The sequence below is a fragment of the Muntiacus reevesi genome, chromosome 2 (genome assembly GCF_963930625.1).
Source record: "Muntiacus reevesi chromosome 2, mMunRee1.1, whole genome shotgun sequence".
NCBI lineage: Eukaryota > Metazoa > Chordata > Mammalia > Artiodactyla > Cervidae > Muntiacus > Muntiacus reevesi.
The window spans coordinates 259268097-259399661 of NC_089250.1; the positions used below are offsets into that span (position 1 = coordinate 259268097).

The following is a 131565-nucleotide window of genomic DNA, read 5'->3' on the forward strand; positions in this document are numbered from 1 at the left end:
TTTGAATCTCAGGCTTGTCATAACCTGAAGCCTACAATCTTCCTGAAAGTTTTAGTCGCTCAGTCATGTTCAACTCTTTGCGACCCCATGGACTGTAGCCTACCAGGCTCCTCTGTCCATGGGATTTTCTAGGCAAGAGTATTGAAATGGGTTGCCATTTCCTACTCCAGGGGATCGTCCCGACATGGGGATCGAACCCCGTGTCCCTGTGTCTCCTGCATTGGCAGGCAGGTTATTTACCATCTGAGCCACAAGGGACGCTCACAATCTTCCTAACAAGTCATTTTATTGCACATGTTTCTCTGTTACCCAGTTCTTTGCTTCCCTCATCTCTGTAACTGGTGCATCCGTACCCTGCTTTCTTGGCCTAAGAATGTCTCCTGCAAAGTCTTCTTCATCAAGTCCTACTCATTCTACTCACCTTCCTCTGTCTTCTTCCACTCATGCCAGGCTCAGCTAAAACTTTAGTGTCTTTTTTTCACTTGCTCTATTTTCAGCTATTTTTACATTTTAATCACCATCCTGTTTATTCTGTTAGAATAAACCAGCCTATCCTTTAGAGTACTCTCCTTGCCTCTCAAGTCACCCTAGTTCACATCTGCATTTTAGGGTGATCCTAAATTATACCTATACCTGAATTTCAAGTTGATTGTTAACAAAAATATCTGACATTCATTCTCTTGATTATCCTCTTGGCTTTGTTCCACTGACTTCTGGTGCTAAATTTTATTGAGTAGAAACTTGACACTAGCCTATTTCTCTCCTTTAAGCAATTGAAGGTTTTCTCTGATGCTGGAGTCTTCTATTACAGATCAATAACTGAGACATATTTAGTTTTATGGATAAATGTTTCTTTAAACACGACTCCTGATTTTGGCGCATGAGTTCTGTATGTTATTCTCCTTGACCTCTACTCCCTTCATGGCAGTTCCCTCTCCTAAGTTTATCCTTCAAGATAAGCACTTGCTGCTGCTAAGTCACTTCACTCGTGTCCGACTCTGTGCGACCCCACGGATGGCAGCCCACCAGGCTCCACCATCCCTGGGATTCTCCAGGCAAGAACACTGGAGGGGGTTGCCATTTCCTTCTCCAATGCATGAAAGTGAAAAGTGAAAGTGAAGTCACTCAGTCGTGTCGGACTCTTAGCGACCCCGTGGACTGCAGCCCACCAGGCTCCTCCGTTCACAGGATTTTCCAGGCAAGAGTACTGGAGTGGTTGCCATTGCCTTCTCTGAGATAAGCACCTAGTCTTCCTGAAATGATTTTTTTCCCCATGTCTGGAGTCTTCTTTAATAGAGGTTATTAGCTCCTAAGCCTCACTCTCACTTTTGCTTACCAGTCCTCATTCTCTGACATGCTTTTACCTAATCTCAACAGTATTGGGAACTGCTTATGTGTATTTTGGTGTTCATGGGCTTTTCCTTTCTCTGAACTTCACCGAAACTTGAGTTTTCTGTTTTGGTCTCCATTTGTGGCTTTTAATTGATTCTAAGAGATGAAAGGGGTAGGATTCATACCTAAACTGTTGTACTGATCATACTAATGAATCCTCCCCTCCCCCCCACCACTGCCCAGGCCCACCCCCATCTGCTTGGAGAGTCAGGGATCAAACGAAGGAAGACAGGAAAGGAATAAAGTATAACTCTAAATGCTGCAAAGGGAGACTGAAAGTTGTGAAAGGAAAACCATTATTCAATCAATTTTACTAATAGAGATCTGGAAAATGGAATGGGGAGACCACGGAGAAAGTATGACTTATACAGTTATAAGTCAGAAAGTATGACTTATGATAGAATCTTAACTTCCAGAAACTCAAGATACTTAGAAAACCCTGACCCTAAAATAACTCCAGAGGCTGTCTACTTATCAAAAACTCTTCCCCTAAAATAACTCAGTGACAGCCTAGTCCTTAAGAACAAATATTTCCTTTTCTAAAGTAAAAGTCAATCATAATTCCTTCCAAACAATGTTATTTACTTTGTGGGGTTTACCTTTGGAAGTCCTCGACTCTTTCTCTTCTGGAACACTTTTTTGGTTTTACCCAAATCTGTCTCCCAAATTGCAGTTCCTAAGACCTCCAAATAAACTCTTTTTTTTTTTTTTTGCAGCCTTCTGTGCTTTCTTGGAAGACAAGCTGTACCCATGAAAACAAGATCCTTAAGGCATGGAAAAGTGTGGGATCCACGGCTATACAAGAAACAGAGCTATGATTTATAAAAGACAAGTCTGAAACTATGTGTCAGACACATTGGTTTGCTTTTTGCTTCTCCAAAAGTCAAAACTCATAGTACCAAAACATGCACGCTAAACGGTCACTGTTGGCCAGATGAAGAAAGTGAGGTAACTCCAATTTCACCTGTGGCTTTACTCACTGGGGCCATTATCAAAGTCAACATTACCATGCACAGCAAATTGCTGGACGCGCCTGATAATCCGTCCCCATCCGCCCCATTCCGGGGTCGCTCTGCTTCACTTTCCTGCTGAGGGTTCGTAGCTGAGACTCCTAGGTTTCCGCTCCCAGACTAGCACAGATCACACAGCACGTTAATCCGCGGAGGAAGGCAAAAACGGTGCTTTAGTCAATCTGGAATATTCTCACAGTAAGCTACAACTAGAAGAGTCTTGGGCGCCACTCTGTCCTCCACTGCAGCAAGCTCTGTGCAAAAAGACAACCAAGACAGTCTTCTACTTAGGCGGGCGCCTCACCCATTCTGGTGCTAGACTACATTTCCCAGAAGTTCTTGCTGCTCTAATCTACTTTCGGCGCGAATCTAGCGACATTTTTCTATTTCTCAGGGGACATACGGCTCCATGGGATTGGTCTGGCCTTTGGAGGAAGCTTGTCTCTGGGATGTGGGGACTGTATCTGTATCTCAAGATCCTTGGCAGCAATCCCGAGAGGGGAGAAGAGGTGTAACTTGGCCCCAGGGGGGGCAGAAAATCCGAGAGCGAGGACCCATCTTGTCCTAGCGGATCTGGCTCCGACTACATTTCCCAGAGACCCTGGCGCGTACAGGGCCGACCCATCACTTGCCTGCGGGACCCTCGGCCTCCGGGGAAGGGGAAGTGCAAGGTGAGCAGCCTAGCTCCTGGGGGCTCGACTAGGGTCCGGATGTGCATCTCTGAGGGTCTGAAGGGACAGTCCAGGCGGGTCCGAAGTCTTGGGCCTGTACGATTGGATAGGACTGGGGGAGGGGGAAGTGTGGGATTCCATGTGTGTGATTGTGACCTTATGTGACCGTGCGGCGTTGTGTGCGCGTGTGATTATGTGTCCCTGTAATGGGTGTGTCGTTGTGACTGACCATGCGCGCGAAACTCTGTGTGCAGGTGTGACTGTGGATATCCTCGCTGTGGTGTGTGGTTGTGACAGTGTGCGGCTCCGACCCCGTAGTGGGACGTGATTGTGGGTACCCATATAACTTTGTGCTGTGTGTGTTGGGGTGGGGCGTGTAGAGAATCTGTGATGGTGCTGCTATGACTGTGTTATCTGAGGGCTGCCTCTGATGGTGGTTTTATGAACGTTAGCAGTACTAAGTGTACTGGATATCTATGACTGTGTAAGGATGTGTGAGTGTGATCACTTAAGTTTTTGGGGCACCGTGTGTGCGGTTGGAAAGTGCCTGTTAACTGTGCCAAGCTGACAGTGTGTGTGTTTCCCAGTGGTTGATGTGTGAGATCAGGACAGATTTTGGTCTTGAGCAGCAGACTTTTCCCCTTCTGTGACCAGGGATGCTCAGAACAGCCTCCACTCCTCTGACCTCTCTCCTTCCCTCCTTCCCATGGGTAGTAGGTGTGGGTCCAGAGTGACCTCTTAGCTAATCAGTCTGAGCCACAGAAAGACCTGGCATTTCATGATTCTTTTCTCCTTCCTCCAGTTCTGTCTTTCTCAGAGAGGTCCCCTGAGGAGAAGGAAGAATGGCTGTTGACCAAGCCCAATACAAGGTGCGCTGGGGTGTCCTTTTTGTTTTATAAGTACCCTGGTGCACATGTGCATGCTTTCATAAACATACCAATAGAGTTGCTAGGCCAGAAGATATGTCTGTATTTTCAAATTTCCTAGATAATGCTAGACTGATATGGTTGTATCTGTTAAATTCTTACTAGCAGTTTATAAGTATAGCCATCCTGTATTCTAATACTTGGTCAGTTGGTGTTTTAATTTTTGATGACTCATCAGATATAATGATATAGCATGTGGTTTTAAAAGTATAACATATGTTATGGTGTGTTACACAGTAGCTTCACTGCCCTAAATATCCTCTGTGCTTTACCTATTCATCCCTCTTTGCTTCCTTCCTCCTAACCCGTGGCTACCATTGATCTTTTTACAGTCTCCATAGTTTTGCCTTTTCCAGAGTGTCATATAGTTGGCAAATAGAGCTTTTCATATTGACTTCTTTCACTTAGTATATGTCTTTTCATGATTCCATAGGCCATTTTCTTTTCTTTTCTTTTTTTGGCTGAATAAAATGGCATTGTCTAGATGTACCACAGTTTATTTAACCATTCACCTATTGAGGGACATCTTGCTTTTCTCAAGTTTTTGCAATTATGAATAAAGCTGCTATAAACATCTGTGCACAAGTTTTTGTGTGACATAATTTTTTAACTCTTTGGGATAAATATCAAGGTGCTTGCTGGATCATATGGTAAAAGTATGATTTTGTAAGAAGCTGCCAAACTGTCTTCCAAAGTGGCCATTCCGTTTTACATTCCCACCAGCAATGTATGAAAGTTCCTGTTGTTTCACAGCCTGGCCAGAATTTGGTTGTCAGTGTCCTGGATTTTGGCCATTCTCATAGGTGTGTAGTGGAGGAGTCTTTTATTTAAACATTGAAATATATTTGTAAATTATAATAAATAGAGAATGTGATACTGGCAAAATGATAAACAGATCACTGAATCAAAGTAGAATCACAAATCCAAATGTATCATCTCTGATAAGGGTAGCATTTATTTTTAAATATTTATTTATTTGGCTGTGCAGGGTCTTAGTTGTTGCACTCAGGATCTCTGATCTTTGTTGCAATATGCAGGATCTTTTAGTTGTGGCAAGTGGGATCCAGTTCCCTGACCAGAGATCACACCCTGACCCCTTGCATTGGGAGCTCAAAGTTAGGCCCTGGACTGCCAGGGAAATTCCAAGGGTAACATTTAAATCAGTATGGAAAATATATTCCATAGTCATCTATGGATGACTCTAGGGTCTAAGGATGACTCTAAGGCTCATTTTTCCCCCCGCATTTCAACATGTATGAAATAAGGTTATGTTTTAAATAGTTCCTCATTTCTTAGTAGCAATAAAATAATAGTGCATGTTAAGTCACATAGAATACTATATTATTCATATGTGATTTTGGTACATTTGGGTAAGCCCTCTCTGGGGGAAAATGAAGTAGGATTCTTAATGCATATCTTTTACTAAAGTAAAATTATAATTGATAATCTCATGCCATTGTCTTTTACCAAATAATACCAAAATAAAAATAATAATTGATTAAAGGCTTAAATGTAATGAAAGCATTACAATTGTAGAAAAAAGAAAAAATTTTTAATGTAAATATGTGTGGGTAAGAAAGCTCTTACCCCAGAACTAGAAGAGTTGAAATTTTAACTTTTGTGTGGCTAAAACACATAAGCAGAGGTTTTTGGTTTTGTTTTTTTTTAATATTTATTTGGCTGCACTAGGTCTTAGTTGCAGCACTTGGAATCTTTGATCTTTAGTTGCGGCATGTGGGATCAAATGCTCCTGCACTGGGAGCTCTGAGTCTTAGCCCCTGGACCACCAGGGAATTGTTTTTTAGAAAAAAAACAAAGCTAGTGCATAAAGAAAGGAGTGCCTCGGTGTGAATCTGAGCATAGTTACATGTTGGGGGAAGTTGACCTTCTCAGGCTTGGAAAATGAGAATTGCTTAAGGAAGTCTTGAGTCCTAATTGGGCTTCCCTAGTGATTGAGATGGTAAAGAATCAGCCTGCAATGCAGGAGACCCACATTCGATCCCTGGGTTGGGACGATCCCCTGGAGAAGGAAATGGCAACCCCTTCCAGTATTCTTGCCAGAAAAAAATCTCATGGACAGAGGAAACTGGTGGGCTATAGTCCATGGGGTCACAAAGAGTCAGAGCAACTGGGCAACTAACACTTTCACTTCACACTTAGTCCTGATTAGAATAAACTGTGTTCCTGGCCACAGCCTGGCCACAGGCACCATTTAGGTAAAGCTGGCTTGGGGACCTGAGGGCTACAGAGGAGGGGTAGCCTTCTCTGACCACTCAGAGCAGGTCATAGCAGCTCTGTCTTGGGTTCAGAGCAACAGCAGCACTGGGATGGGGCAAGGTCTTGCCTGGATCACTTGGCTGAGGCAGGAACCTGGGTTGCTTATATGAAGGAGAGGAATTATGAGTCTTTATTCCTCTGAATCAACTAGCTGGGATCCATCTTGCTGCAGCAAAAACCTGAGATTTCTGGAGTTGAGGAATGAGGGGGTTTTATTCCAGACTCCCACTCACTAACTAGAGTTATATCCCAAGACCAAGGGAAATGGAAGTAATTTTGCCTGGAGAGTCCAAAAGCTATAAGGCTAGAGTTGTCTCTAGATATTTCTTTGATTTCCCAGGCCTGCCTTCTCAGAACACTATCTTTTTTCAGGAGAACAGCCCCAAGAAGGACTGATCATCTCCTGTAATACTGAAAGCCATGGCCCAGGTAAGTTAGCTGAGGCTCTTTCTTATCTTCCTGACATTCAATTCTTTCTAAGAAAAACAAACAAACAAAATTTTATGGGTATGTGAGCCCAATCTCTTACTTTGTAGGTAGCCCTTCCATCTCTTTGCTTTCTTTGCAATTTTTGTTGTTGTTGTTAGAAAAGAAAAAAAAAATTCATTTGTCTGCTATTTGGATTTTGCTGATTTCTTCTCTGGGGTATCATGTAAGTGTTTCCTGGGAATTGGTATGTAGGTCTTGATCAGATTCAGTTGGGATTTTTTTGTCAGGAATATTTCCTAGGTGGTGATGTGTGAGTCCATTAGGAGGTGTATTATTTCTGGTTCTCTTTCCTTTTGTAATGTTAGCTACCAGTGAGGATTATTGTCTAGATTCATTAATTCATTAGAGGTTGCAAAATGATATTTAAATTCTGTCATTCATTTTCTATAGATTAGGTAGCATACTGTGTTTAAAACATCTCATCAACTCTTTGGTCTAAAGGACCATTTGTATGGGAAAGAATGTTTGATTCTTTCCCCTTATTTACCAGTTTTTATTTTATTTATTATTATTATTTATTATTTATTTTATTTTATTTATTTATTGGCTGTGCCTGGGTCTTCGTTGCTGCTCACGGCCTTTCTCTAGTTGTGAAGAGCAGGTGCTTCTCTTGCTGTAGAGTTCAGACTCTAGAGCATGGACGGAGTAGTTAAGGTGCATGGGCTGAGTTGCTCCAAGGCATGTGGAATATTCTTGGACCAGGGGTCAAACCCAGGTCCCTTGCATTGGCAGGTGGATTTTTAACCACTAGACCACCAGGGAAGTCCTTTACCAATTTTTAAAATAATGAGTTGGTGTCTTAGAATCCTACAAAGATGACTAGTAATTTCTTATTCAATATTGTTAAGAGCTCATGGATTTAAATATTTTGATCTAATCAGTCCATTACATTTGATCCTCAAATTACTGTCTTTGGCCAGTGGGAGGTTTTTCAAGTTGGCTCTTGAACCCTTTTAACATGATGCCAGTAGTTTTTGATAGCTCTCCTTTCTGAGAATGTTCAAACTCATCTGCTGCATTTGACTCAATTCTGAAATTGTCTCTTTGCCAACTTTTGTTCCTTTTATTTGAATACAGTGCTTAGAGATGACAATCTAGATGCTAGGGATGTTCATTGCTACTGGGTTAATTATTGTTTCTGTTATTCTATCTATCTAACAATGGATAATTGTTAATTATCTATTCTTTTCTATAGACTGAGTCAGGATTTATTTTTTTTTTTTTAGTATGAAATAAACTGGTGACTCTTGCATCTACTTCTAGGGTCCAAAGATACTGGTTCTCAGTGATACCAATGTAATTGCTCTTTGCTTTACCCCCAGATATAAGCACCGTAGTCTGTGAAATATTTCTTTCTGTTGCACAAATAATACATGTGTTTATTGTTTCAGGGATCAGTGATGTTCACTGATGTGTCTATAGACTTCTCTCAAGAGGAGTGGGAATTCCTGAACCCTGATCAGAGGGACTTGTACAAAGATGTGATGTTGGAAAACTATAGCAATCTGGTGTCAATGGGTAAGGACATTTATACTGGTAATTTTGAGTTCTCCCCTGGAATGTCTGTTTCTTCTGCAGTGAATTTCTCAGCCACTTTTCAAGTTACCAGCTGAATTTCTGCTCCCTGTTCTCAAATAAATGGTTTGAACTGAAATGGAAAGGAAGAGTGGGAAATGGGCAGCTCCCAGTTGGCTATGGCTGAGCCTCTTCTTTGTTTGACTGTTCCCATAGTAGCATCTCTTCCTTGATCATCAAAGGACTGAGTATGACATTCGGGTCTGATTTACCCACAGCCTAACCATGTTCCATGTCTTTTCTTGTGAGCAGGACTTTACATTCCCAAACCTCAAGTTATCTCCTTATTGGAACAAGGGAAAGAGCCATGGATGATTGGCAGAGAGCTGACAAGAGGCCTGTGCTCAGGTGAGTGAGAAATGACTGGACCAAGGCAGGGCACTGTAGGTAATAACTCAGTTGATTCATGAAGAAACAGCACCCTTGAGATGTGATCTTGGAAGCTCCCATCAAAACAGTAGGCCTGTGGGAAAAACTAACTCCTTTGAGCATGAGTTTACGAATGACCTGTTCCATTCCTTTCCTCACTTACTGCTCTTTCTGCTACTCTTTCTCCAATACCCTTCTTAATTTCAAGTAGAAAGTGCCCTTCATATCCCCTGCAAAGAAAACTCTTTTACCCGTACTTTTTTTGTTTCCTACTTTTGGGCTGTGCCATGTGGCATGAGGAATCTTAATCCCTGACCAGGGTTGGATCCCATGCCCCCTGCCATGGAAACGCATTTTCTTAACCACTGGACCTCCAGGGAAGTCCCTACCTGTATTTTAAATTTTTAATTAATTTATTTATTATTTTGGCTGTGCTGGGTCTTCATTGCTGCGTGCAGGCTTTCTCTTCTTTGTAGTGCACAGGATTCCCATCGCCTGGGTTCTCTTGTTGGGAGCATGGACTCTAGGTGCATGGGCCTCAGTAGTTGCAGCTCATGGGCTCAGCAGTTGCGATTCCCAGGCTCTGGAGCACAGGCTCAATGGTGATGGAGCATGGCATGGCTTAGTTGTCCCTCAACATGTAGGATCTTCCTGGACCCGTGATTGAACCCATGTCCCCTATTTTGGCAGGTGGAATCTTAATCTTAACTCCTGGACCATCAGGGAAGTTCTTCTACCTATATTTTAGATTCAGTTCCTTGCTAGGTTTTCTTCCCCTTAGACTCAACTAAATGTTTTCTGTTACCACTCCCAAAATAGTATGCCTGTGTGTGTGTGTGCACGTTTGTGCATGTCTGCACATACCTGCCCCAGCTCCAAGTCCTAGTCTTCATTATAGCTGCCCGCTAATGACTGATCTTTTTTTTGTTTGTTGTGCATTTTTCCTTTATCCATTATTTTTTATTTCCTAATTTGTGCAAAGGAGTCTGCCATGTGATGCATTTTTCTAATTGTGTCAGCTGTTAAAAACTTGGAGTCAAAAAGTAGTGCTAAACAAATGAACCTCTCTACAAAACAGAAATGGACTCACAAGTTATAGAAAACAGACTCCTGGTTGCCAAGAGGTAGGAAGGTGGGGGAGGGAAGGACTGAGAATTTGGGATTACCAGCTGTAAACCGTTAATATTACATATAGGATAGATAAACAGCAAGGTCCTTCTGTATAGCACAGGGAATATAGTCCTTATCCTGTGATAAACCATAGTGGGAAAGAAAATCTATGGGAAATCTGATGGAAAAGAAACAATGTATGTATGTAATTGAGTTACTTGGCTGTATAGCAGAGATCGGCACAACATTGTAAATCATTTCTACTTCAAAAAAAAAAATTAAACTTTTAAAAAAGTAGTGATAAAGTATATCCATAAAATAACTTTCACAAAGTAGTGCCTGGTAAAAGAATCAGACAGTGGGGAGCTTAGCAGAAAGTGAGGAGCTAAATATTCAGAAATGGATTTAATCTATACTGAAATAGCAGTTGGAACCTTGCAAGTGATTACAGTCACTGTCTAAAGAGACGATGCTGGGAAAAACAAAAAGGTCTTTGCCTAAATTGGGAATGAACGGGGCAGAGAAGAGGAGATTCGGTATAAAGTAGGCGAACCAAAAGAATACTTACACAATAGTTCTATATACTAAGCTTTGGTTCAGATGCTGTGATTATAATATTGAACAAAGCATTTAAAATTCTGCTCTCCTGGAGCTTATATTCTAGGGGATGAGAGAGAAAAAGTATATATTACATATATATATGTCAGATGATAAATGCTATGAAGGAAGGTAGAGAAGGCCTTTTTAGAATTATTATTATTTTTCTTTAATAAATCTCTTTCTTACTTTCATGTGTTTATTTGGCTGTGCTGGGTCTTAGTTGCAGTACATGGGATCTTCGATCTTTGTTGTGGCATCTTCTGGTTGTGGTGTGGAAACTCTTAGTTGCAGCATGTGGGATCTAGTTCTCTGACTGGGCCCCCTGCATTGGGAGCATAGAGTCTTAGCCACAGAACCACCAGGAAAGTCCTGAAAGGTCCTTCTGATGAGGAAGGAAGTGAGGGAACAAATAACGTAGATGTCTGGTAGAAGAGATTCAGGCAAAAGTCAGGAAGAATGAAGTTCCTGAGTTAGGAGCTTTTTGGCTCCTGTCTTTGTGATTGGAACAGAATGAGCCAAGAGGGAATTATGTGAAAGGAGATCAGCAAGGTAGCAGGATGCATGTGTGTTTGTGTGCTCGGTGCTAGTGGGAGGGAGGGTGTATCTGCGGATAACTTGAGGTCTTACAGGCCATGGTATGGGCTTTGAATTCTATTTTGTGCTCAGTTGTTCAGTCATGTCTGACTCTGTGCAACACTCTCGACTGCCTGCCAGGCTCCTCTGAGATGTAAAGCCATTCCATTCTGAGTGAGGTGATTTGAACAGGGGAGTGACTTCATGTTTTTAAAGGATCCCTCTAACTCAGTGGTTGATAATTTTGGATTCCTTTGGATAGAATTGAGGGAACTCATGAAGTTGGATGAAAAGAAAAAAAAATGCATCTTTTAATCTTTTATCTAGTAATCTGTAATTGAAATTTAGCATGTCTTCCTATTATGATGTATGCAGCAAACCATGATAGTGTTACTTTGTGACTTTGACATGAATAGAAATCACAAATATTTTCATATCATTTTACTGTTATTGTAGACATACTGAAATATCATTTGTGGTCATCACTATTTCAGAATTACAGGCTCACTGCTAGGACTTAGTATTTAATTTTACTTATTTATTTACGGCTGTGCTGGGTCTTCATTGCTGCTTTCTTTAGTTGTGGTGAGTGGGGCCTACTTGCTAACTGTGGTGAGCAGGATTCTCTTCGTGATGGTTTCTCTTGTTACAGAGCATGAGTTTTAGGGTGCACCAGCTTCAGTAGTTGTGGCACACAGGCTTAGTTGCTCCTTGGCTTTGGGGATCTTCCCAGACCAGGGATAGAACCCATGTTCCCTGCATTGGCAGGCAGATTCTTAACCACTAGACCACCAGGGAAGTCTGGTCTTAGATATGTTCATAGAGAAGAAAACTCCAGGCAAAGGGGAGAACCCCTGTGCAGGCCCTTCTGAGAGGGGAAGGGTTGACGTGTTTGAAGAATGGAAAGAAGTCAGTGTTGTCGCCGCCAGGAGCAAGCAAAAGCAGAGCGTGAGTTGAGATTGGAGAGACAAGTAGGAACTACATTATTCAGTCTTTGCTGGATTTTGAGCAGTGGAAGGCTGGGCCAAATGTCATTTTGGTGCCTGAATAGGTTAGAGAGTATGAGAACTTGGTGGGGATCTGGGTTAGGAGTCTACTTGAGTGGTCTGAGTTAGAGACTGCTCTGAGTTAAACTCTTTCTGGTTTGAAAGAGGGCATTGGCAGTGGTGATAAAAAATTACTGAGGAGGTTAACTGGATGAAAGTGGCTGAAAGATCCTATGAAGGTAGGAGGAAAAGAATATACTGAAATGAATTCCCTGTTTCTGGCTTGAGATATTCTAATCGAGTCTATTTTGATGTCTTCAAACTGTTCAATTTGCCTAAAATGTCCATCAGTTGTCATATACTGAACACTTTATTCAACAACATTTACTATACTTTTCCTCATCCTCGTAGTAATCACAAATTAAGGATTAGCTCCCTTTTACAGATGAAGAAATGGGGACTAGAAAGATTAAATAATTGCCTTGGAACCTGTTGTGAGTAACTGTCAGTTTTGGGACTCAGCTCTCGTTAGTCTGCTTCTGACTCCTGTCATCCTTCCATGGCAGTATTTTGCACTGTGTCTTATTGTTATTTATAATCCTCATGTGAAACTCTTGAGAATTTTTTTAAAATTGAAGTATAGATGATTTACAATGTTGTGTTAGTTTCTGGTATACAGCAAAGTGATTCAGTTATACATATATGTATGTATATATACACATTTTTTTTTCAGATTCATTTTTACTATGGTTTAAGATATTAAGTATAGTTCCCTGTGCTATATGGTGGGAACTTGTTTATTTTATATATAATAGTGTGTATCTGCTATTCCCCAAGTCCTAATTTATCTCTCTGACTTTTTCCCCTTTGACTTTTCCCCTATGGTAACCATAAGTTTGTTTTCTAGATCTATGAGTCTTTCTGTTTTGTAAATAAGTTCATTTGTATAATTTTTTTTTTAGATTTCACATAAAAGTGATATCATACAGTATTTGTCTTTCTCTGTGTGATTTTCTTAGTATGATAATCTCTAGTCTATCCATGTTGTTGCAGATGGCATCATTTCTTTTTATGGTTGAGTAATATTCCAGTGTGTGTGGGTGTGTATGTGTGTATTATCACCTTTATCCATTCAAGTTTAGGTTGCTTCCATGTCTTGGCTGTTGTAAATAGTACTGCTGTGAACATTGGGATGTATGTATCTTTTTGAATTATACTTTTCATCTTTTCTTAATATATGCTTAGGAGTGAGATTGTTGGATCATTTGGTATTAATAACTATTTTTAGTTCTTTAAGGAACTACCATACTATTCTCCATAGTGACAGCACCAATTTATATTCCCACCAATAGTGTATAACGATTTTTTTCCCCGCACCCTCTCTATCATTTATTATTTGTAAATTTTTGGATGATGGCCATTCTGACAGGTGTGAGGTGGTATCTTATTGTGGTTTTGATTTGCATTTCCCTGGTGATTAGGTTGAGCACCTTTTCATGTATCTATTGGCCATCTGAATGTCTTCTTTGGAGAAATATCTATTTAGATTTGCCCATTGTTTGGTTTTTTTGTTTGTTTGACATTGAGCTGTATTTGTATATTTTAGAAATAGGCCATTTTCAGTTGCATCATTTGCAAATATTTTCTCCTACTCTGGAGGTTGTCTTTTCATTTTGTTTATTGTTTGTTGTGCTTTTGCACTGTGTCTTTTTTCTCTCTGTATACCTTAAACTTCAGTGGCCTCCCCTCCCAGTCACTGTGGTGGTGTTAGTACATGAGCAAATCTCTCTCTTGTCCCAGGATCAGCATCACAAAGTTTTAGGCAAACAGTATTTTCACTGAATCTCCAGCACATAACATTTTCTGAGTCTTCCCTATCTGCTACTCACATCAAATTAGTTCAGTACCTTAGACTTTGGGCTTCCCCAGTCCACAGTGGTAAAGAATCCACTTGCCAATGCCGGTGTATTCAGGAGACACAGGTTAGATCTCTGGGTCATGAAGATCCCCTGGATGAGGGAATGGCAACCCACTCCAGCATTCTTGCCTGGGAAATCCCATGGACAGAGGAGCCTGGTGGGCTACAGCCCATGGGATCAAAAAGAGTTGGACACATCTGAGTGACTGAGCACGCATTCACTTTAGACTTATCTCAGGCTAGTCCCCCATGTGGCTAACTCTCTGATCACTTTCAATATGTCCTCACATCCAATATGTCCTTTATTATGGACCCTATTCTTCTTTATCCCCAGCTGGGTGAACTGCAGTTTACTTCTGACTCCCAACAACCCAGAGTCAGCCTAAACCCCACAGGTTAACAGCCAGTCTTCCACAAGACTGCTCTCACTCCTGACCCCAGCTGCGAGTCCCACCCAAACTTCTGACCAACTGACTATAAATTCAGGTATTTCCGTGCCCCGCTGCAGGCTCAATAATTTGGTAAAACAATTCAGAAGACTCAGGGAAGTGCTATACTTACAATTGGAGTTTTACCATAAAGGATATCAGATGAGTTGGTAGGCTTTGGATGCAGAGATTCCACACCGTCTCCCTGTGAAGCACCAACCATAAAACTCCACTGAACTTTGGTGTTGAGTTTTTATTGGAGCTTATTTACATAATTATATTTAAGCATAATTAATTGGCATAATTGATTAGGGCATCAGCCACTCAATCTCTGGCCTCCCTCTCATTCCCAGGGGTCAAGTAGCTGAAAATCCCAGCCCTCTCATCATATGTTGGGTCTTTCTAGTGAACAGTCCCCATCCTAAATCTGGGGACCCACCATGAGTCACCTTATTAGCACAGTGAAAACGCTGCTATCTCTCAGTAAATTCAAAGGGTTTTTGAAGCTCTTTGTTATGAACTAGGGACAAAATTCAAATTTATGCTTTATTATACCAGAGAGCCCAAGAATCTTTCCCTGTATGCTTTTATTCCTCTTAGGAGACCTTTAATGGATGTAAAAAAAAAAATAGCCACTTTGTACAATACATATAGTATGATGATATACTTTGTTTCTTACATATACATATAAGCTCATGTAGATGTATGTACTACTAGTCATCTTTTATGCCGAAGCATTGTATATTTATCAACTTTTCCAAATGACTCTGGTCCACATCAATATTTGAGAATCATTGTGGTTTTCTATTTCCATAGATTCTGCCTGTCGCTTCCTGCTTTACATCTCATTAATTTTTGTGTATTTCTTGTCCATTTTTCAGATGCAACAGATATACTTGAGAATTCTATGTCATTTACTACCACATAATTGTTTTTACTTTAATTTTTCCATTTCTCTTATAGAAGTTTACCTTTTCACAAATGAGGTGGGAGAAGAATATTTACCTTTTATTTTCTTTCAGCTCTGGAATCAATGTGTGAAACCAAGTTATTATCACTAAAGAAGGAAGTTTACGAAATAGAATCATGCCAGAGGGAAATGATGGGACTTAGAAAACAAGGCTTTGAATATTCCAGTTTCAGAGATGTTTTGGAATATAGAAGTCACTTTGAAAAACAACTGGGACATCAAAATGGGCATTTCAGCCAAGAAATACTCACTCATGAGTACATGCCCACATTTATTCAACAGACATTCTTTACTTTACATCAAATTAACAATGAAGAGAAACCCTATGAATGTAAGAAATGTGGAAAGGTCTTTAGTCAGAATTCACAATTTCTTCAACATCAGAGAATTCATATTGGTGAAAAATCTTACGAATGTAAAGAGTGTGGGAAATTCTTTAGCTGTGGCTCACATGTTACTCGACATCTGAAAATTCATACAGGTGAAAAACCCTTTGAATGTAAAGAATGTGGAAAGGCCTTCAGCTGTAGCTCATACCTTTCTCAGCATCAGAGAATTCATACGGGTAAGAAACCCTATGAATGTAAGGAATGTGGGAAGGCTTTTAGTTATTGCTCAAATCTTATTGACCATCAGAGAATTCACACTGGTGAAAAACCCTACGAATGTAAAGTATGTGGAAAAGCCTTTACTAAGAGCTCACAACTTTTTCAGCATGTGAGAATTCATACAGGTGAGAAACCCTATGAATGCAAGGAATGTGGCAAAGCTTTTACTCAGAGCTCAAAGCTTGTACAACATCAGAGAATTCATACAGGTGAGAAACCGTATGAGTGCAAAGAATGTGGCAAGGCCTTTAGTAGTGGCTCAGCACTTACAAATCATCAGAGAATTCACACAGGAGAGAAACCCTATGATTGTAAGGAATGTGGGAAGGCTTTTACTCAGAGCTCACAACTTCGTCAACATCAGAGAATTCATGCTGGTGAGAAACCTTTTGAATGTCTTGAATGTGGGAAGGCCTTTACTCAGAACTCACAGCTTTTTCAACATCAAAGAATTCATACAGATGAAAAACCATATGAATGTAATGAATGTGGGAAGGCCTTTAATAAATGCTCCAACCTTACCCGACATCTCAGAATTCATACTGGTGAAAAGCCCTATAACTGTAAGGAATGTGGAAAGGCATTTAGCAGTGGCTCAGATCTCATTCGTCATCAGGGAATTCATACTGATGAATAATAAAAGTTAAAGCTCTTCTCACCTTCCTGATCTTTTAAACAAAGAGAAAATTAAGGTTTGATAGTTACCCTCTTTCACTATTTTTTGTTTATTTTATAGAAAATAAATACATTTTAAAAATATATTTCTTAAAATATATAAAAAATATATTTCTTAAAATATATTTAATCCAAATATATTTTACTCTAAGTTAGGAATTTGGATTCTAAATTGATATTTGCTTGTTTCCACCCCTCTCCTCCCCCACTCCATCTTGTATTAATGTCACTTCAACAGTTTTATCCTTTCCTACTGTTTTGTTCTAACTTCTTGGTGATATATTATATTACTGTTTATATTTGCTTGAGTCTCAAGGCTATTCTCTGATCTATATGTTTGTGCTTACACCAGTATCACACTGTTTAAACTGTGTGACTTTGTATTTTTTAATTCCTTGTAGAATTAATTATAATCTTGTTCTTGAAGTAAGTTTTAGTCCTTTTGTTTCATTTCACACATTTATATTTTCTTACTAGAAAACAATATCAGAAAACTAGAACCTAAAAAAGCCAGGATTAATTGTAATCATGCCATCTATATATAGATAATGACTCTCAATTGGTAGAGCAAATCCTACCAGACTTTGTTTTTTTTTTTTTTTTTCAGACTTTGTTTTTAAAGAAAATGTAGTCATGGTACACATGTTGTACCTTTACCTGCTTTTATAATATAGTCAAAAATATGATTGCTATTTCAGTATATAGAGATTTTTATTATTTTTATTGATATATTTAATGACATTTTTAAATGACCTTATTATTCATGTTATGGTTGCATCTAATTGTTTTTGGTTATAAAATCTTCCTTTATTAATATGACCCAAAGTTTATCTTTGGATGTTTTGGCTTTTTCCTTTTAAAACATCTACTTTAGTTGGTGAAATTATCTACATTTTGTCCTTGTAAACTGTCTTATTCCTTTCACCAAGCCTAACCCCAGTCTCATATGAGAAAAGTAATTAACCACCATTATCAATATTATTTATCTTTCCAGATTTTTTTAACTTTTTACTTATATATGTTAGTGACATTTTCTTTTTTATGTATTAATAAATATAATCATGCTGTATGTGTTGGTTTGTTGTGATGATTCAATGAATTAATAAATATTCAGAACTTTTCCTATCATGTGGCAAATATCTAGTAAAAGTTGTTCATTATCATTATTATTATTTTTATACTCATTTTCATAATTACTATTATTATTTGTGGAGGGCTTTCCTGGTGGATCAGGATAAAGAATCCGCCTGCCAATGCAGGAGACTCAGGTTCAATCCATGGGTCAGGAAGATCCCCTGGAGAAGGAAATGGCAACCCACTCCATTATTCTTGCCTGGAGAATCCCAGAGGAGCCTGGCAGGCTACAGTCCATAGGGTCACAAAGAGTTGGACAAAACTGAGTGACTTAAACAACAATTATTTGTGGAAAGGATTTTAACCATGTTGTTTACCTTTATCTAAGTCAAAGAATTCATAATGAAAAAAGACAAAGGAGAGACTTCCCTGATTGTCTAGTGGAGAAGACTTCGTGCTCCCCATGCAGGAGGCCTGGGTTTGATCCCTGGTTGGGGAACTAGATCCCACATGCTGCACCTAAGAGTTCCCACACTGCAACTAAAGATCTCACAGGCTGCAATGAAGACCTGGTGCAGCTAAATAAATAAACAGATATTTTTTAAAAGAGAGAGAGAAATGAGTGTAATGAACATAAGAAAGTTTATCCTATCCCCATTATTTGGCTTGAAATTTTAAAAGGGAAAAAAAGTTTTTGTGGGTAGTCTACATTCAGACTTCATTTTTATACTGCACAAAGATTAATACCTATTTGAAACGCTATGGATATAATGATGGGTTGGTGAAAGCATAACTGTCAAATAAGTAGGAAGAGATAAGGATATTTTTCCTAATTATTCCCCCAAAAGTAGAAAATATACAGGGCACATTATTTGACCAGAATGAGCGACACAGTAACAAAATGATAGCCAACAAATATAAATATCTGAATATTAATTTAGTAACCCTCTTGATTAACATGGGTTAAGGAACTAAATCCTTAGAATACACATTATTTAAATGTGAATGAATATAAGAATACAATTGAAAAACCTGTGAGTGGCAGGCAAAATTGTATGGGAAGTTTTATAACTCAGTATGCATGCATACATTAAAGTACTAGAAAGATCATTAAAATGAATACAGAACCCAAAGAGCTAAAACAAGCAAAAGTTTATCTAAAATATGGGCAGAGAAAGGCATTGTTAGTTATCAAATAAATGACAAAGTAAACCATTTAAAATAGAAAATGTATCTGATTGAAAGTAGACAAACCACTGATTCAGGTCGGGGAATACAAGTGATAGATGAACAGTGCCATGAATGAGAAATGGAAATGACTCTCAGTAAAGGATCTGTCTACATTGCGGGAGACCCAGGTTCGATCCCTGGGTCAGGAAGATCCCCTGGAGAAAGGAGTGGCAATTCCAGTATTCTTGCCTGAAGAATCCCATGGATAGAGGAGTGTGGTAGGCTACAGTCCATGGGTTCGCAAAAGAATTGGACACAACTGAGTGACTAATGTTTTCATACTTACTACCTATTTAAATGTAAAAGGAAAAAAAATAAATGTAAAAGGACATTATCTTTTTGGGTGATTAAAATATTCTGGGATTGGCAGTGTATATACTAAAAACCACTCTATACTTTAAAAGGGTAAATATATACAGTATATGAATTTTATCTCAAAAGTTCTATAGATGTTTTTTAGAATATATCCGAAAATCTGGACAAAGTGTATGATTTTTAGAAAGAAATTGGATTGACTTGATATCAGAATTGACTAGAGAAGTATAAAATCTTTTAATAGATTCTCTCCAAAAGGAACATTTTTTAAACTAAAAAAATAAATGTCAGGGGAATTCCATGGCAATCCAGTGGTTAGGACTCCACGCTGTCACTGCTGGGAGTCCAGGCTTGATCCCTGATGAGGGAACTAAGATCCTGAAAACCATGAGGTGAAGTAAAAAACAAATAAATGTCAGCTACACCAAAGACATATATATATTTACAGATGAAACTGTGAAATGTGTTAGGAACTCTTCCAGGACACAGACTGAGATAGCAAGTTATCTGATTTTATGAATCTGTCACAACCCTAATGATAAAACTTGTTGGAAGGACATAAAAAGATAATATGCCCAGAATCAGTTATGAAAATATGCAACGTTAAAAATTAGCAAGCTAAATCTAGTAATCTATTGAAAGGAAATAAATACTGGTCACAATCTGAATTTTGGAACAAAACTTTTCTAAAAAATCTTTAAACTTGCTACTCACTTTCTGAAACTTGGAAATCAAATCAATTTAGTTAATACAGTGTTCCTTAGTATTTGAACTTGGAAACCAAATAGACCTGGATAGCAAGGGGTTCTTGGAATACAACACAAGACAATTCACATGGAATTTCTAGAATTTAAATAACTAAAATATTATAAGTGAAAATATATTATCAATCCTCAATGTCTTCTCGCTGCACCTTTCTTATCTGTATTTGACAGAATGGGATATGTTTTACAAATAAACAAGAGTTATCTGACCTGCTGGGATATCACTGTGTTCATTCATTTATACCCTGTCTACTTCTTGTTTGAAGAGTCTTTAAAACAGCTAATGAATCTAATCATTGACACACATTTAGCACGAGGATGTAGTGGGATGTGGGAAAGAGGTTGTTAAAACAATCACAGAATTTCAACTCTCATTGCAGTTTGAATGTATGGTATGAAAGGTGTTCCCTCCCATGATAGCAACAAAACCAGGGCAAGATAAAATCATACTTAGGAATAAGTTTAGTAAAACATATGAAAGATCTTTATATGGAAAACTGCAAAACATTCCCGAGGGAAGTTAGTCAAGATTTTTTTTTTTTTTTTTTTTTTTTGTCCCACTGCATAACTTGTGAGATTTCAGTTCCCCAACCAGGGATTGAACCTGGGGCCTGGCAATGAAAGTGCAGAGTCCTAACTACTGGACACCAGAGAATTCCCTAGAAAAGATCTAAATTGATGGCAATACAATGGCTATGAATTGGAAAATTCAATGTCTTTAATAAAATTTCCCCAAATTTACCTATAGATTCAATGCTCTCCTAGTCAAAATATCAGAATGTTTTTTTACATTTTAAATTGATAAAAGCATTCTAAAATTTATAGAGAAATCCAAAGACCTAGAACAACCAAAATCGGTATTGAAAAAGAACAAATTGGAGAACTTCTGATTTCAAGACTTGCTATAGAGCTATGATAAACCAATAAAGATTGTGGTATTTGTCTAAGGATAGACAAATAGGTCAGTGGAGTAGAATAAAAAGTACAGAAATACACCACAACAGATCCCAGAGTTCAACCTGTATATTCTAGCATGTCACAAAGTAATTTGAACATGAAACCTTTTCCCTCCTACTTGTCATTAACGTTTGCTAAAATACATTAGCAAGAAGTTAAGTTTAGGAGATTATTGTAGGTAGTTAAAGTATTGGGGGTTAGGAGTTTTGCATGTCTGTAATATTGGATCCTGTAGAAAGTCTCTAACTTAGTCCTGCTCTTTTCACTGAGATAAATCCTTAGTCTGAGTTAGTCTCAGTTAACCCTAATACTCTAATTGTGCAGAATTAGGTAGGTAGGTAGTTAGTTCAGTTGCTTAGTCATGTCCGACTCTTCGCGACCCCATGAATCACAGCATGCCAGACCTCCCTGTCCATCACCAACTCCGGGAGTCTACCCAAACCCGTGCCCATTGAGTCGGTGATGCCATCCAGCCATCTCATCCTCTGTCCCCTTCTCCTCCTGCCCCTAATCCCTCCCAGCACCAGGGTCTTTTCCAATAAGTCAACTCTTCGCATGAGGTGGCCAAAGTACTGGAGTTTCAGCTTCAGCATTAGTCCTTCCAGTGAACACCCAGGACTGATCTCCTTCAGGATGGACTGGCTGGATCTCCTTGCAATCCAAGGGACTCTCAAGAGTCTTCTCCAACACCACAGTTCAAAAGCATCAATTTTTCGGTGCTCAGCTTTCTTCACAGTCCAACTCTTATATCCATACATGACCACTGGAAAAACCATAGCCTTGACCAGACAGACCTATGTTGGCAAAGTAATGTCTCTACTTTTTAATATGCTATCTAAGTTGGTGATAACTTTCCTTCCAAGAAGTAAGCGTCTTTTAATTTCATGGCTGCAGTCACCATCTGCAGTGATTTTGAAGCCCAGAAAAATAAAGTCTAACACTGTTTCCATTGTCTCCCCATCTGTTTGCCATGAGGTGATGGGACCAGATGTCATGATCTTAGTTTTCTGAATGTTAAGCTTTAAGCCAACTTTTTCACTTGCCTCTTTCACTTTCATCAAGAGGCTTTTTAGTTCCTCTTCATTCTCTGCCATAAGGGTGGTGTCATCTGCATATCTGAGGTGATTGATATTTCTCCCAGCAATCTTGATTCCAGATTGTGCTTCTTCCAGCCCAGTGTTTCTCATGATGTACTCTGCATATAAGTTAAATAAGCAGGGTGGCAATATGCAGTCTTGACATACTCCTTTTCCTATTTGGAACCAGTCTGTTGTTCAATGTCCAGTTCTAACTGTTGCTTCCTGATCTGCATACAGGTTTCTCAAGAGGCAGGTCAGGTGGTCTGGTATTCCCATCTCTTTCAGAATTTTCCACAGTTTATTGTGATCCACACAGTCGAAGGCTTTGGTGTGGTTGATAAAGCAAAAATAGATGTTTTTCTGGAACTCTCTTGCTTTTTTGATGATCCAGCAGATATTGGCAATTTGATCTCTGGTTCCTCTGCCTTTTCTAAAACCAGCTTGAATATCTGGAAGTTCATGGTTCACGTATTACTGAAGCCTGGCTTGGAGAATTTTGAGCATTACTTTACTAGCGTGTGAGATGAGTGCAACTGTGCGGTAGTTTGAGCATTCTTTGGCATTGCCTTTCTTAGGGATTGGAATGAAAACTGACCTTTTCCAGTCCTGTGGCCACTGCTGAGTTTTCCAAATTTGCTGGCATATTGAGTGCAACACTTTCACAGCATCATCTTTCAGGATTTGAAATAGCTCAACTGGAATTCCATCACATCCACTAGCTTTGTTTGTAGTGATGCTTTCTAAGGCCCACTTGACTTCACATTCCAGGATGTCTGGCTCTAAGTGAGTGATCACACCATTGTGATTATCTGGGTCGTGAAGATCTTTTTTGTACAGTTCTTCTGTGTATTCTTGCCACCTCTTCTTAATATCTTCTGATTCCGTTAGGTCAATACCATTTCTGTCCTTTATCGAACCCATCTTTGCCTGAAATTTTCCCTTGATATCTCTAATTTTCTTGAAGAGATGTCTATTCTTTCCCATTCTGTTGTTTTCCTCCATTTCTTTGCACTGATCGCTGAGGAAGGCTTTCTTATCTCTCCTGGCTATTCTTTGGAACTCTACATTCAAATGGGAATATCTTTCCTTTTCTCCTTTGCTTTTCGCTTCTCTTCTTTTCACAGCTATTTGTTAGACCTCCTCAGACAACTATTCTGCCTTTTTGCATTTCTTTTGCATGGGGATGGTCTTAATCCCTGTCTCCTGTACAATGTCACGAACCTCCATCCATAGTTCATCAGGCTCTCTATCAGATCTAGTCCCTTAAATCTATTTCTAACTTCCACTGTATAGTCATAAGGGATTTGATTTTGGTCATACCTGAATGGTCTAGTGGTTTTCCCTACTTTCTTCAGTTTAAGTATGAATTTGGCAGTAAGGAGTTCATGATCTGAACCACAGTCAGCTCCTGGTCTTGTTTTTGCTGACTGTATAGAGCTTCTCCATCTTTGGCTGCAAAGAACATAATCAATCTGATTTCAGTGTTTACCATTTGGTGATGTCCATGTGTAGAGTCTTCTCTTGTGTTGTTGGAAGAGGGTGTTTGCTATGACCAGTGCATTCTCTTGGCAAAACTCTATTAGCCTTTGCCCTGCTTCATTCCGTACTCCAAGGCCAAATTTGCCTGTTACTCCAGTCTTCATAGCAGAGTGAAATTAAAACCACTTTCTCTGCTTTGATCTGTTTGCAGTTCATGGCAAATTGTATTTTCCAAAAATTGCCATATTTTTCTTTCCAGAACCTTATCATTTTCCCATCAGGAAGTGGGGTGCATGTTCTTTCCTCTTGAATCTGGATGGACTTTTAAAACTGTTTAAGTACAGGGGAAACGATGCTCTGTGATTCTGAGACTAGCCATAAGGGGTGATTCATCTTCCATCTGGATCTTTCTCAGGACCTTGAACTGCAGTATAAGGTGTCTAAGTCTACCATGCTGTTAAGAAGCTCAAACTAGCCCACACAGAAAAATCACATGGACAAACCCTTGAGATTACACGAAATAAGAGATGTCCAGCTAGCTTCGAGTTGTTCCTGGAACTTCACACTGTTCCAGGTTTAGCCATCAAGAAAAGTCTGAGCCAGAACTGTCCAGCTAGGCTGTTTCTGAATTCCTGACCCAGAAAAACCATGAAAGATAATGAATGATTGCTGTTGTTTGAAACCACTAAAGTTGAAAGAACAGATATACAAACAGACAATGCCAGATTGTATATGATGATAGAACTCTGACCCACAAACTCTGCAGAAAGCAGAAAACCAAGCTACAAACTTGGTAGCAATCAGTGCAGAACTCTCAGGACTTGGTCAATAACTGCTAGCTTCCCTATCTTTCACCTCTGCTTCCAACTCAGAACCAACCAAATCACCACCTCCAAACCAACCACAAAAGTTGCACTTTTTGTAGTTGGCCCACCTCTAGCTTCTCTTGGACAATGACCTCCGATCAAAATACACCTGAAGCCTTCCCTTTTTTTCAGTATAAAGCTTTGCCGGTTCCCTGCTTTTGAGTCAATGACAACCATAAGCAGTGGTGGCTGCAGTACTAGTAATTTGAAGCAACCTAACAAAAATGAGATAATACATTAATTACATAGATGGCATGTAGAATTTACAAAACATTGTGGAAGAATACAATGTTCAATATATATGATTTTAAAAGCAGGTTAAGAAGACAAGTAGTGAAGGACAGGGCAGCCTGGCATGCTGCAGTTCATGCGATCTCCGAGAGTCAGCCGGGACTTAGCGACTGAACAACAAAGAGGACAAATATTTATATGAAAGGATATAAGCTTAAGAGCCTCCCAGGTGGTCCTCGTGGTAAAGAACCCGCCTGCCAACGCAGGAGAGGCAAGAGAGGTGGGTTCGATTTCTGGATCGGCAAGATCCCCTGGAGGAGGGCATGGCAACCCACTCCAGTATTCTTGCCTGGAGAATTCCGTGGTCAGAGGAGCCTGGCAAGCTACAGATCATAGCGTCGCAAAGAGCCTGCATGACTGAAGTGACACAGCACTGCACGCATATAAGCTTAAACGTACTTATGCCTGAATCGAGAAATTCCAGGTGTTTTGTTATTTCTGATTGTAGACAGTAGGACGAGGCGCTTGTCTGGTTTTGTGTTCGTACGCCCAGCTCTCGCAAGCTAGCTGTTTCCACGTGAGACCCGGAGCTCACCTGCGCTGGCCTCGCCACGCCCCAATAGCGCCTTGGGGCGGGGCTTGGAGAGCTTCCCGGCCTGCGCGGGGGCTTCTGGGAGATGTGGTCCAGCCGCCAGGCCTCCGCGCCCGCTTGCGCCCAGACCCCATCGGCTGGGCCTTCTGGGTCGGCGGTGCGGGTGTATCGGTCTCATTGCGTGGAACGAAGGCTGGTGAAGGCCCCGTGGCGGCCTCCATGCCCAAGACCTCCAGGCGTAGAGAGGTGAGTCCCCCAATTTTACTGGCTGAAGGCAGCGAGAATAGCCGAAGGTCCCCGGATCGTGCGAAAGGGGAAGGCGAAAACCGAAGGTCCGGTAGTCGCGGGGTCTGAGGGGCGACGCAGGGAGCATCTTGGTTTTGTTGAAATAGGGGTGAATGGCTGCGACGATGGTCCCGAGGTTGGTGGCCTGCAGGCATCCATGGGTTGAAGGGCTGGAGGGCAGGGTTCCTTGCATTTGGGGGACAGCCTATGCCGGGCATTTTGGTTGGCGAGGCAGCTGGGGCTTTGCAACCCCAGGTTGGTGGGGAAGGGATAGTGAGGCAGGGTCCAGGGCTTTGGGAGTGCTGACTGGAAAAAAAACGGACAGCCTAAAAGTTTATGTTTTATCTGGTGGCCTTTCTCAGATGGCTGTGAGGGACTGCTCTGAAGAGGTAAGGAGGAGCCAGGATTATAGGGGTTTTGCGAGAAAACCCAGTAGTTAGAAGAAGAAACGATTACTGTTAATTAGAAAAAAACGGACAGCTAAAGTTAATGAACTAAGCGATTTTCTTTGTATGACGAAGTGCAGGAGTCTGGGCTCCCTGAAGTCATCCCTTTGATATGCGCCTTAACTATCTAGGGTGAATGTGCCTGTCTCCGGCTTGATTCCCGTCAGGGTGCACAGTGGGGGCTGGCTGCAGTGGCTGCTGACGAGCTGGCCACAACATCCTTTGTTTACTGATATGGCAGGCGGCATTCTTAGTGCAGAGGGGCCGCTTATGGGGCTGTAAGTTCTTAGGTGTTTATGAGGGCAGCTAGATGTTTGGAGCCCTGGAGAGGAGTTAGGAAGTGCCCCTTGGTTTGGGATGTAGCAGGGGTCAGTAAAGTGTTAGTCGCTTGTCGTGTTCGACTTGTGCCACCCCGTGCACTGTAGTCCACTAGGCTCCTCTGTCCATGGAATTCTCCAGGCAAGAATACTGGAGTGGGTAGCCATTCCCTTTTCCAAGGGATCTTTCCAACCCAGGGATCGAACCTGGGTCTCCTGTGTTCCTGGTAGATTCGTACTGTCTAAGCCAACAGGAAAGTCGTGAGGTTTGATGTTTATGGTGACAATATGTTCTGGTGTCTCTTATTTTGGAGATAACTTGGACTTTGAGGGTGGGGGGCAAAATCTTGTATCCCCACTTTTGTTATAGGTGCTCCTGTGAAACCACCTTCATTTCTTACTCACTAGGCTTTTATTTTTTCAACACTTCTTTTTAAAAAAATTTATTTTAATTTGGCTGTGCTGGGTCTTAGTTGCTACACACATGATCTTAGATCTTCCTTGTGTCATGCGAGATCTTTAGATGCGTCATCGGAACTCTTAGTTGTGGCATATGGGATCTAGTTCCCTGACTAGGGATCAAACCTGAGCCCCCTGAATTGAGAACACAGAGTCTTAGCCACTGGGCAACCAGGGAAGTTCCTCAGTGGGCTTTTTCTATAAGTGAGCCTAGGGATCAGAGGGATGGGCAGATTGTCTTGGACACCAGGATGGGCTCTTCTCCAGCCAGGCCCTCTTTGGATTGCCAAAGGCTTGTTGCCACTTTGCATCTGAGAAACTCCTGAGCTCAAAGTGGTCAGCAGCTTCTCTAAGCTCCCAGATGGTTTGGAGTTAAATGACCTTCCCCTGGGTACTTGCCTCTGGGGTAGCGAAGCCAGGAAGGTCACACCTGTGGTCACTTCCATGTGTATGCGTGCTTCGTCAATCAGTCGTTTCAGACTCTTTGCGGCCCTATGGACTGTAGCCCACCAGGCTCCTCAGTCCATGGGATTCTTCAGGCAAGAATACTAGAAATGCTCTGGTCATGCTCTCCTCCAGGAGATTGTCTCAACCCAAGGATCAAACCCACGCCTCCTGTGTCTCCTGCATTGCAGGCAGATTCTTTACCCTCTGAGTCACTGGGGAAGCCCTCAATCACCTCCCAGTTTTCTGCAAAAGAGAATTCTCCACACTCTTGACCAGTGAGGGCCAAAGGGGAGTTGTATGTCTTTTCTTGTCTCAGTAGAAGTTACAGTTCCAGGTGTAAAAGGTGGAGGTATCCCAGTTGTGAGTTTGGTATCACACATGACATGTGAGTCACAGGCCTGGGTGTATCTCTGCAAAGCCCTTCTGAGTACAGACACATGATAAACTACATGTATTTAAAGTGTTCAATTTTATATATGTTGACATTTTAATACACTCATGAAACCATCATCTCAGTCAAGATGACCAATATATCTTATCATCTCCTAAAGTTTCCTTGTTCACTTTCATAACCCTGCTTCCTGACCCTACCTGTCCCCTCCATTTGATGGACACAATCAAATTGCTCTCCTCCAGAAGAAGACTGTACCTACTTACATTCTAACAGCATAAAAGACTGATCATTTTCCCACAGCCTCTCTAATGATAAGGTTTTTAGATTTTGAAACATTTACTGATCTGGTAGCAAAAAAAAAAAGAGAAATTCGAGAATTTCACAAGTTCACCTTTTGAGAATTATAGATCTGTATCCCAAAGGGCTTCTCTGGTTGGGAAGATTCTCTGAGAAGGAGAGTGCAACCCACTCCAGTATTTTTATCTGGGAATTCCCATGGACAGAGGAGCCTGGCGGACTGCAGTCCATGGGATTTTGACAAGTCAGACACAACTGAGCAACTAACATCCCAAAGTGGGGCTTCCCAGGTGGTGCAGTGGTAAAGAATCCGCCTGCCAATGCAGGAGATGCAGGAGACACTGGTTTGATCCTTGGGTCAGAAAGATCCCCTGAGGGAGAAAATGGCAACCCACTCCAGTATTATTGCCTGGAGAATTCCATGGACAGAAGAGTCTGATGGGATACAGTTCATAGTGTCACAAGGAGTCGGACATGACTGAGTGACAGCATGCATGCATGCATCCCCCAGTGGGAAGTTTTCAGGAAATCTTCACAGAGGTGGTGGCATTTGCTGCCCTGTGACTGGATCAACCTGTGAAGCTACAGTCCTGAGAAAGTCAGAGCTCGGTACCCCTGGGAAGTAGGGGCATGCCTTGTACACAGTGGGTGCTTAGTAAATGTTTATCACTTTAACTATACTTTAATTCATTAACAGCGCCCTCACTTAAATAGAGAAGTCCAGGCCCTAGCCTGAAGTCTGGGCTGCTGGGACATTTCCTCTCCTGCCTACAGGAACAAAACAGCTACCTGAGCATGAAGGCCGCAGGAGGCCCCCCACATGCAGGAGTTCCGTCTTTCGTGGAGACAACACCTCCTGAAACTCCCTCTGGATGTTCCAGGTGGAGCTTGGAGAGGCTGAAGAGAGATTCCCCCAGCAGAGTCACTGGGCTGCGGGGATTCCCTTCCTAACAGGGCGGGCAGGATGTGGGACCCCGTTGAAGCTGGAGTGACCTCAGAGGCTAAGGAGAAAGGTGAGAGTTAAATCACTGCTGAAGCACATAGTAGGTATTCAGTGAGTGATTGGGGGGCTGGGGAGAAAGTATCAGGGTTGAAAGGCTGTCTGTGAAAGTACAAAGAGGAAAAGTCTTTCTAAGCAAGAGTGTGTCAGGTAATGGTAAATGAGAACCAGTGTCACCAACTGAATATGACATGCCCCCTTCTCCCTTCTTGGTAACTAAGATACTGGTCTGTTTCAGTGAGCCAAGTTCATTTTTCACTGCTTCTTTCTTTTTACCCAGCACTGCCTTCTGAAGATTCTGTCCTTCTTCAGGAAGAGGAGGAAATGCCCAGATTACAGGTAAATTAGAGTCTGCCTTCTCTCCCTGAAAATATCACCCACACACCTCATTTTGGGCTGTTGGGGAAGGAGAGCAATACAACACGTATATTATGCTGGCTCTGGGCTAGGCATATGTTACTGCACTTTCTCAAAATGTCTGAGCATTGCTGGTAGGAGTGTAAAATAGTATAATATACTTTGGAAAACAGTTTTAGAGTTTCTTATATAATTAAGCACACACTTACCATTGACCCAGGAATCCCACAGTATTTACCCAGAGGAAATGAAAATATATGTCCACTCAAAAATCTGTATGTGACTAGGGGCTTCCCTGGTGGCTCAGTGGTAAAGAATCCGCCTGCCAATGCAGGAGACACAGCTTCGATCCCTCGTCTGGGAAGATCCTATGTGATGCGGAGCAGCCAAGGCTGTGCGCCACAACTTTTGAGCCTGTGCCCTAGAGTCTGGGAACTGCAACTATTGAGCCTGCTAAAACCCATGAGCCCTAGAGCTTGTGGTCTGCAACAAGAAAACCCTCGACAATGAGAGGTCTGTGCACTGCAACTAGACAAGAGCCTACGTGCAGCAATGAAGACCCAGCACAGCCAAAAATAAATAAAATTATATTTTTAAAAACTGTATGCGACTATTAGCAACTTTGTTTATAATGGCCCCAAACCAGAAATGACCATCAACTGATAAGTAGATAAACAAAATGTCTTAATCCATATAATTAATAACTATTCCATTGGAAAAAAAAAGAACAAACTGCTGATACATGTAACAACTTGAATAAATATCAAAAGCATTAGACTGAGAAAGATAAGCCAGATGTGAAAGATATGCCAGATAAAACATAAGCCAGATATGTGCTGTATGCTTCTGAGACAGGGTGGGACCTGGGGCCCTTTGCTCCAGTGCTGCAAGGCTTACACCTGGACAGGTGTCTCCTTGAGCAACAAAATGCTAAGAAAAGAGACTAAAAATAACTGCAATAACTGTGCATACACAGTTCAGGCAAGTTCTGGACAAATAATACAAAAAGGGCAAAAAACCCCAACTGTCAGCTCTGAAGAGCTCGGAGCAAAACCAGGGTGTTGGGAGTGAAAGCAGGTCTTACACACGCCCCTTGCACACAGCACCAACAAAGGGCTAGACAGAACACCTAAGCCATTTCTCCTGCCCAACCATTGGACACACCCCTACTCTCATCCTGTATAAGGAACCAGCGCGGGGGAGCCAGTGAGCGAGCAAGGGGAGCCTTTACTTGCTTTTATTCTCTGCTGCTGCAGGGAACCCAATAAGGCCTTGCTTGAGCTTCCTGTCTAACCTCTTGTCATTTTCTGTTGATTGGGAAAGGCCAAGAATTCTGGTCAGTATCAATTCCATTTATATGAACTTCTAGAACAGGCTAGATTAATCTACAGTGACAGCAGGTCATTGGTTGTTGAGAGTCAGGGCAGGGAATCAACTAGGAACAAACGACACAAGGGAACTTTCTGGAGTGATGGAAATGATATATGTCATGATTGGTATGTGAGTTACACAGGGGTATTCTTTTGTCAAAACTCATCAACCGGTATACTTAGGGTTCATGTTGGTTCACTGGATATTTAACCTAAATGAGAAACAATTTGTGAACAGAAACAACATAAAAAACAGCTCACCTCTCCAAAAAAAAAAAAATCTGTATGGTATACAGGAGATAACTATTTCAGAGAAGAAGGCAGTTCAAAGAAGGATTTCTGGGTTTTCTACCCAGAATCACCTGTCTTTTTGTGCTTCAGCTTTGCGCAAAGGAACATGTAGTCTGGCTTGATACTCTGCTTGCCCCCATGTGCTCCCATCATCCACACTTTGTGAGTTAATAGCCCTTTGCAAATCCTCTTTTCCCTATTCTTTATTTGGCAGGCTTAACATTTAGGCCAAAAATGGACCAGAGATCAGACTGCTGCAGTGTGACACCCTTCTGTTGTCTGATCCTTGCACCATCCTTGATTTCCCCTCATAGCCATTCTGTGTCTTCTCTTTATGCTCTGAACAAACCCCTCCCTAGGAAAGAACCCCTGCTTCCCCATAATGATAGCCACTATTCTGACTTTTCATACTGTAGATTAGTTTAGTATAATTTTGAACTTTTTAAATAGAAGCTGGATACATAGAGTACTCTTCTGTGCCTGCCTTTTCTCAATATTTGTTTTGAGATTGATCTGTGTCATTTCATGTATATATAGTTTATTTTCATTTCTTGTAGAGCAGTAATTTCCAAAGCTTTTTGGTATCAGGACCCCTTTACACTTTTGAAAGTGGCTTTTGTTATGTGGGTTATCAATATTACCAGATCAGAAGTTCAAACTAACAAAACTTGAAAGTATTTGTTAATCCATTAAAAAATTAATCCATTATAGTTAATATCACAGTTTTAAAAAACCCCTTATCTTCCAAACAAAAAAAAATTTTAAGAATGGAAATATTTTATATTTTTGCTAACATCTTTAATGTCTGCCTTAATAGAAAACAGCTGTAATCTTATATCTGCTTCCTCAGTTTCTTTGTTGCAAGATTGCACATCATGTAGCCTCTGAAAAATTCTTCTCTTTAACTGTAAGAAAATGATAGTGGATAAGCCCAATAATGTCTTAGAATTATTACTGAAAATAATATTAACTGTACAGACACCCCTGACAGGAGCTTGGCAATCTTCATGGGTCCCTGAACCACACTTTGGGAACTGCTACTGAATATTAATCCTTCATGCAACTGTACCAAGTGTTTGTATATCTTTCTACTGTGGATGTGTGAGTCGGAATTCGAAGTCCAAAATAAACGTTGTTAGTATATAATCATCAGAGGGAGGTTTCCTAGATAACATGTCTCATTAACCAGAGTCCTTATTTTAGATCTTTGACTTGCGCCTTCCCACACGATTGTCCACTCCCTTTTCTTGCCAGCTGGAACTCCCCACTTTCCTCTATTCACATTTTAACCATCCCACAAGGCTAGTACCTGGCTTTCTCCAGGGTACCTGCCCTCATGGCCCCAGTCTACCCTAGATTCTTTCTCCAGACCCTTCCCTGACTAAATCTCAAAATTGAGATTTGTTGTGTGGATAGCACCTCTGGAATTATATAGCCTTTCATGTATCTGGTTGAAGTTGACTCTTCTTACCAGAGAAACTTTAAGGGCTGAAGAGTTTTGTTTGTTCTTTTTGTTAAATCTGCCTCTTTTTATCTTTTTCATGTTCTATATTAGCAGTCCCCAATCTTTTTGGCACCAGAGACCTGTTTCATGGAAGACAGTTTTTCCATGGACCGGTGGGGGGTGGGGGTGGGGAATGACTTTAAGATGGTTCGAGCAACGTTACATTTATTGTACTTTATTTCTGTTATTATCACATCAGCTCCACCTCAGATAATCAGGCATTAGATCCCAGAGGTTGGGGACCCCTGTTCTACATAATACAAACAGATGCATGGTTGTGCGCCTAAGTGAGTCTGACTCAGGACCCTGGAGACTGCCAGGACCACATATAGATGTCAGAATTCATTGGTGCTCGTCAGCTGCATTCCTCTGTGGGAATGGGTATACCTGAGGATAACCACGTTTGTTCTTTTAGGAGCTAGTGACATTCAAGGATGTGGCTGTCGACTTTACCGAGGAGGAGTGGGAGCATCTGGACCCTTCTCAGAGGCACCTGTACCGAGAAGTGATGTTGGAGAACTTTGGGAATCTCATCTCCTTGGGTGAGAATCACATCTTCCAGAACCCACCTGATCTCCTGCTGGTTCAGTTGTATGGAGTAAATCCTGAGGAGATTTGCATTTAGAGGTCCACATATTCCTGATCCCTTATGGTAGTGGGTATCAGATTTGAGAAAGCATAAAGATACCTGAGATGAAGGCAAGAGATGCCAGTTCCTATCCAAATTAAAGGAGACTAAAGAGATTAAACAGGGCTTCCCTGGTGGCTCAGATGGTAAAGAATCTGCCTGCAGTGCAGTAGATCTGGGTTCAATACCTGGGTATCGAATTTGGGCACAGAATCATTACTGCCTGTTCAACCCACTGAGAATTATTACTGTTGTGTATTGCAAATAGGGCTTCCCACGTGGCACTAGTGGTAAAGAACCCACCTGCCAATGCAGGAGATGTAAGAGATGCAGGTTTGATCTCTGGGTTGGGAAGATCTCCTGGAGGAGGGTGTAATCCCATGGACAGAGGAGCTTGATGGGCTATGGTTCCATAGATCACAAAGAATTGGAAACAAGTGAAGCAACTTAGCACACACACAAATTGCAAATAGATCTCTTCACTGAGGCTCCCTGGAACTCCTAGAACAATTTTTTTTTGTTTTGAGAAGCAGAATATATATTTATCTGTTTATTTGTGTGTTTTTGTGTATATATATTTATATATGTATGTGTGTTTCTGTGTGTGTGTGTGTGTGTGTGTGTGTGTGTATAAATGGGATTTCCAGGTGGCTTAGTGGTAAAGAATCCACCAGTCAGTGCAGGAGCCACAAGAGATTCAGGTTCGATCCCTGGGTCAGGAAGATCCTCAGAGAAGGGCATGACACCCCGCTCCAGTATTCTTCCTGGGAAAATCCCATGGAGAGAGGAGCCTGGTGGGCTATAGTTCATGAGGTCACAAAGAGTTGGCCATGACTGAGCCACTGAGATTGCATGCCTCTGTGTGTGTGTGTGTGTGTGTGTGTGTGTGTGTGTGTATATATGTATATGTGTGAGTATATATATATATAAAATATACATAAATATAAAATGTGGTTTTGATGCCTAACAGTTTTTTTCACCTTTCCCAATGCTTTATTCACCTTTTATGAATACCAGAAGATAAGATTTGACTTGTGGGAGGGTCCTTGTCCATACCACATTGCCCTAATCAACGTGTCTTTCCCCTTAAGCAGGGCATCTGCTGTCTGAACCAGAAATGATTTTCCATTTTGAACAAGAAGATGATGTGTGGATGGAAGAAACAATACCAAGAAGCTCCTATTCAGGTGAGTTCCAGTCAGCCAGGAGAAAATGCCTTTAATAATTCTATGAATCCACGAAGGGGTAGGTAGCAACTTTAAAAATACATATTATTTGACTTTTTATGCCAATAATTTAATTGAAAATATTAAATATTTACTTGATCAGAGGTAAAAATATACATATATGTATATATATGTATTTTTATATATATAGAATATATATATGTGTATATTATATATATATATATATTTTTTTTTTTTTTTTTAAGCATTAAATGCCTAAACTCCTGAAATGCCTTTGGAACCAACCTTACCATCTTATTGGTTCCTCATTATAACTTTTGACAGAGACTTCCCTGGTGGTCCAGTGGCTAAGACTTTGTGCTGTCAATGCAGGGGGGCCCAGGTTTATTCCCCGGTTGGGGAACTAGATCCCACATGCCACAACTAGGAGTTCACATGCCATAACTAAGACCTGATGCAAATAAATAAATTTATTAGCAAAAAATGCTTTTGACAGATGTTCACTCCATATTTGTATGAAAGTTCTATTTTTAACTTTTTGATAACAATACTTTGACAGCATTAACCCCTTTGTAGCTCATGGAATTTGACTTGATGTTTCTAGTAACATTTAGTTTCCTTAACTAAGGAAAAGCTCTGACAAACCTAGACAGTGTATTAAAAAGCAAAGATATTACTTTGCCAACAAAGATCCCTATAGTCAAAGCTATGGTTTTTCCAGTAGTCAGGTATGGATGTGAGAGTTGGACCATTAAGAAGGCTGAGTGCTGAAGAACTGATGCTTTCTAATTGTGCTGGAGAAGACTCTTGAAAGTCCCTTGGACAGCAAGGAGATCAATTAGTTCTAAAAGAAATCAACCCTGAATATTCATGGGAAGGATGACAGTGAAGCTGAAGCTCCAATACTTTGGCCACCTGATTTGAAGAGCTGACTCATTAGAAAAGACCCTGAGGCTGGGAAAGATTGAGGGCAAGGGGAGAAGGGGTGATAGAGGATGAAATGGTTGGATGGCTCAGTGTACATGAGTTTGAGCAGACTGGGAGATGGTGAAGGACAGGGAAGCCTGGCATACTGCCAGTCATGGGGTCACAAAGAGCTGGACCCAACTTAGTGATTGAACAGCAACTACTAAGGAAAAGGTTCCCAATGATCTTCCGCTTACCCTTGAAGCAGAAATGGAAGATGTAAAGTAAGAAAGACAGAGACCAGCAGCAGCACTTATTTATTCCGTGAAGTTTCTTTGCCTGACCATTACTGCCTGAGAGTGTTTAGGAGCACCGTGCAGCCTTAGACAAAACCTCTGCTCACTTTCTTTTTTTTTTCCTTAATATATATATTTTATTTGTTACCTATTTATTGGCTGTGTGGGATCTTTGTTGCTATACACGGGCTTTCTCTAGTTGTGGCAGGTGAGGGCTACTCTCTAGTTGTGGTGTACAAGCTTCTCACTGCAATTGCTTTTCTTGTTGCAGAGCCCAGGCTCTAGCCATGCAGGCCAGTAGTTGCATCTTGCCAGCTCTAGAGTATGGGCTCAGTAGTTGTGCAAGGGATTAGTTGCTCTGTGGCATGTGGGATCTTCCCAGACCAGTAATCAAACCCATGTTCCCTACACTGCAGGGTGAATTCTTAACCACTAGACCACTAGGGAAGCCCACCCTGCTCACTTTCATCATCTAATTTCCTTTGTCCCAGGAGTCAGGGATGAGAATGATGGGATCCTGTCTTGGCCAGTATCTCCAGGAGAAAAACTCTATAACTGTCCCCAGCATGGCCAAGACTTCAGCCAGCTCAGAAACCTTCTAATTCACCAGCGAACCCATATTGGAGAGAAGCCTTCTCCATATGCCGAGTGTGGAAAAGCCTTCAGTGAAAGGACAGCGCACCTTAACCTTCCTGTGCTGCTCCCAGAAGACGAGCCATACGGATGCATGGAGTATTCCGGAGTTTTCCACTCAGGATCTGCTCTGAGAAGGCACAAGAAGGAGCACATGGGAAAGAAACCTCACACGTGTGAGGAATGTGGGAAGGACTTCAGCCGGAGCTCCAACTTGTCCATCCATCGGCGAGTGCACACAGGCGAGAAGCCCTATAGATGCAGTGTGTGCGGGAAGGACTTCAGCCGCAGCTCCAACCTCTCCATCCACCAGCGCATCCACACAGGTGAGAAACCCTTCAGCTGCCATGAGTGTGGCAAGGACTTCAGCCGCAGGGCAGCCCTGCAGATCCACCAGAGTGTCCACACAGGAAGGAAGCCCCATGCCTGTGAGGTATGTGACAGGCGCTTCACCTCGCGCTCTGCGCTGGCTCGACACCAGCAGGGCCATGCAGGAGACAAGGCCTATCTGTGCGACACATGTGGCCGGGGCTTCAGCCAGAGAGCCAACCTCTACCTGCACCAGCGTGTTCACACAGGAGAGAGGCCATTCCGGTGCGAGGCCTGTGGGAAGTGCTTCAGCTGGAGCAAGGACCTGGGTATCCACCGGAGGGTCCACACGGGTGAGCGGCCCTACAGATGTGCGGCTTGTGGCAGGGACTTCAGGCATCACTCAGCCCTCAAGAGGCACCAGAGGGTGCACACAGGGGAGAAGCCCTACCCCTGTGCCATATGTGGGAAGGGCTTCAGTCAGAGAGTCCACCTGCAGATGCACCAGAAGGTGCACTGACGGGAGAGGCTTCCAGGATTGGGCTCTGCACATGCAGGTGTCTTCCATGGGCAGGGCTAATGCCAGGGCATAGGTGCCGAGGTGCACAACATGGATCAGGCTTAATGATGTATGGCATTTGTTAGTATTTATACTGAAAAGAAGGGGCTTCCCAGGTGGTTCAGTGGTAAAGAATCTGCCTGCCAGTGCAGGAGATACCGAAGACTCAGGTTCGTTCCCTGGGTTGGGAAGATCCCCTGGAGTAGGCAATGGCAACCCACTCCAGTATTCTTGCCTGGACAATCCCATGGACGGAGGAGCCTGGCGGGCTACGACTCGCTAGAGTCGGACACGACTGAGTGACTGAGCATGCTCGCATATATAAAAGAGGACACATCAGCAGCACTTAGATAGACAGAGAAATATTGAAAGAGCACTTCCAGCCCTCCTAGAAGATGTCTGTGCTCCTTTCCACTCACTGGCCCACAAAGGGAATCACTATCCTGACTTCTAAAACTATAGGTTGATTTTGCAAGTTCTAGAATGTCATATAATTGAAAGTACACAATATGTAATCTTTCATTTAGGACTTGATTCACTCAGTGTTTGCATCCATGTTGTTGCATGTATTTAGAAGTTCATTTATATTATTACCGAGTAGTATTCCATTATATGAATGAACCAGAGTTTGTCTATTCACCTGTTGAAGGACATTTACATTTGGACTATTTCTAGGTTTTCCAGGTTTTGATTGTTATGAATAAAGCTGCTGTGAGCATTTGGGTACATATCATTGTGTGGACATAAACTTTAATTCCTCCTGGGTATATACTTAGGAATAGAATTGATGGGTATTTAAAAACTTTTAAAAGACTGGGCTTAGAAAATTTCAAACAAATAGAGAAATAGAACAGTAACAAATACTCATGTCCCCATCATCTAGCTTCAGTAATCAAGTCATGATGAATTTTGTTTCCTCTCTTCCATCCTGAAGTAGTTTAAAAGCAAATCCTACACCAGGATATTTTGTCATCTTTATATCTTCAAAAAATAAAGACTTACTTAAATTTTTTTTCCAAAGACTCACTCTATGTAAAACTTTTTTTAAAAATTAAGGTAAAATTCAAATAAGAAAAAATTCACCATTTTAACCATTTCAGAGTATATTATTCAATAATTTTTAATACATTCACAGGGTTGTATAACCATCACCACTATCTGATTCCAAAATATTTTATCAGGCCAAAAAGAAACCTGGTTACTATTAAGTAGTGATTCTTCATTCATCCCTTCCCCCAGCATCTGGCAACCACTAATCTACTTTCTGTTTCTATAGATTTGCCTCTTCTGGACATTTCCTATAAAAGGAATCAGACAATATGTGCCCTTTTATGTCTTGGTTTCTTTCACTTAGAATAATGTTTTCAAGGTTCATTTATGTTGCCACATATATTACTACTTCATTCCTTTTTATGGCAAAACAATATTTCATTGTATGAATATACAATATTTTAAGATCTATTCTTTTTTTTTTGTTTTACTTGACTGCACTGGGTCTTAGTTGTGGCACTCAGGATCTTCAGTCTTCCTTGTAGCATGTGGGATCTTTAGTTGTGGCATGCAATATCTTAAGGAGAAAACCACTTCATGTTGTATAATGTTCATTTTTTTGTTTTTGATAATCGTACTATGGTTATTTCTTCTTTTCTTTTTTTTTTACTATGGTTATTTCTGATGCTAACATTTAGGGAAAGATGCCAACACAGAGAAACTCTCTGTACTATTTTTGCAACATCCAGGGTACCTTGTAGTAAAAACCTGAATACTGGACTTCCCTGATGGACCAGTGGTTAAGAATCCACCTGCCAATGAGGGGACATGGGTTCACTTCCTGGTCTGGGAGGATTCCACGGGCTGTGGGACAACTAAGACTGTGTGCCACAGCTATAGAGCCCTCACACTAGAGCCCGTGCTCCGCAACAAGAGAAGCTACCACACTCCGCAACAAGAGAAGCTACCACAATGAGAAGCCTGCACACCACAACCAGAGAGTAGCTCCTGCTCGCCACAACTAGAGAAACCCTGCATGCAGCAACAAAGACCCAACACAGCCAAAAAATGAATAAAGGTTCTCTAAAAAATTTTTTTAAATTGGTTGCTTATAGAACCAAGGGGTAGAGGTAATAAAGCAAATAGGGCAGACTGTTAGAATGAGCCTAATTACACAGAGATGTGAGAGGTTATTACTTCTTTAAAAGCGGTCAACAAAATAACTTGAAAATAAAAAATGATATCACTGAAATAAAAACAATATAGTAAGTGAGCTGGATGGAACAGTAAACAGTTTAAGTTGAACTTGTTGAACAAGAAGATAGATCTGAGGAATCTGCCAGATACAGTAGAAAGGGCAAGTATGAAACAGCAGCTGAAGGTCATGGAGGAATCTGAAGATCTACTGTATTCTCATCTCACAGAAGTTCTAGAGGAAAAGAACAGCCAACAAGAAGGGGAGGAAAACATAGTCTGTTCTTCACATTGCAGACAAATGGTCCAAGGGGCCACGAACAGTCCTGAGTGTCATGTGTTGGCAGCTGTGGTAGAAATGGACACCCTCATGGGTGGCTTCTGGGATAGGATGTTTACAGACAATCTCAGTGCCCATTAAAAGTTGAAACTCACAGGCTCTTTGGTGAGTATTTCCAACCTAGAACTGTAGTCACACATCACATAAATGAACAAAGGTAAACATTTTTTAAATGCTCAGTACAGCATTGCAATGAAAACAAAGCATTGAAAATAATTTAAATATCCACCAGTACAGGAATGTATAGATAATGGCTCGTTTTTACTATGAAACAGTATGAGATTTAAAACAAAACCAGAAATATCTGTAATATTTTTGTATATCAAGATGGGAAAATTCCCAGGAGATAATGTTAACTAATCAAACCAGGTATAAAACAGTATGTATAATTTATGTACACAAAATAAAACTACCTAGTCTATAAATGTAAGATCATTAACAGTTCGGTTGAGTTGCTCAGTCATGTCCAACTCTTTGTGACCCCATGGACTTCAGCATGCCAGGCTTCCCTGTCTATCACCAACTCCCAGAGAGAGCCTACTCAAGCTCATGTTCATTGCGTCAGTAATGCCATCCAAACATCTCATTCTCTGTCGTCCCATTCTCCTGCCTTCAATCTTGCCCAGCATCAGGGTCTTTCCCAATGAGTCAGTTCTTTGGATCAGGTGGCCAAAGTATTGGAGTTTCAGCTTCAGCATCTGTCCTTCCAATGAATATTCAGGACTGATTTCCTTTAGGATGGACTGGTTGGATCTCCTTGCAGTCCAAGGGACTCTCAAGAGTCTTCTCCAACACCACAGTTCAAAAGCATCAATTCTTCGGGGCTCATCTTTCTTTATAGTCCAACTCTCATGTCCATACATGACAACTGGAAAAACCATAGCTTTGACTAGATGGACCTTTGTTGGCAAAGTAATGTCTCTGCTTTTTAATATGCCGTCTAGGTTGGTTATAGCTTTTCTTCCAAGGAGAAAGCATCTTTTAATTTCATGGCTGCAGTCACCATTTGCAGTGATTTTGGAGCCCAGAAAAATAAAGTCTGTCACTGTTTCCGTTGTTTCCCCACCTATTTGCCATGAAGTGATGGGACCAGATGCCATGATCTTAGTTTTCTGAATGTTGAGTTTTAAGCCTGCTTTTTCACTCTTCTCTTTCACTTTCATCAAGGGGCTGTTTAGTTCTTTGCTTTCTGCTGTAAGTGTGATGTCATCTGCGTATCTGAGGTTATTGATATTTCTTCCAGAAATCTTGATTCCAGCTTGTGCTTCATCCTGCCTGACATTTCACATGATGTACTCTGCATATAAGTTAAATAAGCAGGGTGACAATATACAACTTTGATGTACTCCTTTCCTGATTTGGAACCAGTCTGTTGTATTAACATGTACACACTATTATATATAAAATAGATAGCCAAGAAGGACCTACTGTATAGCATGGGGAATATACTCTTTTGTAATGACCTATAAGGGAAAAGAATCTGAGAAAGAATACATATAATAAAAATATATATTTATAAATGAGTCACTGTGCTGTATACTTGAAACATGACTCTGTAAATCAACTATGTATGCATGCTCAGTTGCTCAGTCTTGTCCAACTCTTTTTGCGACCCCATGGACTGTAGCCCATCAGGCTCCTTTGTCCATGGGGAAATCAAATATGCTTCATTAAAAAAACAAAAACAAATAAGACCAACACTAAAAAATGTACACAGAAGTAGCAATTACTTAAAAATGTAATAAATAATCACAATATAGATCATTATAAAGCTAAGTAAAAACTTAGAATAGATCTGAGATTAAGTCTTAGCATACAATCTCAGAATGGTCTTAAAAAAAAAATTATGGAAGATCTATTTGAATAAAAGTTTAAGATTTTACTGAAAGACATAAAAGGTCTGAATGAAAGGAAACAGATACCATAGTTCCTAATAGGTGGATTTAATGTTAAAAGTGTCTGTTCTTTCTAAAATAAACTGTAAATTCTAGGCCATTTCAATCAGAATCCCAGCATCACTTCTTGAATGGAATTTGACTAGCTCATTCTGATACTCATTTGGAAGACAAAATGGGCCTGCAGAGCCATAAAAATTTTGGAAGATAATTATATAATGGAAGGACTTGCCCTACCAGAAGTCAGATTGTCTGCAGAACTTCACAGTGGTATTGGAACATTAACAAACATGGAAGAGAGAGGGAAAAGGTGACTCTAGTAAATGGTGTTTGGACAATTGTTTATCCATCTGAGAAAAAATAGTCACACCTCTACCTCGTGCTCAGTCACTTCAGTCATGTCTGATTCTTTGCGATGCTATTGACCAGGCTCCACTGACCATGGTATTCTCCACGCAAGAATACTGGAGTAGGCCGCCATTTCCTTCTCCAGGGGAATCTTCCCGACTCGAGGATCAAACGCTCGAGAATCAAACCCTCCTCTCCTGCATTGGCAGGTGGATTCTTTACCACTAGCACAGATCACTCACAACAGAGCCTAGCCTCCAGGCCGCCAAATGACTCATTTGTTGTTGAGAGGCCCTGCCCTACCCAGTCATTTACTGTCCATTCATACTCCCACCAGGCCTCCCCTTGGCCCCTGCTGCAGACCAGACAAAACACATGTCCACAAAATCTTGCACATGAATTGTGGATATGTTTTCATTTCTCTTGAGTATATACCTAAAAGAGGAATTGCTGTTACTTCTTGAGGCATCTGTTTTCTAGGGGTGAGCAGTTTGGTTTTAGCACCTTGGAAGGCACGGAGGTGGATAAACTGGGATGTGGGTCTCACAGTCCTTGTCACCAGGAAGGATGTGGCCTGCATTTCATCTTACATATGTGGAAGGGGGATTGTGAAGTGAAAGTGAAAGTGTTAGTCACTCGGTGGTGTCTTGACTCTTTTTAACCCTGTGGACTATAGCCTGCCAGACTCCTCTGTTCAAAGGCTTCTCTAGGCAAGAGTACTGGAGCGGGTTGCCATTTCCTTTTCCAGCGTATCTTCCTGACCCAGGGATTGAACCAGGGTCTCCTGCATTGCAGAAGGATTCTTTACTGTCTGAGCGACCAGGGAAGATGTACACAAGGATAAACCTAAGGAAGTTATTGATTGATTTTGAAACTCTACCCAACAATTATAAAGGAGATAAAAATGTATGGATTAAAATAGAACAAAAACATATTCTAGTTAAAATCCTGTTTTCCTCAGCCTCTGGTGTGGGGTTCTGTACTGAAGAATGGCAAGGTTTTTATGCCTATTTTCTGCATAATACTATACTATAATAATATTATTTGGGGAAGAGTCTCCTAGTGGAAGAATGGTGTTCTAGACTCAATGGGTAGGGATTAAATCAAGGGGCCTGATGGGTCTTTGGGGAGGCCAAAAAAAAAAAAATGCAGGTGGGCCAACATCCACTTTGAAATGAAAAATTTTAAATACCCACAAAAAGAGGAGTTTACTGAAATGAAACCAGTCAGTTGTTTTTGCCTATAAATGCAGCATTGTGCTCAGACCTAGGTTAACTGTGGACCATTGAAATGGCTGTCACTTGAATTAAATGCAATGTCTGCTGCCAGCCCACTCTGTAGTAACTGCTGGTTAAAAATATGCAACCTTCCCCTGGGTTCGGTTTTGCAAAGGGGCCCTTCACTGAAAGCATCTGTTTGATCTCTTGCATTAATATCTCCACTCCCCTTTCCTTCACTTTATTACTTCTGATTTATTAGCCTATTGATGAAACTGGCTGTATGCAAAATCGAATCTCAGTGTTAACAGGGTCTTAGAACTTGGAAAATGCTGGAGGATCTCCAGCGTCAAATGTAAATTTCAGAGAAGGAGCAGCCAACAGTATGAAGGGTTGGCTGTCAAGTCAGACTTGGGTGCCCAGCACAAGAATCCTGGTGCCGAGATCCACAGAACACCTTTTGTTAATGTTTATAGGCACATACCATCCCAAAGAAAAAAGAGATTCAAGAAGGCAGAGTGGCTGTCTAAGGAGGCCTTTCAAATAGCTGAAAAAAGAAGAGAAGTGAAAGGCCACTGAGTGTAAAGTTCCAGAGAATAGTGAGGAGAGATAAGAAAGCCTTCTTATGTGAACAATGCAAAGAAATAGAGGGAAACAATAGAATGAGAAAGACTAGAGGTCTGTTTAAGAAAATTGGAGATACCAAGGGAACATTTCATGCAAGGATGGGCACAATAAAGGACAGACGGTATGGACCTAACAGAAGCAGAAAACATTAAGAAGAGGTGTCAAGGATATACAGAAGAACTATACAAAAATGGTCTTAATGACCCAGGTCACCATGATTGTGTGGTCACTCACCTGGAGCCAGACATCCTGGAGTGTGAAGTGTGCCTTAGGAAGCATTACTATGAACAAAGCTAGATGGAATTCCAGCTGAACTATTTAAAATCCTAAAAGCTGTTGCCGTTGAAGTTCTGTATGCAACATGTCAGCAAATTTGGAAAACTTAGCAGTGGCCACAGGACTGGAAAAGGTCAGTTTTCATTCCAGTCCCAAAGTAGGGCAATGCTAAAGAATGTTCAAACTACGGTAGAATTGTGCTCATTTCACATGCTAGCAAGGTAATGCTCAACATCCTCCAAGCTAGGCTTCAGCAGTACATGAACTGAGAACTTCCAGATGTACAAGCTGGGTTTAAAAAATGATTCATGTCAATGAATGGCAAAAACCACTACAATATTGTAAAGTTATCAGCCTCCAACTAATAAAAATAAATGGAAAATAAATAAATAAAAGCACAATATACAATTTAAAAAATAACAATTAAAAAAAAAAAAAAGGCAGAGGACCCAGAGACCAAATTGCCAACATTCATTGGATCATAGAGAAAGCAAGGAATTCCAGAAAAGCATATACTTCTGCTTCATTGACTATGCTTAAGCCTTTGACTGTGTGGATTACAACAAGCTGGAAAATTCTTAAAGAGATGGGTATATCAGACCACCTTATCTGTCTCCTGAGAAACCTGTAAGCGGGTCAAGAAGCAACTGTTAGAACTGGGCATGGAACAACAGACTGATTCACAGTTGGGAAAGGAGTACTGCAAGGCTGCCTCCCGTCCATGTAGTGGCAAGGAGTCCAACAGTGTCAGCGAAACCTCCCCTCCCTTGCACTTCCGTTGACTAAGAGCGCTGTCTATACTCGAAGGGACCTGCTTTCTTGCAGTCTTTGTGTTGCCTGGAAACCGTTTCCAAGCAATAATAGTTGATCGTGTTTCCCATTGGCTACCGTTCCCTGAATCCCTCCCCACAAGATGCCCAGACGAGAGCAGGGCCAATCCTGGCTGGCTGCGCTAAACCTGAGTTGGAAGCTGTGGGTTATCCTAGCAAGAGGCTACGGAATGTGGGAGGAAGGAGGCTGGCGGGCAGGGGGAACCTCCTCAGGGTCCTTCTGGGAAGTCGGTTCTCAAAGGGGAACTGGGGATTCTGGCTCGGAATACTATTTACCACGTAGTGGTAAATTTCAAGCTATGTCCAAGCCCTTCCCGTTTCAAACTGTACTTGCTGGGAGCCCAAGCCCTTTGGACAGATCCACGTGGTTTCCTAGCTTCCAGCTGTTAGGGACTCGGGATTAAAAGTATAATCGGGAGGTTTTCAGCGCACTTGAGTAAAACACGCTTTTGTTTTTCCGCAGGTGTCTTCTCTTGCAGAACGCCCTGGGAGGGGGGCGGGGGGCGGGTGGTGGCAGGGGGTTTGGGGGTGGGGTGGGGGAGTGGGAGGGTTAGCCGATGGGTTCAGGTTTATTAAATAAAATAAATTCCTAATTAAGAGTGTGTCAGTATTCTGTGTATGCAGCGCCTCAACCTTTAAACAATCTTATTCTTGCCAGTTGTATTACTTATTGGGATATCTTCTAATAAGTGGCTTTGGGATGTTGCTGTTGTTGATAAGACAAATTTTTAGTTTTGGTTGTCCTAACAAGTTCTTAGGTTTCATAAAACCTTGCTTAATTTGAGAAGTTGCTGTGAAAGTCACAGCAAGTTACTTTGGACATTTTTTTTCTTTTAAAGGAAAATACATTTCTGATTTTGGTATCATTATTAGTAACGATTCCCAGTTTCTTTAAAATTTTATTTTTATTTTTTTGGCAGATATATAGAGAATGGCTTTTGTGAAAGGTACAGTCAGATAAGGAGGTTTGAGGATTTTTGTTGTTGTTTTAAAAAATGTAATCCTGTAAAAAAACAAGGTCCTATCGTATAGCACAGGGAACTATATTCAATATCCTGAGATAAACCATAGTCGAAAAGAATACAAAGAATATATATATATATATGTTGTTTTAAAATATATAATCCTGTAAAAAACAAGGTCCTACTGTATAGCACAGGGAGCTATATTCAATGTCCTGAGAGAAACCATAGTAGAAAAGGATATAAAGAATATATATATATATATATATATATACACATGTTTATATATATATATATATATATATATATATATATATACATATACAAGTTTAGGTCCCTCCTGTTTCAAACTGAACTTACTTGGCCGGCACCCAAGTCCTTTGGACAGATCCATATGGTTTCTTAGCTTCCAACTTGCAGCAACTCAGTATTAAAAGTAAAAACAGGAGGTTTGCAGCCCACTTGGGTAAAGCACCCTTTTGTTTTTCTGCAGTGTTAGTTGCTCAGTCGCTTCTGACTCTTTGTGACCCCATGCACTGAGGCTGCCAGGCTCCTCTGTCCATGGTATTCTTTAGGCAAGAATACTGGAGTGGGTAGCCATTCCCTTCTCCAGGGGATCTTCCTAACCCAGGGATCGAACTCCGGTCTCCTGAATTGCAGGCAGGATTCTTTTACTGTCAGAGCCACCAGGGAAGCCCGTGTGTGTGTGTGTGTGTGTGTGTGTGTACAACATAATCACTTTGCTGTAGAACAGAAAGCAACACAACATTGTAAATCAACTATACTGCAATAAAAAATGCATCCTTGGTTTTTACTCTTTTAATAATGGTAATAAAGCTCTTTTAAGACATTACTTGACAGATCCCTTATTTTCATGGGATTTGGATGAGAGACCTCATTTGAGTTTTAAGTCCCTATCTTCATAAAGTGTAAAGATTTGGGGGCTTTATAAAGTAGGCCTTATACTCTTCACAGGCATTGTTCTTAATTCTCAGCATCCCTCAGTTCCTGACATTGTACCTAAAATTAAATGGAGTTTTTGTTAGTTATGTGAGAGTTGTAGAAATATCTAGCACTAAAGCACTGTCTGCCCCTGGTATTTCTCTGCATACTGAATCCATTACTCAAATGGGTGTCCCTTTTCCTGGATCTCTGGAAATCGTAATTGGACAGGCTTCTGACCTCCTTGCTGAGTTATCGTTCTTTTTCTCTCTTCTCTCTTTTCTTGTCCAAACTTGAGTTAGTGACCTCAGCTCATTTATGACCAGCCTTTTGATGCCTTTGGCTCTCTCTAACTCAGGAGTCCTTATTCCCAGTTCCATGTGTCAACTCTGGATTTCTTCTTATCCCTAGTTCCATGAACCAAGTTTTAGAGGACCATGAGAAAACCCCATCTTAATGTTCATCTATGACAAACCTAGACAGCATATTAAGAAACAGAGAATTTACTTAGCCAACAAAGGTCCATCTAGTCAAAGCTATGGTTTTTCCAGTAGCCATCTATGGACATGAGAGTTGGACCATAAAGAAGGCTGAGTGCAGAAGAATTGATGCTTTTGAACTGTGGTGTTGGAGAAGACTCTTGAGAGTCCCTTGGATTGTAAGGAGATCAAACCAGTCAATCCTAAAGGAAATCAATCTCGAGTATTCATTCTCAGATGTCAAAAGGAGTGCTCAGACATAGAAGGGGCTCAGGCTTCTTCCCTGGGGTGCACAGTTTCTTCCCTGGTTTGTTGGTCAGGACAGGACTTTTTTTTAAAAAATATTTATTTGACTACGCTGGGTCTTAGTTGTGACATGTGGGATCTATAACCAGGGATGGAACCCTGGTCCCCTCCATTGGGAGTGCAGAGTTTTAGCTGGTGGACTACCAGGTAAGTCCCCAGGACTTTCTCATTCATCTTGGACTCAGCAGTGGTTTAGAAATTGGTCTGTGATCTTTTTCTCTTTTTTTGGTCTGATTTCCTTCTTCTGTCTTGGATACATTTGAAGGCAAGCTTCCTTCTAAGCTAATCTTTGGACTCATTTTTCCTGTTTTGTCAAATGGCATTTTCATCCTCATATTGTGTTATGTGTTTTCTTCTTCGACCATTCATCACTTTAAAAGTATGTTTACTTTCCTGAGTTTTCATTTTCTTATTTTTCTTCTGTCATGTCTAGCTCACAGAGCAACCATCAACCAAAAAGAATAACTTGAGAGACGTGGAGAGATACTTTCTTTGCACTTAGCACCAAATGATGTTGATTTTCACTTATTGAGCATTAGGCACAGGCTTGGGAGGCCAATGGCCTCATTTAAATCCCCAATCCAGTCTTTATTACCTGTCTGACCTTGAACCTACCAGTGAACCTCATCGTGGGGAGAATGGCAGCATCCAGAGAGGCTGACTGCCAGGTTCACATTAATGACCCAGGAGAAGTGCCTGGCCTTCATCTGTTCCTTTACTGCTCCAATCTTTGCCCTATTAATTGAAGAAATGCTGTTATGAACACTTCCTGGAGGTGTGACTGGCATTTTATTCTCCATACAGTTTACAGAAAAGCTCCTTCACATTTTCAGCTTCTTCCTCTGCTTTCTGTCATTCCTAAACCACCCCACTCAACCTGGTATAACTTTTTTTTTTTTTACTATTTATTTATTTGACTGTTGGATCCTAGTTGTGGCATGCAAGATCTTCATTGCATCATGAGGGATCTTTCGTTGCGGTGCACAGACTCTCCAGTAGTGGCACACAGGCTCCAGAGTGTGCGGGCTCAGTAGTTGTCACATGTGGGCTTAGTTGCTCCATGGCCTGTGGGATCTTAATTCCCTGACCAGAGATCGAACCCATGTCCCCTGCATTGCAAAGCTGATTCTTAACCACAGGACCACCAGGAAAATCCCTGGTGTGATTTTTTTTTCCTGGTGTGATCTTAATTGCGTGTGTGTGTGATTCCAGTTTGGCTTATGTGTCTCCTCCAAGCCTGATGCCCACCCCTGACTTCTACCAGTGGAGTTTCTCAAGACCTACTCCACAGCGGATTCTTAGAGTCTCCTACCCACCTCCGCCCACCAACTGTAACTGTATTGCTTAAACATTTCATGGTGGGCATCTCTTCCTGACTTTGTATTAACTTATATTGGGTTATTGTTCTCTGTGTATCTGTGCTGTGCTGTACTTCATGGATGCAGGTATTCCTGGCAGGAATTTGCCTTCTGCTTCTGAAGGAGGCTCATGAGTTGCTGTTGAACAGACGGCAGAGACTGGACGGTTGTTACTTAAAAGTTTCCCCTCAGAAGGTCGAGGCTGAACCTTTTCAGGCAAATCTTGGTTTTTTTATTCTTTCAGGTTGGAATTTTGGATACATCTTTCTAGAGGTTGAAGAGGTAAGTCTAAGCTTTCAACATTCACACTGAGAAAGCCCCAGGAAGTGACTTGAGCCACATTTGGAGTGGCATAACTGGATAGTAGGAAAGTAAATATAACAGAGAGGGAAAAGAGAAAAGACCATCCGAAATCAAGGCAAAAGAGACTCCCCTGGTGGTCCAGTAGTTAAGAATCTGCCTGCCAACGCAGGGGACACTGGTTCTATCCCCCATCTGGGAAGATTCCACATGCCTTGGAGCAGCAAAGCTACTGAGCCCTCTTGCCTAGAGCTCGTACTGCATAACAAGAGAAGCCACCACAAGGAGAAGCCGAGCACCACAAGGAAGACACAGCGCAGTCAAAAATAAGTAAATGCATAAAAGAAATCAAAGCAAAAATTCCAAAGTGTCTCTTTCTCCATGTAATTGCTGGAATGTGGATTCCCTTCCCTCTTCCCCCTCCTCTCTCCCCAAAAGACAAGAGGCCACAGATTGCAATACCAGTGAGGGATAGAGGAGCTCTGGGCATGAGAATTTGATCCCTCATTCAAATGCACACCCCGATGACATGTGTGTCAACTCCTGATGTTACCTCACTGGATAAGTGCTTCTCCAGACCTAGCATATTTTGGTTGAGACATCCAGTCTGTGTGGTACCTGATGGAACGGAAGGTGTTGCCTGCCACCCTGTGGCTGCAGGTGATACAACAGAGGTGTGGGTGGCTGGCTGACTGATTCCTAGTCTTGCCTCTGAACTTGAGTTCCCACATGTGTGGATTTAAGCACTATTTTTCTGAGGAGAGGATGGGGCTCATTTTCCTCATCTCCTCTTGCGGGGCTGTTTCCTGTGTTTATTGACTCTTCATATGTGCCCTCACTTGCTAATGTTATCCATGCTGCCCTCTGTCTATGCATAGGATGGGAAAGGCTCCACACTTGACTCATTTTTCATCCAATGTTAACTCCTGAATATACCCTCCAGGGGTATATGTGGTCTTCCTTCCACAACTAGCATGATCTTCATGTATCCACCTCTCTAAGGATTGTTTCTTTAAGGTGATTTTATGCACAAACTCCACATGTCCTTCCTGTCTTCTGCATCCCCATAAGCACCTCCCCCTGCCCTCATCTAACTGTTTCTTCCCTCTTTCATATCCTATTGTTTTGTTGGTTTTCTGATCAGAAAGTTGACTGCTAGCGTCTTGGTTTTCTGCCTTAATTTATAAGTCATAGATTACTTTCAGGCTAAAAAGTTTTCCTCTAACCACTGTTTTGGTCATCATCATTCACTGGAAATTAAATTTGTAATAATTTGACTCATCAGTGATTTATTTTTTTTAATATTTATTTGGCTGCATCAGATCTTAGTTGTGGCATGAGGGATCTTTCATTGCAGGGCAAGGACTCTAGTTGTGGCACTTGGGCTTAGTTGCTTGGGCTTAGTTGCTCCATGCCATGTGCAATCTTAATTCCCTGACCTGGCATTACAAGGTGGATTCTTAACCAGGGGACCACCAGGGAAGTCCCTCATCTGTGATTTAGACTAGCCCTTCCTCCCCAGTTCTGGAGTTTTGTTCTTCTCTTTTGTGATCATTTTTATTCAAACTTTTGAGCTTACTGAAAGTAGAACTTAAGTTTTTGCCTTTTGTATTTGGCACTGAGGTAACCTCAGTGTTTGAAACCTCCACAGGTTTCAATCTGAAGTATTTCACTATTGTTTCTTCCAGTGATTTTGTAAATTGCAGGTCAGTTTCTCATTTGACTCATCAGTAACACAGTAGTTTGTATGCCTTTTCATTTAAAAGAATATTTTTTCACTTTTTTCTTTTAAACTGATTTTTATCTGATGTTAATTTTAACCAGTTATGTTCCCTAAATAGGCATGACTAGATTTTTTTCCTATTGTGTGTATAATTTAAAGGAATTTTCACATCTCTGAGCCTCAGAATCCAGAAAGGAGTGTGGGAAATAGGACTCCTCAAAGCACAGAGATTAAATCTCAAAGCTCTGAGATTTATTAAGTAAACTCAGGTTCAGGGGTAAAGGGTTTTGTACCCCCAATTCCAATGTGTGGGTTTTTTTTTCCCTCCACATATCTAAGCCATTCTGAGACACCAGATAAGTGTCCTACAATTCAACTCAGTTCTGACACTGTCTACCCAGAGATAGCATCAGATTCCACAGGTTATGGGCTCAGTCCTACAAGACTGTTCCCCTCTCCCCCCACCCAAGACACCAGTCATAAGTCCAGGTTTTCACCTGGGCTTCTAACCAACGGGCTATAGATTGGAGGCCCCAAAGGCCCCCTCCTTGTTTAATTTGTTGGTGTGGTTCAGAGAATATCATTTTACTTACTAGAGAACCAGTTTATCATAAAAGATTACAACTCAGTAACAGCTAGATGGAAGAGATGCATAGGCCAAAGTATGGGGAAGGGGTGCAGAGCTTTCATGTTCTCAGAACACGTGCTTCTCCTGGATCTCTACCAACTTGGAAGCTCTCGAAACCCCATACTTTGGGGATTTTGTTGTTATTGTTTAGTCACTAAGTCGTGTCTGATTCTCTTGAAGCTCATGGGCTGTAGCCCGCCTGACCCCTCTGTCTATGGGATTTCCCAGGCAAGAATACTGATGTGGGTTGTCACTTCCTTCTCCAGGGGATCTTCCCAACCCAGGGACTGAACTGGTATCTCCTTTATTGGCAGGCGGGTTCTTTAAGGCTGAGCCACTGGGGAAGAGGCTTTATTATACAGGTGCAATTGATTAAATCATTGGTCTTTGAAGATTGATTCAACCTCCAGTTCCCCTCCCCTCCCTGGAAAGAAAAAAGTTCCCAGAGCCCCATCATCACCAACCTGCTGTTATGCTTGATTTATTATAGATAACCCATCAGCCTGGATCTCTCTTCTCTGTGTAAACGTCTACACATATCTTGAATCTTGAAGTTGCTCAGTTGTGTCTGACTCTGCAATCCCATGAACTGTAGCCTACGAGGCCCCTCCAATCATGGAATTTTCCAGGCAAGAGTACTGGAGTGGGTTGCCATTTCCTTCTCCAGGGGATCTTCCCAACCCAGGGATCGAACCCAGGTTGCCAGCATTGCAGGCAGATGCTTTACCGTCTGAGCCATCAGGGAAGCCCTTATAAGGATCTGGATTATCTCAGGATCCCACCTCCATGGCTCCCCTTCCCCTTCTAGCCCTTCTCTGACACTTTTCAGTCCCTCCATTTCATTTGTTCTCCTCTCTGTGCCATGACTAAATTTGGGACCTGTTGAGTTCTTTTACAAGCATTCCACATTTATCAACATGAAATCCTTGGGGAAGGCTGTCAAGAACTGGAATAGGGTGCTGGGCTGATCCTCCATTCTGAATTCCTATGCACTGGGGGAGGCTGATATTAACATAAAGGCCTTGTTTTTTACTTCTTCAGACAAAGGGATACTGGAGAAGATTCTGGAGTGTTAAAATTTAGGAGTCATCTTTGAATATTTGCACCATGCTGGTCTAGGAAGTCCCTTTAGGGTGGTACTTTGAGTGGAATGGTTATTAGGGAATTGTGGATGTTAAGGAAGTCAGGAAAGAAAAGGTCACTCACAATTCAACTATTTAGGGTAAGAAAGGCTAGAGCAGAGTGACCCTAAATTCCTAAGACTCACTGTTCTGGAGTGTGTCCTAAAGGACTGGCTACATAATGCCCAGACGTCAAGCCCTCACCTCTGCTCAAAACTACAGGCCAGTAGGTGCCAATGAAGTTCACTGAGCGTCAGATCTATTCATGCCTTACCTTAATGTGGGAATTTTGAGTACAGAATTTAAGGAAGCACCAAAACCAGTCAGTAAACAAGACAAATATTTCACTGTTATCTTAAAAATGACGATGAGCAAAATCCACCCCCCTCACAACTATGATGAACAAAACTGTCAAACTATGCCTCCTCTCCCCCTCACCATCACTACCACCACCACCACCACCACCACCCACCAGCTCGGGAAGTTTCCTCCGAGCGGTATCTGTTCCAGGGATTTCTAGATCGAGCTTTGCCCAAGTCCAGAGTCTCCACTTCTCAAAATCTTGGGCACACTAGACCAGAGCCACTCCCACTGCCATTCTGTGAGCTGGCCCAAACCAATCCTGCTCTCTCCAAAAACAGCCCTGTCTGTAGCGGCGCACCCTCCCACCGTCGGGGCCGCAAAGCCGGTGTTGCTCCTATCTGGGAATCCCAATAGAGTATCACCCGGCAGCCCTATCCCCCAAGTACTTTACTCCGATCCGCTCCCACACCCACTCGGCTCAGGCCCAGCCCGTGACGACCCTGGTTTCAGCTCCGGGAAGCAGACAGCGGCAGAGGCTTGAGTGGGGGAACTTAGATCCCACGCACCGCTGAAGGTCAGCGCGCAGTCTGGCCACACGGCTGCAGGACCTCCTTTGCTAGAATCCTCGGGCATGTCCAAGCTGGTCTGTAGATCTCATTGACCCTCAGCGGGGGAACTTGTGAACCCCGCAGTCGGGCACCTTAACAATGGGCTCCTAAAGTTGGCAGTGTAAAAAGAGGTGCAAACGGCCGTCGCACCTTGCGTGGGAGAAACCTACCCCTCCCTCTTCTCTATCCCAAGACTACACTCCCGAGAGCCCTCCGCGGCCACTTCCGCCGTCCCTTCCGCTCGCCCCTGAGCGTGTGGCGTTGACGTAGCAGGAACAGTTCCGGTTGGTGGATTCCGCCCTTTAGGTTTGTTGGTGGCGACTATATCTTACCATTCGGGTATTTCCCACACCTCTGCTCTTGGTTCCCCAGCTTCATCCTCAGGATTGGCAACGTGCACCCCGAGTTCCCTCAGTGCCCCACAGTCACGGCCTCGTCCATTCAGGACGTTCCTCTGCTTGTCACTGTTTTACTCACGACGGCACAGGCTGCGTCTGTACTCGGGAGCTCTCATGTAGGCACCTCCAGACCATCCATTTTCCTTTCATTCCAACCCACAGGGATAGAGACAAACCCTTACTCCGCTGCTGTGGGACATGGGTTTCACTCTCTGGCCAGAGCTTGGGGCTGAACTTGAGGGGTTCGGTCACCCTCGGCCCTTTCTCCAGGGCGCTGGATGGGAATGGGTTTGTGCTGGTGATTTCTGTGACACTCCCAACCCCCAGCAGTGAGCCTCGGGAACAGACCCAGCCTGCACGTGGGAAGGGTTTTCCAACTAGACATGCTCATTTCTCTTCACATCCTCAGATTTGCCTTCTGAGATTTGCCCTTCTTTAGGGAGAGCACTCAGGACATCAGGAAAATGACCACGGAGCTCCTGAAAGCCCCCCCCCCCCAAAAAAAAAATGGTGAGAATATGTGTAAAATTCCATCTTGGCTGTAGAGAGAATGAATACATTCCCTTTTCTTGCTTTGGAGGCTGCTTTATTGGTTGTTGGGCGAAGCTCACTTTCCTGGTCCTGGAGGAGTGGCTTATTAATACATGGAGTCCCTCGACATTTCTTTCTGCCCCATCCATGCTTCAGTCATCTTCTAATTAAGTTAATTGTGAACAGCTCACATGGGGCATAAATAAAAATGCAGGGATTTCCAGGCTTAATTGTGCAGTGATAAGGATGAAAGGCAGGGACGGCATAGTAACCTGTGGCCTGAAGTGGCTAAGGAGAATTTCTAGGAGTAGGGCTGCCTGAACAACCCCTGAGAATCTGTTAAATTGAAGAGTTGGTGAAGACATACCAGTGGGAAGGGCAGGCATCGTGGTTAGTCTAACGCTGGGCCTCTAAGCACATTGCCCTTAACACAGTGTGGGAAGATTGTATTTTAGGTTGATTTTAAAATATGTACTGATGAAAATATAGACTAGCCACCCATACTTGAAACAGAGAGGAGTTTGCTATGTTCTAACCTGAGTTTAACATTTGCGAGCATTTTCAGCATCTGGCAGTTAGGGAGATTTCACCAAAAGTTCTGGATTGCTTGCCTCTCTGAAAATAAACTACATTGTATTCTGGTGTCGGGTAATTTGAGCTGAATGGTGTCTGCATCACTTGGACAGGTCCTGTAGAGTCTGTTTGTACTTTCCCTAGTATCTTCCATACTGAGGTTGGAACCATTGATAGCTAACATTTTGCGTCTGTCATATTCATTATCTGCTTGGCCCCTGAAGGATTTTCATTTTCCACCTTTGAGTCTGGGTGGCCAGGTTGAGTGCCAGTCTGAGGAGTGTAGACTTTGAGTAGATGGGTTTTGAAGGATGTTGAGAAGGAATTTGATGTAGGAAATCAGAGATATAGGCATATAGGAACTTAAGGGGAAACTGTCTAACCCCAGAGAATGGTGACTGTGATGACTTAGACTTAACTGAATGTGACTAACATTTATTGAGCACCAACACAGTTGCTAGACTGGTTTACTATCATTGTTGATATGCACTTACTTGGTTTTTTCAGATCTGCCTTCATTGTCTTGATTTATTCTTAACCTTGGTCTCCGTAGTAAAGATATAGTAAAGATATACAATTTCCTGGGCATTGTCAGAACAACTGTGAGAGTTGTGTGTTTCTCATTTGTTAAATAGTTTATTCATTTGAAAAGTGTCAGTACCAAGAATGCATAAAAAATCTGGGGGCATTTCCAAAGGTAACATTGAATCTTTTATGTGTACTTTCTTCACCACTCATAATGTTAATAGGGAAGCATTCTGATTTTCTGAGAAAAGCCAGAAATTTGTATGAGCTGACTTTTTCCTTTTCCTGCCCTTAAGATTAAAAAAAAAAGCATTATGAAAACTTGATCAAAGTGCACAAGCATTATTCTGAATGGATAAGTGGTTTAGGATGAAAGCTCTGTGCCTAAAGGAGTACCTGGCACACATGATATGTTTGCTGCATGACCTTAAATAAATTAACTTGAAGGAACTAAGTCACAAGGGAGTTTCTGTTGTTTGTTTTGATATGCTATTTGGGGCATATAATTAACCACATTTCAGGAAGGTTGGGATGGATTCCAGGTATTCTAACATGCATGACATCTGAATTCCAGAAAACAACTTCCGAAAATCCACAATAGGATGTTAATTATCACCACCTGAGAGGATAAATTAGAATTTGTAACAAATGAGTTGGATTGGTTAGGCATATGATGTTACTAATTCTTAGCATTTTCTCAGTTGATTCTGTTGAGCAAATTTGCTGAATGTATACTGTTTACAGAAACTAGATAGACTACATCCAGTTATGGATAAAATACAGCCTGCACTCCTATGAGTCTTCCATTTTATTTTTAGATTTCTTTATCGTTGGGATTTGGTTTAATTTTATGCATACATACCCATGGGACTTCCCAGGTGGCACAGTGATAAAAGAATTCACCTGCCAATGCAGAAGATTCAGGAGACGTGGGTTCACTTCCTGGGTTGCGAAGATCCCCTGGAGGAGGAAATGGCAACTCACTCCAGTATTCTTGCCTAGAAAATTCCATGGACAGAAGAGCCTGGCAGGATATAGTCCATGGAGTCGCCACGCCAGGAGTTGGACGGGACTGAGTGACCGAGCATACATGCACACATATATCCCTACAGATATACATTTTGACAAATCTTAATGACAAGATTCTATTGTTTTAAAGCTACTGACAGTGTATCTACTCAGACCCATTTTCTTTCTTTCTTTTTTTAAGGTTTATTTATTTATTTTCGGCTGCACTGGTTCTTCGTTCCTGCGAGAACTTTTCTCTGCTTGCAGTGAGTGGGGCTGCTCTTTCTTGTGATACATGGGCTTCTCATTACAGTGGCTATTCTTGTTGTGGAGCACAGCCTCTAGGGTGCACAGGCTTTAAGCTGTGGTGCATGGGCTTAGTTGCCACTCGGCATGTGGGATCTTCCCGGAGCAGGAATTGAACCTGTGTCCCTTGGATTGGCAGGCGGCTCCTTAACTACTGGACCACCAGGGAAGCCTGCAGACCCATTTTCTAACAGGTGAAGGAACAGTCAGAATTTATCCCGCTGAAAGTGATTTCTGTAATAGTGCTTTGAATGAATGATCCTATTGACTGTTTCCCAATTGAGGGGAACATTTAACTTGTTCCCGGTGTTTAACTGTTACAGATAATGCTTCTGTGATCAACTTTGTGCATGAAATTCTTTTATAGATTGGTATTTATCCTCAAAACAAAAATATGACAAGGTGAAGAGAAATAAATGTTTTCAAGCAGTGACCACTCATGGCAGTTGGAGCTTTGGAACCCCGCCTATTCTAAAACATTTGATCTTGTCAGTTATCTCTTCTTTGTTTGAGATTTCCTTTTCCTATCACGTTTGCTTTACACGTTGCACTTATTTTGTTTTTGTTACACTGTGCGGTGTTACATTCCCAGGATAGACCTGCTAGTATAGATCTTTTTCTTCTCTCATGTGAGTGTTCACAATAGTGTCCTGATTTGTTTCCCCACGTTGATGTGTCCCTTTGTTACTCCTTGCATCTGTAATCCTCATTCCCCTTAAACATTAAAGTTATATCACTTTTCTGTTCAGAAGACTTCCTTTGGTGTGTCACAACAGTGTCTTAGATATTCAGTGCAGTCGTCACTTCAAATGTATTCTGTTTCTGGCATCATGTTCTAATTATTCATTCTGAAAGCATGTTTATTGACACCAAAGTGGAATAATCTCATATACATCTTTAATTTAGATAAGTTCACTTTTTAGACACTTGGCTGAAAAAAGAGAGAAAAATAACTTTCAGGTCATTCAGATGAATCTACCCTTTATCACCTATTGACTTTATGCCTAAAAGTGAGGGAGAAATGGGAAGACTGAATCTGTTGCTCTCTAAATCTGTCTCCTTGATTCAGGAAATCCTGCCTGTCTTTTAAGATCTGACTGCCCTCTCATGAAACTGTCTCTGATCTCTATCGTACAGTGACCTCTCTCTCTTGAGATTCCTCTGACGTGGTGATTTACAACCATGACTATTCTTAGGAGCTCTTAAAAGTATAAAAGTCGCATCCCTAAAGAGTCTGATTTTATTGATTTGCAATGGGACCATGCTTGGGGCACTGGATATTACAGTCAGCTGTTCAGTCACTCAGTTGTGTCTGACTCTTTACAACCCTGTGGACTGCATGCAGCATACCAGGCTTCTCTGTCCTTCACTATCTCCCAGAGTTTGCTCAAACTCATGTCCATTGTGTTGATGATGCCATCCAACCATCTCATCCTCTGTTGTCCCTTTCTCCTCCTGCCCTCGATCTTTCCCAGCCTCAGGGTCTTTTCCCGTGAGTCAGCTCTTTGGATCAGAGGCCAAAGTATTGGAGCTTCAGCTTCAGCATCAGTCCTTCCAATGAATATTCAGGGTTGATTTCCTTTAGAATTGACTGGTTTGATGTGCTTGCTGCCCAAGGGACTCTCAAGAATCTTTTCCAGGACTTCCCTGGTGGTCCAGTGGCTTAAGAATCTGCCCGCCGATGCAGGGGACACAGGTTTGATCCCTAGTCTGGGAAGAGTCCACATGCCCGAGCACACAGCTACAGAAGCCTGAGTGTCTAGAGCCCATGCTCTGCAGCAGGAGAAGCCGCCTCGGTGAGAAACCCGTGTACTGCAAATAGCCCCCACTCGCCTCAAGTAGAGAAACCCTGTGTGCAGCAACGAAGACCCAGTGCAGCTATAAATAAATAAATAAAAATTTAACAACAGCAACAAAATGTCTTCTCCAGCACCACAATTCAAAAGCATCAGTTCTTTGGTGCTCAACCTTCTTCATGGTTCATCTCTCACATCTGTACATGACTACTGGAAAAACCATAACTTCCCATAAGATGCTACAAAAAACTTCAACAAACTTTTTGGCCAACCCAGTACTTCGATTCCTCAGGTTTGGGGAGAGCAAGTGGCAGAGTGAGGGAGGGGAAGGACTGAGCCCTGCTGTGAAGTATACATAGCGCTGGGTCATTCACCCTTGCCCTGGAGGCTGAGCTGCTTCTTGTAGAACATTAATGCATAGACCAAATAGCCTCTCAGATTCTTCAAAGTCAGCAAGAAGATTCTATTTTTAGTTTGATTCTTTGTATGTGATGTCGTCCTCCTCTTCCTGCCTAGATTCAAAGCTCCCAATGTGAAAGAACTTTTGTTTTGCTTTTATCCCCTGTAGCAGTAAGCCTAGCATCCTGACAGTGATAGGTGCACAACGATGCTGGCTGGATAGAGATGGGAGAATAATGGTCTCTGGTGCCAAGAGGCACCAAGGACATGTAGGGGAGGAGAAAAATTCTTTTTTTTCATTGGGTATAAATTAGACAAAAGACATTTTTGTGAGAAAAACAGTCAGGAGTTTATTAACGTGCATCATGCATAGACATGGGAGGACTCAGTGATGGGTAACTCAGAAGGGGTGGTTAGGACTTGAGCTTATATAGCATCTTAACAAAATAACGATAACTTTAGAGATGTGACAAGACAAAGGAAAAGGACTTTGAATTTCTAGAGCAGCAATTGTGGGAAGGTATAATAAATATATGCGGGAACTAATGGAAGAAAAGGGCCAGTTAGTAAATGTTTGCTATGTAGATTCCTCTGGTGGGGTCTGTGGGCCGATAAGGGTCTAGAGTTGTCTCTGATGATTAATTTCTGTCCTTCGTAAAATGGGGAAAAGGGACACCTTTACAGACTAATGTTGTGCTTTTAGGCAAATGGGAAAGGGCAGAGAGCTTTTCTTGTGTCTGCTTACTAATTGCCTTCAGCTCAAAATAATTGTTTTATGCCAAAGTGGCATATTTGGGACTGGTGTATTCTGTTCATCATCCATAGTAAAATCCCATGGACAGAGGGGCCTGATGGGCTACTGTCCATAGGGTCACAAAGAGTTGGACACGACTGAAGCGACTTAGCACAGCACGTAGTAAAGTCTAGAAGAAATCTTCTCCACCTCCTCAGAGATGCCTTTTGATCCCTCATCCTGCAGTGTGGACTGGGTGGACTCCTGGATGAACAGGGGTGTGTTTTGTATTAAAAGGCATTCATGGCATTCCGAGATGTGGCTGTTGGCTTCATCCAGGAGGAGTGGAAATTGTTGAGCCCTGCTCAGAGGACCCTGCACAGGGAGGTGATGCTGGAGATTTATAACCACTTGCTCTCACTAAGTAAGAATGACTTTCCCTTAGCACTTAAAATCCGCCCTCAGAATATTTTCTATACATCATGAAGAAAGGCTACTCACAACACAGCTTTGTCTTAGGGTTGAGCTTAAAAACAATAATTTACCTTTGTCCTCACAGTACATCTGGATTCAGTAGAGTTGAAAGCAGATAGATTTGTTCATATTGTGTATGCCACTCTGCATTTTCAGGTCTCTTTCCCAAGTCAGAGGCTTTTTTTCTTTTTTTAATTTTATCTTGCCCCAAACCTAGCAGATTTTTCATTTAGTAAGTTTTGATAGACTCTTTCTCTGATTGCAGTCTTCTTTTAGTACTCAACCCTTCGACTACAGAGAGTTCACTATTCATGGGCCCTTTGTCCCACCCTCTTGGTTTCCCCCCACCCATTTTGGCTAGGTTCTAGAATGGCCCCCTTAAACACATAATCAGAAGTCTCCTTGTTTTCTTTCCTTATGAGCAGACATTCTGCTTTCCAAACCAGAACTCATTTGTATGCTGGAACAAGGGGAAGAGCCCTGGATAGAGGAGAGGCAGCGTTCACTGGGTCTGTGTCCAGGTGAGTGAGGCAGGGTGGTTGGGACCGTCTGCAGCATGGCGGGTAGGGAAGAAGGAGGTACTTTTAGGTACTGGGAGGTAGAGCTTTTCTAGGCCTCTTGGCCCTGGTAAGGCTGCCTGGCATGACCTCCCTTCCAGAATATCATCTTCAGGTAAGGGAGGGGGACTTCTCTGGCTTCTTTGTCTCTTTCCTCCACCAGAAGGCCTGCCTTCCTCTCACTTAGCTTGCTTTCTGCAGGGGATACTTGTGACCAATTCAGTCTGCTGCCATTTTCAGAAGAGGGCTTCATCCTATTTCTTTTTTTCATCTTCTCTATTTGTTTTGTAGTTTAAATATTCACCTGTAGTTTATTTTGTTTTTTCTAAATAGACACCCGTCCCATCTAGGCTGCCACATAACATTGAGTAGAGTTCCATGTGCTGCCCTTGTTGGTTATCCATTTTGAATATAGCAGTGTGTACATGACCATCCCATACTCACTGATTGTCCTTCCCACCAGCAACCATAAGTTCATTTTCTAAGTTTGTGAGTCTCTTTCTGTTTTGTAAGTAAGTTCATTTGTATCAGGAGATTACAAAAATTCTACAAAAATAGTACAAAAAACACCAATATATCCTCTACACACACACATATTACATATTCTCCTCTACACACACACATAAATATATATCGCATATATATTACTACAAAATGGCATCATAAAATCACTTACTGTTTTACTCAGTTTGCTTTATCATTGGCATATGTGTCTCTTGTGAGCGTGCTCGCCCTTCTCCCCCCACCATATGTATGTGTATATATTTATATATATCTTTATGTATATATATTTGGGTATGGAGGTTCACATGTGGATGTGTGTTAAAATATTTTCTAAGAATGGTGATATTTTCATATAACCATGGTATAGTTACCAATTTAAGTCTGTGGCTTGTCTTTTCATTCTGTTAATGGTGTGCTTTCAAGCATAACTTGATGCTTCATGATGATGATGTTTAGTTTTACATTTTGATAATGTTCAGTTTAACCGTTTTTTAAATTAATTGTGCTTTTGGTGGTATAACTAAGAAGTTTGCTTAACGTAGGGCCACATACATTTTTTTTCCCTTTGGTTTCTTCTAGAAGTTTTATACTTTTAGCTTTTACATTTAAGCCTGTGATCCATTTTTAGTTTTTTTTGTTTTTTTTTTTTTTGGTCTTACTGCACGGCTTGTGATATTTTAGTTAGCACTGAGAGCTTAGAGTCTAACCACTGGACCACCAGGGAATTCCCTGTCTAGTTGTTTCTGTTATTGAGAATACAATACTGAAATTTCCAATATTATTGTTGAATTATCTAATTTTTTTTTTTTAGTTCTGTAAGGTTTTTTTTTCATGTATTTTGGGGCTCTTTTTAATTGTGTATACCTTTATAATTGTTAAATCGTTCTGATTTATTGCCCTTTTGTCTTTATGAAGTGTCCATCTTTTTCTCTAGCAATAATCCTTGTCTTGAAACCTACTTTGTCTACTATTAATATAGTAGCCATTCCAGTTTTCTGGTGATTATTGTTTGCATGGTATATCTTTTTTCATCCTTTCCTTTTAACCTACTTGTGGTTTTTGGATCCAAACTGTGTCCCATGTTAATAACATTAATGTTAATGTTATTGTAATGTTAATGTAATGTTAACAATAACGTTAATGTTAATAACACGTTGTTTGATGTTGCTTTTTTAATTTAGTGGGACAACCTCTGCCTTTTGTTTGGAGTGTTCAGTTTGCTCATATTTAGTATAATGATTAATATGGCTAAATCTGCCATTTTGCTATTTTTAAAAATATGTCTCATGTCTATTTTTATACCCCCTTTAATGGCATATTATTATTTTTTAAAAATTTAAGTGTACTATTTTAATTACACTTGATTTTAAATTTGTTTTGGAGTTATTTTCCTAATGCTGCTCTAGGAAATAAAATATACACTTTAGTTTATCCCAATCTACTTATAATTAATACTAACTTAGTTCCAATAAAATATTTATATACATATTATAAAGCCCACAATATAGTATTATATTTATTGCCTTTATAATAGTTTTATGTGTTTTAGAGAAATTAAGAGAATAATATACATGCATTGTCTTTTATATTTACCCAGAGATATTTAATAGTTTCAGTGGTCCTCATTTCTTCTTGTGGATTTGACTTAGTATCATTGTATCTGGTGTCAATTTCTTTTCAGCCTGAAGGACTTATTAAGTATTTCTTATAAGGCATGTCTGCTGGCAGCAGATATTCTGAGTACTTGTTAATCTGAGAATATCTTTATATCAGTTTCATTTTCAAAGATAGGTTTGTGAGAGTTCTTCATTGATAGAAGTCTTTCCTTTTTTATTTCAGAATCTTAAATATGTTATTCCACTGCTGTCTGGTCCCCATTGTCTCTGATGAGTTGTTATTGTTCACTCTCTAACTCTTAGCGACTCCATGGGCAGTAGTATGCCAGGCTTCTCTGTCCTTCACTATCTCCCTGAGTTTGCTCAAACTCATGTCCTTTGAGTCAGTGATGCCATCCAACCATCTCATCTTCTGTTGCCCTCTTCTCCTCTTGCCCTCAATCTTTCCCAACACCAGGGTCTTTTCCAGTGAATTAGCTCTTCACATCAGGTGACCAAAGATGAGAAGTTAACACTAGTCATATTGTTTTTCCTCTTGTACATGTTGAGTCATTTTTCTTTTGCTGCTTTCAAGATGTTCCTTTTGTCTTTTTTTCCCTGATGGCCAACATTTTGGCTATGATGTATCTAGCTAGGGCTGTCTTTATGTTTATTTTGGGGTTTGTTGAGCTTCTTAGATATGCAGACTAATGTTTCTCATTAAATTTGGAACTTTTTAAGCCATAAATTCTTCAGATATTTTTTCCTGCTCTTTTCTCTCTGTCTTCATCTTCTTGAGTTACCATTACACATAGGTTTGGTTTGCTTGATGGTGTCTTACATGTTTCTGGGACTCTGTTTTTCTTCAGAATTTCTTTAATTCTTCTCTTCAGTTTTTAGGTGATTTCTATTAATTTATCTTCAGGTTCATTGGTTCTGTTTCATAGCCAAATTTGCTGTTGTATCTCTCTAGTAACTTTGTAATTTTAGTTATTTTACTTTTTGATTTCAGAATTTCCTTTTGTTTCTTGTTAATAGTTTCTATTCTTGGAACTTCACTGGTGGTCCAGTGGTTAAGACTGAATGCTTTCAGTGCAAGGGGCATTGGGTTTGATCTCTGATCTGGGAACTAAGATCTCACCTGCTGCATGGTGCAGCCAAAAAAAAAAAAAAAAGTTCTTATTTTTTATTGAGATTCTCCATTTTAAGTTATAATACTTACCTTTAATTTTTCACATATTGTTTTCTTTAGTTCTTTGAATATATTCATAATATCAGCTTTGAAGTCTTTTTTTCCTCCCTAAATCAGTTTTCTATTGGCTGTAATTTTTTTCCTTATCTATGTCACTCTTTCCTGTTTCTTTGAAAACTGGATATAATAGATATTATATGTAGCCATACAAAAAACAGATTGCAGGCTGGATTTGGTCCACTGATCAAGTTTACTGTTTCCTACAATAAAAATGTGATGCATAAAGTGAAATGCAAAATAGATCTTGGGAAGGATGGCTGAGTGGGAGACAGCTTGTGATGTAAATATATTATAAATGACCAGTGGACAAAGCAGAATGGCCAAGGCAGCCCTACCTATGACTGAAAACATTCTTTGTTTAGCATGATCAAAGCTAGAAATTCAACCATGTCTCACCTGTCCTTTGGCATTCTCTTTCCAGCAAGCCCTCGTCCAGCCTGTGTGGTTCAGCCATCTCCCTCAGTTATTCTCAAGCTTATGTGCAGGAAATCATCTCCATTCAGGGAAACACTGTTCAGAAGATCACAGACTTCTGAACTTTCAGAAGGAACACTTCCATTTTCACTGCACAGAAGATCAAGTGCAGGAGCAACTCTCTGATCAAACCTGCTCGAGCCACCAAGCAGAAATTCAAGAGAAAGAAGATTCCAAGCTTTTGTTCAGGAGAATAAGCAGAAGCAGTGCTTCAAAGCCAATCTCCAGCCCCCTGGAAGAACAGCCAGTGACATCCAAGGAAGACAACACAGTGGTGGATATAGGGCCCAGCCTGGCCCAGGGGACAGACCTCAAGGAAACAGACAAAATAATTATGTGGTTTAGAAATCTCAAGATTTGGAGCAATCAAATATGGAGAGTTTGGGCTAGGCTTTATCAAGGAGTCAAACCAGCTCAGCCTCCAGAAGACACAGACAAGAGAGACCGCTTACATGTACGCTGAGTGGGAACAAAACTTCAGCAGTGCGTCAGTCCTCATCAAAAACCAAAGGACACATTCTGGGCGAAAGCCTTATGTGTGCACAGAATGTGGGCGAGACTTTACCTGAAAGTCAAACCTCATCACACAGCAGAGGATACATTCTGGGGAGAAACCATGTATGTGCAAGGAGTGTGGACGAGGCTTTACTTGGAAGTCAAACCTCTTCATGTATCAGAGGACACACTCAGGGCTCAAGCCTTATGTGTGCAAGGAGTGTGGCCAGAGCTTTAGCCTGAAGTCAAATCTTGTCACACACCAGAGGGCACACTCTGGGGAGAAGCCTTACATTTGCAAGGAGTGTGGGCATGGCTTTCGCCAGGATTCGCACCTCATCAGACATAAGAGGACATACTCAGGAGAGAAGCCTTATGTTTGCAGGGAGTGTGAGCAAGGCTTTAGCCAGAAGTCACACCTTAATAGACACTTAAGGACACACACAGGAGAGAAACCTTATGTGTGCACAGAATGTGGGCGTCATTTTAGCTGGAAATCAAACCTCAAGACACACCAGAGGACACACTCAGGGGTTAAACCTTACATGTGCCTGGAGTGTGGGCAGCACTTTAGCCTCAAGTCAAATGTCAACAAACACCAGAGGTCACACATGGGGGAGAAGCCATTCTTGTGCAGGGAATGTGGGAGAGCCTTTACCTGGAAATCAACCCTCAATACACACCAGAGGACACACTCAGGGGAGAAGCCATTTGTATGCAGGGAGTGCAGTTGAGTCTTTAATGATAAGTCCACTCGTGTCTCACACCAGAGAACACATTCAGGGGAAAAGCCTTTCATATGCAAGGAGTGTGGTAGAAGGTTTAGCCAGAAGCCAAACCTGTTTAGGCACAAGAGGGCATACTCAGGGGATAGCCCCTCTGTGTGCAGGGAGTGTGGACAGGGGTTTTATGATAAGCTAACTTTCATTACACACCAGAGGGCACACTCAGGGGCGAAACCTCATGTGTGCAAGGAGTGTGGGCAAGGCTTTAGACGGCAGTCACACCTCATTAGACATCAGAGGATACATTCAGGAGAGAAGCCTTACATTTGTAGGAAGTGTGGGCAAGGCTTTAGTTGGAAATCAAACCTCATCAGACATCAGCGGACACATTCAGGAGAGAAACCTTGTGTGTACAAGCAGTGAAACCTTTAGCCAGTAGTCACACTGCACGAGACAACGGAAATCCCATCCAGGGCTGTAGCTTCAGTAATAAGTCAGCCATTGGCTGACTCTAAAACAGAGACATTTGTGTGTGATGGGAGTGTTCATGAGACTAATGGTAAGGGTCAGAATCTCCATTCTACCTGAAGGAGAATTGTTGCTGGCCTGTTTTCAGGGGCTCTGATTTTCCCTACTGGGGATGGTAGATTTTGGAAGGTCTCTCAGGTAACTTGATGGAAAGAGTACTTAAGTAGGTTGAAATTAGAGAATTGATAGAATTCCAATATCCAATATACTTCCCAAGTATACTTGAACACTCCTTCCACAGTAACCTGGATGTTGTAACAGCAGTTTTAGAGCCCATCTCTTGATGTCTGTTTGACCTGAGAACAAGAGACAGAAACCATGGCTGATTTAATGCTGGTTCCACAGAGCATGACCCAGCAGAGTCCACTTCAGTGAAAGTTTGGAACATGGTCAGCTCATGGTGATAAGAGTTAATGCATGGGTAGAAGGTTTTATTATACAAAGGGCTGACAGGTAAGAAAGATTGTAAGTATCCTAGCTCTAAGTTTGGGAAGAGTTATCCATTTTTGAAATATCATATCTTTGCTTGCTTCCTGGGACTCTCTGGTTTCCAGGCTTAATCCATACTGTAGATACTTTTGTTGACTGAGTGTATTTAGACTAGAAATGTATTATGTAGTGTTATAAAGAAAATATGCACACATATACAGAAATGTAAAATGAAATTATTTTCTATTCTTTTTTGAGTTACAACATCCCATTAGCAATTATTAGGTTTAAATTTTTCCAACCATTGTAAAATATACTACTTTTTTGGTTGAGAATAGTCTCTTTTTGGAAATGGCATTGTCCCACAAATTTACTTAGAATCTTGTCCCAAGGCCCAGTTTTTTTCATGAAACTTGACTTGTGAATTATAATTGTGAATTATATTTGGTAAGTTTTCTAAGGATAGGTAGGAAAATACAGGAATTGTATTATAACTTATTTTTTTTATTTGTGTATAGGTATTTAGAATACACCTGAAAGCCATAGAAAACAAAGTATATGGGTACTTAGAAAGTGGTGAAGCAGGATTTCAAGTGCAATACTCAGTGCTTGGCTTTCAGCTTTGTTGTTCAGTCATTCAGTTGTGTCCAACTCTTTGTGACCCCATGGACTGCAGCACGCCAGGCTTCTCTGTCCTTCATTACCTCCCAGAGTCTGTTCAAACTTATGTCCATTAAGTTGATGATGCCATCCAACCATCTTATCCTCTGTTGTCCCCTTCTCCTCATGCCCTCAATCTTTCCCAGCATCAGAGTCTTTTTCCATTGAGTCGACTCTTCTCATCAGGTGACCAAAGTATTGGATCTTCAGCATCAGTCCTTCCAGTGAACATTCAGGGTTAATTTCCTTTAGGATTGACTGGTTTGTTCTCCTTGCTGTCCAAGGGACTCTCAAGAGACTTTCAGTTTATGGAAAAAATAAATAGTGGTCCCAAAGCCTTGATATCCAAAGGAGTTACAGTTAGGGAATCACTGTCTCAAATAATAAGAGGTGTAGAAGTCTTAATTTTTGTTCAAAATCTTAAGTTTGAGTGGAGTGAGCAGAACCTGGTGAAAAATTATGAAATACTATCTTTGATGGAGCAGTTGACCTGGCCTCCACCTCATAGCCCTCCTCATGGTAAATCCTGACCTCATGCTCTTACATTTCCTCAACAGAAAAATATCTTTTGAGTTTTAATCTCTTTAGGTCTTAGAACCTAATTACTCTTTTCCATAAAATCATGTCATGTCACAAACATAAGGATTCCAAAACATACCTTTTACTATTTTTTAACTTTCAGAAGGAACACTTCCATTTGCAGTGTAATTGATTCATAAAAATAAAAGATGTTGCCACAAACTGTTTATAACTCTCAACAGGAAAAAACAGAGCACTGCTGGTGTATGAAGACTTAAATAAATTCAAAATAGATACAAACCATGGGAAACATTTTTATGGAGCAGCAACCAAACAGAAAGACCTGGAAATGTTCTGAGAAAGGGGTAGAAAGAAGCCCTATACTTTGGTGTTCCCCACGCCCACCACTGATTCTTAAACCTCCATCAGGCCTTCTGCTTAGAACTTCTCATAAGAGACAAGAGAAGACAGGTAACCTGAGGTGTCTGTCTGGGCCTACCATTAAAATCTGTGCAAATATAGAAACTGATTAGGAGATAAAACACCACATGGTATTCAGATATGGGAATCCTCAATCTTGTTTTTGCATGTGTGTTTTTTTCTTCAGTCCGTGTCTGGACTAGCTATCCACTACTGCCTCATATTTCATAACCTGAGGTGATAGCTCTAGGTGTTTAAAACAGAAAAATTGCCCCAGAGAAACCACTACCCATCCTGCTAACCTTCTGGTAAGTAGTAGACTACATTGCAGAAAATTTTGAAGAAAAGATGATAAAGAGTATGAAACAATGAATATTGCTTCAAATCTGTAAGTCTGTTATAGTCATCATGGAAATGTTCCATTTTAAAAGGAGTAGCAGTAAATGTTAATGCAACTGTTTAATTTAATTTTGACTTATTATTATGGATCATTGGTTCCCTAAGTGTGATCAGAGGATTTTGGGGGGGGGAGGGGAGCCTTTCAAGTGATCTGCATGGTCAAAACAAATTTCATTATAACACTAAGACATTACTTGCTTTTTTCTGTTTTGTTGAAATTTGCACTGATGGTGCAAAATCAGTCAGCAATCGTGGGTAAAACTGCTGGGCTCTTAGCATGAATCATAGTAGTGACACCAAACTGTTGTTCAGTCGCTCAGTTGTGTCAAACTGTTTGTGACCCCATGAACTGCAGCAAACTGTACTGCTAGCATCATTGTATTTTTTAACCACCTCCTAATTGTGGTCAACAATGCAAGTTTCACTTAAGAATATTCTTCATAAAACAGTAGAATTTTGTTAAATCTTGACCTTTGAGTATAGCATTTTAAAAGTATAATTTAAATTCTGAGATAACTAATGCACAGTTACAAGAAATTATATAGGGAAACCTCATGTATTCTTTACTCAGTTTACTCAAATGGTAATGTCTTACAAAATTATAATATCACAGCCATGATATTAAAATTGGTATGTATACATCTTTTGAACATTTTGTGTGATGAAAAGAGAAATATATATAAAGTCCTTCATGCTGAAGTATGAAGCTGTTTCAAGGAGATGCACTTGTATGATTGTTTAATTTGTGAGCTGTACCAGCTACCTTTTTATGGACACCAGTTTTGTTTGAAAGCTCAGCTGACAACTTTTGGATAAGGTGACTCAGACTTGGATGTTTGGTAGACATTTTGTCAAAAATGAAGTGATTTTTTTAAACAAATTGCCAGTGAAGAAAACTGATGGCAATTTCTGTTAATTTGACTTTCAAACAGAGGATTAGAATACTGAAGAACAAGTTACCTGCCACCAGGAACTTGACAGTTTCTCAGTACTTAGCCCTTTGTGATAAGATTGGTGATGATATTAATGAGCATGATTTTATAATACCATATAATGAAATATGATGATGGAAGATCTGCCTAATTCATTGAACCAGTATTTTGCAAACAGTACATAATGCTGCAAAATCGTCTGTGGGTATATTAAAGTATAAGATTGACAAATGGATTTTAACAAGATAAAAGCTGGATTCCATGATTTTTGATGAAGTATCTAAGGATAATGTTGACAGTTACCTGAAAAGAGTATTAAAACACTCCATTTTCTTACTATATCTACTTGAGGCCAGATTTTATTTATGTCAACACATTGAATGCAGGAGCACATATAAAATACCAACTATATTCTATTAAATTGAATATTAAAGATTTGCAAACACCTAAAACAATGTCACCCTTTTTTTTTATGATGGAAAATGTTCAAATTCAAGTGAAAGTCAAACACTTTATTTTTCACCTTTAAGTGTGTTGTTTCTAGATATTTGTGGTCTATAACCCATACTGAAAATACTGTACACACACACACCAGAAAAAAAGTTGTTTTATAATACCAAACATTTTATTAACATCTGTGCTTTATATAATTTAAAATAGGCATAGAAGAGACAAATGCAAAAAAATGCTTAACACCCACTGACAGATGTAAACCTACAATCTGAGGTATGCTGCTCTATCTAGACAGAACACTGAAACATGGGGCATTTCATTTCTAGAACTAAATGGTATAATTACTTAATGGCTAGGCTTGTGGCTATGTCTCTATTTTTGGCAACCATTTTTTTTCTGTTTTGTTTTTTTAGTCAAAGCAGCTTTATGCTCTTAATCATTTCTTCAGTGTGTCTTTTATATTTGTTAATTTCTGTTAATATTTACTAATCTCAAGCTTTCTTTTTTATTGTATTGCTTTTTCAAGCTTGTTTAATTTGGTTTATTTATTGCCTTTTTACTGTCCTGAAAGTTCATTTCTAAGTGGCATACAGTTTTCATTTTTTATTTTCTTTTATATAAGAATTACTATTTCAGAGTGCTTACAAGTGGCTAGATGGACATATTCATTTTTACAATATCCTAGTATTCAGCTTTTTATCTTGTAGCATTGTAATCAATGTATTTTGTGATTTCTTCCATTTTAGTTCATAAAGTATAGTTTTGAATGTGATTAAGCTTGTATCTTAAAGTATTTAATGTGTGTGTATATATTTTAATAATATTTAATATTTTAATATGCCAAGGTTAACACAAATTGTTGTAAAATTTTATATTTTCTATATAGTTATTTTATTCTCCTTTTGTATTAATGCTCTGTCTTTATTTTTATTTATTAATTCATAGTATGTTTGAGGGACTTCCCAGGTGGTGCTAGTGGTAAAGAACCTGCCTGCCAGTGTAGGAGATGTAAGAGATGAGGGCTTGATCCCTGGGTTAGAAAAATCTCCTGGAGAAGGGCATGGCAACCCACTCCAGTACCCAACCAGTATTCTTGCCTGGAGAATCCCATGGACAGAGGAGCCTGATGGGCTACAGTTCATGGGATCACAAAGAGTTGAACACAACTGAGTGACTAACACTTTGAACTCTTTCACTGGGGCTTCAGCTATTAAAGGACACTTTCTGGGGAGGGGATTGGAGAGGATCTCCAAAGATGTGTTTTCATTTCAAGAACTTCTCTTTACTTCCACATACTCTGAGATCTTGACTTGGGTGCACCTTCCAGATTTTTTTTTTTTTTCTTTTTTTTAACTTTCACTGACAAAGACTCTCCTTGACCTAATTTTAGTCAGACTCCTCAGAACCCTCTTCTCAACTAGGTTTCAACCTTTGGGCTTCAGTGTTTGTCTTCGCATCACCCAGTTTTAGCAAGAATTCTGTCAAGTCAGTTTAGCTCACATTCTTGATATCAGATCACTCTCAGTATTTAAATTCCTCATCCACCCCGATGGTATGTGATCACTCTGACCTTCCCTCAGCAAGAATTCTATTAGTCAACCTAGCAAGAATTCCCCCACCCCTTATGTCTCCTCTTTGTAATTTTCCATAAACTGACCACCCCGCAACCCTAACTTGCTCCTTGTCTATAAATCCTCTCTTGCTATATTTGGAATTGAGCCGGTTCTATACTGAAGTCTTTCTCCTATGGCAATAGTTCCTGAATTAAACAAAAAACAAAAAACAAAAAAACAAGGCCCTTCAATTAGCACTCAGTTCTTGTTTTCTTTAACATCACTCACAGGTTCACATTCTTGGCCTCTTGACTGTGGATAGTTTTCTTAAAGCTGGGGCCTAAATAAAGTTGTTGAGGTTTGTCATAGCTTTCCTTCCAAAGAGTCTTTTAATTTCATGGCTTCAGTTACTGTCCGCGGTGACACAGGAGCTTTGACAAACCTAGAGAGCATATTAAAAAGCAGAGACATCACTTTGCCAACAAAGGTCTGTATAATCAAAGCTGTGGTTTTTCCAGTAGTCATGTTTGGATGTGAGTTGGATCATAAAGAAGGCTGAGTGCCGAAGAATTGATGCTTTCAAATTGTTGTGCTGAGGAAGGCTCTTGAGAATCTCTTGGACTGCAAGGAGATCAAACCAGTCAGTCCTAAAGGAAATCAACCCTGAATATTCCTGGGAAGGACATGCTGAAGCTGAAGCTCCAATACTTTAGCCATATCGTGCGAAGAGACAACTCATTAGAAAAGACCCTGATGCTGGGAAAGACTGAAGGCAAAAGAAGAGGGCAACAGAGGATGAGATGGTTAGATAGCATCACCAACTTAATGTACATGAATTTGAACAAATTCTGGGAGATAGTGAAGGACAGGGAGGGTCAGCATGCTGCAGTCCATGGGGTCACAAAGAGCTGGACACGACTTAGTGACTGAAAAGAACAACAAATTAAAGTTGTAGAGTGAAAACTTAGGAACAACAATAAAAGAAACCCCAGAGTTCCTGGCTACTACAATATAAATGGCTTTGATACAAGCGAGCATCTTCCTACAACTGGAATATAATTACTCTCTGTGGCTGTGATCACATTAGCAGCAAGTAGAGAAGGGATATGGGCTTCCCAGGTGGCACAGTGGTAAAGAATTTGCCTGCCAACGCAGAAGACGCCAGGGTTGCAGCTTCCATCCCTGGCTTGGGAAGATCCCCTGGGGTAGGAAATGGCAACCCAATCCAGTATTCTTGCCTGGAAAATGCCATGGGCAGAGGAGACTGGTGGGGCACAGTCAGTTCATGTGGTCGCAAAGAGTCTGACACGACTGAGTGACTGAACGGGTGCGGACACACAGACACACACAGACACACACACAAACACACGATATAGAAATAAGGATAACACCAACCATGCCCTGGCCGGGGTGAGAGGTTGGGCAGGGATGAGAGAACAACTGGACCTGGAGACAGACAGACAGACACACACACACACACAGGACACACACAGACTCCTCTCCCACGGACTCAACTCTAAAGACAAGCCCAGAAACAAAGTTCCACCGCCAATTATCGGAAAACCTCTGCGGATCTCTGGGCCAAGAACACAGTTACGGAAACGTCATGGCCAAAGTCAGCCACAGTCACATCCACCTCCCATTCCCACATCCACAATCACTCTCCCATACTTGGCGTGACAGATCCACAATCTGTCACACAATGACCCACAATCACGGGGCATGCTTTAGAATACACAAGCTCACTACACGGACAGAACACGTCCCCCCGTGGAGCGCAAGCCCAAAAGTGTGCAGCGACAGCCACACAAAAATCGCCACACCTGAGCACTCAGTAAGTCACGGACGCGCGCAGCTTCAGCATTCCCTCACACACAGTCGCCCAGGGTCACTTAAATGCCCATTCACGGTATCCCAGGTTATCACACAGTTCTGTGGGTACTCGGACCTGTGGCCGTGGCCTCTTGTAGTGCAGCCATGTTGTCGGGGCGTGCCTCGGGGTCCTCTGGGAAATGTAGTTCATTCAGCAAGGAGGTCGAGGCGCAAAGCGTCTGGGACTTGTGGTCCTCAGGGTTGAAATGGCAAGCTGAGTCGCTAGTCTAGTTCCTTGCAGCTAGATGTTTCCTCAGCCGATCCCGGGGTCCCGTGAGCGTCAGTCCGCGTCCCGCTCCGCCCCGCGGGGGATTCTGGGAGGCGACGTCGCGGGTCTCGGGTCTCTGGGCGGGTTTCCAGAGCCAGGGACGCCGGGAGGTGAGTCGGGCCTGGCTGGCGCGAGAGCCAGAGATCAGGGCCGGACTTGGGGTGGACCGGCAGGGCTCGGGATGGGGACCAGGCAGGCGCCTCTGGGGAGACTGTGCGTCACCTTGTATGGCTGTGTGACAGTGTGTGTGTGTGTGTGTGTGTGTGTGTGTGTGTGTGTGTGTTTGTGAACTTCTGTGTCACACGGTATGGTTGAACGCGACTGTGACCATCTGTCTCTAGCATAAAACTGAGTCTGTGTTTCTGTGTGACTGTCTCTGCAGGTGTAATTGTGTTATATGTGTATGGGTTTGTGAGAGACTGCAGGTGTGACATTTTGTGTGTGTGTGTGTGTCGCTGTGTGGATGTGTGTGTGACTGTTTGACCACTTGTCCCTGTGGATGTAACTGCGTTTGAAGGTGTGGTTATGTACCCATGATCCTCAGTCTGTGCAGGCATAATTTTGTATGAGTAATTGTGGCAGGATGTGTGACCTTGTGTGGTATGTCACTGTGTATGAGATTGTGTGTGACTGTCTCTCTGTTGGAATAATTGTGTATCATCTCTCTTTGTGTTAATGCCACTGTGTGTGTATGTGACATTATGTTTGCGATTGTGTGGCCATGTTTGTATGAGTATGATTGGGAGAGAATTTGTTTATGTAGGTCAGACCTAGTATGTGATTGTGAGACACGGAAAGATTAAAATTGCTCACCCACCTTCACACAGTTACTAAGTGACAGAACTGGGACTTTAGCCCAAGCTATTTAGCTCCAGAGTCTTTGCTTTTAATTTTTCAACTCTGTTGATCTTTTCCACATTGTGAGAGTGAAAAATGGGGGCCCTGGGTTCTGAGGGTGTTGGAGAGGATTGTCTGTGGTCTTGGCCCAGGACCTTCTGGACATGGAACTTAATTTGGATCTCTTCCTTCTGTATCCTTGTGAGTCACAGAATGGTGGTCTAAAGACAGTGTAGTGAGACCATCCTCACATTGGCTGCCTTTGGGGGAGAAAAGCCCAACCTTCCTGTCTTTAGGCCATTAATTTTGAGATTTTAAGTTTGTTTATGTCAAAACTCTTCCATGTTTAGTGCTGTGAGAGACTTTTTTTCTCACATACTAAGTGAACTCTAAGTTTTTGGTTCTGACTTTTTAATAAAGAAAGATGTTCTCATTTCCTTTTCAAATATGTGTGTAAAATCTAAATGGCAACAAGGGTGGCACTTCTCTGTGCCAGGAGTTGGCTCAGGCATTTTAACAATGAGGAAAGGTTCTGGCAGTTGGATGGATTTGCCCAAGGTCATCTAGCCAGGGAGGAAAGGACTAGAGAGTCATTGTGTGCCCGGGGACTATATAAAGCCCAAATCTTTTCCATCACCTTCTTTCAGAGACTGATGGTTCTTTCAAACCTGAAAAATATTCGTGAGGCACAGCTATTTGAAACAGAAATTTAAAAGATGTTTCTTTTATGCAGATGCTACTTGGAGCTCCCCGATTCTGAAAAGACTGTTGATTTTCTTCTCAGGTTGCAAAGGCTTTTGTGGACAATTTCAGGCTGCATTGCACTAAGGAAATAAATATTTTTCTTGGAGATTGAGTTGACTAGTGCAGAGTAGCCCAGAATTAGGGGGTTGTATATCTTAAATTCTAAGTCAAACACAACTGTCTTTGTTTTCAGAGTGAAGAAATGTTGGCTCTGAGAAGACAAGGAACTTGTTTCAGGCTGTGCAATTTCTTATTGGTTTGGTGTTGAAATTTGGCATGTTTACCTCAGGCTGAATTTCTGTGGAGAAATTAAGGTAACATCTTCCACCTCCAAATATGCTTCTCTAAAAAAACACATAGCACTGATTTCTCAGGTTATGTTGATTATTTCCCATGCAAACACTCTAGTCTCTTGAAAGAGAATCAGCTTTTTTTTTTTTTTTTTTAAATATTTATTGTTGCTGTTGTACAGTCACTAAGTAATGTCTCACTACTTGCGACCCCATGAGCTGCAGCACACCAGGCTTCCCTGTGTCCTTGACTAACTCCTGAAGTTTGCTCAAACTCATGTCTGTTGATTCAGTGGTGCCATCCCACCACCTCGTCCTCTGTCGCCCGTTTCTCCTTCTGCTCTCAATCTTTCCTAGCATCAGTGTCTTTTCCAGTGAGTCAGCTGTTCACATCAGGTGGCCAAAGTCTTGGAGCGTCAGCTTCGGCATCAGTCCTTTCAATGAGTATTCAGGGTTGATTTTCTTGCAATCCATTGGACTCTCAGAGTCTTAATATTTATTTTGTTTATTTATTTGGCTGGGCCAAGTTGTAGTTGTGGCATGTGGGATCTAGTTCCCTGGCAGAGATCGAACTCAGGCCCCCTACATTGGAAGTCAGAGTCTTAGCCACTTGACCATCAGGGAAGTCTGGAGGACAAGTTTTTGAGTCACACTTCAGTTTGACTCTTATGAATTTGAGTAAGCTGTCTAAGCTTTTTGAACCTCAGATTCACTTGATGGTAAAATGGGGATAATAATACCTACCTTTGCAGTTTTGTGACGATTAAATAAGATAATGACATATACAATATGTGTAACATTGCTATTTATATTACGGGAGCCACACTGAGGTTTATTTATTTGTTTATCAAATCTGTTTTGAGCACTTGCAGTGGTTCTGGCATTATTCTAGCCCTGGAGATACACAGAGACTTCCCTGGTGGCTCAGACAGTAAAGAATCTGCCTGCAATGTGGGATACCTGGGTTCGATCCCTGGGTTGGGAAGATCCCCTGGAGGAGGGCATGGCAACCCACTCCAGCATTCTTGCCTGGAGAATCCCCATGGACAGAGGTGCCTGGCAGGCTACAGTCCATGGGGTCACAAAGAACTGAGCAGCTAAGCAACTGAGCAGTTAAGCACAGCACAGAGATACACAGTGAACCCAATAAATCCTGGCTGTCTTAAATCTTGTACTATTATTTGGGAAGACAACAGAAGAAAAAGAAAGTAACATGTCCAGTAATGTTAAATGCTAAGAAGAAAAAGAAATCAAGATAAGGAAAAATAGTAACTGGGAAGGAGATTCTTTTTAGGTAAAATAGGGAGTTCCCTTCAATGTGATGCAAAGACTGGTTCATATAAGGAAACTAGGGACCATAAAGGGGCAGAAAACCTCTCTGTGAGTCTCAGATCAGCAGCATAGGGCTGCTGTTCCATTGTTGTTGTTGTTGTTGTTCTTATAACTCCCCCTTTTCAGGACTTTTTTCTCCAAAAGAGAAAATTGAAGAAGGAAGGAAGAATGGCTGTTGGACTGTGTAAAGCCATGTCCCAGGTAAGTTGATGTTTTCACTTTGTTTTCAGAAATTCCATGTCATTTTTTAGGACTTTGGAGAGTCCCAGGTGGTCCGGTGAGCACTCTCTTCACTTCTCCCTCTCCACTGTTTGTTCAGATAATCCTTCTACAAAACATTTTTTATCTTTTTTTTTTTTAAACTCAGTGTTGTGCTGAAATGTATAATGGAACAGAACATTTCATCTTTAGATGGATTGTGATTTGTTGTGTTGGAATGAAAGGATGGAGTGTGATTATCAAGTGCCCCCCCCTTTTTTTTTAATCAAGTGCCCTTTTAACTAGGGAGGTCAAGGGTTTTTTCGTTGTTGTTTTTTGGGTTTGTTTTTTTTTTTTTTGGAAGTGACACTTAAGTAAAGAGAAACTCAGTGAACATAGGGAGGAAGTTTTGTTGAGATCTGGGAAAGAGCTTTAAAAGTAGAAGGTGCGATGGGGTGGGGCAGGAGGGAAGTCCCAAAAGGGAGGAGATATATGTATACAAGTAGCTGATTCACTTCATTGTACAGCAGAAACTAAAAAAGTATTGTAAAGCAATTAAGTTCCAATTAAAAAAAGACAAAAAATGGTAGAAGAATTAGCAAGTACAAAGTTACTGTGGTGGGAGCATGTTTGATGTATTTCAGGGATAGCAATAAGCCAGTATCATCAGAGGAGAATATGCACTGTGAGATTAGAGAAATAGCTGGGGACCAAATTAAGCAGGCTCCTGAAAGTCATGACCAGAGCTTTGATTTTTGTTCTAAGGGTGAAGGACAACCACTAGAGTGTTGGTGATATGATCTGATTTATATTTTAAAAGGAAGGAAAATCAAAAGCAAGGAAGTAAGAGTGGAAGCTTGGATCACGGTGGTGGCATTGGAGCTTGTGAGATTCTGGGTATCTATTGGAGATAGGAAATATGGCATTTGATCAGGGTTTGGTTGTGGAGTGTGAGAGAAAGAAAGAAATCATGAATGACTACAAAGATTCTTGACCTGGGCAATTGTGTATATGGTCATGCTATTTACTGAGATGGGAACATGGGCTGGGATGAGATAAGAATCAAGATTTGAGTTCCAGATAAATTAGACTTGTTAGATATCCAAGTGGAGTATTGGTTATATATCTAGAGTTTAGGACTGGAGATGTGAATTTGAGAGTCATTAATGTATTTAGTGTATTTAAGGGCTTTCCCAGTGGCTCAGTGGTATAAGAATCCACCTGCAATGCAGAGAGACACAGGAGAAGATCCCTTGGAGGAGGGCATGGCAACTGATTCCAGTATTCTTGCTGGGAAAATCCCATGGACAGAGGAGCCTAGCAGGCTACAGTCCATGAGGTCGTGGAGTTGAACATGACTGAACTGACTGAACACAGTGTAGTTAAAGCTATGGGACAGGTTGAGATTATCTTGAGGGTAGGTTGTCATGAATATAGGTAAGAAAGAGGTCTAGGAAGTGAGCTTAGGGCATTCAAAGACTGACAAAAGGCTGAGAAGAAGAGGAGGAACCAGCAAAAGAGACTGAGAAGGACTGATGTAGAAGGAAACCCAAAAGAGTATGTGGGTCCTGGGAGTCAAGAGGAGAAAGCATTTCAAAGAAGAGATGATCAACTGAGTTAAATTCTTCTGATAGAGATGGAGGAAGATGCTTGGACTGTTTGGAAGTACTTGGTAAACAAAAAATTTTTTCTTTTTCTTTTTTTTGTCCATAACATATAGTATGTGGAATCTTAGTTCTTTGACCAGGGATTAAACTCACACCCCCTGCATTGGAAACATGGAGTCTTAACTACTGCACTGTTCGGAAAGTCTAAAGAATTCTTTTTTTTCTTTTTTTTAATTTCAGGGTTTGGTGACCTTCAGGGATGTAGCTCTGAATTTTTCCCAAGAGGAATGGGAATGGCTGGACTCATCTCAGAAGGATTTGTACAGAGATGTCATGTTGGAGAACTACAGGAACTTGGTATGGCTTGGTAAGGATGTATACCCCCATAATTCACATCTTTCCTATGAGGTGTATTAGGTTCCTCCATTGGGAATATCTAGGGCATCTGAAATGCTTAGCTGGATTTCTACTTCTTGTTCCCAGGAAATTATTTGAAGTATTTTCACAGAGTTATAAATGTAGTTCCTTTTGCTACTGAATGATGGTTTGGGATAGCAACATGAGTATGTCGTGGGAATTTTTAAAATTGCAAATCACGGTGTCCCATTATAGACCTACAGTGTCTGGGAATAGCCCCAATAGTCTGGTTTTAATGAGCCCTCCAAATGGTTCTAATGCTCATTAATATTTGAGAACCATTGTGATTTCTGATTTGGTAGTGTCTGGGTTGGGGCAGCCTAAGAATTTGCATTTGTTTGGTTTCAAGACAATGGTTCTTTTCTGCTCTAATACTTTGAGAATTGCTGCTATGACAGAAGCTTTGTGTTTCTCATCCTCCTTACAAGCTTCTTTCTATTCTCTGGCCCTTTCTCTAATATTCTTTCTTGCCTAGTGACCAAGGGATTGAGTCACTGGAACAGCAATAGCAAGTGGATTTGTTTATCTATCTGTCATTCTCTTGCTTGTTCTCATTTTTCTTCCCCTGTAAATAGGACTCTCCATTTCTAAGCCCAACATGATCTCCTTATTGGAACAAGGGAAGGAACCTTGGATGGTGGAGAGAGAGATGTCGGATGGTCAACATGCAGGTGAGTGACAGGGGACTGGGCAGGGAGGGCTGTTGTAAGGTGGCAGCCAATGAGGTCATGAAAAGACTGCCCTGCCCTTGAGGAGGCTGCCCTGGCCATCAGGGGATTGTTCCTGCGCTATTTCTGTCAAGTTATACTCTCAAGGATGTGCGCATGCGTGGTAAGTCACTTCAGTCATGTCTGATTCTTTGTGACCCTGTGGACTGTAGCCTGCCAGGCTCCTCTGTCCATGGGATTCTCCAAGCAAGAATTCTGGAGTGGGTTGACGTGCTCTCCTCCAGGGGATCTTCCCCACCCAGGAATCAAACCCACGTCTCTTGCAGTTCAGCTGAATTCTTTACCACTGAGCCACTGGCGACCCTCTACCTCTACCTAAACCCTGAATCTTCTTCCTTTACACTTCTTCTTTCCCCTTTATGGACAGAATTATATTCATTTTCAGATTTCTTTTTTTTTTTTTCACTTCTAGATTTCTTTATAGAGTTTTTATCAATGTTACACATGCACATTAGTTGAAGAGACAAGGATTCGCATCTAAGTATCCACTTACATGCAGATTTTTTCAATAAATACTACACAATCTGAGATTGGTTGAATCCATGGATGCTGAACTGCAGATTTGGAGGGCTGACTGTAAAGTTATGCCCCTAGCCCCTGCATTGTTCATGGGTCAGCTGTATAGGAAATCACTCCATATTAGCTCTTGGAGACCTTCTTCATTTTTCTAATGGTTGCAGAATACCCCCTTATGTGGATATTATGGTAATTTATTCAATACTATCTAGTATGTGGACATTTAGGATGTTTGCAATAGTTTACAATTACAAACAATGCTGCAATAACTAACCTTGTACATATGTATTTTCCTGTTGTTGAAGTGTTATTTTCAGGGTTGTTTCTTAGATGTGAGATTTCTAAGTAAGTGGATATGTAGTATTAGGAATTGCCAAATTCCTCCCCAAAAAAGTTGTACCAGCTTGCTTTCTGTATTAGTTTCTTATGGCTTCTGTAACAAATTACCATAAATTTGGTGGCTGAAAACAACACAGATTTATTATCTTTTAGCTCTGGAGGTCAGAAGTTGAAAATGGATCTTGCAGGGCTAAAATCAAAACATTAGCAGCCTGCTTTACTTCTGAAGGCCCTTGGGGAGAATCTGTTTCTTGCCTTTTTTATGCTTTCTTTAGGGCCTTTACCCATCTTTTTATTTTCAACTGTGTAAAATCACTTTGATTTAAACATGGGGTTTTCAGGCAGTATAGAATTGAGTTTTACTTTGGGAACCAGTCTGGATATCATTTCAATTTAATAAGTGAAAGTCCAGCTACATTTTTGATATGTTTAGGCTTAATTCTGTGTATTATTTTATATTTTCTGATTTTTACAGTTTTTAAAAAAGACTTTCGCTTGTCTGTTTTCCTAGCCTTTTTTTGGTCATGTAATACTGTAGTTTTTATAATAATTAGTTTTTTCTTTTGATCTGGTGTTTACCTTCATGTTTCTTTAAACAGTGTTTAAAGAAAAACATAAAGAGACCTTCATGTTTCTTTAAACAGTGTTTATTCCTTCTATTACTTGATTGGTCAGCTTTAAAAATTAGCCTTTGATTTTTTTTTTACATTTTACAGATGAAAAAGGTAAGCTATCCTTCCTTCCTAAAAGGCTTCTTTGATAGGTCAATTGGTAAAGAAGCTGCCTGCAATGCAGGAGACCCTGGTTTGATTCCTAGGTCGGGAAGATCCACTGGAGAAGGGATAGGCTAGCCATTCTAGTATTCTTGGGCATCCGTTGTGACTCAGCTGGTAAAGAATCTGCCTGCAATGCGGAAGACCCTGGCTTGATCCCTGGGTTGGAAAGATACCCTGGAGAAGGGAAAGGGTACCCACTCCAGAATTCTGGCCTGGAGAATTCCATGGACTGTATAGTCCATGGGGTTGCAAAGAGATGGACATGACTGAGCAACTTTCACTTTACAGATGAGTCAAAAAGTAGCCTTATTTATATTCCTCACCTTCTCTTCCCAAATTTTGTTAGTTGTATGCTTTTTACATTGTCCAGGCATATTATATTTACATGTTCTGGTGGCTCAGATGGTAAATAATCTGCTGGCAGTGCAGAAGATCCAGGTTCAATCCCTGGGTTAGGAAGATCCTCTGAAGAAGGAAATGGCAACCCACTCTAGGATTCTTGCCTGGAGAATTCCATGGGCAGAGGAGCCTGGCAGTTTACAGTCCATGGGGTCTCAAAGAGTCAAAGATGACTGAGCAACTAACACTTTCACTTTCTTTCACTTATTTTTCTGTCAAATTTACCCTAACTTTTCCTTTTGTTTTATTTCTGTAGCTGAATATATTTAGTGTTTTCCACTAGGTTCTTTTGTTGAAGTTTCTTTGGACATCTCTTGATTGACTGAAATCTGTTCTTTAGCAATTTCCTCAAAAAGAATTCATCCAAATGATGTCCCCTGAGCTCTACCTTGTTCATAGTTGACCATTCTTTTCTTAAGTTTCTTTTAGTGTCTTGGTATTGAATGTTGTTACAAAGAATCCTGGTGTCAGCTTGATATTTCCCCTTTTGTATAAGTACCTTTATATTTTGTTCTGATCTCTTAGAAGTTTCTTTCATTTTAAAGTCATTTTAGTGGGGCATGTTTCAGTCTTGACAATTTTGGGTCACTTTTTCCTAGTAGGATATTCTCTTTCAGGATGGAGATTTGAGTTTTTATTTCAGGAAATATTTTTTTATTTTTTATTGATGAATTAAAAAACATGAAAGTATAGAAAATAATATAATAATATAGTAAAGGGTTTCCTGATGAACAATTTTTGTATTTCTCAATTGCTTACTTGGTTATCTGTATTATTCATTTAATATACTACCTGATTCAATTTTTGGTATTTAAGAATCTTGCCTTTTATCTATGAGACTGGTCTGATATAAGAACAGTGAAATAGGTCAGTGTAACAATAAAGAAATTTTTAAAATACACCCATGTATATATGAGAATTTGGTATTTGATAAAAATAGCTTTTCAAGTTAGTGGTACAAAAAGATTTTTGTAAAAGTTAAGGATAATATTTGCATAATATTGGATTTTGGAAAAATCTTTCTTAAAATGACCGCAAAGCCAGACTATAATGAAAAGACTGGGAGATTTGAGTTCAAACTTTATCAGAAGCATTATAAATGAAGATGACATGTGACAATAAAAAGTGATGATTTGAGGGAGAAAAATACTTATAAAGTCTTACCACCTTATTTATAATGACTTCTATAAACCACTTAAAAGAAGATGCCAGTATAATTATTATTTTTTTATATTAAACTTTTAATTTTATTTTATTTTTCATTTATTTTTATTAGTTGGAGGCTAATTACTTTACAATATTGTAGTGGTTTTTGCCATACATTGACATGAATCAGCCATGGATTTACATGTGTTCCCCATCCTGATCCCCCCTCCCACCTCCCTCCCCATCCAATCCCTCTGGGTCTTCTCAGTGCACCAGCCCTGAGCACTTGTCTCATGCATCCAACTTGGGCTGGTGATCTGTTTCACCCTTGATAGTATACTTGTTCCAATGCTATTCTCCAGTATAATTAAAATATATGCAAAAATATATAAAAGGTACAAAAATGTATATGAAAATGCTCAATTTTCAGAGACTTGCAAATTAACACAATAATGAGGTACTCTTTACTTGTAGGGGCAAAGATTTTTAGAATGATGTTAGCCAGTGTGAATCAGTTTGAAGACATGTATTTCATGTTGCTGACAGGAATGTAAATTGATTTAAAAAAAAAAAGTCAGAACCACTACTTTCTCTCATCTTTCCCTCAAGTAAATTCTTTAATTCCTTCTATAATGATTTTCTTTCTCCTTGCAAAGGTGAAAAGGAGACATTTGCTTTCTTGATATTTTTCAGACTGGGAGTCTTGGTATGAGATCAAGGCATTATCTCCAAAGTGGTACACTGATGAAGAGGAAATATCGCAGGGGGTGATAACCAAAAGACTTACAAGTTATAGCCTTGAATGCTCCAGTTTCAGAGAAGCCTGGAAATATGAGGCTGAATTTGAGCAGCATCAAGGAAATCAGGAGAGGCATTTCAGGCAAGTGGCAACTCTTAAGGAAATCTCTGCTGTGAAAAGAGACAGTGAATATAATCATTCTGAGAGAAACATTTTCTTGAAGTCAGTACTTTTAACACAACAGAGAGTTCCCCCAGTAGAGCAAGTACATAAATTTGATATTTTTAACAAAATGTTTCCCCCAAATTCAGTTCTAATTGAACATAAAAGACTGAGTGCCGAGAAGGAATCTTTGATAGGCAATGAATGTGAAGAATTCAGCCAGAGCACATACCTTAGTAAAGATGTAGAAATTTCTCCTGGGGAGAAATCTTATGAAAGTAATGATTTTTCAAATCTCTTAAGTTTCCACTCATTACTTAGTCAACATCAAGCAACTCATTTTGGAAAATCACCCCATGGATATGATGAGTATGGCGATGCCTTTAACTGTTACTCGTATTTTACTCAACCTCAGAGAATTCACAGTAGAGAGAAACCATATGCATGCAATGACTGTGGCAAGGGCTTCAGCCATGACTTTTTTCTCAGTGAGCATCAGAGAACTCATGTTGGGGAGAAACCATATGAATGTAAGGAATGTAACAAAGCTTTCCGACAGAGTGCACACCTTGCTCAACATCAGAGAATCCACACTGGAGAGAAACCCTTTGCATGCAATGAATGTGGGAAGGCCTTTAGCCGTTATGCCTTCCTTGTTGAACATCAGAGAATTCACACAGGAGAGAAACCATATGAATGTAAGGAATGTAACAAAGCCTTCCGACAGAGTGCACACCTTAATCAACATCAGAGAATTCACACTGGAGAGAAACCCTATGAATGTAATCAATGTGGAAAAGCCTTCAGCAGACGCATAGCCCTTACTCTGCATCAAAGAATTCATACAGGAGAGAAACCCTTTAAATGTAACGAATGTGGGAAGACCTTTGGCTATCGCTCACACCTTAATCAACATCAGAGAATTCACACCGGTGAAAAGCCCTATGAGTGCATCAAATGTGGGAAGTTTTTTAGGACTGACTCACAACTTAATCGACATCATAGAATTCATACTGGAGAGAGGCCTTTTGAATGCAGTAAATGTGGGAAAGCCTTCAGTGATGCTTTAGTTCTAATTCATCATAAAAGAAGTCATGCAGGAGAGAAACCCTATGAATGTAACAAATGTGGGAAGGCCTTCAGTTGTGGCTCATACCTTAATCAACATCAGAGAATTCATACTGGAGAGAAACCCTACGAATGCAATGAGTGTGGGAAGGCTTTCCATCAGGTCTTGTCCCTTAGGCTACACCAGAGAATTCATGCCGGAGAAAAACCCTATAACTGTAATGAATGTGGGAACAATTTTAGCCGTGCTTCAACACTTAGACGACATCAGAAAATTCATAATAGAAAAACTCTCTGATTATGTGTAATAAGAAAACATGTAATCACCATTTGGTCCTTATTAAATAAATATCAATGAATTCTTCAGTTAGTAACTCTACTAATATGAATGTAGTAAATATGGAAAAGTCTCCAGTTCACAAGCATCCCTTATTTGAAATAACCTGAGTAGTAGCCATCTATTACTTTGGGATCTGTCATATGCCGCATTTGAGACTTAACTCATCCTCAGTGCATATCATTCCGATGAAATTATTTAATCAGGGAGAGCAGTGATCTATTATTTTTCTCAACCTAACTAGAAATGAGGGGTTTTCAGATGCCCTATCTAGACCAGTAGAGCCCTAGGAAGATACTGTTATGGGTAATGAAAAAAGATCTTTTCTTTCTGTGCACCTCCCCCCCACTGGAATGGCAAATGTCGAGGATTTGATAAAAATTCACCAGTAGCCTTTCTGTTACCACAACAGCATCTTCATATTTCTGTCTATTATCTCCAATCCCAAGATAAATCCAATACAAAGGAATTGGAGATAATAGACAGAAATATGAGGATGTTGTTTGATCTGGATCCAGTCATGTCTGAAACCTACACCATGTTTGACACTTTCATTTTTGTGATCCAATAAATTTTCTCTTTTTTTGCTTCAGTTAATTTGATTTGAGTTTTTGCCTCTTGGAATTAGAGTCCTAACGTGTATATCCCATGTTTGCTACACATGTGAAAAGGCCTTAAATCTTTTATATGGCATAATTATTTATCCTGAGGAGAGCCCTCATAACAAGTACATGAACGTTAAATACACACCCTTGGTAAAGCTGAAAGAATTATGTTTTATTTGTTGATAAAAAACTAATCTAGTATTTGTTTGTTTCACACTAAGAATTTTTAAAAATTCACGTAATAAAACTTATTACCAGGCTTTCTCCTAGGTAATTAAAATCATTTGTGGCAGGGACTTGCTATAGACCTTTAGAGGAGCATTGGGGGACTTCCCTGGTGGTCCAGTGGATGAGAGTCCACTTTCTAATACAGAGAACGTGTATTTGATCCCTAGCTGAGGAACTAAGATCCCACATGCCATGAGATAACTAAGTCAGCATACCTCAACTGGAGAGCCTGTATGCTGCAACTACGAAACCCATGCCTCTGGAGCCTGTGCACCACAACGAAAGATCCTGCATGTCACAATAAAAATTAAAAAAAAATTTTTTTTTATATTTTTGGCTATATTGGGTCTTCATTGCTGTGTGAGGGCTTTCTCTAGTTGCAGTGAGTGGGGGCTACACTTTGTTGAGGTGCTCGGGCTTATTGTGATGACCTCTCTTATTGCCGAGCACAGGCTCTAGTTGTGTGGGCTTCAGTAGTTGTGGCTCACAGGCTCAGTAGTTGTGGCACAGGGGCTTAGTCACTCTGAGGCGTGTGGAATCTTCTTGGAGCAGGGATGGAACCCATGTCCCCTGCGTTGGCAGGTGAATTCATTGTTGTTGTTTTTGGGCAGGAGAATTTTTATCCACTGCACCAGCAAGGAACTCCAATGAAATATTTTTGAAAAATAAAGATTAGCCAGCTAAGAGAACAGTGGATCTTTCAGTTTAATGAATGTCTCTTCATCTTACAGGGATTATTTGATTTTCTACTTTCAGCCTGGATTTAAACATTATATGATAGAATATAATAAGATAGAATTGTAAATGAAGTCTTCTTTTGTAGGTGGGTTGTAAACTTGGTTTAAGAAGCTTATGGGTAACTTATTTGAAGCTGGAGATATTAGGTAAGACATTGCTGACGGAAAGAATGAGGCATTGTCAACTAATGGTTAAAGTAAAGCAGTTGGAGCCTAAAATTTTTAGAGTGTGAATCATTTCTATTTAGAGTAACGAGGAACAGAAAGGGTGGGGAATATATTCCTGTTTTATCTGAGTGGATATATGAAGGTAAACTTTGATATGGAGACCTTGCCACTTTGAACAGTTAGAACCAGGTAGATTCTTGGGCATTGTCTGGAGAGATCTGTAAAAATAGATCAGGAAAATGAATTATGAAGAAGTGAGAGATTCACATGTGTATGTATATGCATGGAGTGAAACAACTATTAATGCAATAATTTAATAGTCAATTTATAATCAGTTCGGTTCAGTTTAGTCTCTCAGTCGTGTGCGACTCTTTGCAACCCCATGAACCACAGCACACCAGGCCTCCCTGCCATCACCAACTCCTGGAGTCCACCCAAACCCATGTCCATTGTGTCAATAATACCATCTAACCATCTCATCCTCTGTCATCCCCTTCTCCTCCTGCCCTCAATCTTTCCCAGCATCAGGGTCTTTTCAAATGTCAACTCTGCATCAGGAGGCCAAAGTATTGGAGTTTCAGCTTCAACATCAGTCCCTTCAATGAACACCCAGGACTGATCTCCTTTAGGATGGACTGGTTGGATCTCCTTGCAGTCCAGGGGACTCTCAAGAGTCTTCTCCAACACCACAGTTGAAAAGCATCAATTCTTCAGCGCTCAGCTTTCTTTATGGCCCAACTCTCACATCCATACATGACTACTAGAAAAACCATAGCCTTAACTAGACAAACCTTTGCTGGCAAAGTAATGTCTCTTCTTTTTAATATGCTGTCTAGGTTGGTCATAACTTTCCTTCCAAGGAGCAAGTGTCTTTTAATTTCATGGCTGCAATCACCATCCACAGTGATTTTGGAGCCCAGAAAAAAAAGTCTGTCACTGTTTCCCACTGTTTCCCCATCTAATTGCCATGAAGTGATGGGACCGGATGCCATGATCTTAGTTTTCTGAATGTTGAGCTTTAAGCCAACTTTATCACTCTCCTCTTTCACTTTCATCAAGAGGCTCTTTAGTTCCTCTTCACTTTTTGCCATAGGGGTGGTGTCATCTGCATATCTGAGGTTATTGATATTTCTCCTGACAATCTTGATTCCAGCTTGTGCTTCCTCCAGCCCAGCGTTTCTCATGATGTACTCTGCATGTAAGTTAAATAAGCAGGGTGACAATATACAGCCTTGATGTACTCCTTTTCCTATTTGGAACCAGTCAGTTGTTCCATGTCCAGTTCTAACTGTTGCTTCCTGACCTGCATACAGGTTTCTCAAGAGACAGGCGAGATAGTCTGGTATTCCCATCTATTACAGAATTTTCCACAGTTTATTGTGATCCACACAGTCAAAGGCTTTGGCATAGTCAATAAAGCAGAAATAGATTATAATATATATATATAATTATAATCTATTTCTGCTTTATATTATATATTATATATAATTATATATGATAATATATATAATAAAAATTTGAAAATTATTTTTCTTAAAGTGAAAGTGAAGTCGCTCAGTCATGTCTGACTCTTTGTGACCCTATGGACTGTAGCCCACCAGGCTCCTCCGTCCATAGGATTTTCCAGGCAAGGAGACTGGAGTGGGTTGCCATTTTCTTTTCCAGGGGATCTTTCTGACCCAGGAATCGAACTCAGGTCTCCCACATTGCAGGCAGACTCTCTACCGTCTGAGCAAGACAAATTCCCTCTGAACAACTTAAGAGATTTAGTATAATTGAATATTTCAAACCTTGAACACAAACAAATGTAATGGTTTTAAAACACTCAAACTTGCATTATATCTAATCTAAAATATAATATTGTAAGCCAAATTCATGTCATCATTCCTTTATACTCATTTTCTGGAGATATAGGAATACTTATTTTAATACTTTTAAAGGATTAAGTCATAACTTATTCCAGAAAAGTCCCCAGGGTTACTCTACACTTACTTAGGCCTAAAGAAAAAAAAAAAAAATTACTCAGACCAGTGATGAATTCACTGATTTTTGATCTAAGTATGGTACCTGATTTCTTCCTCCAAGCTGATATCAATCCAAGCCAGTGATTCTGTTTTTACAGTTAATCTTCACTTGTTTATAATATTTCTTTGGCTGAGCTGGGTTTTAGTTGCAGCATGTGGGATCTTCAGTCTTCATTTTGGCATAGAAATCCTTAGTTGCAGCTTGTGGGATCTAGTTCCCTGACCAGGGATTGAACCTGGTGCCCTGCATTGAGAGTGTGTCATCTTAGCCACTGGACCACCAGGGAAGTCCAGTTTAAACTTCACTTGCAATGTTGATAAAATCTTTTACACCCGTACCTGTAGCACAGGTGTTTTTACTTTACACTCTGATGTTGTTCCTCATAATTAGGTACTAAATTTTGTTTATCTGCAACTATACAACCTATTGTCTTATTGTGATATATTGGCTTGATCTTTATTAAAAACTCATGCCTTACTAGTAGTTTGTAGATGTTAGGACCATCTAGAGATTTCCTATCCTAAGAAGATGAGAGTTTGAGTCTGGCTGTTAATTCTCTTTAGGACATGAACTAATTCATTTAGGGCACACTGATTAAACCTTTTCCACTTGGTTGAGTGTGATCAGTAGCAATGAACTTTTGGATTTCCTTTTTAATCTGGTTTTTGTGCTGAAAATGTCTTTCTGCTCTGCTATAGTTTATGCAAATTTTGCTTATCATGTATAAGATTTTCTTTATTTGCTCTTGCAGAAGATTTGTATTTGTGTTTATGCGTGTATGTGTGTGATTTAAAATTTTTGTATCAAGTGCCTACTGTGTGCCAGACTTTGTTCTAATCCAGGCTTTAGAGATAACAGTTTTGTGTGTTTAACAGAATTAAACAGACAGAAATCCTTGCCTTCATAGAGCTAATTTCTAGTGAAGAATATAGACATTAAAAAAAAATAAGGAAGTCTTATACTGTGTAAGAGAGTAAATTCTAAGGAGAAAAAGATGAAGAGCTGGGTGACCAGGTTGACATTTTATATTGTGCAACTGAAGAAGGCCTTTAAAAAAAAAAATTGGTTGAGTTGAGTCTTAGCTGAGACGTTCAGTATCATCATTGTTTCATGTGGATCACCTGGGCTCTAGTTGAGGCACGCAGGCTTAATTACCCCACATCATGTGCGATCTTAGTTCCCCTAGCAAGGATTGAACCCGAACCCCCAGCATTGGAAGATGTATTCTTAATCACTGGACCACCAGTGAAGCCCCTCACTTTCTTGATAATGGCTTTTGATACACAAAAGTGTTTTTTAAAAGTTTTTATTTTTATGAAGTCCATTTTACCCAACCAATGAGATGTGAGCAAAAGGTATGAGTAGTATTTCTGTGCCTGCTTCCTCTGCCCTTCCTCTACCCTATTACATGAGAGATACTGAGAATTTTAATATTTACCTTTGCCCCAAAGACGGAAACTGCTTGTTCAGGAAAATAGAGCTATCCCACCAGTCCTGGACTGCTCACCCCTAGACTCTTATATGAGGGAGAAATAAATATATGATATTCAGATCATAGTATCTTGGGGTCTTTATTATATCAGCTTAATCTACACCCTAACTTATACAAGTCCAGTGTACCATACATATGTTACCATTTTCTGTTCTTGCCCTGATAAAGGTTGGGAAGCACCATGATCTGCACCACTTCTTCTTGGTCCCTTTTGGTAGCCCCTCCTCCTCTGTGTTATCAAGGGGAAGAAAATCCTTTCCTTCCCATCCATACAATTATTTAGCTTATTCTGGTCCCAAGATATACACTGAATACCCCTAATTCTAGAAAAGTTGAGCATATAATGGGTGTTGACCAGAGGAAGCCATTGCCTTGCCTCGGGTGGCCTCTGGGGTAAAGACTGGTGAGACCTGGTGCTGAAAGTCCCCCTCCACCACCGACCCCAGGCGTCCAACACCCATGAACGACTGTAACTGTGTCATGGGTTGCCTTGGCATAGTGTTTCCTCAAGGGTTTCCTTCCTATTTGGGAGGTAAGCTCTGCCTCATCCAAGAAGACATTCTTATTGGTTCTGCAGCCCTGACAAGTTTTTTTCTCCTGCTCTGCTTGGCCTGAGACAAACAGTGATAACAGGGAATATGAGCCTGTCAAAGTTGATCATTCAACTCTGAACCTCCTTATAATGCAATACATTACCAAAATTAACATGAACCAATAGCTCCTCGGCTTGTTGGTTCCCCTTGGACGAGCATCACCTGAGCCCTCCTCTCCTAGGAAGATCCTCCCTCCTCTGGAGCCTGACCCTTTTCTCCCCGTCTCACCCCCATCCTCCTCTCCCCCTCACCTTCCTCACTTCTCCAAACGGAGCTCATTCCTTTCCACTTTTTTTTCTAATTTTAATATTTATGTATGTATTTGGCTGCACCTGGTCTTAGCTGCTGACGTGCAAACTCTTAGTTGTGGCACGCGGGATCTAGTTCCCTGACCAGGGACCTAAGGGATGCGGTGGGGGTGGGGGTGGGGTGCTGTTTTGGAAGCGCAGAGTCTTAGGCAGTGGACCACCAGGGAAGTCCCCATATCTAATTTAGTAGTTAGCACAGTATACATAAATCAAATATAGCACTCTGTAAACAATCATGAAACATAGCTGATGAGTATGTGCTTATTTATTGCTCTCCTTTGTATATTTGAAAATTTTCATAATAAAAACATTTTTTAAAGGCATAGGTAGATAATTTTCTTTTTAAGACTTTTAGAGAAGCTTTAGGTTTACAGGAAAATTAAGAGGAAGGTACAGAGGTTTGTCATATACCCCTTACCCCTGACACATGCATAGCCTTCCCCACTGCCAACATTACCCACCAGAGTGGTACATTTGTCACCGTTGATAAACTTACATTGACACATTATAATCAACCAAAGTCAGTCGTTTACATTAGGGTTCACTCTTTGTATTGTACAATATATTTATCCATTGTTGTATAATCATACAGAATATTTTCACTACCCTAAAAATTCTCTGTGATCCACCTATTCATTCTGTCCCCATCCCTCATCCCTGGAAACTGCTGATCTTTTTAGTGTCTTCAGAGTTTTGCCTTTTCCAGAATGGCATATGATTGGAGTCATACAGTTTATGGCTTTTCTTTTTTAGATTGGCTTCTTTCACTTCCCTTCACTTAAATTTTCCTCCTTGTCTTTTCATGGCATGATAGCTCATTACTTCTTAGCACTGAATAGTATTCCATTGTCTGAATATACCGCAGTTTTGTGTATGTATTCCCTTATGAAGGTCATCTTGGTTGCTTCCAAATTTTGGCAATTGTGGATAAAGCTGCTATTAACATCCATGTGTGGACATAAGTTTTCAGCTCATTTGGGTAAATACCAAGGAGTGATTGCTGAATCAATGGTAAGAGCATATTTAGTTTTGTAAGAAATTGTTGAACTAGCTTCCGAAGAGGCTGTTTCATTTTGCATTTCCATCAGCAACGAATGGTGTTGCTTATCCTTGTCAGTGTTCTAGATTTTTAGCTATCCTAATAGGTGTGTAGTGGTATCTTGTTTTAATTTGCACTTCCCTGATGACATACGACATGGAGCAACTTTTCATGTGCTTATTTACCATCTGTTGTCTTTTTTGGTGAGGTGTCTATTCAGGTCTTTTTGTCTTTTTAAAAAGAGGTGGTTTTCCTATTTTGATATTTAAGAGTTGTTTGTATATTTTAGATAACTCCCTTACCAGATATATTTTTTGCAAATATTTCTGATGTGCAGCTTGCATTCTTTCTCTTGACATAATTTTCCTGTTTTTGAAATAAACCACTTAAAATAAGTAGTATCACTAGGGAAAATATTAGATGATATGCACAGCAATAAATCAGACTACTCCAGAAATTGTTTTTAAGTGGTATTTATGGAGAAATGTGTGTTGTTGTTGTTCAGTTGCTAAGTTGTGCCCAACTCTTTGCAACCCCGTGGACTGCAGCACACCGAGCTTCCCTGTCCTTCACTGTCTCCCAGAGTTTGCTCAAACTCATGTCCATAGAGTTGGTGATGGCATCCAACCATCTTGTCCTCTGTTGCCCCCCTTCTCCTCCTGCCCTCAATCTTTCCCAGCATCAGGAGAAAACTATAAACATTTTTAAGGATCTTATAAAGATGTGTACTGTGAAACATTGTTGCCCACCTTCCGGTTCACTGGCAATTGACTGGAAGAAATTCAGGACAAAAACAGGGGATAAAATACACCAGCCCTGTAGTCTTTGTGGGGGGGGTCTTCTCTAGCCCCCACACAGGCCACCAAAATGTTGACCTAAAACAGACTGCCAGATGTTTCCCCAGATGGGTGTATTCAGGATCATTTTAACTTCTTTGATTAAATTTATTCTTTGACTAAGCTGTTCTACAGACAGAAGGCAGGCAGAGAACATAGGTGGAGGTCTATCCTGGGAAGGCTTTACAGGGTCTTGCTTGGTTACTTTTCTCTGTTTGTTATAGTCTAGTGGGATCAGCAAACTTAAACCGTGCTGGCCACAAGAGCCAGGTGATCAGGGGGTGTACCCTGTAGCCATCAAGAATCAGGGCACCAAATGTGTGCACAAGTTCCATTCTGGGAGATTTGGGCTACCTGAAGGGAGACTAAGGGAGAGCATAAAGTTAGTGCCTGCCTCCCAGGTCTCTGGAGAGGATTACAGTCAGCCCTAAACATATATGTGTTTAATTAGAAGCTGGGGGAATTCCCTGGGGGTCCAGTGGTTAGGACTTGGTGCTTTCATTGTGGTGGGACTGGGTTTGGATTTGATCCCTGGCCAGGGAGTTGGGGCTTCCCTGGTGGCTCAATGGTAAAGAATCTGCCTGTGATGCAGGAGCTACAGGAGACACAGGCTCAATCCCTGGGTCAGGAAGATCCCCTGGAGAAGGGCATGGCAACCCACTCCGGTATTCTTGCCTAGAGAATCCCATGGACAGAAGAGCCTTGTGGGCTATAGTCCATGGGATTACAAAGAGTCGGACATGACTGAAGCGACTTGGCATGCACGCAAGGAGCTAAGATCCCACAGGGTGTGTGGTTCAACAAAACAAAAAACAACTGGACCCTCAGGCCGCAGCTGTGAAGATAAGCTAACAGGCCTCTTTCACAGAAAGGCTGGGCATCTCAGTCTGCTACCTCTCCACTGTGCCCTGGGGTGTGTGTGTGTGTGTGTGTTAGTTGCTCAGTCGTGCCCGACTCTTTGCGACCCCATGGACTGTAGCCCACCAGGCTCCTCTGTCCATGAGATTTTCCAGGCAAGGATACTGGAGTAGGTTGCCATTTCCTTCTCCAGGGGATCTTCCAAACCCAGGGATCAAACTCGGGTCTCCTGCACTGCAGGCAGATTCTTTACCGATTGAGCTACAAGGGTAGGGGGGGCGGGTAGCTGGTTACAAAAAAAACCTCTCCGTTTATTACAGCCCTCTGGGACCTAGGAACATAAGCCCTGCTGGTCATTTGGAGAGTATTTCGGTAAGCACTGGGGACGTGTTAAATTAGGTACCTGTTCCTCAGGCTTAAGCTTTGCAGATTGGCTCCTTTCATAGAAAGTTGGATACTCATTATGTTGTAGGAGGGAAATATCACCATCTTGGGACCTGCAGAAGTCCTTAGGACAGACTGCCAAGTGAGGGTCCTTGGCTTCATGCAGGAAAGAATTTAAGAGTGAGCCCAGAGTAAAGGGAAAACCAGTTAATTTAGAGAGATACACCTCCCATAGACAGAATGCAGACCGTCTTAACTGATAGTGGCCCTGGGGCATGGGGTAGTAGGTTTCCCATCCAAGTACTAACCAGGTCTGACCGTGCTTAGCTTCCAAGATGAGACAAGATTGGGTGTGTTCAGGGTGATATGGCTGTTGACAGGCTGTAGGTTTTTATAGGTATAGGCTAATGAGTGAGAGGAACATTGTTATTTTGATGTAAGGTGAGGATTTCCCAGGAACTGGACCACTTTCCACTTTTTTGGTCTTTTAGTTTGCGCAAGAGGGAGTAATCTTTAGTATTGTAGTGAAGGTATAATGAGGGAAATGTCAATGACCGGACTGTTCTCAAAGTCACATTGATTTCAGTCACTTCCAGCCAGTCTTTTTTGCATCCAAACAGCTGTGCCCCTTCCTCATTATCTGGAATTTGTGTCCTGCCCCTTTCACTGCTGTCTCAATTAGGATCCCTCTGTGCTGGGCCCTGGGAGGTAGCGAGGTGGGTCTGCTGGAGCCCTTTAAGAATTGTTTCTCAGTTTAGGTCTCATGAATGCAAATCCCATTAGTTGACTCTCAAAGCTGAGGGTTTGAGGGCCTCATCTTAGATGCAGGTCTTAAAAGTTAGGATGCCGGATGTGAAGTTCAAATCCTTTGCTCCTCAGGGAGAAGCTCGGAGTTGTGAAGTTTCCTACCAGTAGGAAATGGGTTTTTTGATGTGGGCTTTTTCCTTGTTTGCCAAATATATGGGAGTTCCTCCCTTGGTTTGGGGTTTCTTTTAGAGGAAATTGTTCTGTGTGTAGCTGTAGATGCATTGTGTCTGCAGGAGGAAGTGATGGTTCAGGATTCCTCTATGTTGCCATCTTAAACTAGATCCTCAGCCCGTCCTTTTTCTTGAGGGATTGCGCATGTCCAAGTTCAGATAGCTCGATTGACCTATCTGTCCTGTGAAATCTTAGAAGTAAAACAGACTTTATTCATTCTTCCCCATTTTCTCTGTTCCCTTTAGTTCCAGCTGGCAGTTTTTCTGTTGTTATAATCCCGTTCCTGGCCCCAACTGAGATGGCTGATTAAATCCACTGGTAAACTCTTTATAAAGTGTCCAGCTACACTCCTGGTGTTGCCTCCAGAACTCATTTTCTCTTTTTTTGCAATGTGGATAGACTAAGAATTTTTTAAATGTTCAGGATCTGTTCTTTTCTGCTCAACAATTCCTTTATTTCCATGTCCTCTTACATTTTATAATAAACCTTAAGAAGAAACTAGGCTACACCTTCAACACTTTGTTTAAAAATCTCCTTACCTAATACAAGGTTGTCACTGATTTCCACAAAGCATGAGAGTAGTCCTGCCAAGTTCTTTGTCACTTTCTGTTAATTTCCTTTGTTTCAGTTTCCAACATGTTCATAGAACTCACCAGAATCACCTTTAATGATTGTATTTCTACCACATATGCACGCACCCATTTCTACCAACAGTCCCATCAGTGCAAACTAGGCTTTTTCATACATGAACCTCATAACTCTTCCAGCCTCTACCTATCACCCAGTTCCAAAGCTACTTACACCATTTTTTTTCTTAATGGCATTTTACAGCAGCACTTCTACTTTATGGTGCCAGAATCTGTCCACATCAGTCACTTTCCAGCTTACATCTATTATTATTTCCCTTTATCCACTGGATAAAACCTAACCTTTTCTGTACAAAATGCTTCATCATCTGGTCTCTGATTACATAAAGTTATCTTTGGACTCCATATAATTTTCATGCAGTCTGCATAAATTCCACTCATTCTGCCACTTCTATGCCACTTCGCTTTACCTCAAATTAAAATATTTGTTACTGTATTCCCAGTTAAAATGGGGTTTATTTAATCTATCTATTCAGAGAAGGCTTCATGCCCTCCTCAGAGCTAGGTCAGGTACTTTTGTTTGCTCTCCCAAAGCCTTCTATTGTCTTAAAAACACATATCTAACTTTCTCTATTTAAAATAATTTTTTGAAATTACATATGCTGCTTGTAGTAGTAAAAATACACAAATGTAATTTTTATTATTATTTAATGTAACTTTTACATAACTTCTTTTTATCCTTATCTTGAATCCCTTCAAACTCACCCTGTCTTTAAGTGTCTCCTTCTAACAAAATAAAATGCAAATGTTACTGTTTTTTGTTTCTTTTAATTTACATAAGCAGTATGGCACAACAGACTTATTAAAACTCTTTTCACTCAGCAAAAACCATATCTAGTTCTTTTGTTTGTACTGCTCCATAATAGTCAACTGATTTTATTTGGCCATTCTCTGAGTGAAGGATACTAGATTGCCTCTAATCCCACCAACAAACTTCACTCCTCCAACACCATAACAAACAAGACTATGATTAAAATTCTTATACATATCTCCTATGGAAATGTGAAATTTTCTCTGTGATGTATACCCCAGAGAATGAGATTAGTGTATCATAGGGTTCACTTGTACTTAATTTGACCAAAAACTCTCCACTATGTATATTCCTATTAGGAGTGTATAAGAGTTCCTCTTTCTCCACACTAGTACCAACACTTGGCATTATCTGGCTTTCTAATTTTCACAATCAGCTATTTATAAATTGGTATCTTATTTAAATTTGATTTATCTACTATTGAAGTTTGAATATCATTGACTTTCACATAAAATATTTGATTTTTTCTTTCTGCAGAATGACTTCATATCTTTTTCTTGGGTATCTACTTTTTTCCTTTTGATTTGTATAGTTTAGTAGCATATTCTAGTTGATAGTGTAGATCAGCAGTCCCCAACCTTTCTGGCACCAGGGACCTATTTCATGGAATATAATTTTTCCATGGAGTTGGGTGGGGAGGGATGGTTTCGGGATGATTCAAGAGCATTAGATTTATTGTGCACCTTATTACTGTTATTATTACATTGTGATATATAATGAAATAGTTAAACATCTCAGCATAATGTAGAATTCGTGGGAGCCCTGAGCTTGTTTTCCTGCAACTAGGCAGTCCCATTTGGGGGTGTTCAGAGTCATTGACACCTGAAGTGTGATGCTTATGTCCAGTCTACTCTGTAATCTTGTTTTGGTTGCTGTCACTACAGAAAACTTGCTTCACAAAGAGGATGTTCGAAATGGAAGCAGGCTTTTTTTTTTTTTGCTTTTGTGGCAATCTCAGAATATTTTCCCTTGACTTTAATCCAGAACATAAGGAGATTTGAAGTTGTCTGAAACATACTTTTAAGGCCACCATCATTTGCGATTGCAGGCAGTTGATCCTCTTCTAGCAATGGACAGTGTTGATTGACCTGGCTTACTCATAAGTGGGTCATGGATCCATCCCTTCACAGTTCGGGAATCTTTTTTTTGGCTGGGAAGTAATGCTCAAACTCTTTCAAAAGCTGAGATAAGTGATCATGCACTGACTGGGAGAAGGAAGACGCTCTTCTCAGTCTCTCTTAAAATCTCTGCTAATGTTTGACATGTCAAAAATTCCACTATTCACTAGTTGCCTCCATCATTCCAGTTTTTTAATGCAACCACTTTATCTACCTACTTGAATGCAGTTGTCATTCTCCTCTGAAGTGAGAGATTGAGTTTGTTGAATATGTTACACAAGAAGTTTTGCCACCTATTCTGTGTCAATGAAACGTGCTGCCAGTGATGACTGTTTTTCTAAAAGAAATCTCTGGAGCAGCTCTTGTAACTCAAGAACTCTGGTCAGTGATCCACCTTTAGAAAGTCATCTCACTTCTGTGTATAAAACATATGTGTTTTACATCCATCTCCTCAGAGAGCTGTGAGAACAGATGTGAGTTAAGGGCATGTACTTTAATGTGGTTAATTTTGATAACATCCTGTAAAATGTTTTTAGGTTCAGGTGACATTTTTTGGCTATCCAGCATTTCTTTATGAATGACAGTGCATAGGTTAACTTTCAGAAGTGACCTTTTTGGCCTAACTAGTGAAACCAGAAAGTTGTTCAGTCACAGCAGCAGTTCTGTCCATATTGTATACCAACACAAAATAACCAGTTCAGTTTTCCTGATATGTAATCATTCAAAGACTTGAATAGTTCTGTGGCTGGGGTGTTGATTGGCAACAAAAGTGCACATAACATATCCTCATGCACTTCCTGGAACCTGGAATGTTAGGTCCATGAATCAAGGTAAATTGGAAGTGGTCAAACAGGAGATCGCAAGAGTCAACATTGACATTTTAGAAGAATCAGTGAACTAAAATGGACCAGAATAGGTGAATTTAATTCAGATAACCATTGCATCTGCTATTGTGGGCAAGACTGTCTTAGAAGAAATGGAGTAGCCCTCATAGTCAACAGAGGAGTCCTAAATGCAGTACTTGGGTGCAATCTCAAAAACGACAGAATGATCTCTGTTCATTTCCAAGACAAAGCATTCAGTATCACAGTAATCCAAGTCTGCGCCCCAACCACTAATACCAAGGAAGCTGAAGTTGAATGGTTCTATGAAGACCTACAAGACCTTCTAGAACTAACACCAAAAAAATGATGTCCTTTTCATCACAGGGGACTGGAATGCAGAAGTAGGAAGTCAAGAGATGCCTGGAGTAACAGGAAAGTTTGGCCTTGGAGTACAAAATGAAGCAGGGCAAAGGCTAACAAAGAATTTTGTCAAGAGAATGCACTGGTTATAGCAAACATCCTTTTCCAAAAACACAAGAGACAACTCTATGCAGGGATATCACCAGATGGTTAATACCGAAATCAGATTGATTATATTCATGTGAAATACTGGGTTGGATGAAGCACAAGCTGGAATCAAGATCGCCAGGAGAAATATCAATAACCTCAGATATGCAGATATGCTATCCTTATGGCAGAAAGCGAAGAGGAACTAAAGCGCTTCTTGATGAAGGTGAAAGAGGAGAGTGAAAAAGTTGACTTAAAACTCAACATTCAAAAAATGAAAATCATGGCATCTAGTCCCATCACTTCATGGCAAATAGATGGGGAAACAGTGAGACTATTTTCTTGGGCTCCAAAATCACTGCAGATGGTGACTGCAGCCATGAAATTAAAAGACACTTGCTCCTTGGAAGAAAAGCTATGACCAACCTAGACAGCGTATTAAAAGGCAGAGACATTACTTTGCCAACAAAGGTCCATATAGTCAAAGCTATGGTTTTTCTGGTAGTCATGTATGGATGTGAGAGTTGGACCATACAGAAGGCTGAGGGCCGAAGAATTGATGCTTTGAACTGTTGTGTTGGAGAAGACTCTTGAGAGTCCCTTGGACTGCAAGGAAATCAAATCAGTCAATCCTGAATATTCATTGGAAGGACTGATGCTGAAGCTCCAATACTTTGGCCACCTGATGCAAAGAGCCAACTCTTTAGAAAAAACCCTGATGCTGGTAAAGACTGAAGGCAGGAGGAGAAGGGGACAATGGAGATGGTTGAATGGCATCACGGACTCAGTGGACATGAGTTTGAGCAAGCTCCAGGAGATCGTGAAGTACAGGAAGTGTGGCATGATGCAGTCCATGGGGTCACAAAGAGTCAGACACGACTGAGCAATTGAATAACATGACACTTCCTCCTGACAAATATATCTCACAAAGGCAAGTATTTTTGTCTGTTGTCAACATTGGTAGACTAGTCAACCTGAATTGTGTACCACAGTGACTCATTAATCCTAAGAGCTGCACCTCAATATCCTCTGCTATTTCATCAATCTGTCTAGTTATGGTGTTACCTGAAAGAAGAACATATGCCACCTTTTGAACTGCAGCATTTAAGTTACCCGACAAATTTAAAACAGCAATCATAGAAATGCTTCAGTGAACAAATTGTGAACGCACTTGAGATGAAAAAAAAGTAGGAAATCTTAGCAAAGAAAGGGAGAGTATAAAGAACAAAATGAAATATTTTAACTGAAAAATACAGTAGCAGAAATAAAAGACTTGGTGGATATGCTCAAGAACACAGTGGAGAGGACAGAGGAAACCATCAGTGAACTTAAAGATGGAACAAGAGAAATTGCCCAATATGAGCAAAAGAGAGGGAAAATATGCTGAGACCTAGAAGGAAAGGAGAGAGTGTGAGTCTGAAGAGGAATGCAAAGAAATAATGGCAGAAAACTCAAATTTGGCAATAAATGTAAGCCTCCATATTAAAAAAACTGAGCAAATCCCAAACAGGATAAACCCAAAGAAATCTATAAGACACATGATAATCCAACTTCAGAAAACTAAAAACAAAACAAAACAAAAATTGAAAGCAGTGTGAGAAATGATCTATACCTACAGAGAAACAGTGACTTAAATAACATATATATTTTTTAATCAGAACACAGGACGTTCAGAAGGAAGTAGCATATTTTTCAAGTGCTGAAGAAACTGCCAACCCAGAACTCTGTACTGGCAAAAAATATTCATGAATGAGATGAAGGAAGACATGCTCAGATGACGGAAAACTGAGAATTTGTCAGGAGGTCTAAGAAGTTCTTCAATATCAGGAGTGAGGAAAGGACAGAAAGTATACATATGCGTACATTTAATGTTGAGTTCCCAATTATGTTAGATGGTTCAATAAAAAATGGCTACACTATTTTATGTAGTTCTTAAGGCATATAGAGGAAATATTTATGATAACACACAATGAAAGGGGGGAAATAAGGTTTTGAACTGATTCAGTGTTAATGAAACTAGACTGTTTCATTAATGTTAATGAAACATGACTTATCAGTCATGTATGTATAAAGTAATACCTAGAAATTCTAAACTACTAAAAAGTTAACAAAAAGAAATGTACTTAAGAACTCTGTAGACCAAATTAGAACAAATTATTGTACCTGCAACAAGTGGAATTGATCTAAAAAGAATTATGTTGAGTGAAAAATGCCAACCTGAAAAGGTTTCATAGTAATTAGGTAGGTAAATATAAATATTAAAGGTAATACAGTGATTTCACTTATAGAACACTCCTGGTATAGTGTAATTATGGAGAATAGTGTTTGGCAGGGATTAGGAGTGGGGTGCAAGCGGAGGAAAGAAGGTATGACTACAAAGGGGTAGAATAAGTGATATTTGTGGTGTTTCAAGTTCTATATTTTGATTGTAGTGGTCATTACAAAAATTTACACTAGATAAAATTGTATGTAACAAGAGACACAAAAATGCACACAAAATCAGTGAAATCTGATAAGGTCTATGAATCAAATTAGTGTCAAATTTGATTTATATAACTATATATATATATATATATATATGACTATAGGTCATTTAAAATGTAAACATTAGGGGAATGCAGATATAGGGTACACACTAAAAGTCCTCTAGGGCAGTGGTCCCCAACCTTTTTGGTACCAGAGACTAGTTTCACGGAAGATGATTTTTCCATGGGCCAGAGGGTGGGTGGTGGGGAAAGAAGATGGTTTGGGGATGATTCACATTACATTTATCATGCACTTTATTTCTATTATTATTATTGTATCCTCTCCAACTTAGATCATCAGGTATTAGATCCCAAAGGTTGGGGACCCCTGCTTTAGGGTATAATTTCTTCAACTTATATAAATCTGTAATAATTTCTAAATAAAAGTATTTTCGGAAGTTCCAGGAGAAAAAGACAAAATATATGAACTATTCAGAGACATTATTTTGGGCTCCAAAGTCACTGTAGATGGTGACTGGAGTCATGAAATTAAAAGCCATGAAATTTCTTCTTCTTGGGAAAAAGCTATGACCAACCTAGATGGCATATTAAAAAGCAAAGGCATTACTCTGCCAACAAAGGCCCGTCTAGCCAAAGCTGTGGTTTTTCCAGTAGTCATGTATGGATGCGAGTTGGACTATAAAGAAAGCTGCGTACTGAAGAATTGATGCTTTTGAACTGTGGTGTTGGAGAAGAATCTTGAGTCCCTTGGACTGCAAGATCAAACCAGTCAATCCTAAAGGAAATCAGCCCTAAATATTCATTTGAAGGACTGATGCTAAAGCTACCAACACTTTGTCCACCAGATGTGAAGAACTGACTCACTGGAAAAGACCCTGACGCTGGGAAAGATTGAAGGCAGGAGAAGGGGATGACAGAGGATGAGATGGTTGGATGGCATCACCAACTTGATGAACATGAGTTTGAGCAAGGTCCGGGAGTTGGTGATGGACAGGGAAGCCTGGTGTGCTGCAGTCCATGGGGTCGTAGAGTCGGACATGACTGAGTGAACTGAACTGATTCAGAGGAAAGAAGTTTCAGTACTATAAATATTTGAGTTCATTTGTGGCAGAAGCCAGCACAATACTGTAAAGCAATTATCCCCCAATAAAATATTAGAAAAAAATTGAAAGGCATTAATATAAAACAGGTGTGGTATAGGAAGAAGTGAACTTTCACATTCACTGAGCTCTTACCTGACACATAAAAATAACCACCATCTGAATTCCCATTTAAAAATTCAGAAGCCAAAGAAGGATTTGTTGAAATACTTTGAAACTTCTTCTGTCCCAATATGAGTAACTATCCTTGTCTTGATATGTTATGACATTAACATTGTACATTATGCATGAGTGGTCTTTCCCCCTTAGTTTGAAACCAACCCAAATGCAGGTGATCTTTTTTCCCCAAATGTATCCCAACAACTGAATATTTGTTTCTTCACTGGTTTCAAATAGGAACTCATGTTTAAGATAAAAAATGAAAAATTTTAAAGCTCTCTTCAAACAGATGCTATATACTTCTGATTTGTATATGCTAATTAACAGGTGGTAAGCAAAATATCTTAATTCAGGTTTGGCTTATGTATTATTATTAAAGATAACTTTCTATAAATGTTATATCTGATAAAAAATAAGAATCCATATAGGTCCAGGTTTTCTCTAGCCACTTAATTCTTATTTTAGAGAAACAGGAAAATACAGACAAGAAATAATTATTAAAAAAAACTACAACATAATTTTGACAACCGGATTCATTATTACTGTCATATTTGCTTTGTCTTTTATTAAAGAAATATTGCAGATAAATATAACAACTGCCTTCACTTCCTAAAAGGCAGTCAATGTCATATATGTATCCATGATCAACACACAGTACTGTTCTTTGCATTGTTTTATTATAGAAATGTTCATGGTACATTTTGCTTTTTCTGTCAATATTATGTAGTCTATCCATGTAATTATATGTCAAATTTGTATTTTTAAATATTATGTTCTATCATAGAAAACCATATTGTATCACTCTATCCCTCTATTAATGGAAATGTATGTATTCAATTTAGAGGAATACAAACCCCCTGACCAGTTAACATAAAGATCTATGTATCTCTGTGACATATGTGGGTGCCTCTGAAGCCAGTGCACCAAAAAAGAACTGAATGTTCCACATTTATGTATGTTTAAAGAAATCCTGTTACTCTAAAGTAGTAAATATAGTCTTATTTTATTTTCATCTTATAGGATTTTGCTTTTTATGTTCTAGTCTTCAGTCTGTTTGGATTTTATGTTTGTATATGATAAAAAGTAGAGAGCTAACATTTTTTGTTAATATGAATCTTCCATTTATTGAATAGGTCATTTTCTCTCCAGTGATTTGAATAGCACTATAATACACAAAATTTCCATATTTCCTTCCTCCAATCTTCAACTTGTTTCACTGATATACTCATTAAGAACATCGTTTAAAAACAATGATACCAGCTTTAAATAAATGTGATATCTAATGGTGTATCTTCTCTCTCATTTTTTTTTTTTACATATTTCACCTATTTGTGGCCCTTTACATTCCTATATAAAATTTCAATCAGTTTGTGAAATTCTTAAAAACATAACTGGTAAAAAAAAATTTTTTTTGAGTGGAAGTACTTTAGAGATTTGTGAGAAATTATATATATATATGTCTTTTAAGACAATGTTATTTTTCTCAAAATTTCAGGTGTTCTTTTGTAACCTTCAAAATGTTTAGCTACATATATATGTGTTGTAATTCACTATTATGTTTATTCATAAATATTTTATATCAACATATCTTCTAATTAACTATTCTAGTATAAAAAGGTTATTTTAAAAGTATTTCTTTTTTCTGCAATGGCTAGGAGCTCAACTATCATGTTGATAAGCTGATATCTTGTTTCAGATTTTAGTGAGAATGCTGAATAAATATCATTAGGTAAGATGTCTGCTGAAGGTTTTTGATGATCAGCTTTCTCATATATTTTGTCCCCTTGGTAAGAATTCTGTATCACAAATGTGTGGCTTCTTAAAAAGGCTTTCCCACATTCACAGTTTTCTGCTCTAGATCCCATTATATCATGTGCAAGGAAATGCAAATTCCTTCTGAAGTCTTTTTCCATATTCACAAGATTTATAAAGTTTCTATTTCTAATAAGTATGAATTCTCTGGTGTCTAACAAGGTGTGACTTTTGGCTGAAGGCCTTACCACACTCATTACAATGATAAGGCTTCTCACCTGTATGTTTTCTCATGTGAAGTGTAAGAGATGAGATTTGGGAAAAGGCTTTTCCACATTTACTACAGTCAAAGGGTTTCTCACCTGTATGACCTCGTATATGTATTGTAAGGGAGGAACTTTGGGAGAAGGCTTTTCCACATTTGTTACATTCATAAGGTTTCTCACCTGTGTGACCTCTCATGTGTACAATAAGGGAAGTTCTTTGAGAGAAAGCTTTTCCACATTCATTACATACATAGGGTTTCTCACCTGTATGACTTCTCATATGTAAATTAAGTAGTGAGCACTGAGAGAAGGCTTTCCCACATTTATCACATTCATAAGGCTTTTCCCCTGTGTGACTTCTCAGATGAAGAGTAAGGGAAGCAATTTGAGAGAAGGCTTTACCACATTCATTACAGTCATAAGGTTTCTCTCCAGTGTGAACTTTTTGATGTGTAATAAAGTTTTGCTTTTGGCTGAAGGCTTTCCCACATTCATTACATTCATAGGGTTTCTCTCCAGAATGAATTTTTTCATGAGCAATGAGATTTGATTTCTGGCTAAAGGCTTTGCCACATTCCTTACATATATAGGGTTTTTCTCCAGTGTGAATTCTCTGGTGTCTAACAAGATTTGACATCTGAATGAAAGCTTTCCCACATTCATTACATTCATAAGGTTTCTCTCTAGTATGAATCTTTTGGTGTGTAATGAAGTTCTTCTTGTGGCTGAAGGCTTTTCTACATTCCTTACATTCATAAGGTTTCTCACCAGTATGACTTCTCATATGTACAGTAAGGGCTGAGCTTTGAGAGAAAGATTTTCCACATTCATTACATTCATAGGGTTTCTCACCTGTATGAATTCTCACATGTATAATAAGCATGGAAAACTGAGAGAAGGCTTTTCCACATTTATCACATTTATAAGGTTTCTCTCCTGTATGACTTCTCATATGAAGAGCAAGAGATGCTATTCGTGGGAAGGCTTTACCACATTCATTACATGCATAAGGTTTCTCCCCAGTATGAACTTTCTGATGTGCAATGAGGCTTTGCTTCTGGCTGAATGCTTTTCCACACTCATGACATTCATAAGGCTTCTCTCCAGTATGAATTTTTTCATGATCAATTAGATTTGATTTCTGACTGAAGGATTTCCCACACTCCTTACATGCATAGGGTTTCTCTCCAGTATGGATTCGTTGATGTCTAATGAGATTTGACATTTTAATGAAAGCTTTCCCACATTCATTACATTCATAAGACTGCTCCCTACTGTGAATTTTATGATGTTTAATCAGTTTTTCCTTGTGACTGAAGGCTTTTCTACATTTTTTACATTCATAGGGCTTCTCTCCGTTATGAATTCTCAAGTGTCTGATGAGGTCCAAAGTTTGATCAAAACCTTTTCCACAATGATTACACTTAAAGGGGGTTACTACAAGATGGGATAAGCTATTGCCAAATGATTTCATAGGCTCCTTATATTCATAGTCTTCTCTTCCTATAAAGATTCTCTCATAATAGTTGAAATTATTATGTTCTAAACACTTTCCAAATAAGTCATATTCATAGACACTGTGACTGGAAGGAAAAAAGTCTGAGTTCAGAGGGAATGCATTTGCAAATTTCTTATGACATTCACTGACTTTTTCTTCAGTCAGTGTTTTTGTGAAGTTATCTTCAAGTTGTATCAAAAGCCTGTCCTGAATTTTCAGCTGCTCATCCATCCCCCATATTTCTCCTAAAAGAAATTGCAAATAAATGTCACTTGTAAAATTTCCCAAAATCATACCTAATTAAAAACAAAAAAATACATGTATGGGATTCTTAGCTTATAGCCTCATTTCCTATTAAGCAAATTCTAGATTTATATATAGCTCCTATTTCCTAAGCTTCACTAAATCCCAAGAAAGGAAATATGAGTAGAGGCAGGTATTTATGAAATAGAAATAGCTTTGATTGCTTAAAGGGATCTGAAATAAAAAATATAAAACTGTTGGATAAATTAAGAGGGGGAATTCAGAATATACAAATGAAGAAACATCAATAGAGAAAAAGGTAAAACAGGAAGCTAAAAAACCATAAAAGTATTTTACAAGATTCTATGGAAATAAACTTTCATAAATGACTTGACAGAAATAATTTCTGGAAAATATAAATTACCTAAACTCACTCTATAAGATGTAGAAAAAAAAAAAAGACCAATTTCCACAAATAAATTTATGGAAAGAAATCCCCAAACAAAACAAATAGACAAGGCCCATAGATGTTTACATGGGAATTTAAACAACTATCTAAAGGACAGCTGTTAAGCATGTGCTATACAAAATATTATGAAAGAAAAATATTTCATAATGTTTGTGTATGAGACAAACATAATACCAATACCAGATAAAGATGACAACCCAAAAAGCAAACTATACATCAATTTCATTTTTGAATATCAGTGCGAAACTCTGTATTCAAAATGACCTAGAAGGAAAAGAAAGTGACTTGGAAGCATATTAAATATAAGACATACATATGTTGCTTTTTTCCATGAACAGATGTATGTTTCAATATTACAGAAATCTATAAGTAAATAGTAATAGTAAATAGGTCAAAAGCAAAAAATCAAGTAATCATTTCCAAAGATATTAAAAACATGTTAAAAATTCAACACCCATTTTTCCATAAAAATAACTTTATAAAATGGAAACATATTTAACTAGAGAAAAATCACAATACAACTTAAACCTTGGTACCATTCCTAATGGGAAAAATCCCAAAGCAGCCACATTAAAGTCAGGAAAAAGAAAAAGATGAGTACTATCACAAATATTATTATAGTTCAGGGTAGAGCATTAAATAAGAGAAAGAAATGAGGTATAAAAAACTTGGAAAGGGTGACTTTCCTAGCAGTCCAGTGGTTGAGACTGCTCTCCCAATGAAGGGGGCATGGGTTTGATCCCTGGTTGGGGAACTAGGGACCCATGTACTGCACAGCATGGATCACCCTCCCGCACACACACAAACAACTTAGAAAGGAAAAATTCACATTATTTGTCAATATTAAAACTCTTTCTTTGCAAAATCAAGAGTTACCTGAAAAATTATAGAAAGTTCACTAAATTCACTATAGCAAATTAATACTCAGTTTTAGTAACTTTCCTATATACAAAAAGCTATTTAGAAAAGATAACAAAGGACTACATTTATAATAAAAATACAAAAAATTTGGGAATATACTTAATTAGAAAGTTCAAAAAATTGTAAAACTTTAAATGCACACACATGAACACATGAAACAGTGTTATGGATTGAATTGTGTATCCCACCTTTAAAATATGTTTAAGTCCGGGGGAAGGGGCAGCAGGCACCATGTTGGGCCGCGAGGTGGCAAGAAGAAGCCCTGAAGCAGCACAAGAAGCAAGCCAAGGAGATGGACGAGGAAGATAAGGCATTCAAGCAGAAGCAGAAGGAAGAGCAGAAGAAACTCGAGGAGCTAAAAGCAAAGGCCGTGGGGAAAGGCCCCCTGGCCACTGGTGAAATTAAGAAATCTGGCAAAAAAGTAAGCTGTTCTTTGTGCCTGAGGCAATGATGACCCTTAGTTCCATTCCTGTTTAAACACCTGGATTCCCTGCCATGATATCTCTTGCCGCCTATAGCTAGAATGAAGTGTCTTGGAACCTATTGTACATTTAAGAATAAACTTTTGTAAAAAAAAATAAAATAAAATATGTTTAAGTTCTAATGCCCACTACCTCAGAACATGAAACTATTTGGAAATAAGGTCACTGCAGATGTAATTAGTTAAGGTGAGGTCACACTGGAGTAGGGTAAGCCCCTAATCTGATTGGTTTTCTTAAGAGAAGATTGCCACATGAAGAGACAAAAACACAAGGAAACACTATGTGACGTTAAAGACAAAGACTGGAGTTATGCTGTCACAAGCTAAGGAATATCTGGGGATAAAAGAAGCTGAAAGATGCAAGGAATCTTCTGTAGGTTTCAGTAGGAACATGAGCCCTACTTATACCCTGATTTTGTATTTCTAGCCTCTACTTTGTTACAGCAGCCCTAGGAAACCAAGACAAAAGGCATATCACATTCTTGGAAAAGAACATTCAACACCAGAGATGATAGTTATTTACAAGTTAATCTATCAACTTAAAGTGGTTTCAATAAAAATGCTTGAAAATACAAATAAGTAATAGCTCAAAGGAAAATGATACTACAGGTTGCCAGCATAGAGGAAGACATGGGTAAGAGAAGAAAAATTAGTTTTCAATATATATCCTTTTGTATTTTAAAAAATCTGTATTGTAAGCATGTACTACATATTTTTAAAAAATTCACCTGAACACTACAGTAATTAATAAAATGAGAGCAAACAACAGGAAGGTTAAAATAGGATAACAGAATCAGAATATAAAAGCAGACAAGCCTACCTAGCATGACTGAAAAGGGAGTAAGTACTGAGCAAAAGGGGGCTTTCCCAGGTGGCTGAGTGGTAAAGAATCTGCCTGCCAGTGCAAGAGACACAGATTAGATCCCTGGATCATGAAGATCCCCTGGAGAAGGAAATGGCAACCCATTCCAACATTCTTGCCTGAGAAATCCCATGGATAGAGGAGTCTAGTAGGCTATAGTAAATGGGGTTGCAACAGAGTCAGACATGACTTAGCAACTAAACAACTGAACAAAAGGGAAAACAAATAATGATAAATTAAATATGGCCTAATTGATACATGAATTTATCTCTGATCCTACCCAAAACCACATGAAAATGAGGCAAAGAATAAAAAAGGTATAAACTAACGAAGACAAAGACTACTCTTCCGTCCTAGAGAATATGTGAGGTTACTCTCATGAGAAGGATAAGCAGAAGAGCTCTACATCAAGGATGTTAGGGGATGTTTAACTTTAAGGAATCCAATATGTTGTGTTTTTCTTCCTTTCTGTGCCATTTCTCAAGGATTCTCTGTTCCTTATCAGTTCCTATTCCGGTAACGAGTAGAGCTGCACGCAGCTCTCAGGACTGAGATCATGAGAAACGGTATCTGCTTGGATTCCTTTCAGTAACTCCCTTCAGTGACTCTTTTCACACGGGTCCCTGTATCTTTCTTTCTTTTTCTTTCTCTCTCTCTCTCCACCTCCCTCCGGCTCTCTCTTTCACTTTCTTATCGACTCCGGACTAGCAGGTTCCGGTCCATTAAAGGACCCCAACACACCAGGCAGAGGAATTTAGAGATAAGGAACTGGCTCAAACAGAATAAATGAAAATCTACATACCAAAGGGTAAGATTTCCAGTCCTCAGTGGCTGCTTAGCTCAAAAATAGGGAGGAAAAAATAATCTCCATTTTCCTCTCTGCCAGACTGAGAATAAAGGAGATGAAAGATTCTTGTGAAAGCAGGTAGTTAAGAGACTTGGTAGAAAACAGTATACTGAGCTCAAGCTTTTGAGTCACCTCAGTTTAGGGAAACAGAAAAGCTCAATTAAACAAAAGGGGTTGAGGGAGAAGGCAAGATCAGGTCTTTAAGGTACTGTCCAAGTAGAAGTGACAAAGTCCAGGAGGAAGATCAAAATACCAAATGTGGAAAAAAAAAACAAAAACCAAATGTGACAGAAAAGACTCCGTTTTCAGATGGCAGAATGAAAAACTATCTGATCACTTTTCCTGTACACAAACAAGAATTGAAACGTCGATGCTTCAGTGATCCTAGGTGGTGGCTATAACCCTAATTATAATGAGTTAATATTGACAAATTCAGTGAAGGGTGGGACAGGGGAAAAAGGATTCTAAGAGAAGACAACTGTTCATGCCAATTGTGGGCAGCACAAACAGTGGACACTGTCAAAATGGACATCCCACCTTGAAGCGAAGAATTAATTAACCCATGTTTACAACATGAAAATTTGGGAGTGCAGACTGATTACAGGAGACTTGACATCCCTAACTATGTCAAGGAAACCAGGACTGAGCAAGGAAACACTGTGAAATACTATTTTTTAGCAAGAAGTCTTGGAGTGATAGTATAAGATTCAGAGTTATGAGACTCGTAGCCACAGTTCCTTTTTGGATGAGAAGAAATAAAGCCTAAACATATGTATATTCACACAACCATGCAGAATAAAAGGCTTTAGTATGAAGCACAGATATATTCCTATACATCAAGAGTTGGCAAACTTTTTCTTAAATAAGGTTAGATTGCAAATATTTTAGGCTTCATGGGTCATATGGGCTTTCCTGGTAGCTCAGATGGTAGAGTCTACCTTTAGTGTGGGAGACTGGAGTTTGATCCCTGGGTCAGGAAGATACCCTAGAGAAGGAAAGGGCAACCCACTTCAGTATTCTTGCCTGGAAAATCCCACAGATGTAGGAGGAGTCTGGCAGGCTACAGTCCATGGGGTTGCAAAGAGTCAGACATGACTAAGTGACTTCACTGTCTTTCTTTCTTTCACTTTCATGGGTCATATAGTCTTTGACATGACTATTCAACCTTGCTTCTGTAACAGGAAAGTATTAAGAGTCAAGATATAAATGACTTGGTATGAATTTATTCCAATAAAACTTTATTTACAAAAACAAGTGGCTGGTCAACAGGTTTGTGATCTAAATCTGAGAACTTTCTACCTCAGAAAAGAAAGTTTGCAGTTTTGTTTGCAGTTTAGTTTGCAGATTTGTGCTCTAGATCTGAGAACTGTCTTTCCTTCCCTAACATTACACTTCTTTAAAAATCAGGTCAAGAAAGAACTATTCTCACTCAAAAATGAGAAGATATTGAAATCAGATCTCTTAAAAAATATAAGAGAAAAGAAAAAAAGAAACATGCTATAAGGAAAGCAGACAAAAATTCAAGCTAAGGCAATTATGACATACAGAATGAAAATCTTGACTGAGTATTGCCATCAATGAAAAAACTTAGTGAAAATACCAGGTATAAATCAAGAGCTAGAAATATAGAAAGATATTTATAGAAATATAAATGCATGAGGAAGAAACAATGAGAAAACAAAAAGGGCTAAAAAAAGATTAACCAGCAGAACCAAGAAAGAAATAAAGAGAAAAATAAAACCACCCAAAACAAAAAACACCATGCAAGTCGGGGGAATAAAAGAGACAGACTACATAAGAATTTTTAACATTGAAATTACAATAGGGTAACCTCATTTGCAAAACTAGACAGTGGATAAAAATGAAATTTTGAAGCATTACTGGGCTTACAGGAAGTAGCCTAAACCTCCAAGAACACTGCAGTATTCTCCAACAAACTGAGCACTATACACACACACAAAATGAACAAAACAAAACCAAGTATTAGCCAAAACCACGACTGAGAGATAGCAGAACTGAAAGCAGCCTGAAGATGGATCTGACTTGAGTACCTATGCAAAGCCTTATTAAGTAAAGTATAAGGCTCTTGGGCTATCAATAAAGAAGAAAAGTTCAACTGAGGTTCCTATCAAAAGCCAGGACCTTCAAAGAACTGATCCTCACTTGGAGACGCCTCTTGGTGCCCACCAGAAGCACATGTAAATCATCTTCAGAAGAAAGCAACCCAATTTAGGACAAGAAGATTATCATAAATTAAGATTTTAAAAAACTCAAATTGGAATCAGCTACCATCAAGCACATGAAGAATCAAAACACATTGAGTCCTCAAAACAGGACATTTAAACCTGAGGACTTAAAATACTGGAACTGTAAGGGACAGAATACAAAAGAGCTATGTACAGCATTTTTAAAGAAGCAAAAATTAAAACACAAATCTGAAGAAGTCACAGAAATTATTAGGAAGAATCAGAAAGATGTGAGAAATTTTTGCAAAAACAAAAGAAATTTCTAAAAATACAAAATACTTATACTAAAAGTTTTTTCAAAGGTGGATGAGTTAAGCTTCTCTGGTGGCTCAGTGGTAAAGAGTCCACCTGCCGGTGCAGGAGACATAGATTCAACCCCTGGTCCAGGAAGATCCCACATGCTGCAGAGCAAATAAAGCTGCGTGGCACAATACTAATAAGCCCAAGCTCTAGAGCACCAGAGCCACAACTACAGAGCCCACGTGCCTCAACTACTTAAGCCTGTGCACTTAGAACCTGTTCTCTGCAACAAGAGAAGCCACTGCAATAAGAAACCTGTGCGCCACAACTAGAGAGTAGCCCCTGCTCGCTGCAAATAGAGAAAGCCCATGCATAGCAACAAAGAACCAGCAAAGCCAAAAATAAATAATTTTTTAAAAAGGTGGATGAGTTAAAAATAAACACAATTGAAGAGAGAATTAGTAAACTGGAAGATATATTTAAAGTAATTACTGAGAAAGCAACAGAGAGCTACAAAGGAAGAAAATAGGAGATTTAAAAATATGGAGGAAAAAATAAAAAGGTCTAGGATCTATCTGAGTTTCAGTAGCAGAGTGTTAAGACAATGAATGAGAGCTAATATTTGATGATGCAGAATTAATGGAAGACATAAATAAGAAGATAACACAATGAGTAATTTTATACAGATTGTGAAGAATGTGAAGGAAAGCTTCTAAACTTATGAAATCAGTGTACCACTGACTTCAAAGCTTGACAGAGTTAGGATATTTAAGTTCAAAGCAAAAATGTGAATTAAAAAAAAAGTTTCAAAAATGACATCTTACATATATAAAAAATTCACACCAATCATCAGTACGGAATTCTATGGCCTTAAAAAAAAAATACCTTTGTGGAATATTTCAGAGGGATCAAGAACTTACATATTAGCTATTAAGGGGTCTTGGCCCTTCCTCACCTGTATGCTTCCCTCTCACTAACCTGGACAGTGTTTCTTTAACACTTTTTCCTCCATGACCCATGGTTCTTCTTCTTGCTCCAACTTGAAAATCACATCAGGTTTGGTGAATGGACATCCTGTCAAAGGGAAGGGATGTAAGATTTGGGCATAAATAGTAGGAAAAAAGAATCATTCAAGAAGTGAGGCTAGCTGAAGGTTTTCTGAAGGATAAGAAAAGCATTGTTTCTAGGGCTGCTGCCCCTGAAACATAACCATAGATGACATGACATTTTGCTTTGAAAGGTGCAGCATGCATGTGCATGTGAGCAAAGGCATCTAAAGACCAAACTCAGTCTAACACTTGAAGATTCCACACATTTCAGAAACACTGTGGCAGGGAAAAAAGGAACTTTACTCCCAGAATTTGAGTTTTATAGGAAAACACCCTTACCCACTGTGATTAAGTTGTTATAGTTTTCTAGCATCACATTCCGGTACAGGTTCCTTTGAGCTGGATCCAATTGCTGCCACTCTTCCTGAGTGAAATCAATAGCCACATCTTTGAATGTCACCGTGTCCTGTAACAACATACTCCCACTCAATCTGAAGTCATCCACCTTATATGTTGTGGACAAAATATATTGAAACTTGTTCAGGTAATACACAAAGGTAAGAGATTATAAAATAAATTTTATCTGTTTTTGTTACTGTCTGAAAGAAAAAAATCATTTTAGCAATATCCTGTCAGTTTATGTTCATTCATTGATTCAGCAAGCACATACCTTTAATAACTACTTTGGGTTAAAGAGATCTTGGGTACTGATTTATACTGACTGTAAAAACTGGGGGAATATAGAACTTCACTCAAAGTTAACTGGTTTGGGAACTCACTAGATCCCTGTGATTCACTAACACATGAAAATAGGTTTTGGATAGAAGCAGAAAAGGGGAGAGAATGGTATACAAACTTTGAAGCATAGTAAGACATCCAACTGGAGATATTCATTGATTTAGCAGTTGCACATATTGTTCATTAGGTCAGAAGAAATCTAAATTGAAAATGCCTATTTATTGTTCACAAGTCTACGTGTCTGCAGCCATGAAAATTGCAGAGTTTACATATACTGAAAAAAGAGGGCCACAAACAGAATCCTACAAATCCCAAAAGATACAGAAAAAAAGATTTGTTAATGAAGTTTTAAAAAATGGATTTAAATTTTAGAATTTAAAAATTCTAAATCTGAATTACAACCAGAACTATGAGAAAATAGTATCAAGAAAGATTTAAAGTGTCAGAAATGAGGAATGGTGACAAATTTCTTCAAAGCAGTGTGACATAGAAATCAAATGCACTTTTCCTAGTTAAAAACCAAAATACTCCAAAAATATAAACGTAAGAAAAACAGCACTGGAACAAAGGGAGCTGTCCATATTTCCTACACTTTCAGGAATTTCTGTGGCAGAGGGGGTAAGATAAAAGGAAATCACCAGGAGAAAACTCACAAAAAATGTTTCTGATTATTAATTTCTAGGTCCTAAACGGATTCTATGAACATGAACATTCACTAAGCTTCAGAGTGTGCTGTGAGAATAATGGAAACTCCTGTTTTGGAGCCCTTCCTACTGAAGAGCAAGGACTTGTAAATAATCAGGCTTAAGAAACCAAAGGCAATCATGGCTAAATAAGACATCCCTCATTCAGTCCCTGCTGCAAAAACAATACTTTGGCATCCATCCATGGATGAAAGTGCCCTTGTGGGAACGGTGGGATCCAGCACCATATGCAAGGGACACAGAAGGAGTCTTGCCTACCAAATGTTGAAAAATAAGCATAAAGACCTCAGTTCTTGCTGTAGATCCCTGAGAGGCATGTGAACTGACTCTAGCCTCTTTTGGCCACTGTTGAGGAGCCCCCAGAAAGTGACTGTCTGAGACAGGCACTCAACAAAAGACAGACTTTGTGAAAGTGCAAGTCTCCAGCAAAGAATTTCCAGTGCACCAATGAAGCAAAAAATACAAGTCTGGACTCATCAGAAAGGGTAAGAGGAACAGTTTGACTTTTACCTATATCACTCCTCCATTAAGGCAACATAGCTTATTAGGGCCAAGAGAAATCCTGGCCCATGATTTCATTCACGAAGGAAAGTAAAAATGTGTGAGTACCCTGCTTTCTCAGCTATATGGGATGGTGCCAAAGAGAGTCATTTTTCTCTCATCATATCCAGCATACTGAATTTTGAGCTTTTGAAAAGTCTGAGAGAGCAGCAGATAACATTCTCAGAGGACATTACAGAGAAGCAGATAGTACTAACTGTGTTAAGGACACCATCAAGAAGGAAAAGAGGAGTCTAATAAATAAAATGAAAGAGGGGGCATGTGATATCTGAAAGATACCACAGATACAATGACCATGAGAGACTATTATGAACAGTTACATGGTTACAAAGTGGATAACCTAGAACAAATGGATAAATTCCTAGAAACATACAACCTACCAAGATTGAACCACGAAATAGATCAGAACAGATATGAGTAAGGAGCTGAATCAGTAATTAAAATCTTTCAATAAAGAAAATCCTCCTCTCCCTCCAAAAACTAGATGGCTTCCCTGATGAGTTTTATCAATCATTTATAGATGAATAGATCCCAATCTTTCTCAATCTTTCACACAAAAAAATAAGTTGCACTGAAAGGAACATGCTCAAGCTCATTTTACAAGACCAACATTACCCTGATACCAAAGGGAGATAGGAAACTGCAAAGAAAAGAAAACTATAGGCCAGTGTCTCTAATGAATGTAGATGCAGAAATTTTCAACAAAATATAGGCAAAGTAAATTCAACAGCATGTTAAAACACCATGATCAAGAAGGATTTAATCCTGGGATGCAAGGATAGTTCAACACATGCAAATCTATACATGTGATACATTAACAGAAAGACAGAAATTATGTGATCATTTCAACAGAGGCAGAAAAAGCATTTGACAAAATACAATATCCTTTTGTGATACAAACTCTCAACAAATTGAGTATAGAAGGAATGTAGCTCAACATAAATCAGGCAATATATGATAAGCCAATAGCTAACATCATACCCAATGGTAAAAGGTTGAAAACTTTTCCTTTAAGACCAGAACAAGACCAAGGTACTCTCATCAATCCTATTCAATGTAGTATGAGTAATCCTAATCAGAGCACTCAGGACAAGGAAAAAAAAAAAAAACATCCAAATAGGAAAGAAAGAAGAAAAGTCTTTTTAAGATGATATGATCTTATATACAGAAAATCCTAAAATCACCAACAAAAAACTGTTAGAACAAGCCAAAAAATTCAGTAAAGTTGCAGGATACAAAATCAATAGACAGAAATCAGCTCTGTTTGTATACGCTAACAAGAAAATATCTGAATAAGAAATAAAATCATCCCATTCAAAATAGTGAGCAGGAGACATAAGAGATGCGAGTTCAATCCCTGGGTCAGGAAGATCCCCTGGAGGAGGAGATGCCAACCCACTCCAGTATTCTTGCCTGGAGAATCCCATGGACAGAGGAGCCTGATAGGCTACAGTCCATGGGGTCAAAAAGAGTCAAACATGACTTGACATGCACACATGCATGCATTCACAGAAGTATCAGAAACAGCAAAAATACTTAGCAATAAATTTAACCAAGGAGATGAAGGAAACTGAAGAGAATACAAATAAGTGAGATGATATTCCACGTTCGTGGATTAAAAGAATTAATATTGTTGGAGCTCCCCTGGTGACTCCGTCATAAAGAATCCGCCTGCCAATACAGGAGACATGGGTTCCGTCCCTGATCCAGGAACACCCCACATGCCATGCCTCACAGTAACTAAACCCATGTGCCACAGCTATTAGGCCTGTGCTCTAGAGCAACTATTGAGTCCATATGCCACAACTAATGAAGCCTGCACACTCTAGAGCCTGTGCTCTGCAACAAGGGAAACCACTGCAATGAGAAGCCCACACACTGCAACTAGACAGTAGCCCCCACTTGCCATAACTAGAGAAAAGCCCATGCAGCAATGAAGACCCAGCATAGCCAAAAATTAGTTTCAGAAATTATTAAAAAAAAAATAAAAGAATAAATACTGACCACCTTACCTGCCTCCTGAGAAATCTGTATGCAGGTCAAAAAGCAACAGTTAGAATCAGACATGGAACAATGAACTGTTTCAAAATTGGGGAAGGAGTACATCAAGGCTGTATATTGTCACCCTGCTTATTTAACTTATATGAAGAGTACATCATGTGAAATGCTGGGGTGGATGAAGCTCAAGCTGGAATCGAGATTGCCGGGAGAAATATCAATAACCTCAGATATGCAAATGACACCACCTTTATGGTAGAAAGTAAACAGGCACTAAAGAGCCTCTTGATGAAAGTGAAAGAGGAGAGTGAAAAAGATGGCTTAAAACTCAACATTCAAAAAATGAAGCTCATGGCATCTGATCCCATCACTACATGCCAATAAATGGGAAAACAGTGGAAACAGTGACAGACTTTATTTTCTTGGGCTCCAAAATCACTGCAGACAGTGACTGGCAGCCATGAAATTAAAAGACGCTTGCTACTTGGAAGAAAAGCTATTGACCAACCTAGAGAGTGTATTAAAAAGCAGAGACCAAAAAGCAGGTTAATGCATACAGAAGAGGTAATACATTCATATACAATGGAATATTACTCTGCCACGAGAAAGATGGGATCCTGCAATTGGCAACCCCATGGATAGACATGTCAGGGCATGTGAGATGAAGAAAGAAAATACTATGATATCCCTTATATGTAGAATCTTGAAAAGTCAAAATTATAGAAGTAGAGAATAGAATGGTGGTTGCCAGGAGCTGAGAAGTGGGGGTAATGGGAAGATGCTGGTCAACACATAGAAAAATGAAATAGAGTATAGAAGTAGAGAATAGAATGGTGGTTGCCAGGGGCTGAGAAGTGGGGGTAATGGGAAGATGCTGGTCAACACACAGAAAAATGAAATAGATTATAGAAGTAGAGAATAGAATGGTGGTTGCCAGGGGCTGAGAAGTGGGGGTAATGGGAAGATGCTGGTCAACACATAGAAAAATGAAATAGAGGAATCCTGGTTCCCTGTGCCTTAGAGATACAGGACAAGTGTTTTCGTTTTGTTTTGTTTTGTTTAAGGTACCTAATTCCTACAAAGACAAAGTTCTGTCCTGTTTAAGCAACTGTTATGTAAGATTTCTGTCAGACAGTCAGTAACACTAGGTAAATCTATTAAGACAGATAAATGCTCATGCCAGAAAGAGAACTTTTCAAAGTGCTATTTTTGTGGCAGCCATGAAAATATGCTCCCAGATCCCCTTCAGGAGAACCAGCTATGAGAAGCGTCATCAATAAACAATCTCCAGCTGTTCTATCTTTAGTTCTACTACTGCATTCATGCTGAGACCATCCTATTCTCAAGCCACTACTGGCTATTTTTCCAGCTTAAGATGAAGTATGAAAAAAAAAAAAAAAGATTAAGTATGGTTAGGGTATTAGGGCCTGAACCATGATCTTAAATTCTGTTTTTCTTGATCTAAGTTCCTTATGCTAATTTTAAAATTTCTATGTGGAAATGTTTTCTTTCTGAAGTTTTATTATTAACTTCCTATGTAATTGCATTGTGGAATATATACAGTTTGTACTTTGAAATTTAGTGAATTTTATTTGGGCCTAATAGATGGGCAGTCTTTTATTTTTTCCATATCTAAAAAGGGGATATTAATTGTTTCCAGGCTATAAGCTATGACAATCAATTAGCTCTATCAAATTATTATTGGAAGTTATGTTCATTTTATTGTCTATGTGTCTATCATGAGCTAAGACAGATCAATAAAAGTTTCCTACTAATATGTTTCTTATTTTTCACAGTATTCCTTATAATAAATTTTCTGCAGTTTGATGCAGGAGTAGTCCTAACCATTTATCTTTTTTATCTAATGCACTAACTGGCATTTTATTTTATTTTATTTTTTTCTAACTGGCATTTTAAAGTAACATTCTTTTTGTTGTTTAAAGCTTACTGTCTTGGATGAATGGATAGAAGATACGGTACATAGTCAATGGAATACTACTCATCCATAAAAAATAATAAAATAATGCCACTTGCACCACCATGGATGCAACTAGAGATTATCATACTAAGGCAGAAAGAGAAAGACAAATACCATATGATGTCATTTATACATGGAATCTAAAATATGGCATAAATGAACTTATCTACAAAACAGAAACAGGCACACAGATAGAGAACAGACCAGTGGTTGTCAAGGGGTAGCAGGGGAGGAAGAGGGATGGACAGAGTTTGGGGATAGCAGATGCAAACTATTACACTTAGAATGGATAAACAACAAGGTCCTACTATACACAGCACAGGAAACTATATCCAATCTCCTGCAATAAACCATAATGGAAAAGAATATTTAAAAAATAATGTAAATGAAGAAGGAAATGGCAACCCAATCCAGTATTCTTGCCTGGAAAATTCCGTGGACAGAGGAGCCTGGAGGGCTATAGTGTCCATGGGGTCACAGAGTCAGACATGACTCAGCATGCACACACAGTGTCTCACGTATGGAGTTTTCATCCAAAGAGAACCTAGGACTTGGAATTCCAAAAACTCATTAAGAAAATAAGAACATTTTAAAAAAGGATGTATATATGTGTATAACTGAGTCTACAGCTTAAATAAGCACACTAAATCAACCATACTTCAATTAAAAAAATAAACCTTATATCTTGAATGTTGTTTTACCTGACATTAAAAAATAGCCTTTCTCTTAAAAAAAAAACTGCATGATATGGCTTTCCTTAAACAATATTTAAAATTTCTCTGGATCAAAAGCCTCCCATCTATAAAATGAAAATGTTGGAATAGATATTTTTTCTCTTTTAAGAGTTAATCATTCTCAATAGAAAAAGGAACAGTTAGGAAAATGATGAGATTCTTTCATGTATCCTGGATTTTATGACAGACTGTAAAATAATCTTTTTTAACAGAAAATTTTGCTTTTCTCATTATCATGTTTATTTACTACTTAGAGTCCAGTTAGTAGTGAAATAGTTCACTATTTCAGGTAACATATACATTATTTCGGGTAACATATACCTATTCCATATTAGGTTTGTGAGAAGTAACATAACACTCAGCAGTTTTTGCCATTAACTTTCTTACCTTTCTTAATAACAACACTAACCCTCTTTTTCCAAAAATGGAACTGTAGCATGTGTTTTGATTCATAACTCTTCTACAACACCTAGGTACAATGTATCAACAAGTTAATTTGATTCAGTTTCTGCAATACCACTGAAATCTCAGCTCTTCTATTTCTTCTATATGTTAAAGGAGTAGAACCAGAGAATTAAACAACTGAACCTTTTTTTTTGTTTCTTTTTTTGATAGCTCTGAGACGATTTGAGGGCTTCATAGTAATTGAGGTTTTCATTATGAATATTAACTGCCACTAAAGAGAATGAGAAAATAATTCACATTTGAGCCCTAGAGTTATAGGTTTTTATTCAGTAAATTACTGAGTTACTAGATATGCCCAGCACTGGTTTAGAGTCCAAGAATATAGCTGGAAGACAGACATAAGTTCTTGTCCTCCTGGAACTTACATACTAGTAGAGGGAAATAAATGAAAACATAAACAAATAGGAAAGAGAGAGTTTTTTTTTTTTTTTTTGGAAAGAGAGACTTTTTTTTTTTTTGGAAAGAGAGATTCTTTATGAACCCAATATAAGGTAATCCATGTAAAACTCTGATTAACAATAGATATTATTATTTACAGTTTATATTGGGCATTTGTTCTTTTCAATTGTGGATTTTTTTTCATGTCTTATATGCAATTTTCTATTGGATTTTAATTTAGTTTGTAAATATTTAAATACCAGATTTGGTCTGCCATATATATTACTAAAATTGTTGTTAGGTTTTGCAAATTTATTTTATTTATGGTGATTGTATCAACAGAAGAATGTAATTTTTATGTACTCAAATTTAGTTGAGCTTCTGTTTTATTACCTATGAGTTTGATATTATATCAAAAAACAAGCTAGTGACCATAGAAAATACACTCAAGATGTTGTTGTCTTGGAGTAACTGAAAACTCTCATATACTGTTAAGAGTATAATTTTGGACAACCACTTTGGAAAACTGTTTGGCAGTATCATTAAAAGGTAATCTTACACATAACTTATGACTCAGCAATTCTACTTTGGTAGAAAGAGATATGTACATATGTGCAAAAAAATCTAATAGAAAGTTTACAGGAACAATATTTTAATTGTTCCCAAATAAAAATTACCTAAAGCCAATCAATAATAGAATGGATATATAAAATTATGGTTTATTCATATAACTGAATAATATACAGTATAAGTTTAGTGAACTATAGCTTACATGCAGCAATTCAACATAAATCTGACAAAATATTAAACAAAAGAAGTCAGACACCAAGTACACAGGTTACATACAGTTTAAAAATATGCAGAAATAATCTATAGTGATATAAGCTAAACAGTGGTTACCCCTGGAGTAGGGGTAATAACTTTGAAAAATGCAGGAGTTCAATGGATGTTAGGGTAATATTATATTTCTTGATCCAGTGTTTATGCTGGCTACACATGTGTGTTCACTTTGAAAATTAACTGAGGGAAAAACTAGACATACAGAGAAGCTATGAGACAGGGGCACCTGGTCAAAGAAAGGTATGCTGCAGTAAAGCAAAGCTTTGAGCTGAGAGTGAAAAGGCAGTAAATTGAAATATGTTTAGTAGCTAAGAGTACAGGAAAATCTGAAAGAGAAAGATTCCAAAGGAAGTTTGAAGAAAAAGGATGAAGTTCTGAGGAAATGTCCTTGAAGAGGAAACAGACACTACTTTAAGAGTAAAATGAAGAAATAAGGAACCATGGATTCATTACAACCACATTCACAAAAACCAGGTATACCAGGCATTGTTCTAGGGGCTGTAGATACAGCAGTAAACCAAGTAAAATTTATACTCTGTTCACATTCTAGTGGATTGAAAGTATAAGAATTTAACATAAATGATTACTTTAGATTGTGGCCAAATCACAGCAAACATACATGGAAAAAGATAATTATATAGGGTCATTTGAAAGGCACATCCCATCTATTTCTTCAGATAGTCTGTTTTTTATTTTTAAATGAGGTATGACATATACAGAAAAATGTGGTAAAATGCACTAATCTTAAATGTACAAACTGAGACATTTTTATACATTTACATATTTGTGTACCCATCACTCAGGTCAAAATATAGAACATTTTCAGCATACTAGAAGATTCCCTCATATCCTGTCCCAGTAAATACCTGCTCAGTAACCACTATTCCCTAACACTGAGACTAGTTTTCTCAGTTTTCAAACTTCATATAAATGGTACCACACAGAATGTACTCTCATCTGGCTTCTTTCATGTCACATGTTTGTAAGATTATCCATATTGTTGTAAATTGCACTAATCTGTTTTGGTGTGTATGTGTACACTATCCCACTGCATGGAGAGAGAGAGAGAATGGGTGTGTGTGTGTACTATCCCACTGCATGAAATACTATCTCTTTTTCTGTTGATGTTGATCTGTGTTATTTCCAATGCTGGGATATTTTAACATTCTTTGCTTTATCCTTGATCAAAACAGACCACCTCCCTGGTGGTCTAGTGGTTAGGATTCAGCACTTTTACTGCTGTGGCCTGGGTTCAATCCCTGGTCAGGGAACTGAGATCCTGCAAGCCATGCAGCACAGCCAAGATATTTTTTTTTAATTATAAAGAAAACCCTGGACTATCAGAAAAGCTGTTTCACCAACTACAGAAAGTCTCCCTATATATATTATAATATATTGATTGACCTAGATGCCAATGAAAAACTTAACTTAAATATATAATGAATTTCTGCTCTTGTTTACCTATAGTAATGAAATTCAAGACTGAAGCCCAACTTTAATCTCTCTAAATGAATACAATTCTGCATAGTCATATTTTAACTTTCTTGGTCTTAATCTTCCAATTCTGTTTCTTCTGAAAATACGTTTTATCTGTATAGGATTTTCCAGTTTAGTGTATGGATTACTACAATTCCTGTAAACTGCTCTGTAAAATAAGGCAGGGAACAAATATGCTATTTAAAATTTACCTGGAATTCATTCATTTCCTCTTCTTTCTGGGAATGGACTAGGCCTGAGAAGGCAGAGCTGGAAAAGAGAATAAAAGTCATGAGACAAGGTTTGCTTTGTGGTTTGAGAAACCTGTACCCACAAGGTAGATTAAAGGTCACTCTATAGCAAAATGATACTTGGAGCCATCAGAAAGGCCAAGAATATACATTCCCCAAAGATGCTGATAGGTATAAAGATGACTACTATATCATGGAGAGCTTAAGCATATTCGGTGAACAAGAATAGAGGTGCGTATGTAGGAGATGCCCCATGAACTTATCAATAGCTCTGTATCAGAGAAGGGGTTCCCAGGCGGCACTAGTGGTAAAGAACCTGCCTGCCAATCCAAGAGATATAAGAGGCTCAGGTTCGATCCCTGGATCAGGACAGTCCCCTGGAGGAGGGCATGGCAATGTACTCCAATGTTCTTGCCTGGAGAATCTCATGGACACAGGAGGCTGGCGGCCTATGGTCCACAGGGTCGCAAAGAGTTGGACATGACTGAAGCAACTTAGCAGGCATGCATGCATACATACACAAGCATACTTTATATCAGCTACTACAACTATTGACTTAAATATTTACACAGAAAACAACAAATTCTTATAAATGCAAACTGTATCTTAAAGTAATCAGAACTGATGACAGACATTTTTCCTTAGGAAAATATTTCAGCTAGTAAATGAAGAAAGAATGATAGGATTTGAATATCAGCATTTTGTAATCCCTACTGAAATATAGCTAACAATATTCCACATTTTCCAAAACAAGTACGGTGATAAAAAGAGGGACTGTCCTATTTTGAACATTTGGCAACTCAAGGGAAAAATATCCTTGTCTTTCCACCTTACTTCCTCTCACATTTCAACTCAACCACTTTTCACCACCATCAGGAACTTCCATTACTTCATTACACAATTTTTCATTTTCCCTCACCCTCTTCCCACCACTTTTCTACTTACCTGGGCTTGAATCCACGGTCAATTAGTATAATTAATTCTTGCTAACTTAGACTCCCTTGCCCCTTTCTCTCACATCATTCTTTCTTACTTCATGAAACCAACAACTCTGGTTAAATTTTACTCTCCCCTCCCCTATCTGTGGCGACAACCATCCATATGAACAGTGCAGGAGGAAAAACTCAACCAACCATGTGGAATAGGCTCAATTTAAATTCATGAAAACTAACAGCAAGTGGGTCTTCAATGCTGTCTGGAAATCATATTATATTTCTCTACTCTCTGTCCCACTCTCCTAAGTGATTATTTTATTCTTTTCCTTTATCCTCAAACCCTAACATTTGTTCTTCCATTTAAGGACATGTCTATAGCATTTTTCCACTTTCCTCCTTTATAAAGTTTCTCTCTCTGTTGAATCATTTCACTCAGTATATGAACAGGGTTATTATTTACCTCTTAACTCCACCTACCACTCCATTTCACTCCTTCCATTAAGGGAAAAAACTTAAAGTGTTGTTTACACTTGTTATCACCAATTTTTCTTGTCCAGTTTTCTCTATAGGTCCTTACTTCACTGAAACTGCTTTGCAGGGTGACCAACAATTTTCATGTTGCTAAATTCAATGTTACTTCCTCAGTCCTCTTTTGCTTGGGCTATCAGCTGCATCTGACACAATTTTCATTAAAACACATTCTTCCCTCAGTTTCCAGGATATCACTGAGATCTCTCTCAATCATTCTAGCTGGTCCCTTTCAGTCTCTTTTGCTGATCCCTCCTCATTTCCCAGATTCTGTCATGTTGAAGTGACCCAAAGATTAGTCCTTTACCTCCATCATTTTCCATCTACTCTACCAAGTGATCTCATCCAGTCTGGTTGTAAATGTCACCTAAAAGGGGCTTCCCAGGTGGTATCGTGCCTGGGAATCTGCCTGCCAATGCAGGAGCAGCAGGAGTTTGATCCCTGGGTCAGGAATAGCCCCTGAAGTAGGAAATGGCAACCCACTCCAGTATTCTTGCCTGGAAAATTCCATGAACAAAGGAGCCTGGGGGGTTACAGTCCATGGGGTCACAAAGAATTGGAGATGACTGAGCACACATGTATGCACGTGTGTATCACCTACATGCTAATAACTGCCAAGTGTATGTCTCCAATCTGAGACCTTTCTTTAGAACTGTAGACTTGTATATCCCACTGCCAACTTAATATTTCCACCTAAATACCCAAGGGGCACCTCATACTTCACATATAATATTCCAAACTGAAATCTCACTATTTCCCTATGCCCCAGGTTTTTCCTACCCTCTTTCCTTTCTCAGGTAATAACTCCAATCTTCAAATTGCTCAGATTAAAAAATACTGTGTCATCCTGTCACACTTATACACCACATCAGTTCTATCAGCAAACTGCCATACATGACTACTTCTCACCATTTTTACTACTCTCGTCCAGGTCACCTAGATTAATGCAATAGTTTCCTAATTGGTCTTTCTACTTCTTCCCTTGTCCTTGCCCTCTTCCCCTAATCCTCTCCTCAGACCAACCAAAGCAATCCTCTTAAATCATAAGCAGATAATATCACACACATGTTCAAAACTCTTCCACAGCTTCCCACCTCATTCTGAGTAAAAGTCAAGATCATTAACATGGCCCACAAGGACCAACCTGATCTGGCCTCCAGCCCTTCAATTACCTTTCATCCTCTAATCTCTCACTACTCTCCCTCTTATCTGCTCTATTTCAGCCACCCTAGCCTCTTGGTAATAGGCATATTTCCACCTGGGCTCTTCTAACTGGTGGTCCCTCTTCCCTTAATTATATGCATGTGCTGTGCATAATTAGCTCCTAATTTCCTTCATATCTTTATTATGACATTTTCAGGATGCATTTCTAGCTACCCCACCTAAAACTCCAAGTCCTATCCCTGATTCTATATATTCTCCTTTACTTCTTAGAATTTTTCACTATGTAATGTATGTTATATTAAATTTACTTACCTCACTTATTATCTGACCCACAACAATTTAAGCACCATGATAGCAGAGTCTGTCTACTTTGTTCAATGCTATATCTCAAGCATCTTTTAACTCCTGTCACATGCAGCATTCAATAAATGGTGAGTAGATGAATGAATAAATCCATAATACCTGAAGAACCTGGAAAAGAAATTTGAAAATAGAACACTGCTTTAGGAAAATAACTTAGAAAACACATAATTCACAAAAAAATTATTTTTAAAATGGTTGACTTCAATAGTAGTCAAATAACGGCAAATTAAAGGAATTATTTTACATCTATGAGGTTAACAAAGATTACTAATATTAATGATAAACACTGTTATCAAGGGTGTATAAATACAGGCAATCTAATACTATGCCAATAATACTATAGGTTAGATGGAACCTTCAGTTCAGTTCAGTCGCTCAGTCATGTCCGACTCTTTGCGACCCCATGAATTGCAGCACGCCAGGCCTCCCTGTCCATCACAAACTCCTGGAGTCCACTCAAACTCACGCCCATCGAGTCGGTGATGCCATCCAGCCATCTCATCCTCTGTCGTCCCCTTCTTCTCCTGCCCCCAATCCCTCCCAGCATCAGGGTCTTTTCCAATGAGTCAACTCTTCGCATGAGGTGGCCAAAGTATTGGAGTTTCAGCTTCAGCATCAGTCCTTCCAATGAACACCCAGGACTTATCTCCTTCAGGATGGACTGGTTGGATTTCCTTGTAGTCCAAGGGACTCTCAAGAGGCTTCTCCAACACCACAGTTCAAAAGCATCAATTTTTTGGCGCTCAGCTTTCTTCATAGTCCAACTCTCACATCCATACATGACCACTGGAAAAACCATACCCTTGGCCAGATGGAACCTTACCAGAGAACAATTGGATAGAATTAGGGAGTCTTTGGACTTCCCAGGTGGTGCTAGTGGTAAAGAATCCACCAACCAATGTAGGTAGAACTAAGAGACACAGGTTCGATCCCTAGGTTGGGAAGACCCACCGGAGGAGGGCATGGTAACCCACTCCAGTAATTCTTGCCTGGAGAATCCATGGGCAGAGGAGCCTGGCAGACTGCAGTCCAAAGGATTGCACAGAGTCATGAAATGACTGAAGCGACTTAGCACAAACACAAGTAGTTTTTAATAAGCACATACACTTCAACTGATCAGTTCCACTTCTAAGAGCCTGCCCCCTGCCCACCGAAAATTAATAAAGTGCATCATAACATGTGCCAAACAGTTGCTAATAAACACATTCTTCACAATGGCAAGAAGTTGAAAAGAACCAAAGTACCCATCAACAAGAGTAAATGCATTAATATGTATACCATAAAAAACCTGTTAAATGATAACATAGAAGTGTAATTGTTTAAATGTAAAAGTATTAATTGCACATTGTTAAATGCCATAGGTAGACTACACAATTGTATGTACAGTGTGATTCCAACTTTCAAGCTACTATGCATATATATATATAATATATTCACGGGGAATGAAAAGATGGGAAATAAATTTTGATAGTGGCTGGCAGAAGTATGAATGATTCTTGTTTTTTTGGAGCTTTTCTTTATTTTGTGAATTGGGGCTGGGAGTGGGGGGCAAGGAGCATGAAGTTATTACTAAGCACACAAAATGTGGCGAATACACGAAAATAAAATTTGAAACAAATACTAAAACAACGTGTTGGGGCTACTGATGTCTAAGAGAAAAACATATTTACGATGACCATAACCAAAGAAACGAAGCACTGGTACAGTCTCACAAATCACAAACAGGCTTCGTAGTTTGAAGCCTCATTCATATGGAAATAGAAAAGGAAAAAAACACATCCACAAAATCCGCCTACACACTCGACTCCACGGCTACATGAGTCACGGACAAATGTCTGGAAAATAAAGTGCTATCGAGTCACACGCCCAGTTTTTCACCCTCCACTCCCACGGCCTCAGGGAACCCGCCGGCCCTGCCCGGCGTCCTCCTCCAACAACATAGGCACCCGGTGGGCCGCAGGCCCCTGCTCCACCCAGCACAAAGAGTCCCGGACTCTGAGCTCGTGGCTTCCCGAAGACTCACCAACGAGCCCGCAGACACAGGCCCCAATTCCACACCTCAACACCGCCCGAAAGGCACAGCCTGTGCGGCCCGAGTGAGGGGTGCCGCTCAGGTCAGCGCCGACTGTGGCGGTGGGCAGCACCAGCCCAGGTCCGTTAGACGCAGCTAACTCTTCCCAGAGGCCCCCGCGGCTCGCCGCGGAGGGACTGGCCCTCCCGTTGTCGGGGTAACCGAAATGACCCACCGCACCGTGGAGGGGCTCTCAGATCTGCCGAGGGACCTCAGCCGAGAGTTTTGCAGCAGTTGCCTCCCATGAGTCTGACACTCGGAGCCTGGGAGTGCTTACTTGGTGCTGAGGAGAATCTGAAAAGGTCCGCGGTTTTGCTGCCCAGAACTACATTTCCCAGAGGCCTCCTCGGTCCAAATCTATTTTCTGCAAAAATTCGCTTGCTGCGTGCAGTTGGCTGTATATTCGGGTTCTCGGCGTTATGGTGTATGGTCCGTGAAGGAAGCACCGCTGAGTCCGTTTAGTTCCGTCTGATCCCGGCCCCACCTGGGACTGGACTTCAGTGGGGTGAAGGTGGGAAAAGATCTGGGCACCGTGACGAGAAGAGATGGGCCAGCCTGAGCCTCAAGCTCCTGGCGGCAGTCAGAGAAGGAAGTGCCCTTGGGTGATCGAGTGTGGAAGATTTCTGCGGTGGAATTTGGGGTAGGGAGTCTAGCGGGTCGAGAGACTCTGAGGTCTAGTGATTTGGGAGTCGTGCGAATTTGAAAACTCGTGTGACCATGGTCGTGTCGTCTGTTCTAGGGACCTCTTGATTCTGACCTTGCAGTTTTTGAGAGACAGTATGCTTGTGTTCATTGTGTTTCTGTTTTTTTGACGGGCACCTGGTAAAATATTGAAACTTACGTGATTAAGTCAACACCCCACAGTCACCAAAATATTAAATGGAAAAAAATCATAGTTTTGTGAATGTGTATTGCTGGAAACTCCCTTACTTTTTTTACACTGTGTTATTCCACATTCATATGTGTTTTATGGACAAAGGTGATACAGGTAATTTAGAAAGATGCTGTTGAAGAAGGCAAAGACATTGAGACATCAAATGAAAGAGCATGTGAACAATTCAAAGTAGCCTCGACATGAGGAGTGAAAAGGGTAGGTGGAAAAGCAGAGAAGTAACCAGGTGCAAAAACCTAAGAATCTAGCAAACCAGACTTTAATGTCACTCCTGCCATAAAGACCTGATTTTTTTTTTTCAACATTTCATTTGAGTTCCATTCTGATTTAAAAATTAAAAAACAGTTTTCAATGAAAGTTGAAGACTCACTACAATAATTTTACCGTAGAGACTAAAATGGAGAAAATCTCTATGAAAACACTATGCTTTTGTGCAATAGTATGTTGGCAAAGAGAACAGAATACTGATGACAGCATGCTAAATATCAGGAACTTGAAGTTGTTGAAGGTATCAGAGAGGCTTCCAGCTCATAAGCTTACGTAAAGCTATACAAAGCCACAAAACTAAAGAACTATGTTAACTCTAGGAAGCAGAAAAAAATAGTCTTCCTTTCACAGCCTTCCTTTCACTAGATGATAACCGGCACTGTTTCAGAATAGTGTGAATCTCTTTCTGGAAAGGGTAAAGTGACTCCCAAACACTGCATAGAGAGAACATGTCCTCTAACTGTTACTTATTTGTCTCATGTGTGTTTACCAGCAGTACATTTCTTCTGTCACCTGTAAGAGTTATTTTTTGCTAATTATTTTGTTAAAAGATGAGAAGAGAACAGAGTTGGTTCTATGTCCATTTAGCTTCCTGATTTCATTTTTTTTCTGATTTCATTTTTTACACTTGTAGATTTGTCTATTTCTCCTTTTATTTCTGTAAAGCTTTGCTTTATATATTTTAAAGGTCTCTTGTTGATGATACATATTTAGAGTTGTACTAGCTTCCTATTAAATTGATCCAATAAGAAATTATGTAATTTGTGACTTCCCTGATAGTGGGTAGGACACTGTGCTCCCAATGCAGGGCACCTGGGTTCGATCCCTGGTCAGGGAACTAGGTCCTACATGCCGCAACAAAGATTGGGCATAGCCAAATAAATATAAATACTTTTTAAAGAGAAATTATGCAGTTTACCCTTTATTTATAATATTGGTTTTTGTCTTAGTCTGTTTTGATATTACTATAGCTTCACCATGCTTCTTTTGGCTAGTGCATTATCTTTTTCTATGCTTTTACTTTTAACTGTTTTATTTTTAAAGTATGTCTCATTAAATAATATTTATTTTTAAAATAAATGATAGTCTTACTCTTTGACATATTTAGTAAATTTACATTTATAAAGAACTTGGGT

At 39.9% G+C, this 131565-nt stretch overlaps 5 protein-coding genes and 1 non-coding gene across 11 annotated transcripts; 5 read left to right on the top strand and 1 right to left on the bottom strand.

The window, feature by feature from the left end:
- The first annotated feature begins 2804 nt into the window (after positions 1 to 2804).
- Positions 2805 to 17169, top strand: ZNF383 (zinc finger protein 383). Of its 3 annotated transcripts, XM_065925918.1 has the most exons (7): positions 2805 to 3073; positions 3876 to 3942; positions 4723 to 4802; positions 6649 to 6705; positions 8157 to 8283; positions 8593 to 8688; positions 15347 to 17169. In XM_065925918.1, exons 4-7 carry the CDS (start codon positions 6697 to 6699, stop codon positions 16537 to 16539), a joined length of 1425 nt encoding a protein of 474 aa, XP_065781990.1. In that variant the 5' UTR covers positions 2805 to 3073; positions 3876 to 3942; positions 4723 to 4802; positions 6649 to 6696; the 3' UTR covers positions 16540 to 17169. The 3 variants fall into 3 exon arrangements, with proteins under 3 accessions (XP_065781990.1, XP_065781988.1, XP_065781989.1); XM_065925916.1 differs by lacking the exon at positions 4723 to 4802; XM_065925917.1 differs by lacking the exons at positions 3876 to 3942; positions 4723 to 4802.
- Positions 17170 to 25269: 8100 nt separating this feature from the next.
- Positions 25270 to 45040, top strand: LOC136161231 (zinc finger protein 568-like). Its single transcript, XM_065925921.1, has 6 exons — positions 25270 to 25410; positions 28584 to 28822; positions 29090 to 29148; positions 32747 to 32873; positions 34051 to 34146; positions 35840 to 45040. Exons 2-6 carry the CDS (start codon positions 28774 to 28776, stop codon positions 36808 to 36810), a joined length of 1302 nt encoding a protein of 433 aa, XP_065781993.1. The 5' UTR covers positions 25270 to 25410; positions 28584 to 28773; the 3' UTR covers positions 36811 to 45040.
- A 14853-nt stretch (positions 45041 to 59893) lies between these two features.
- On the top strand, positions 59894 to 70267 carry ZNF875 (zinc finger protein 875). The gene is given in 5 exon segments (XM_065926004.1): positions 59894 to 59989; positions 60465 to 60560; positions 64310 to 64459; positions 64523 to 64752; positions 64754 to 70267. Coding segments are annotated over 5 exon segments (1821 nt in total). The 5' UTR covers positions 59894 to 59955; the 3' UTR covers positions 66065 to 70267.
- A 3348-nt stretch (positions 70268 to 73615) lies between these two features.
- ZNF527 (zinc finger protein 527) lies at positions 73616 to 86295 on the top strand. 4 transcript variants are annotated; one of them, XM_065925848.1, is made up of 6 exons: positions 73616 to 73784; positions 75449 to 75569; positions 77004 to 77078; positions 78923 to 79039; positions 79675 to 79770; positions 83697 to 86295. In XM_065925848.1, exons 4-6 carry the CDS (start codon positions 78970 to 78972, stop codon positions 85268 to 85270), a joined length of 1740 nt encoding a protein of 579 aa, XP_065781920.1. In that variant the 5' UTR covers positions 73616 to 73784; positions 75449 to 75569; positions 77004 to 77078; positions 78923 to 78969; the 3' UTR covers positions 85271 to 86295. The 4 variants fall into 4 exon arrangements, with proteins under 4 accessions (XP_065781920.1, XP_065781918.1, XP_065781922.1 ...); XM_065925846.1 differs by having other exon boundaries at positions 78923 to 79049; positions 83697 to 86294; XM_065925847.1 differs by lacking the exon at positions 73616 to 73784 and adding an exon at positions 73966 to 74712 and having other exon boundaries at positions 78923 to 79049; positions 83697 to 86294.
- An 18825-nt stretch (positions 86296 to 105120) lies between these two features.
- ZNF569 (zinc finger protein 569) lies at positions 105121 to 129556 on the bottom strand. Its single transcript, XM_065925809.1, is given in 7 exon segments — positions 105121 to 105323; positions 105325 to 106973; positions 114016 to 114111; positions 114426 to 114552; positions 124171 to 124228; positions 127149 to 127307; positions 129223 to 129556. Coding segments are annotated over 5 exon segments (1956 nt in total). The 5' UTR covers positions 124186 to 124228; positions 127149 to 127307; positions 129223 to 129556; the 3' UTR covers positions 105121 to 105254.
- TRNAK-UUU (transfer RNA lysine (anticodon UUU)) lies at positions 123682 to 123753 on the top strand. The gene has a single exon. It is a non-coding gene; the product is annotated as a tRNA-Lys (tRNA).
- Positions 129557 to 131565: the final 2009 nt, after the last annotated feature.

Excerpts from the sequence above, each read along its gene's own strand:
- ZNF383 (XM_065925918.1), top strand. Across the intron at positions 8,284-8,592 it reads TAGCAATCTGGTGTCAATGG|GACTTTACATTCCCAAACCT; the intron begins GTAAGGACATTT and ends TCTTGTGAGCAG. Across the intron at positions 8,689-15,346 it reads GACAAGAGGCCTGTGCTCAG|CTCTGGAATCAATGTGTGAA; the intron begins GTGAGTGAGAAA and ends ATTTTCTTTCAG.
- LOC136161231 (XM_065925921.1), top strand. The coding sequence starts at position 28,774 with ATGTGGGACCCCGTTGAAGCTGGAGTGACCTCAGAGGCTAAGGAGAAA. Across the intron at positions 28,823-29,089 it reads CTCAGAGGCTAAGGAGAAAG|CACTGCCTTCTGAAGATTCT; the intron begins GTGAGAGTTAAA and ends CTTTTTACCCAG. Across the intron at positions 29,149-32,746 it reads AGGAAATGCCCAGATTACAG|GAGCTAGTGACATTCAAGGA; the intron begins GTAAATTAGAGT and ends TTGTTCTTTTAG.
- ZNF527 (XM_065925846.1), top strand. The coding sequence starts at position 77,046 with ATGGCTGTTGGACTGTGTAAAGCCATGTCCCAG. Across the intron at positions 77,079-78,922 it reads TGTGTAAAGCCATGTCCCAG|GGTTTGGTGACCTTCAGGGA; the intron begins GTAAGTTGATGT and ends TTTTAATTTCAG. Across the intron at positions 79,050-79,674 it reads CAGGAACTTGGTATGGCTTG|GACTCTCCATTTCTAAGCCC; the intron begins GTAAGGATGTAT and ends CCCTGTAAATAG.